We start from the raw sequence: 144,179 nt of genomic DNA on the forward strand, positions 1-144,179 counted from the left end.
AAAATGATTAGGTCGTGTAGACCAGCACTTCTCAGTATTGCAGTGGACAGTAATACCATTGCAACACTTAATTACCAACATTTACGTAAGGAAGGAGTCAAACAAAAAGGAGGCAATAGTAAAGAAATACTTACAACTATTAGTTTTTAAATGAAAAGTGTTGTAGTTGCACAACATGAGGAAATCCTTTTTTTTTTTTTCAAAAACAAAAGTTAGTTTCTCCATTGATTTAAAGTGGCTGAAAAACTGTAGGCTCAGAAATGCTGGCAGAAAATAAAAAAAAATACCTAAATGTTCTGTATTTGTGAGGAACTATTTAGTTGTTAAAAGTAATTTATTGTCTTCCTTTTAAAAGTAATGAACTATGTCCATATTTACATATTCTTTTCACTGAGAAACACAAAGGCAGCATAATTTTCTCTAGTGTGATTCCCTAGTTACTGCAAGAAGTTACAAGTGTCATCAGCACTTGATTAAATTAAAGTTTCTCCAAGTTTTGTAGCTTCATTTAAAACTATCCTACAGATTCTTTAAATGCCAACAAGTTTGCAGTTTCTTCCACAGAATATAAATTTGGCGCTGTTTCTTTCTGAAAAGTTCTTTTTCTCCTGTGCTTCCCATAAACAGTTGCAGAAAGAGTACTTTACGAATACAAAGTCATGTATACAATTAAAAAAAAACCAACCTGGAAAAAAAAGGCAATGTAACAGCCATGTCTTCGTGTCCACTGTGTGCAAAAAGTATGAGCCATAAGCAGACATTTTCATCTGTGTCAGAGGTGGCTTCTGTGGTGCTCATCAGTGTTGCTGTATAATGTCATTGGTTAGGCCACTCTTAGGGGTTTTACTGTAAAATTTCTCCTCCAACTGTTTGTGAAGGGAAAACAGTGATTAAATCAGTATCTTTCAGAGATGGAAACTCTGAGGCCATATCAAAATTAGTCTTGATGACCAATACCTGACAACTCAGATTAAACTTGCTTTCCTGAGAACCACACTGCAAAAAAATGAAGGCTTTTCTTTCCTCCTTGCTTTTATGGATAAAAGTTATAGAGAAAATATTAGTTAAAGTGTGATGTGCTGGCTATCTTGTGATTTGTTCCCAGTAACCACAGGAAAATTTTATCTGACCTTGTGGATGTGTGGGGAGGCTTGGGAAGAAACACATAATGCTTGTGCTAGAGACTGCATCCTCACAGCAGAAGGGGTAATGCAAGAAGAGTCCAGGCTCTAAGCTGCCCTGCCTAATTAATTCAGGTGGTCATTTTATGAAAAGTAACCCTTGTTTTGGAGTTAAAGGGTTCAGGTGCAGAAAAAAATTAGGGAGTGATGCAAGTTGTCATTAAATGATACAGAGGAGTTGGCAGGGAAAAAACTTTCTATTTCCTCCTTCCCACTCCCCACTTCACAGTTTGCCTCCCCCTGGTCATGCTGACACAACTAGAAGTTGGGCTGTGAAATAAACCACATCCTTGAAATTATCCAAGTAAAAATAATCCTTCAGAAGTCTACAAATGAAGCATAACTCTAGCAGAGCTTTTGGAGACCAATTTTAATGCTTATTTTATTTAAAATAAATAAGACAGAAACGATTAATTGTGTTATCAGAGAAACACTATTGTTAAGCATTATGAAGCAGTGCATCATCCTTTTATCAATTCATAGATTTTTTAATTTTTTTTTACAGCCAGAAGGGACTAAGCATTATGAAGATGATTTCAAGTTCATGGAGAACAAACAAATTGAATTTTGAGTGAAAAGTAAAAATTGACACCCTAAAGTTAAAACTAGATTGTCAGGATATCTAAAAATGCAATACTGGGTATTTTAAAAAGAGAAAGAGAGTGAGATCTAACCTTAATAACAAGGAAACATGCAAGGCCAAGTGTAAGCTTTTGAAAGATAAATTTATCCCACTTACATATTACTGCTGCTTGCTAAAGCTGTCTTTGCCTATTTAAAAAAGATTGATGAAAAAATGCTAAATAATAGAAATTGAAGCAAAGAACAAGAGAATAAGCAGATTTCCTAATAATCAATGTCTACATGGTAGGTAGGGATAACTTTTAAAACCAGTGCTCAAAGTCATGCCAAAGACAAGAGATGGTAGGTAATGGCACAGGTCCTTCAAATAATATGGCAGTGGCATTTGGATCCTAAATTATTTGTATAACCTGCACTGTATTGTAATTCTCTTACTTTCACAAAATATATGTGAAAATTATGCTGTTTATGCTAGAGCACTTAAAGAATTGTCTGTGAAAGGCAAAGTGAGCAGAAAGAAAGCATTAAAGGTGTCCTGATTGAAAGTGTAGTCTCAAAAGGGGGTTTTGGCCCTTTACCTGAATGCTGCAACTTTCTGTTTTCAGTCTGCTTAGTTTCCTGGACAAGAGAGCGCAGTTACAAAACACTTATTCAAGGAAATTTCATTTTGATTCCAGCAGCTTGGAGGCTTCAGCATAATTTTCTCATCTGCTTCTCCGTTTCACTCACTTACTTGAACAACTTTTTCTCCTCTGCTTGATTTGAAGCAACCTTTCATCAGCATCGTTCCAACCATCTTTCTTTCAGCTTCATCACTACCAGATGGCATGGTGTAGTATTAACCTGTTTACATTTTAGATTCTCTCCTCCCACACAGTAGGTAGCTGGGACTTGTTTGGCTACAAAAAAGATAGTGGTGGGAAAACATCCATTATTTTCTAGAGAAATTTTAGGAGAAGAGTGAAAAATTCTCTGTACTTTACAGAACAGAAAATAAACCCAGATTTAGTGAACCCTTCTGTATTGCATGAAATTGTATAAGCTTGAGTAAAGAAGTAACAGAGAAGGGCTTATCTACAATGCAATATAGTAATGAGATGTTTCATATGTTTCAGATTATGACAGTTCAGCCTTTTCTGGAACAGAAATATAACTTTTGAATGTTAGTGCCATTTCAAAATCATTTATTGCTGAGCTCTAATAAAATTTCTTTCTCTAGAGTGTCATTTTAGTCTTTGCATATTCATTAGGGTCTTGTTCTCAGCCATAACTTCTCAGACCTAACCTAACATGAACAAAACAATATTTAAATCAAAAAAATTTTGAACTCAGATTAGAGCACTCATATCTTCTGTAAGCTCTTTGCCTTGGTGCCAGGTAATATATTTCTCCTTCTGACATGAATACGCACATGGTTTTACTAAGCTATATGTGGTAGATACCTTTGCAGTATTTCTTTCCCACATCCATATTTATCAAAAATCTTTTCAAAATGCTAATATAATCCTAAATGTTGGGAAGAAAACATCAGTTAAGCTGAAATTTTCATTTCAGTTTACTGGTGTTTATTTCTTATAAATATTGAATTTTGCCACTTGTTATTTTTATCTAGGTTCCAGGCCTTTTGTGACCATTGTTTGGAGAAAGACAAGAGAACAGGATGAAAAGGATGTACAACACCTTTTCCCTCGTTAGTTGCATCCATGTAATTATAGCAAAGCACTGAGTGGATACCACTTTGAAATGCACCTGAAGCATTTTTTCCTTGACAGTGCACTGATAGTTTAGTAACACAGCCCCTACTGTGACTGACAGTTGGTTTTGGACTAAATCATATAAAATTGAATAGGACACAGTGACTATTGGCTAGTTCAGCCAAAGTCTATTTGGCAGAATAGATTAACCTCCACAAAGCTCTGCATTATTGTGCAGCTCCATGCGATGTTGGTGTCTGCAGTACAGGTTTACCCTTAGCTTGGCTACTAAGAGTAGCCAAAGGCAGTGCTGTAGAAAAGCAGAGAATCATTGGAAAGGCTTTCTTTAGCAGCAACAAAGATTGCATGTGTGCCAAACACATCAATATGGCAGATGACCTGACAGAATCGGTAGTTAAAACAATTTAGTCTTCTTAGGAATGTTGTTCCTGGGGAAAAAGCTCAAACCTCAGCTCACTCAAAAGAAAAATATTCTAGAGCATCATTTCTGTAGTTAACACCTTCGGATGGAAAAATGAGTAAATGAGTACTGTTGCTTCAACACTTTTATCTACTTCATTTATTATTTTCCAAGAGCCAGTTCAATGCCATCTGAATCTGTAAATTACAGAAATTAAAAGCATTTAAGTCTGTTGATGGGGGATAAAAGCAAATAGAATATTTCTATTGAAGAAGCCAAATATGAAGGTGATCTGAGAAACTGCATTAATGTGAGCTTTTGCCTGGAATCACAGATGAGTCTAGTCATTGGTCTCTAGGGAGAGATGAGAAAATGAACGGGAGAGTAAGAAGAGGTTGAATGGAATCATGGTGTAAGTTCTGCCATCTGACCTCTGCCAGCAAAGCCCAATGTTGATGGGAGCACCTGTGTGAGTTTTCCAAACCAAGTATTCACTCTTCTCAATGGTGCCAGGACTGCAGGATTAGGGCTCCCAGCTGATCTGCACAGACCCCATTGAGGGAGGAGATTGTTATATATAGGCATACTTTCCTTTAGACACCTAGACAGTTGAAATTCAAGGGAATTAATAGTAGGAGCCCAGGATTCAATTGCTTTCTTCCAAATTAGGCATCAAGTTCATGGAATAAGTTAGGGTAGCCAAGATATCAGCCAAGGTTGACAGGTATAACACAGACCCTATAGGAGAGCGGTGCCCTTCTGCTGCAGCAGCTGCAGGCCAGGCAGGTGACAGGAGGGTATCTCCTGCCTTGAAGAAACTGATCTGAGAGCCTAATTTCTCTTTGTAACCCCCAAGAAGATGTAGGCACCTGCATCAGTTAATTCAGGGTGCTGAAGTTAGACAACATGATTACAGTCCTCAGAAAGCATTTACACAGATAGATGGTCTTGTCCATTCACTCTTGGAAATACATACACATCTCTGCTCAGTGTTAAAGACCTTTCACTCCTGCCACCAAGACTAAGATGGGATTGAGTCTACTGTCATGGAATGCAGGAGTCCTTTTACCTCTGCTGACTCCTGTCCTTCTCCAGGAGGAAGCTTTATTGAAGTGAGGCAATGGCAAAGCTCTGCCTGAGGCTGAAGCCTGCAGCTTCAGGTTGCCTTAATCCAGGCTGCTGTATCTCACCTCTTCTGCCTGGCCTCTGTATGACTGTGAATTACACTTAATTTAAATTCACTCAGGGTGGAGGTAATATTTGTGCAGAGAGGTGGGGAAAATCCCACCCTTGAAAAAATGCTAGGATGGTGAAAAGGGGGCATGTTTTGTACAAGACCTTTGGCAAGTTCAAATGTTAGATTAGAATGAAGCAAAATCAGGGCTTGAAGCATGGATCTTTACCTTCCATGTGACTGTCCTAATATCCTATACATTATTGGCTTCTCCAGAGTTGCCTTAGAACACTTGTTTAATCCTGATACAAAGAGGGAAATTTCTGAATTTTTTGGCAGGATAGTAAAACCACCCAGCTACAGTCTCAAGGCATGCACCCTCTCTTCATGGGAGGTGAGCAATCACACGCCACGTTGTTCCCTCAGGTACTGGCCCAGCTCCACAGGCTGATAAAGAGGGATAATAGGTCTACAGCCCCACCTCCTTCCTTTGCCTTTTTGACATCCTGCTCCCCAAATCTGAGCGACAACAAAGGCTACCGTAGTTCTTGGGCTGCTTAGGACACCCACAAGGCAGCCTGTCAGGTCCTGCATGGATGCCAAGGCTCAGCTGGGGGCAGATCCTCCACAACACAAACAGCTTTGGAGGCTCAAAAGCACTTCCTTCCTTTTCCAGCCACTGGCAGCATCACCCTGGGTTACCTGAATTATTAGGGTCCAAAGTTTCCCGTCTACCCTGCCACTCCTCTCCTGCATCACATGTCCCCTACTGGCCAAACCTCACCTGTCTGAGGGGCAGGAAGCGGGGTGAAATTGAGCATCCACATAGAAGGCTCGCACATAAAGCGGAAAGACAGCGAGCGCTCCAGGCAGCGCTGGCAGCCGCGGCACAAACTTCCCCGCGCAGCGCTGCCAGCGCGGCTCGCTGCTGCCTGCGGCGCGCCCGCTTGCCGGGAGATGCGCCGCCCGTGCCAGGCTGCCCCCGCCCCGGCGGGACACCGCGCTCGGCCAGGCAGCCGAGCCCCCCGCTCCCTCCCTGTACACAGCCCTCAGTCCTCATGTACTGTAACTCGTCCTTTGCGTCCTTAGCACCTGTGTGTGTGCCACGCACCAAACCTGGAAGTCCCACTTTTCTGTCCGTAGAATCCTCTGTGTGATTTACAGAACGTCACTGAGCACGTTTTAAGTGCTGAAAAACATGATTTTCAGTGAATCTTTTATTAATCTACACATGCCCAATCATATCTGCAGGGGGAAAAGAAAATTCTAAAAGAGGCCCAAACAAAAATAATAGAACAATTATTACTTGAAAATTCTGATTGCCTATAAATTATAAGTCTATTCAGCTCTGTGACAATTTATGTTTTCATTTATGAAACCATTCTTGTTATTAACTTTCAATCTTGTTTACTGAGGGAAGTCGGAATACACCAAGCAGGCAAATAATTTTAAACCGTGTCTTGAAAACCTGGGGTTATGGCACATGGGACACGTTTATTACCACTGCTTTAGAGCACATGATAAGTTTAAAATGGGGCCCTATTTCAAACAGCAGGGGTTGGTTAGGACAAGGCAACTTACCATGACCGCAGTTTCTAATGTAAAAGTGTCAATGTGCTCGGTATATTCATAATGTGTTTATTCTCATTACAGTTTTCAATTTGTCAGTGTTTTACTGGCATGCAACCACAGAGCACAGACAGCTATTGCTGGTTAACCTTGTTATTGCAGACAAGTTACAAGTCCTGACAAGAGTCTGATAACTGTGCCTACTTATTTTAAGCCATGCATGAGGAAAGGGTAGGAGGTTCAAAGTAAGTTATGCTTTCCTGTGTGAGTCCCCATATGATCACTCAAAGTTACTGTAAATATAAAAGCAGAAGTGCCTGATTGCCATTTTATCATTATGACATTAGACAAGAAGGTAATCAAAAGACAGAATCAAACATGAGGCTGAAGTTACAAAAGGGTAAAACCCTGAAGCTTCAATCCTCTAAAGCAAATATATGGATTTAGTCACCTGTGCAGGTCTTTGCAGGATGGAGGACTCATTCACTTGCAGATAATCTGTCCTGGAATCTGTATACCAGAAGAAACAGTGACCAAACAGGTAAAGAGTGGAAATTACTATTTCTTATGGAAAAAATATGCTTTTCTCCTCCTCCTAGCTTTCCTCTTGAGACATTTACTGCTTATTCATCTGTCTCAGCACCTTGTTGTATCCTGATGTAGACTTTGTAAACTTGCTGGGTCAGATTAATCTTTCTTCCCATAAATTTCACAAAATCAAAGCAACTTGCAGAAAAGCCCATGATCTAGCTCTGATCTTTGACTTTGAGGCCACAAATCACTGCTGAAATATAAATATGATCTTACTAGTTGACCAAATGCTTCACAGCAGTTAAATAATAAATGTCATGGAAGAAAAAAGAAAAAAAAAAAAGTTCCTGGGTGCAATTTCACAGATCATGGTAAATCAGATAACACTCTTACAGCTTCCCAAAAAGAGACACGTAAATAAAATCTTTTTAATATTCAGAGACACTGGCCATGCGCTGTTCTGTTCTTTAAAAGTGAGGATCATGGATATGTAGCCCTACAATTAAGGATTCATTTTCTATTTAGATTTTTTCATTTAAATTAGGAAGCCACCAAGGACTGCAAGAAAAAAAAAAAAAAAGAAAGAAAGAAAGAAAAGTCATCAGTCTCTTACAAGCATCTGCCAGTGGCCATTTGCACATAACTTCTGATTGTTTTCCTGCTGAGGAGAGAAGCAGTGCTGTCCTGTGTACACCTTTGGTTTCAGCAGAACTTCCTTATCATTAAGGTCTATTAGAGTTCATTAGTGTCCCACAACATGAGCAGCAAACGTATGGGAGATAGAGCAGAGAGCCAGGATTTTGCATCTGATGCAGCTTGGAAATCCTGCTTCTGCAGTCTGGGAGCATGCTGCCTCTGGAAAGGCAGTATCTTACACATATAGCATTCTTTCAATGAAGGCCAATTATACCAGAAAATTAAAGGAAAAAAAAAAAAAAAAAAAAGCTAAACTCAGAGAGCTGTGGAGCTGCTGTAAAATTAAGAAAACCTTTTTCTCATTCATCTTTTAATGTTCCTTCAAATTAGATGGAGAGCAGAGATAGTTCCTTGCTTCATCCTCACCCTTCTCTACTCTATCATTTAACCACAGAAAAGACTGATTTATAACAACAGTAACTTCTGTACTATCAGACATCTACAAGTTTTTCAGTCTGCAATTTTACCTCGTGGATAGATACTGCAGACTTAACATGCTTCAAAAGGTTAGAACCATTTAATGAACTACTACTTATGTGACTACACTTCTGAGGACATGTAGTTCTCTCAAATGTGTTTCCAAGTGAAATAATGCTTCTGAGATTTATTATAACATATATATCTTTTTTCCTGAAAATTCAGGGCTCAACTAGTTAGAAAGCTGAGAGTGGTGTGTACAGACATCTCCTTGTTGGCTCTGGACTGGACCATTTTCAAGATAGATGGCTTTAAGTAGAATTGTGCTTAAATTATTCTTAAGTATTTAAAAACTGGTTATTTTCTTCTTTTAAATCTGTTTTGATTGAATCTTGGTTTAAAGAAAAACCAAGATTAACTAAATGCAAAACTGTCTATTTCTGCATTTGTTGTTTTGCAGTGCTATGAATATTTTGCATTAGGATACTCCAACTCAGAGTAGAAATTTCCCACATCATTTCACAAAGCTTCAAGATGAAACACCTATTCTTCTGATAGAATGTTTGTTTAGAGAAACCTCCCAAACTCCTCAGTGGCAGTTTTGCCACCTCGGTAAATATTTATAAATGACTCACAAGCCTCTGAACAAAAACTTTGGATTGGAAGCCTGACTGAAGCACTGATATTAGTACACATATTCTTATTTCACTTGCTGACCTTGTATCTGCCACTTTTATGGGAAAATCAAATGCTTTTCATTATTACATTCAATTTCTGTCTTATATTTCAAGCCACATCTAAATTCCACTCCTTGAGGTTCATGATGGCATGCTTCTTCATGAATCAAACAGTTGTCAGCACCATGGGTGTTGGGTAAAGTTAACACACCTGATAAAGCTAAACCATAAGAGACTTTTTGTTGGGTCTGTGAGAGTGAAATGGCACATTTAAGTTGATTCTGTTTATATCCAGTGCATAAAAGGAACTTATTTTTATATTCTGATATACCTTGGTATCGGGAGGTGAAACATCAAGAGTAATAAGGAATAAAGGGGGTCACAGGCATTCCACCAAAACCACCAAAACAAATACAGTTTTTTGTACATGAGATGCCATGCCAGGGTTAATCCCATTTTTAGCTCTGTGGCTGACAGTCCATAGGGACTGTGGTGTCTCCACACAGCTATGCTGCATAGGCAGCCCATGTAATTCTCATTGGGCCAGTAGATTCACGTGGCAATGCACTGTTTTGGAAAAACATCAGACTTAAATTAAGATTGTTTGTTTCGGTTGTTTTGTTGTTGTTGTTGTTTGGTTGTTTTTTTTCAATTAAGTGCCAAGGAGAACTTAAAAATGCAAGTGATTCCTGGCCACCATTTCTGTCCAGTTGTTCACAACTTTGAGAAGCCAGGCTGATTTTTCTTAGCCAGTTTCATCTCAGGAGCAAAACAGATTTCAGACTAAGGTTCTCTGAAATTAAAACGAAAACAAACAAATAAAAAGGATATAGTCTCAGTTGCACTCCTCAAACTGATTTTCTTGAGGGCCAGATAATTTCATCTACACCAGCCACAACCACCCTGATGCAACTGGAGACCCAGAGATGTCAGGCTGATCACTTTGCATGTCTCCATAAAAGAATGCTGGGGACATGAATCCCAACAGAAGTTGCAATTGGGAAATGAGTCTGCTACAGAAATGCAGGGAATGTGCTGGAAGGAAAAGGCCTTTCTTTCAGGCATGCAAAGTAAAACCACAGCAGTTATTCTCTTTCAGGTCTCTGTACTACCTGGACCTTTTAGTTGTTGGAATGATATGCTTCCTGATCTATAGCAGAACAAAACAAAACAAAACAAGCTTTAAAACAAAGAAAAGCATTTATTCATTTTTTTCCCTCAGTGTGGAAAGATGTGAAAAGGGAAACCTAACATTGAGGGAGAACAAGGCAAGGGAATTCATGGCTAAATAATTAACATTCACACTATTACAGTCACAATGGCTGATGGACTGAGGGCAGGCTGCTCATAAAAAGGTGAGGTATATAGGACATGATGGAGAAGGGTTTGTGTGGACAGTGATAAAGAGTAAGAAAGAGTTATATTTCCATTAGTGCGCAACCTGCTGACATGGTTTTAAACAGCACTACTCTTACTTAAAATGTGTTAAAATATGGTAATTAGCCTGAATTGTAGTACAGCTCATTTTTCTAGTGCTAATAATCAGGACTGCAGAAAGAAAACCTATGAAGACCATAAACTAAGTGCAAGCCAATATAAGAATACATCCATGTTTGTGGACAGACTGCCCCATTTATTGCAAAAGCATTAACTGGGACTTTTCTCATGGTGTTTGAAAGTGTAACAAGATTATCCTCAGCAATATCTCAGTTAAGAAAGTGTGCAGGAACAGGCTGATTATCAGAAACAGCACAAATATTTTATTTTTCTGCCTGAAAATAGTTGAAAGCAATAGGAACAAGTATCTGGTGCCAAAAAAATACAAATATTATCACTCCAGCATGGGATTCATGAGCCAGCTCTCAAATTTGAGTCCAAACATTACTGACAATTATTTAAAAAAAGTTCAGTAACATGTTTTTTAAAAATTCAAATGTTTCTGCAATTACTGTTTTCATCCAGATCACAAAGAAGAAGTATCAGAACGTGAAGAGAAAGGTCTGGCAGTCCTGCTGAGCAAGATGAAAACACAAGAAGAGCTAGAAAACTCACAAAAACAAACAACCCCTTCTAACAGTTATTTGGTTTTTTTTTTTTGGTGGGTCTTTTTTTTAATTTTTCCCATTTCTCCAAAGAAGAAAATAGGAGAAGTTTTTGTATATTGAGGATAATATCCTACATTATTTCTTCTCAACCCTGATTATTTATTAGAATATTATTTATTCATACTTGCCAAGTGTGTCCTCTCCAACTGACTGAAGTCAAAGGGACATTAAGGCAAATTCCCCTGCTTCACCCCATTTTCTGGGACAGCTGCAGAGAGCTGTGAGAGAGAGAGGACAAGCCAGTCCCTGGTGGTGCCTCCATCCGCTGGGTGGCTGCAAGGAAGGGTCCCAGGAGTTGCACAAACATCTCCTCACACAGGAAGCACAGAGATCCACATCCCAAATGTGCATGTTGCTGAGCCCTGCACTAGCTGGGGTGGACAGAGCAGCTTGTCACCATTGTCCGCAGAGAGGAGGGACAGAGGGAGATGCCTGAGCAGTTCCTGGGGTGAGAGCCGAGAGGAGCAGGGCTGGGGCTCTGAGGCAGACTCAGGCACAGGTGTCCACAAGCAGAGTGCCGGAGGGAGGGTCACCTCGCCAGCGTGGGTCCAGATGGCATTGCACATGGCTCTCCTCTTGCCGGAGCTGTGTCTACTGAGGCAGCACCTAAGGTCACGGCAAGCCTTGGCAGAGACCTTGCAGACCTCCCTCTCCCCCCACAGTTGCTCGGATTTGGAAGGCCAGTGGGTTTGCAAACGACAAGCTGCTCTCCCCCAAGCTGGGGAGAGCTACCTGGTGACCTTCCAGAAGACAGTGCCTACCAGACTTTGCCTGGCACGAGCCACTTGCCTGCTTCAGGGAAAATAAAGAAAAAGCAAAGCAAAACGGTGGTGGTCCTCCACCTATCCCAAAATCAGGGGCAGAGGGCCAGTTGTTCCTTACCTAGGAGACCACTGCAGCATTATTTGGCTTGTGATAGGCACCCAGAGCAGCTGAGAATATTGGATCTGGGCTCAGAGGTAGCAGCTCTCGCCAGCCAGATACTGTGCACCAGGTGTGGAGTTAACACTGGTGCTTGTCATGGTTGTTATGGTGCCTGATCTGGTTTTCATGCTCCCAACAGAACTAGCATTTTCTACTCTAGGCTGGAACATTGTGTTCTTCCTCCTTGCCTTCTCCAGCCCCGAGTGACCACATACTGCAGCGAGCGTGCATGTTGGTGAGCCCTTCACGTGGGATCAAGTGTTAGGATGGCTTTACCAAGGAAACCACAGTGACTATGGGAGTGGGGACAAGTCCAATGGCATGTGACATGTGTGTGCCCCAGGGATGACATTGAAACAGTCCAGGACACTGCAAGGGTACCTCTCTCATGAGGAAATAACCGGAGTCAGAGATGATCCTCTCTGGGTCACCAATAGTTAAAGTAACCTTGAGATTGAGACTGTAGTGACTTGGATATATAGGGTAGTCAAACTTCTGCCCAGAACCACAAACTCCCGAAGTCTTGTGCCTTATACATAGATTTTATGGACTTTTTTTACAAATTCAAAGAGTATGAAAGTATGACCTATATCTAATGAATACAACTACAACTATAGTATACATCACTCAAGCAGAAGCAAGAGTACTGTGCTGGACAGTGCTGTGCCTTTCAGTAAAGTATTAATATAATAGGAGGTGTACCAGCTTAGCTTATGAAACATTCCTCATTCTCACCCTTGAGTTTAATTTGTTGTTGAGCATTTCAGTTAAGGAGTTATGACCCAGCACCATACCATGGCTACCATATTCCAAAAGACTGAACATCACTGTTAATCACAGCTTCCCAGCAGATCCAGAGAGGGAACATCATAAAATTGTTTAGTAAACAGTGCATCTGCTTTGAATAAAGATGAAAGCCCAATTTGAAATATTTGAAAGTAATTTTTAAAGAAAAAAGAAAAGGCATGAATTATTACATATTTCTACAAAATCCTTTTCTGCTGCTATTATGGCATACCTTCCTGGGATAAATGTGTGGTTTACAGCATCTACATTACAATGTATAACTTTTAGCACTTGATGCTGTAACACATGCAGAGACACTTTCCTTTTTCTCCTCCATCTTCTTTTGGATATGATTTCTTAAGACTTGTCTACTTGGGGGAAGTTAAGCAGCATAGCAATTCCAGGATAACTACTCTGTGATAGCTCCCTGTGGACACTTCAGTGCAATAAAAAAAGAGACTTTATTTGGGAATAATTACCATGCATTGTGACTAGTGGAATAATTATTCTAAAATAAAAACCAGTCTAATTCCAAGATAAAGTATATACACCCATGCAGGAGGCTTTGTCTGTTTGCTTGAGGTTTGGGTTTTTACCACAGAATATGAATTCTGTACAAGAGTAACTAGAACACTTTCTTCTTCCCCTAGAATAGCTATGTTAGTCAATTTTTCCTTATACATAGCGTTCTTCTTGATATTGAGTTCTTCTCAAGATACTGAGTTAAATAAAACATATGTCACCTGGATTCTTCTTAGTTTGAAATGCAGTTTTTCTCAGTCCAAAATATTTGTGTTGGTAGCCAGTGACACGCTGATGTGCCTTTCCTTGACAAGGATTTTCCATTCCTTGGTAACAGGAGGATTTGTCCTCCCCAGCATATTCTTTAGATAGGAAATCTGTAACAGGAAGCCAAAGTGTTACAAATTTTATTTTGTGGGATCATGCTGGAAATTATCTTCTTTTTTGTGTATCTCTATCAAAAGAACAATTGTCTCTGGCCCAAAGAATCATATTGTGACTGGCAAACTCTTATCTAATAGTGTTTTTTCTGTTTTTTCTCCCTAAATGCAACTGGCTATTTATTTTAAGCAATTGGGTAATAGACAAAGATCTGAGAAGGCCTTGATGCTTTGCCTGTTTAGCAAAGCTGAAACAGCTCTCCACCTGGCCGAGACACTGGCCAGCCACAGGCATCTCTCCTGGTCTTGCAGCACCGATCTTTCTCCAAGTGCACTCAGGCATTTCCTACCTCCTGCATTTATGACCTCTCCTGCCTTTGTATTTTAACTGGTTCTGCTCTCAGGCTGTGGGTGGAGAGAAATGTCTAAAACCACCTGCCCATGATGATGTGTTTCCATTCAGCTTCAGGAAAAAAGGTTTATTCAGTAATTAAAAACTCTTTTTTGTCTTTGGATGTGCCTAAGCGCTTCTAGCAGAGCATAAGACATGCAAACATTCCATTCCTCATCCATCTTGCTGGCCTGCCTTTCCCTTTTAAAGCCATGTAATTCTGTAATTTTGGTGGAAGGTGATCTTCAGGGTTCTTAGTCCTTTCTAATATGGCCTTTCATTTCCCTTCTTACCCTTTAGCATTTTCGAGATCTGGCAGCAAGGGCTGTTTCAGATACAGAATGTGTTCATGGTACTAATAGTGTTTTAATACACCAGCCAGTGGAGATATTTAAAGCATCCCATCAACCATAAGGAGTTAAATTCAACTGTCTTCAATATGAATCAGCTTTATGTGCAGATGAATTGCCAGGCAAAGAGCAAACTGCAAATGTTGCTCCTGATTCTGTGTACACCAGCATTTTTGGTAATTTTTAAACATTCTATATTATCTTTTAAACAACAGATGGTGTTAATAAAATTATAAACCACACCCCATAAAATACCAAACAGGAATAGCATTTTCCACAGAAATAATACAAGGTATAATATTTCTGCATTTATGAAAAGCTGAGCCTGAAAAACATTCAGGTTGCAAAAGATAAGACCCAAAATACTCCTTTTCATTTCTTGTTAATGCAGCTTCAGCATTTTAATTAGTATCAATTACTGCGAATGGAGTTTTTGATGTGTTTTAACTTGTTCAAAAGTTTCAAAAAAGAAAGTTTTTATTTGTTTGGTATTAGTCTCACTGCAAGTTCAGATGTGCTATGTGTGAAAAAAAAAGGATCTACTTTAAGAAATGGAGTTTGCTTTTAATCACTTAAACTGAAAGAGATGGATGACATGTTTTCTGTGAGCTCTGAGTATTAAATTACTTAATAAAAGAAAAGTAAAATTTGGCAATGCTGGATAAGTAATCAGAAAATAATGAAAACACTCTTAAATAGGTGACAAGTCAAAGCTCTATCTAAAGGGCCGATTCATATTCCAGGAAATCTCACATTAACTTTGATCGAAGCAAGAGCTTTTGGTACTTCCACAGATGGAAAAAACCACAGACTAGTTAATGTAAAGATCTTTATTCTACTGACATTATTCAACAGTTTATAAACTAGATGGAAACACACTGGCTTTCTCCTTCAGACTAAACTTGTGGTCTGAATATCACTCCAGGAGATCACTGCAGTAGTTTCTCTGTTACAGTATGGATATGGAGACATATGGACAAAACAAGTGTCTTCTATACATGCAGGAGAATGCCACCAAGCCTGTCATCACTTGGGTCATTCAGCACTTCCTCTGTCTATTTTGAGACCAGCCTGCTGCCATATCACACTATGCTGAAGGGAGAATCTGTTTCTTCTCTCCTCCATCTATCTTTCTGATTTTCTCAAGGCAGTTCTCTTCCCCCCAGATGCCCAGCAGTGATGGCAGTTCAGGTACTGATCTTAAAGAAATGAAAGCGGACAGTGTGTGTTAAGAGAGCCGGGCAAAAAGTCTGTAAGTGAGGATGTGAGCGCAGCTGGACTGCAGCACAACAAAGTGTGAACCCAGTCAGACTCTGCACTTAATTATGGAAAGTAGTGATTATGCAGGATGAAAGTCTCGTCTCAGCCAACTGCTGCCAGGTCTACCTGTCTTAAGGTGTTCCAGCAAGGTGTGTGGCTGAATCCTCATAGCTCCACCCTCCTTTTGCAGTCTCCTGTGGCATGTGTGCATCTTCATTTTATAGTCTTCAGGGCTAGTCCTCTGAGTGCAGTTTGTATGAGTCAAGAGACTCACGCTGGCGTTACTGAGATCAGAATCTAGCCATTTGTATGTCTGAGCACATATTCTCCTTGAAACAAGTTTGTGGTAGTGTATTCAGGAATGTTTCGCACTCAGGTTCAGATCTGGTTCCAGCTGGAGTTCCCTTGTAATGTTCCAAATCTCATTAAGTTAATGAGAGTTTTTTTCCAGCAATTCCAACGGGATTCCCTGTTTCTGTGCCCACATCCTCAGTTCAGCCGTGCACTCGGGAAGCCAGGGTGAGTGTTGGGAACAAGAGGTCACACTCCATCCTGGCTGCTCCCCTAGCAGCAGGACACTGAGCAGGGAGGTAAAGCAGACAAGTAGCCATTCCTGCTGCCTCCCTCATGCCTTGCCTTTCCCTGCTCCCCAGATTCTTCTGTTTATTCGTATGGTCAGAGACTTAAATTTAGGAATACAGGGGTAGGACATTTGTACAAGAAGAAAAATTAAACATGAATTCTGTGGGGAGTGCACACTGACATTATGGTGATGGGCAATAGTGTGATTCCCCCCCCGCCACCTACAGGTCAAGTTCAATCATTTAACACATGCTTTTTTTCCTTTCCAACTATATTATCAAATAGGTCTGTCACACCTGGCTGCCTTGTTGACCATCCCAAAATAGACAGCAGATAGAAGAGCTTGCCCTCAGATGAACTGGGATGACTGGAAACCTTGCACAGCAGGTGACAAAGCTGACATTTTCATGGAAAGAAGACTGTAGCAATCAAGACAGTCAAACCAGTACCTTTAATGAGAACTAGATTCACCCACACAAACAAGTTGAATGGACTCAGAGATACGTATCTTCTCATATCCAAATCATATACTTCCTATTAGCACTACAATTATTATACAGACTCACTAAGAGAAGACCATCTTCCTAAATATTTATTTTGTGTTGATAGAATTGCTTACAAAACCTCTCTCTCATTCTGAGAATCCCTTACAAGACTCCCTTGTTCCCAAGTTCATTATTGCTACTTATATTATTACTGTAAATCTTTCTAATGCCTCAAATGCTTGGCTCAGAAGAACATTTTTATAATGAGGGTGGGGCAATGCAAAACTTTTCCTCTCCTAATTCATTGCTAAATTGTATTTGCAAGTTCAAATGCCAGAGTGATGAAATCACAATATTATTCATTGGATTTTGTTTGATTATTTGGTAGTGTTGTAGGGAACGTATCTATAAAACAACATGAAAAGCAAAGCAACAGAGCTGTAGGGGTTTTCCGGAATTTCTCTTCCGCACACATCAATTTTACTGGATGACTGTCCTGAAAGATTTATGCTTTGTGTTTTGAGGGCCAGGTTTTAAATGGCTTCACAGAATAAAAATATTAAAATTTAAATGCAACTTTAAAAATGTGTGTTGGACCTTTGGGCCTTCTGAAGAGGTCAAGTTCAAGACACTTATAAAAAGACCATTCCCAGAGAGACTGCATGGGAAAGCCTATTAACATTACTGCTTTCCCTTTATTTCCCTTTGATCATAAAATAAGGTTATGGGTGGCAAAAGCTGTAATGGTGGGAAGATCCCAAATAGGATAGTATGATTTAATCTACTGAATATAAAAAAACCCAAATTACCAACAACAATATGGTGGGTTACCGAGGAGGAGTATGATTACAAAATACCTTACTAAGGAGAAACAAAAACAATGACAACAATGGGGGGGAAAAAAGCCCTGTACAACTCCTCAGTAGAAGCAGGGTTTGCTTTAAAAAAAAAAAAAAAAAAAAAAGAAAAAAAAAAGAGAAACTTCCTTAATTAAGTTTTATTTTGTTCATATGACAAAAAACATAACTACAATTTAAAATGTTCCTAAATATTGACTAAAAATAAACAAGCTCTGCATCTGGCTTAGAAAATATCAAAGGAAAATTATCTGTTTAGGCTAGTGACATGGCTTGAAATCTCCATATTCCACATAGAGGATATCAAAGCCCACTTTTTCCTCCTTCTGTAGGTCTAATAGTGATTGTGAGTGATTTAGATGAAGACAGGGAGAATCTACAAGCCTACATAAGAAGTTCTGAGTTCATTTTCATCCAAGCAAACTGGCTTTGGACTGTTACATATATTTTCTATTCAAAGCTGTGGGCTTTTTCTCAATTTTACTATATGAGGTAAAATGTAGAAAATATACTCTATGAACTTTACAAATTCTTCAATTGCTGCTAAGGCCATTTTTTACTGTGTGGGTATTAAAAGGTCCCTAGTGCAAAACAGACTTAAACTCATTGATTTTAAATAGTCCCATCTAAATAAAAGCAAAATTTGGCTCTGAACACCTCTAGCAGAAAACTCTGCTACTGTCATGAATACCTTAAATGTAATCTTTTTTCTTTTAATTAACATTCTAAAGAGAAGAGGAAGTTGGAAATCCAGATAAATCTGTTATGAGTCAATTAAGAAGCTGGGATTAGCATATGCAATCAAGATGGGTGCAGCAAGATTTAATGGAAGAGTTCATGAGGAAGCAACCAGGATGTATCATTTGCATGGGCAGCCTCTTGGTTTGTGTTCTGCTCAACCTCAGTATTGTTGACTTGACTCACTGCATGAATATTTCCAAGCAGTAGCGAGCCACGATTTCATTTTCCTGCTTGCACAGATGCAACTTACCTTGACATGCAGTTTTAAAGGAGACAAACCACATGAACTATGACCAACCGTAGTTGTACTTTTCTTCTTTCTGTAGATGTTCTTTAATAAAATCTCTTCCCAATCCTCAGTTGTCTGAATGTCGTCAGTAGATACTGTAGACTGTCCTACCCTTTCCTGATCTGATAAATGATATTGAATACCTCCCTGGGACTAAAGTGGGGTTCTTCACACATAGGCCACCTGAGCAATGGAAGTCTTTAACAGGGTGTGATTGATTAGCAGACAATATAAAAGGAATTGATGAACTCACAGGAGTCACTATCAGCCAAGCATTTATATTCTAAAGACAATGTCCAATCTACAAGAGAATGCAACACTTTTTTTTTCTTTCTTTTTTTTCTTTTTTTAATTCTTATTTTTTGGTAGTAAAGCAAAAAATACATGACATTTATGGTGAAGAGCTTGAAACCTTTTTACATTTTTAGTTGATTGTTCTAGAATTTGGTCATTGTGGAGCATCTATCTGTCCATGGTTTACCTTTTCTACGAATAAACTGAAAGCATGAGTATCCTGGGACAAAAAGCAAATGTTTTCCTAGCTTCACCTTTCAAAGAAAGAAGATTTCAAGCCTTTTAAAATGTGATACTCAACAGTAATAAAAATAATTAAGTATACATGTGTGATCTCAATTGTTTTGAAGAAAGCTGTCCATAACACTGCAGAACAATACAAATTTAGCACAGCTGCTGAAAGACAGTCACTACTGAACTCATTTTCAACATATGGTGTGATTTTTGCTTAGATCTACAGATTGAGGGAGTTTGATGAAACCTGAACAATCGTTCATAAATCTCAAGCTTCGGTTACCATGGTTCACAGGAAGCCACACACCTAACACCAGTCAAGAAAACTATTTGTTTTGCAATGGCTACAACAAGATTATAGAACATGAAATAAGAAAAACTACTGAATTTCAGCAACCTGAAGCAGTGGGTTTTTTTAAAACATGCTGCAGAATGAAAGATGGCAAGGCCCTGACATTGCACTGAACACTGGCCACTACAATCATGGCAAACATAAGACTTTATTCTAGGACAGCAACTTCAAAGTATTAAAAAAACCACATCTAATAGATCTTCTTTTGTCTTACTAAATAATCATCGTCAATCTAAAAAAGAGGAAAAAAAAACCAGAGTAAGGAACCCTACTATTCAGAAATGCTCTACGTGGACTACATTTTTTGAGGGTGTAAATACATTAGAATATATCAATGTATATGAACAAATTAGGGTAAAAAGGTGTGTTCCAGAGGCTTCTGAATGTGTGCACACTATTAAAATCTGTCTGAGATCTGTTTGGCGAAAGCAACAATTATATTTGTTATTAAAGAATATGCAATTACAGACCTCTTAGCACTTCCTGCTTCCTTCAACAATGAAGACCTGTCTGCACTGCAGATTATAAAGTCCTCCACTGTTTCACTGGGTCACCAGACTAAACAGGCCAATCCACTTTCACCACAATTTATTCCATATTTTCTCTTTTGGGCCAACTTCTTTTACAATAAAAATGGGACTGTCACCATAGGAGAGTTACCCCCTGTAAAATGGCATAGAATGTTCTTTAAATTTAAACACCAAAAACTTTGGTCAAGTCTCTAGTGTATTTGATCTCATATCTATCATCTTTGAATTCTTCATCAGACATTGAAAAATATGATCTTCAGACTTCTCATGCTTCCACAAAAGTTACCACAGCCATAGAGCTGGTGCAAATGCTTTATATACTAAACTATTATTTTAGTTCACTGTATATGTCTGTCATCAGAAAAACCAGAAAGTCTACAGTTCAGATTTCTCAGGATCATAAATGGTTTGATTAAACTGCAGATGTTAATTAAAACCCAAATCTGTATCTTCATGCATAGCCAGAATAACCAGCTTGTTAGCTAGGGAAAGCCCAAGATATTTAGAATATTCCATATTGTAGGATGTAGATCACAAGTGGAAGGGTTCCAGGGCAGCTTTGTAACCTACTCTTGACATATCAAGCAGGTTTGGGGAAGGAAACACAGATGGGGCAGACTGTCTGAACTGTGCCCCTACATCCTATATGTGGCAAAAGCAGTCAGTTATGCCATGGCAGAGGAAATCCATGCAATGACTGCTGTCAAGTAGTTATCTTTTTTGGAGGAAAATATTGTCCCCTGATTTTGGAAGTTTTCAAACAGGCAAAATGAAATTATTTTTAAAGAATAAATAAGCATCTTTACATATTATTACATTTTTCCTAGAAAAGCCTAAAATTTTAGTGTGTATTTCCATTTTAATTTAGATAAATTCCATAAAAATATAATTGTAACCTTGCATCCCACAGGACTCAAAACAAATATGAGTGTCTAGCCATGTTAGCCATTAGAGCTTCTAATGGGAAACACTTACAGTGAGAATTTTCATTATAAGTAATATGCAATCCAACAGTTTCCTGTGCTGTCCTTTGTGATGCAAAATAGAAATGGACCAGAAACTGTACCAAGAGAACAGTTCCCAGCAGATACCAAGTATTGCTGTTAATAAGAAATGAACTGTTATGAATAATTAGATACTGATTTATATAGTTTATGGCCTAATCCTATAAAGGATCTTGGTGCTCCAATACTGAATTTTTTGTCCCATGGTTCCCTAACAGGTATCCCAAATCATGTTTTGAAAGCATGACTTTCCTGCAGCTACCAGGAGAGACACCTGGGCTGCCTGGAAAACAGCCAGCCCAGCGTGTCTTGACCTCAACATAAGACAACTGGAGTTAACCAGGAGAAAAATGAGGTTTGTCCTAAATCTACAGTCCTGCCTTCTTCTAAAGCCAAGGCTCTACCTGAGGGTTACCTCTAAAGACAGGGCTCTACCCAGGGCTGTCTGAGAGATGCCTCCATCCACTCAATATCTACACCCTCGTTCTTTTTATGAAAATAGGTTCCTGTGATCTTTCCTTCAAAACTTATGTTTTATTAAAACATAGCTGGAGGAGAAGCTGGCTTCCCATCTCCCTCTATATAACAACTCCGTGATTAGAGCACTAATGCAATCATGGGATTCATCTCTGCTGCCCTGAAAGGCCCCAATTTACAACTCCTCTCACCCCAGGGAGAACTCTGACCACCAGGCTGATGGTTATTTTAGAAGAGGCAGTCTCGACCCTTCTGCTGAAACAGTGCCCTTGAGCACAAACGAATTCAAGATTCCTTAGATCATAATCTTATGTTTAGGTTATTCCCAGGGCTGGGGCACACACACTGAGTTTTCTTGGGATTATTTTTGTCTTCACTATGTTAAATTGTTGTGGAATACATACAACATCCCCCTAAAAGAAAATAAAAACAAAAATAAGAGTATGAGTAAAAATAAAAATAGTCCTGGGAATAAGTCCCATTATTACCACAGTGACCCTGCTGCATTTTGTCAAGAATGCAGTCGTGTCAGGGAGTCTGGGCACACTCCATGAGTAACCAGGAGGCCAAGCTGACCAAGACACTCGGGCAGAATATTGAAGGTCTAGAGGACTTGGATTGGCATGAATGGCCACTTGGGAGTCCCAGGTGGAAAAGGAACTAACTCTAAGGCAAACCTAGTGCTTTGGGGTTTAGGCAACTTCTTAGAAGAGGCTTTGTGAATCACAGCTGTTTGTTCACATGTTAAAATTCCACCCGATTCCCACATTTCAACCCATCCAGATCCTCTTATTGACCAAAATACAAATATTGACAGAGACATCCTTGTGCTCACCAAAATATCTTTTTATTTAGGAAAAAACCAGCAGCAGTTACTGAAGATCATTAACATTGAAAGCATTGAGTGGTTACCTTCACACTATAATGCCTGTCATAGCTCATCTAACAGACTGATTATTCAAAGTCTGGTGTACCTATGGTTGAGAATCATATTGCAAGGCTTAGGGCTTGACACTAAAACTGCCTGTTTGTCCACAGAGGGAATTATGCTAAATCCCATTCTCGCTTCACAATATTCCTGAGGTGAAAATATTATTTTGCAGAAGTAAAATGTTTATTTTGACATCATGATTTATGTCTTCTGCTCTATTAGAAACTACTTCTATATTGAAACATTAATAAAAGGCCTCATTAACTAGATGCTGCAAACTCCAGACCAAAGACGTTCCTCTTAAACTTCCTTATTCTGGGCACATTCTGTTTAGGCCCTTACAAAATCTCTACATTTCTAGATACCAAGTGTACTTTTGTCTCTAAAGAGCACAGTAGTGAGGCATTTATATTATCACCTATAGCAGGAAAAGCTTTTTCACCGGACTTACCAAAAATACAAGAAAAAAAGCTAAATTTCTCCTATTTCTTCTGGGTTTGTAAACCTACTTACTAAGATCTAGTGGCACACCTTGTAACTCCTAGTTAGGTATTCAAAATTCCAACATGACTACAAGTTAAATATAATTTGTGAAATATATGCCATATTTGATAAAAAATGCATGTAGTCAGAATCATATGATGATTTAATTTGCATAGATGTAAAACCGGAATTTATTATACACAACCTATATTCATAAAACTAGACAGTCACCTGGTTTCTCTTCACTGGTTTAATCTGGCAGTCCCTCACTAGAGGCAAGAGAATTTTTAAAAGAAGCCAAGACAAACCAGACACCAAGTGGAAGGAGAAAAGACCAGACAATGTGCAGGAAAAGTGGTTCACACAAATATTAATATATCTCCTTCAATTCTGTAAAAAATTTTACTTTTAGACTGATGGAAGAAGGAGACAGCAGCCAGGCAAAACAGAAGTGAGTCTGACATCACTGATGCACCTGCAAAAAGCTGATCTGAAAAGAACTTTCTTTTCCAAAAAGCAAAGTTCTGTGAGGAAATCTACAGGATGCACTTTACTTTTTTTAGGTAATCCAAAGATCTCCTGTAACAGAGATGTGGAGCAGAAAGTCATTACCATCTTGGAGAGAGGCTGAATGGTCTGAGGTACTGTGTAACAAAATGGCCTGGAAACATTGGCCTTCACTGTAAGATTGGAGAAAACTTAAGCCAATCTGGAGACAGACAGATGACTATGTTATTATTGACATGATGCCCACTTCATTAAAAAAATTTCAGAACAGACATTCAAGTAGCAAGGTGATATAGGCATTAGGTAGAGAGAATGGTGTCTAACCAACCAAGACACTGCATAAATGCACTGAAGATACATTCAGAAAAAGACATCTATATTCCACTGAGCCACTAGCAAGATGAAACATCAGAAAAATTGTGGTACAGCTGATAATGGCCACTTGCATTTAAAATATGCACAGAAGGCTACTTCAGCATGATTGTACCTGTTGACTACCATTTTCATCTACAACAGAAAACATTTATAACTGGTTGGAACACAGTTACTCAAACTAAGTTTTAACATTTCATCAGGCTGCTGATACATCCATGTGTAGACCATGCCAGTATGCAGGATGCTTTGCTATGTTTCACAAATAATAACATATAAATAGTTTTCAAAACATAGGCTGGAGTTTTTGTATCTTAAGAAGGAAAAAGACCCAAATGTTATTTTCAGTTTCTGATGTGCTCAGCTTAAGCAAACTATGATGAAAGCAAGCAATTATAAAGAATGTTAGGTGGCATGTAGTGGTTTTCACTGATACAGCATTGTCCACACACTAAAAGCTGGAAATAAACCATACTTGATAATTATTACATATTGCTTGAGAATGACATAAGTATCTGAGCACTACTGAGAGTTCTGTTGCTCATCTGTAATTTCAGGAAGAAGATGGCTTTCTCTGTCAACCATGGGTCAACATAACTCTCAAGTAGGCACACGTTTCTGCAGCAATTCTTCTGGATAATGAACATTTCATTTAAAGCCCCAGGTAATATCAGATACAGAAAAAACCCCCACATATGTATGTATTTGGTTCCTGGATCCATGTGGATGCTTTTAACCCTACTCTACTCCTTGCTGAACTTCACTTTCCACCCCTCTGTACTCATGTCTAAACATAAAGGTATTTACATGTCTGAAAGGAACTGGAAAGCAACTGTGGTATTTCCCAGAGGATTTTAAAGCTCTTCTCACACAAAAGCAACACATCATTATGTCACAGTAGCACTTCAATAAGGGGCACCTCAGGAAGGGCCTCTGACATGGTTATGATTAGCAGATCCATCACTTTCACTATTTCACTTGTAAAAGAAAGACTGGAACAGAAATATTTTCAGTTAGTATTATCCTTCCCTGGAATCAGTTATATCTGTAGCCTTATAAAATGTGCCATCAATAAGATGGTCTTTGGACAAATGCACTTTTGTGCACTTTTGGAAGTACCTAAAACTGATGGGTCTTTGAAATCGTGTGTGTATCTGTTGTTCCTTGGCAGGTTCTAAATCCACAAATTCATGAGCGGCTTATTGTGATTCATATGCCACTTTCATTTTTGGCAGGTAATGCTAATGGTATTGGAGAATGACTATTTGAATGAGATCTGCACCCACTTCCCTCAAATCAGGACTCTAAAAATGCTCAGAAAGGAGCTGTCAGCATAAATAATAAAAAAAAAAAAAAATTAAAAAAGGATGCGAACACTTATTCTGTAGAGGGTTTCAACTTCACAATTCCAGGCATCAGGGATGAGCAGGATGCAGAGGAACTTTCTATAGTTCCTGTAGAAGGCTGAGCAATCAAACATCTGGGGAGGGGGGATTGAGGAAGAGGTAATATCTACGTGTCAGTAACAGGAAAGTTATACTGTACACATGGTTTTTAGGCATGCCATCTGTGCTCAGTCATACCATATAGCTTTGATGACATGCCACAGCTAAAGGGCAGGCAATGTATGTCTTGCTTCAGTGACATGAACAACACAACTTGGTGAAACTCACTGATTAATGATATATATCATAAATCTCAAACACAGTATATGGTTGTCCTGTATGTTTTTCAAAGTGTTTAGACACATACTAGGTATTTTAATAGTGAAAGCACTGAAGCAGCATTATGGTGAAAACGAATGCACACTAGGTAAGCAAGAGCACCTTATCTATACTAATGCTGGACTTCCCATCATATTTTGTTGGTTTATAACAATACCGTAACATTCAGCTTATATTGTTTACAGTAGCCTAATAACAAGCAATTCTATTCCCATTACTGCTCACAGTCTGATATTAAATATTTGTTTCCAAAGTAAACTGCCTGATGTAGTTGAAAAGTATTACCATACTATTTTTTTAAAGCTGAATAAACCTTATCTTTTAAAAACAAAATGTGACCCTAAAAAAAAGCGTGTGTATTTTGACTAATATACCAAGTTGATGAAAAATAAGTTTTATGTTACATTTCTATTTTAAGGAACAATTTTTCATAGTGCACTTGAGGATCTTTAAGAGGGAGCTTGGTCTAAATTCAGTTCTAGTTCTGGATCTGGTCTTAAATCCATGTGTAGCCTCAGGCAAATGTGTTAATTTTCCTGTTTCAGTTTCCCTGCCTTTAAAGTGGGGATAACATGACTAACTCAAATAGCTTAGCTGCAATTTGTAGCAATGAGTAACTTGATTATTAGATTTCTGAGACATGAAACATGATTATTATTAGGGCTTACTGACCAGCCAGAAATGTGATACAAATAAAGGAGATGGGTCTTTGACAATAGAAGGATGTAGGTTATTCAGTCAGTCAGTCAGTCAGAGTAGCTCTGCAAGGAGGCAACTCTAGGAAGTGGAGAGAATGTCCCCTTTGTACTGATTTCCCATTTATTACCCTATGGTATCAAAAGGCCATAAAAAGCGAAGTCCTCTTGGAGAAATGAATAGGTCCTAAGCACTACAACAAATCAGCTGCAGGCAAATAAATTTTTATCTGTGTAAGTAAGCTGAATGTTATTTTCTAGTGGAAATGTCAGAATTGATTAAAGACCTAGCATTTCTATTTAAAATGAGAGAGTAGGGGATGATACATTTTAAACTGAGAAAAAGTCAGAGGACTGATAACATGGAGATAAAGGGGTGAATTAATTTCTGGTGTTGTTGCAGTAATTTGGTACCAACATATTGAGTCCAAATTTGCACCACTGTACTTATTATAAATAGTAGTGCCTTTTAATAACTGTGACAAAAATACTCTCCCCACTGGCAAGGTCAGTATTATTAATTGCTATTCCTATTATTAACCTTTGGGCTTGTGTATCCTCCATGGATTAATGATTATTCAATAACTGAGCTACAAGGTTAACTTACTAATAGCAATTAATAGAAGGACATACTGCAGGCTAACTAGGAAAAGCAATGACGTATCAACTGCTTGGCCTTGGTCTTATTTCATGCAAAGGTTTACGGGAACTGTACCTGTCAGTTCCCAGAGCTGAAAGAGAAAATCTGCCTCAAAGTTGAGACAAATTGAAAAACGGAGCTTGGGCTGACATCCGGGGTCCCCTTTCTCCTCAGTCTCCTAGGGAATAAGGGACAGCCTCAGATTTCAGGGAAACCTGCGCTCATTGCCAGGGTCATTCTCCAGGAACTCCACTTCCAAATCCTACATCAGCGAAGAGGGGAAAGAAGGTCTTAAAAAAGAGGGGAAAAAAAAAAAAAAAAAAAAAAAAAAAAAAAAAAAAAAAAAAAAAAAAAAAGGAGAGAAAAGTACTTCCCCGAGGAGAAGTTTCACGAATAAAGGCAATTCCCAAACAGCGTTACGGGGGAGCACGTGGTGCCAGGTGAAGCAGCAGGCAGGAGCACCGGAGTGATGCGCGGTGGGACTCGGGCCCGCTCCCGGCCCGACGTGGCAGAGGAGTGCGGCAGGCAGAGGCCTCCGGGGGATGCTGCCCGCACCCGGGCATCCCCAGCCCGCCCAGCCCGCCCAGCCCGCCAGCGCGGCAGCGCAGCTTCTCTGCCTCAGCCCCCCAAATCGCGGGGGGCCGTGGGGCGCTGCCTGCCCGAAAGGGACTGCGCGGGGGTCCGGGAGTAGCGGCGGGGGCGGCCAGAGGGCGCGGGGACAGCTGTGGAAATAAAGCAGCGGGGGAAGGATGGAGAGCAGGGGGAAGAGGCGGGCGGGGGCGCGGTGCCGGGGAAGGCAATGCGGGGACGGTGGAGGGTTTCGGCCCGAGTTGCGGGGGGAAGGGGGCACGGCAGCATGGACACACGCACAGCAGCATCCCCCGGCACTTCCACCAAGTCAGCCCCTCCGCCCCGCGGGCCGGGAGCCGCCGGAGGGAAGGAGCCGCCGCGCACACACAGACACACAGACACGCCGCCGCTGCGCTCCAGCCGCCGCTCGGCTCTCCCCCTCCCACCGCCGCCGCGCAGGCAGGCGGCAGCGGGCGCGGAGCCGAGCGGGCGGCGCGGAGCTCCGAGTCCCCGGCCGGACCGGCCCCCAGCGGCCGCGCTGCCCCGACGGCACCGCCGCCCCCTCCCCGGGGGCAGCGCGCACTCCCCGCCCGGAGGGGCCGTGCAGGCAGCGGGCGGGGGAGCGCGGGCACACACACACACACTGTCACACACATATACACACACACGCGCAGGCACACCCGCACAGACACACGCAGGCAGAGGCAGGGCTGCCCCACGCCGGTACCTTGCTGCCCTGGTGTTTTCCGTCCGGGCTCCTCCTTGCTGAGGCAGCTCGGGAGCGGAGCCGAGCGGGCGGGTGCGTGTGCGTGTGTGTGTGTGCGTGCGTGCATGCGTGTGCCTCTGTGTGTGTGTGTGTGTGTGTGTGTGTGTGCGAGAGCGAGAGAGCGAGAGAGACTCTCCCCCCTCCCCCTCCTCCTCCTCGCTCTCCTTCCTTTAAACGCCCACTCCTGATGGGTGAAAAGACAACTTGAACTTCAGTGCAATTAACTTCGCCGGCGCCTCGGAAGCCGGAGGTGTCGCCGGCCTCGCCCGCCGCGCTCCCATGAGTGAGTCGGTCCCGCTCCTTCGGCGTCTCTCCTGGGGGACGTGGGGGACGGGGGGGGACAGAGCCGTGCCGGGGGCACCGCGGCGGCGATTTAGCGAGGCCGGCTGCTCGGGCCCGGGAGGGCGGGCGGGAGGGAGGCGCGGGGCGGGTGGCTGCGCTCGGCGCTGCCGCTGCCGGAGCCTCCCGGCCGGCACGGGCTCACTCACACCTGCCGCCGCGCCGCTGCCGGCCGCCGGCCCCGCTCCGCTCCGCTCCCTTGCCCGCTGCCGCCTCACCCGCCGCCGGCACGGGGGGAGCGGCGGGAGGTGGGGGGTGGGGGCAGAGGGAAAAAACCGCAGAAGTTTGGCAAAGTTGTTCCCCAGCCCCGCGCGCCTCCCGGCAGCGGCGGGCGCGGCGCCCCCGACGGCGCGGGGCGAAGCGGCGGGGCCGGGGGTCGCGGGAAGGGGGATGGGGGGTCGCGGGGTGGCGCTTCCGCGGGGGCTGCGCGGGCGGCCGAGCGGCGCTGGCCCAGCCGGGGGCGCGCCCGTGGCGGTGGGTGGCACGTCCCCCCCGCCCGCCCGCCCGCGGCGCGACCCGGCGCTGCCGCTGTCACGGGGAGCGGCGCCGGGAGCTCGTCCGTGCGCTCCAGCATTTTATTTTTGATTTTTACGCTCCGTCTCCGAACCCGCCAGCCGAGGTTTTGCTAAATCCTCGCCCCTTTGTCGCCGGCTCCGCCGGCTGCCGTGGGGAGCGCTCCTGACAGGCACCTGCCCGACCCGGAGTTTCCCTCTGCCAGTCTCCGGCTTTTTCTGACTGCGGGAGAAACTTCGCTACAATCTTGAGTTTTCTGAAACACTTTGCACCAGCTCCTAAGCTGAAATGAGTTTTAACTTAGGAAAGCTCTCCGCTGTTTTTAGTCCGTGCCAATGAGCGCAGCGCTTCTGCAAAAATAATTCACAAATTCAGATGCAGAGAGTCCGGGGCTTGTGATCTGGAGGTGCCCTTTCATTCCGGTCCGTGCTGCTTGGGTGGGAGTTAGCAGCGGCCCTTATTTCTACTTTATATTATTTTGGTACCGTGCATTCATATATTTGTCTGCTGTAGTCTGCTGGCAAACATTAGCATTCAAGCTTACATTTTTGACAAATGTGCAGACAGGAATAGCATGAATAGGCATCTTAAATATTAACAACCTAAGCATCTGTTGTGAAACAAATTTAATATATTTACTCTGTTTTTCTCACATTGTTAGGAAAGGTTACAATAAGTGTAAAATTTCAGCTGTAGTTAGCACAAGGAATGCTTGGATATTTCACTATCTCTTCAAGCATTTAACACAATCACCAGATAGAAATGTGTCAAATCAGGCGCACTATTCAAAAACAACTTGAAACTGTAAGCGAAGAGTGTATAGACATGAATATAGCATGTTCTCTGCAATTCCTACCTTCTAATTACTCTTCAGCACTATTTGTAGAATTTGAGAATGCTCTTTCCACTCCCGCGCTCCTATATGCTCTTTAATATGTTTATACATACACACACTCATTTTCTAATTCACTGTCTATTTGAGATTGTTATTGATATTGCTTTGCTTTTCAAGTCGAAGCAATGGTTTTGCAAGGAAATGTGAAATAACATAGAGTAGGTAAAAAATGAACAGGCAGAAAATGCAATGTGTTCACATATAAGCATGTGTCGGAACAGATAGTGAATACACATAAGAAGGCAACAGAAGAGAAATTAAAATCCTTGGCTAGTATGCTATGTATGCCCACTCTTCAATACAGCTAGTGGCAAAGAAACAACTGACTCCAAGGAATTCCTCTGTCCCTGTAATAAAACTGTTCAGAGTAGAACAAGAGCACAGAAGAGCGAAGCCGCCAAAAAGGCTGTAGAGTTATTTCAGGAATCAGTGCATTCCTTCCCTTTTTCCCACAAGTTCAAATATGTAATAAATAAGTCCTTTGTATGTAAAATAGTTTACTGGAACAAAAAGTATTTAAATGAAACGCTTTTTTGTGCACAAATTTTGAAAAACTGGCCATTTCCTTTTTATATTCTTTGTTCTTGATACTTTAAATAGCAAAGTAACTCTCGCAGTTTCCCCTCTCGTGCTATTTTAGCGACTCGTGTGAATCCTAACCTGCTGCTGTGCTCCCGAGAGAGCAGCGTGAAGCAGAGCCGATCTGTAACTCTCTGATGGGACACGGTGCTGTGGCAGTGCCAGGAGCAGGGGGAGGCTGCCCCAGCGTGCAGAGGAGCAGGGCACCTCTCTGCTTTGCAGCCTAGGCCCAGCAGGTCAGCGGATGAGCGAGCACCTGCCCTCTGTGGCTGCGCCTCCCAAGGCAGCACCAGCCCTGCCTGCAGCCCTGCCAGCATCCCACCACCACGTTCAGCCCTGCTGGGGACGTGGGCACATCCACCCCTGCACCACTGAAGCCTCTTTGGCTTCACATTAGATAGAGAGTTTGGGATAGAGAGGGGTTTACATGTGTGCAACTGCCATTTAGAAGATAATCCGCTGAGGTCTGGTGCTCTTCCTAAAAAAAAAGACCAACAAAAAACCCCACCAAATCTTTTAAATGTATCAGCTACTTGAGTTTTCAAAGTATTGTCACCTTTTTAATGTCATCTATGCTACTTGATTTTTCAAAGTATTGTCACCTTTTTAATGTCATCTATTTTTTTTTTAATCTAAGTATTGTCAGAGGAATTTGAACTAATTCCTTAGGTTTCCAGCTGTATTTGAAAAAAAAAAAAATTAAGGAGATTACTTTATTAATAAAGTAGTTTGTAATATATAGAAAAATACATTAAAGTAGATTTCTGAATTAAAACTGGAGGAAATACGACTTCTGAAATATTTTAGTCATATTTCTAGGAACTATGGTATTTTAACCTAGACTCTAGTGAAGCATTTTATTGCCTTCTTGTATATAACTGCCATTGCTCTCTCTAGATATATTTAATATATATCCAGTGAAGCCACAAACTTTCCTTCTACAACAGTTTAAACACATCTGGAACATTTTACTTTCTTATAATTTATGTTAATAGATGTAGAGTGCATATACAATCTTCTCAGACATCATTTCTTTTTCCAAAGGGGAATTTTTTTACTTCCAGTCAGGGAATATATTTATAAGAACAAAATAACTCAAAGTATAGGCAATTCTATATATCATTTTATTTTCTGTTATATTAGGTTGATTATATAAAGCTTTCATTTAGAGCGATGGGATGATGAAATTACAGAGGAGTGATTGGCTTTTGTTTTTTCAAATGGTTCAAGTTGAGGGCTGCAAAAATGAATGTTTTTGGTAAAGTTCTTTGAGTGCACAATATTTTTCATAGAATTCTGACAAATTAATTTAATAGAAAAGCCACAAGTCTCTTAGCCAGGTAAAATGGAAGTTCTGTTTTTGCCGTTATAGGCATCAGGCTTCAGTAATCTGCTCCTCTTGTGGAATGAACACTTTCTACTTAAAGCTATCATGCACCTACTGTTTATTTACGCTGCATTAAACTGACAGCACGGCAATCAGAGGAAAAAATATGACTTACTTTCCTGAAGTAAACACCAGTTTATAGGTTAGTGCCTGTATTTATATTCCTGTCGCCACTAAATAATGGCTGTCTCCATTTTAATATCTACCTGTGGTGTTACCCAGGGCAGCTGGCTCTTCCTTGTTTAAAACAAGGGGAAAAGGAAAGGAGGGGGGTGAGGAAGAGAAAAAAGTTTTGTTATCATTCCACCCTAAGAGGATCTTAATAGAAAAGTGATTCGGTATTCCATTCTGTGGCAAGCCAAAGCCAGTTTTAAAGGCATAGTATTCAGTTTTACTTGGTGTAATTGAATTGCATCTCAAACAGGGAAAACAGAATTCCTTAACAGTATTTGTCTATCCAAGACACTGAAATTGTATATTCAGGCAATGGCAGATTAAGGGCAGAAGCATTTTATTAATAACTGAAAGCACATATGTGTGTGTGATGAAAAATGTTCTGCAAATCTGTCACTATGCAATCAAGTGCATTTTTTAAACTTTAGTTGTCACAAAGTTGCTACTGATTCTAAAAAAAAAAAAAAAAAGAAAAAAGGAAAAAAAAAAGAAGTAAAACAGTTTGACGGTTAAAGAGTAACTTACAGCTCTTACTGCCTGTTATACGGAAATTTTGCAACTTTATAAAGTTAGTGTCAGAAAGCCCTGCTGATGTTACTCTTAATCTTGGAGAAATGATTCCAAGTAGCCGGCATTTGAACTGAAGATAACCGCAGTCAGAATAACCTACAGTTTGCAAAAAGCTTCTCTAAATTTTCTGCTGAAGGATTTCATTAATAACTTTCACCTGAGAGGTTAATTTCTTCCTCAGATTCTGAAAGTATTGTACTTAACACTAAATTGGCGTGTTGGTCAGTTCCCTTGGCTGTGGTATCATGAACTCTCAACAGCCCTGACCACAACTTGTAACTGTTACTTCCAAGAGGATATACTATGATGTTCCTTTCAAAAATGCGGGTGGTTTCGAACATTTGCCATCCTGTGGCATCTGATCTTACCACAGTTATCACCAACACTTCATTACATAATGGGTATCCATTCTATTGCTTTGCAAATGTCAGCTTTCTAATGATTTCTGCACAGCATTGCTCTCAGTAAGTTTAAGTCTTAATAGAGATTAATTTTAAGGAGTCTTGCCAGCACTGATCTTGTACATGTGTTCTGATCTGGTCCTTGTGCCCCTACTAGTTGTAATCTACTCTTAATCTGTTCTATCTGGTGCAGTGTACTAGGAATGGCATAGTAATAGTAGAGTGCAGTAGTAGAGTGTAGTAACATACCTCAGGCACCGTCTGAATTCTAAATATTTCCTTTTAAACTTGCTGAGCCTGACTTTGCTCCCATGCACGCTGGTGTGTCACTGCAGAGCTTAGTTTTCACTCTTCCTGTAGAGGATCGGCGTTAGGTGTTCGGATGGGCTGAGGGACACGCTAACACTTAGTATTTGTGCCAAGGTCCACCTTTTAGTATTTATTTAGAACAACAAAGCACAGCAATCTCTTTGGAGACTGATTTTCCCGTGAAACACTGTGCATTTGTGTTTGCTGGGATTGGGACTGTAAGACATGCTTTCACCAGAGTGCAGGCTAGCTGCTGTCTCTGAGCTGCTGTAAAGCATTGCTGGTGACACCTCTGCACAGCTGTGGGTTCACAGGAGTTATCTCTGGCGGTGCTTTGCTGCTGTGAGCTGCAGGTTAGAGAGGCAGAGCAGCCTGCTGGCCTGGGCTCCTGTCACCCCAGCTGCACCTGGGTGCAGAACATCAGGATGGGCCACGTCTGCCAGCTGTGTTGGCCTTACATAACTTCCAGTGACTATCTGCTCTATCTCTTTCCCGTGGCGCATTATGACATGATATGACCTGAGGAGATGAGGGAGGTGCTTTAAACCTCAAGTGCATCTCGTCTTCTCAGGATCCTGCTCTGACAGGATTTATTTGGCCAGCAGCAATCATTTGTGGGTCGTTACACTTGCTGCTCACTAGACAAAGTGGTGATGCACTCAGACCACCTATGCTTGGAGGACTGTCTCATCATCTTTTCTGGTGTCTGGACTTCTGGTTTCAGCCCTGAAAAAAAAAAGTGTAGTTTTGAGTTAATAACTGTCCATGCCATTTTTGCCATCCTTGATGCTGTAACCCTTATTTTGAAAATGCTCAGCACATAACTTCATGTGAAGGAAAAGGAAGCTGCAGCACACTATCCTTTTATAAATGCGGCCTTAATATGCTCCTGGTCAGCTATAAAATTAGTAATATAGGTGTTTCATAGAACACTAAAGGATTAAGTAATTCTTTGTATTTGTAAATCAGTCCTAGAGTGGAAAACATTTTTAGCAGAAGTGTCAAGAATTGCTGCTCTGAACTCAAACCCACATGCAAAGGTATGAGAAAGGTATTTCCTTTTCAGTAAGTGCACTTAGAATATGTGTCTGGTCATAATAGCCAGGTAATTAAAAACATTTTCAATGTAAAGGAAGAAAGTTCTAAATATCATACACACCCTATATTCCTACTTCTGTTACATTTAAATAAAAGACAGAAAAGAGAGGAAAGAGAGTGGGGGAGAGCGTGCGTGTTTGCAGGCTCTCAGAAGGACCAAAGGCAAAAAATGAAATGGAGAGGAATTCCAGACTGAGTTTTAAAATGTTTATAATCAAAGATTAAATTAATATTTTTGTGGAGAACAGTATTAGAAAGATTTTAAATCATTAGTGCTTTTCATCATAGGTGGGCTTCCTTGATAAATGTAAAAAGTCTCAAGAATAATTAAAGGCATCTTAAAACTTAAAAATGACAGTTTTAGCTTCTAAGGATTCATTGTAATGTAATAATACTGTATGCTTTTTAGTGTTACTTCTGCACTAGACATTTAATTACAGTCTTTGTGAGACATGTTATCTGTATATTAACCAGTGCATAAAAAGAATGATATTTACTTTTACATACAAGCTCTTGCTTGCCAGCTTTCTTTTTAAGATTATAGATTAAGATCTCCAATCCAGAATGTTCATGACTTCAATGAAAACAAGTTAATTTGACACAATTTTGGGGAGGAATGGAGCATTTATTGCAATAGTACTGCTTCTCTAGTCACACTTTTTGCAATAGTACTTGAACTGCTGTTTAGCAGTGGGTTTTTTTCTGTGCAAGGGCCCAAACTCAAGTTTCTTTGCTTGTTCAAAGGGTAGATTTTAGAATATCAAATGTAAAAGCATGTTTAATTTTTATCTTGAGGAGTAGGTTCTAAGCGTAGTATGGTAGGTTTTTCCCAGGCACAGTTTATTGCTGAGAGGAAATTTAGAGCTTGCTTTTGCTATGTCAGATATTGACTATTGTCTGAAACATAGACTAGATGATATAAATTTATGGGGTTTGTAGCTTGGTCCACCCATTGCTGTGGAGAAAAAGGTGCATAAAATTAGTTTTTCTTTTGATATGTTTCCAGATTCCCCTGACTGTGAAAAGTGCTTCTCGACACTGAACTTCCCACTAGGAAGTTCCTAGGTTCCGCACTGCTGTCGTTGTAGGATGGGGCACAAGGGAAACCGCATCCAGCTGTTTTAAAGCAGAGCTTTTCAGTCGATAATATGTATCATACATCTTCTTTCAGGTCTTGTTTTTTATTTCTTATCTAGCAGTCCTGTGCAGGAACGGTATGATACATGTTTTGAGCCCCTGGTTTCGGTATGCTTTGTAAGAAAATCCCACCGTGAAGTCAATCGGTCAAAATCAATCTCTGTCCCATTGACTGTATTTTATTGACTTTTTCTTTTTTCTTCACCTGACTGACTGAATACCATAATCATTTTCGCCATTACTGATGAATTTCATTATAATCTTTTCATGACAATTTTATAGCATGCTTGCATTTGAAACTTGTGATTCCACTACTTTATTTGGGCTGCGAGCCCTACAAGTAACCGACTTATGCACTGCCGCTTAAAATGACAATTAGGATACTCATAGGTGTAGTTATTGTTTTCTAAGCATTCCAGAAGAATTTTATGGATACCATGCAAGAGAATTGAACCAGTAGAATTTCTTTATGTGTTTGGCAGGATGACAGATGTGCCGTAAGAAGCATTATACTGTCTGATAAATTGCATTACCAAGCACTATTTCATATAGGTTCTGTCTCTTTAAAAATGCAGTCTCCTCTATTTGCCCTATTAATTGTTGATATGTTGCCATCCACGAGACAAAAATTAGAGCTGTAATTAAATAATCATGTGATGCTCCTTAGTGCCAGTGAGAGCAAACTCATTTTTCCAGGCCCTGATGGTCACTGATTATTGTATTACTACTGGCTTGCTTTATTTTTTTTTAATGGCTCTATATTGCTGGGTTACCTAACCACTGCCCTTCTTTTCAAAATTAAAGGAATTGAAGAACATTAAGTCACTTAATTGGCCAGTAGTCTGTGGGGATACAAAGTAGTCATACCTTCTCTGCTTTTTGGTCACTCAATTGGTTCTACTGGGAGAACTACATCAGTGGTGTGGTTGTGTGCCATTTAATTTACACTGGTGTTTTGGCTGGGATGGATGCATATAGGGAATGCCAGGAGAATTACAAAAGGAGCAGGGTATTAAAATTCAGAAATGATTAAAATTGAAATAAAAGGATGCTGCTGCTTTGCCAGTACTCTGGCAGTCATAATGACACATAGAGATTAGTTTCCACCTTCATCTTTTCCTTCTTTCTCATTTCCTCTTGTTTATTGTTGACACATTTTCCTTATGTCTCTGCTTCTCAGCGCTTTTTTTCACTGTTACATATTCCTACTTTTTCTCTTTCCTTAAGCATGGAGAAGCTTACTTAACCTTATTATAACAATAACAGAATAGGTTATTAATATTTAATATGCACATGATTAAAATTTCTCTCTTAAACATAGGTCAGCTCTATTATTAACTGACATGTTATTTTTCATTAAAAAATTTTTATTCTGCCCTTACGGTTTCTCAAACACCCTTTACTTTGGTGGTGATTTAACACATAATGTTTAGAAAACTGTGTTAGGCTAGTGAAAAAAAAGAACTTACCAGTCATGGATAATCAATTATGCATGAATTCAGATATAACAGATGGAAACTGGTGAGTTAAAGTTTCTCTTTAGCTTCGTGATTTTTTTGTTTTGTTTTTGTGACACCTGTCTCTTATGTATAGATAAACATCTAACATAGCATACTGCTTTTCATGCGTCTTTGTGTTTTTTGCGTTTTGGGTTTGGGGTTTTTTGTTTCTTTTTGGTTTTGTTGGTGTGGCATAAACTTATTTTCCCCTGTTTATAACTTACTATTTTTAATTTGTTTGTCTGTGAGCATTTCTATACTGCCTGCCTTTTCTAGGGCTGAAGTGTCCTGTGATGAAGCAAGCATTTAATCTTCTAGTAAACTACACAATGTAATTTGACCTTAAAATTGTGTCAGCACGATAGTTTAAATTATAGGAGTTCATTTTTGCCTTCAGCTGCTCATGGACTATAGTGTTATGACATTAAAGCAAGAGGGTAGACTGTGGCTGGGCATATGTATTCATATATGCATATATGCACATTCTTGTGATTGTGATACTTATATAGGCGTTCCCTCCAAAGGCATTAATTAAATTTCTTTCAATCATTTGACAATGAAGTAGATTGCTTTACTGCTTTTTATTAAAAAGTTCAGCATGGACTGAGCGCAGTAATTCTTTTGGTCATGGAAAGATTTTTACAGAACTAAATCAAGCAAAAATGACAGTAACTCCTTGTGATATGCCCACAGCAATGACCACTTGGTATTAAGAAAATGAAGATCTGAATAAGTTTTCTTTTTCTTTTTATACAAAAGTATCTAAAAGAGTTTTAAGCATGGGCTTAGATGTGAGATGCATTTCTGTGTAGTTCATTCATGACAGTGTATTGAGCGATTCTTGTCTTTAAAGGAGTCACAGGTTTGAAAAATATGTGAGTAAGTTGATATGGACATTATTTTTCTATAACAGTAATAATTTGGAGCATTTCTTCACCTGGCCCCATCCACTTTGGAAGCGGCACATTTGCAGATGTGGTGCAGTGAGGTTTTCCACCTGTATACTTATAAAGGAAAAATTAATTGAGAGAATGCACTGCATCTTTCATGAGCAGAATATTCTTAAACTTCTAATTTTACCAACATTTGTGAAGGAAAAATCTAATACAGGAAGGAATTTGTAGTGTAAATCAGAAGCAAATTTTTCCCCACAAATTTTTGTATTTAACACGGAACTAAGTTTTTGCACACCTGTTACGGCATTTCCTTCAAGTGTTTTCTGAGTATAAATTACTATCATAAATATTAACCTAGTTTTGCCCTAAAAATACTGTATTCTAGTGGGTTTCCAATTGCTGCTCTGCATCTCAGTTTGTTTCCATTGTAGCCACTTAACAGGAAATCTAGAAACATAGTTGCTTTAAGCAAATAAATACATCAAATACTTCAATGCATTTTTGTTAATTTCTCTTTTGTGTATGAATGTGCGTATGTGATTGTTTTTGGTGGTTTTGTTGGGTTTTTTTCTAAGTCAGAACAAGTATATTTAACATTTTGAAATTATTTGGTTTTGCTTTATGTTGTTTGCATTAAACTAAGCATACTCTGACACATGTATAAATGACCTTTATCTTAGTGACACTGCATATGCTAAGCCTTTTTTAGTTAGCACCTGGTAATATTAACAGGCATCTTATTCCTTAAAAGAGCTGTGAATATTAATAGCTAATTGCCCCTGAAAAGAACTGAAAAACTCATTCATTTCATCTTTGTTACTGTGGAATCATCTGAGTTTGAGATTGGAAGGAGCCCTAGAAGAAAATGCTAATTTGGCCAAAACCACCAACTTTCAATTTGTTTTACACCAAAACCACACATTTTGCATGTATTTCATGTACAGTGAATATTGACTCCTGTCAAGTTTGGCCGTAATTGGATGCAGAGTTTTACTTAAGTAAAAAGAAAAAGTGTACCAGAACATGTGCAGAGTTCTGAGTTAATAATGAAACTGGAAACAGGACATTTTCATGTGGTTTTGTGTTTCATAATGAAAGTTTGACATAGTTCAATTCATCAATCAGTTCTAACCATTTCCTTCGACTTAAAACTCTTCCATGTTTTCAGTTTGTGTCAGTAGTTTTTTATTTGTACTATCAGATCAATGACAGAGATGATTCTCCTGTTGATGAAGAATCCCCGTGTAAGAACTCACAGCGGTTTGAGCTCCACAGACATCTAAGCTGTAGATAATAATACTTGAATAATCCTCTGTAGGGCTAAATGCAACAGTTCAGGTGTTTTCTACCGTAACGCATGGCTTTTCTTGGGCTGTGTGAAATTCAACCTTGCCCAGAGTTGTTGGAGGAAATTTCTGTATTTTAAAAGCATACTAACTGGGATAGAAGCACAGTGGTTGGAAGTGAGGGAAAATGAGTCACATAATGGAACCAGTCAAAAAATTGCAAACAACATTGAAAAACACTTTGGGAGTAATTTGGTGTAACTTCCCTTTTACATACTGTTAAATTAATAGAAGTTCTGTTCAGATACATCCCTAAAATAACCACTTATCAACCGACTCTTTTAGGTAACAATTATATGCCCATCTCATGCCTAGGAGTTATCTAGTGCTGTGATGACGAGGGCTTTAACAGGAACCACTCTTTTTTCATCTCTCAGTGTCCCACATTAAGCATCTTCACATGAAAGACCTAAAAATTGTACCTCTGGGGAGAAAGCTGTGAAATTAGTGACCTGCTGAACGTACACTTATGACATGGGAAACTTGGCTGATCCTAAGATGCCAGTTTTCCTTCTTTCTTCCAGCTGCCTAATTGCATAAAATATTATTATATAAAGCTCTACTGCATTTTTTTGTTTGTTCTTTTTTGTGGAAGTAGTTGGCTGTAGTTGCCACATGGAAATTACAAGCATGACTCATCAAGGTCCTAGTCTAGTGTTAAGGTTGGAAGATAATATGGTCTTCAATATGCTTTTTTTAAAAGTTGTAGCTTTTTATTTGAAATGGTTCTGAAGTCCACAGTCATAAAACGTACTGGCTGATATTAAATAACATATAGATAGTGTTTGTGGGAATTGATGTCCTACTATAGATAGCAAAAGGTGAACTCAGTTTGTCCACATAGCAGGCAATAGACTGTGCAACTACAGAGTAAGATTTATGTGATTAACCATTAATATTGATTGCTGTGATCTTTTATGGAAAGTGGGCAACTCTCTATTACAATTTTAAGCAGCTAAGATTTCTTGTGGCAACCAGGGGTGAAAGACTCACTATTCTCATTAGTGCTCTTGTTCACCCTCCCCTATGTCAGGCCAAGCAGATTTGTTGGATTTTACTCCATAATTTTCTTCCAGCATTTTGCCTCTCCATGACTCACCAAGGGGTGAACTGAAATAACTGTAGGGGCCACATCTGCAGAAGTATGTATTTCCTTCAGTTGCACAAGCATCTTAGTCAAAATAGACATACAGCTATGAAATGACTTACACAAAATGGTGCAGTAGTTTGACTAAAAGCAACTTGTTTTATCCAAAATCACATTTTGCATATTCTTACTCAACTCCATTTTAAAAAAAGATTCCGTGATTGAAGTACATTGCAGATAATATTTGCAGGAGTAAACGAGCCTCGTCACAGAGGCAATCAATAGGGAAATGTCTGTTTGTATATGATTTTACATATCTGCAAGCTAGCTGAGACATCCAGCTAAAAAATGCTGCACCATGGGACACTGTGTAGATATCTGATACTTCCCAGGGGCCTTGGGGTCTGTAAACTAATGAATGCACTACATGTAGCCATATATGTAGGTTTTTCACCTCTAACGAATATGGTAAGGATAATTTACTTCACTTAATATCCAATTAAGTGCAGTTCAATACAGCTGACTATCGTAAGTTAAATATTCATTTTACGTAACTGTTTCAGGACATGGTGTGTGAGAGAACACAAACGAGCAGAAATTGCTCATGCAAAATGTGAGAGGGGACGACAGCTTGTGTGCGATGCCTTTCAGTGCTATGAATTTCATTTCATAGCACTTTTGCTTTTTGACAGGCATCCTATCCAGGCTGGGGCAGGTTGCAGTCAAAAAAATCTAGGTTGGTATGTAACTTTTGAGTTCAGCGTGGGGGATGTCGCAGAATGCTGTGATTCACATTGGTGTACATTGGATTCTTGGGTCGTATGTAAATTGCGATTGCCGCAGTCAGGTTGGTTGAAGCATTTGAGCGGTGTCAGAAAACTACTGTTGTTCAGGGCAAAGCAAAGGGGAAATTAGTCTGAGGAGGCTGAAAAACAACTTCAGTCCGAGGTGTAAAACTCGTAGTGCCATGGGTCTGCGTTGTCACAACAGCGGTGATGTGCTGAGGTTTTACAGGCAGACGTGGGAAAGGACTGTGGGGTGCATCCTTCCCCTACACCCACACTTCTGTGTAACCCACATGGCAAGGAGGCACAAGCCCTCGGGGCGTCACCCACCTTCCAGCCACGGATGTTTGCCTTCAGAAAGGCACAGAGTGGTACTGCCACTGCCTTGCTGTCCAGCAGTTACCACTACCCATAGATGTGCACCCATCAAACCTCGCAGTGGGAGAAATGCGTTCAAATCCCCACTGAAGAGAACTGCCCAGCAGTCCCACGGCTGCTGCACAGCTCTGCATCATCTCCAGCATGGGATGGTGCTTATGGGCTGCCCAAAGGGCTGCAGCATTGTCAGAAGTACATGTGTGTAAAAGCCAATCAGCCTGATCTCCCCAAAGAAATCTGATAAAAGAGAATGCACAGCCATGCTGGTTTTGCTCTGTTGCCAGGTCATTTCTGTTTGCATTGCACAAGAGCCAAGCCTCAAGATTTGGGCCCATATTTCCTAATTTATTTTGAACAAGAAAATATTGGAATAGAGACCTTAGGAGGCACTGAGGCAGCATGCCACACTAGAGAATTTGTTTTGCTTTGCTGCTACTGAGACTGCTGCTCGAGAGTTAATTCACCATGGGGTTGAAAATACACAGCCCAACTTTTTAAATATTTGTCTTATTTCAACATAAGATAGAGCAAAATGCATTTATATATAATAAAAACAGTGCAACAACTTTATTAAGGATTAATAACCTTTATTAAGCATATATTTGCCTGCTGTATGTTGACTAGAAGCTATGAAAAATGTGATGTTACTATTGCTGCATGTGTAAATGATTGCCTGCATATGTATCCATGACAATATCTATTCATCTTCTGTTCTTTATATATATGTTTTTATTATAAATATCTTTATTCTAGCTGAACATTTTAATATCAAAGTTGACACAGTGAAGTGCAAATTGGAATAGGTCAAATGAAAATCAGATATCTGTATCTTGAATTATTTCCAAGTAGTTTGGTATTGATAAGAGATATCTGATTGTTGTCTATCTGTCAAGACGCAGCAGCCTTCAGTAATTCGTGCTTTCTAGTCAAAGCAAGGGTTTCACGCTCAGCTTTCCAAGTCTGTAGTAAATACTTTACCAGGCATAAGTGGTGTATGGGAATTAGATTAATCCATGTGGTGGGGAGTTTATAAGGTTTAGTGCATATATGCAATTTCAAGAAGAGAGTTCTTTTCCATAATCATTTATCTGAAGCATAGGAAGCATATGCATGATTATATAATTAACAGAATATTTGTTTGTCAGTGTTTGGTTAGTGTGCGTAATAATATCATTATTAGGCCTTCTGTGCTCCTGTATTATCAGATTGTTATCTCCCTGCTCCTTTAATTCACCATCTCTGCTTTTTAGATTAATCACTTTGTTTTAATCCAAACATTTTGTTGCTTTGTTTTTTGGTTTTTGTTTTTTTTACCATGAACAGAATGATTTGTGAACACCAAAGCAAAAGTTATTTTAGAAGATTTTAATCTTTTGGTGTTACTTGTTTTTGTTATTGTCATATCTAGTAATCATTTTTATAAGGTGGTATTTTAGTCTCAAATCTTGTTCCAGATCATATTTGCTCTATTCTAATCAGCTCTGCATCTCTTAAATTATCTTCAATGTCCTTTACCTCCATCATGCTGCAGGCAGCATACTGCCAGCTGAAATTCTCATGTCCTTCATGATTTTCTTCTTTAGTGGCCAGTTTTGCTTACTGCTGAAGTTTACCTTATCAGGCTTTTCTGAAAGTGTTGAAAAAATAAGACATTGATATTTTCCATTGTGCCCACAAAGTTTGAATTCAACTAGTTAACACAGTTTTCCTCCAAGTATTCAAATGTATTGGGAAATATATATATTTATATACACATATATAATTTTTTAAGAGGGACTGATTGATACTGTATCTTGTTGAAAAAGGATTGGTTTCTAAACAAACAACCCGCTAGACAGTTACCCCTTGATCATCTATAATGGAAGATATCATCTACATTTTCCCTTGTTTTTCTTTGTGAAACATGTTTCTTTGGTTTTGGGGTTTTGGTTTTTATTTTTCCTTTTCAGCAGTCTCAGTAATGATCTTAGTAAACCTTTTCAAGATACACAACATAGGTACAACTTTTCATGTTTCATACATATGCCACCTCCACTTGCTCTGCTTTGAATAATAGTATTATGTAACAGTGTATTCATTTTCCAGCCTTGCATTTCTTTGCTTCTGAGATTATAATCTATTTTATGCACTGCAGAATATGATAAATATTTCATGCATTTCACCCTATTACCATTTTCTTTTTCCTGCATGTCCTTTATACTGTTTGTGCTTATTTTAGTAAACATCAATGTGATTCTTTACCTTGTCTTGATGTATTCCTCTTATTTCATAATAAGTAATATCTGCATAGTGCAAAATTCTCTCTTTATAGATTTAATGATTTGCCCTTTCTGTTTTCAGAGGCCATACTATTTTGTGTATTACAGGACTGGTATTAGCCTTCTCACTCACCTACTTTTGCTGCTCATGTTTGTATTGTTTTTGTTGTTGTTTTGTCGGTTGTTTTAAAGTTACTGCCCTAGACATTTTGGTTATATACCTGTCTGTGCAGTAATTCACGTTTTCTTTGGTCGATGATGCAACTTTCCCTTTAGACGTAGTCTATTCCAACACTACGCATTTTATCAATAAAGAAGTTTAATTTTTCTCTTATCTCGCAGCTTGTACAAACTTGTTGCTTTCAAGTTTGGCTAGTTGGGTTACTTTCTTCCAAGTGCATGACGGGAAAAAGCCATGTCTGTCTCGCAGTTACTTATTTTGTCAATACTTTACCACCTTTTAGCTTTCACCTTTCAGGGGTCGCTTTCGGTCCCGCGCCGCGGACTCGACGCAGGGGCAGTTTTGTGGCGGGGGGATGTGGCACGCCGCCGTCCCGAGCCCGGAGCGATGTCTCGGTGTGCTGCAGCTTGCTCTGCCTGGTCGCGGCGCCCACCGGAGCCCCCGGAGCCGCGGTGCACGGTGCCCTCCGCGGAACGGGGCGGCTTTCACTCAGCCTTTCAGAACCGCGGCCGCTGCTTTTCTTTCGCCCCCGTCGGCACCGACGGCAAGGGGAGGGAGGGAAGGAGAAACTTCTTTTCCCCACGTGGGCCGCTGGCTCCCCGGGGCGGCCCCCGCGGCGCGGCCCCACCTGCGGGGCCGGGGCGGCCGCCGTGCACCTGCCCGCCGCGGCCCGCGCAGGCTCCGCGCCGAGGGGCGGGGGCTGCGCCAGCGCGGCGCGCCCGCCAGCGCCGGCAGGATATTGTTCAGCCTTCACCCCCGCCCCTCTTCCTCCTCCCGCTGCCGCTGCCGGTGCTGCCGTGCCCCCGTGCCCGTGCCCCCCGGCTCGCCCCCTCCGCCGCAGGCCCCATCTGCCGGGGGGGCGCGGCGCGGAGCGGGCATTGTGCGCGGCGCAGGCAGGGCCGCCTCACCCGCACCCAGCGAGCTGCAAATTCGTGCGCGCCCGGAAGCCGCACGCCCTCTTCCCCCGGCCCCCCCGCTCACCTACCGCCGCCGGCGGCCGCCCCCCCGGCCCGGCCCGGCCCGGCCCAGCGCGGCCCGGCCCGGCGCCCCCTCCCCGCTCCTCGCTGCGGTCCCCCGCTGCCACCGCTCTCCTGCCGACCCCCCTCCCCCTTGCCCGGCCTCCCCTCCCCCACGCCTCTCTCCTTCACCACCACCTCCGCCTCCTCATCCTCCTCCTCCTCTGCCACTTTCTCTCTCTCTCCCAGGACGCGTCGGATGATCCGGGGCCGCTGGGGAAGGGCTCCGGGCAGCAGCAGGGAGGCTGCGTCCTCCTCCCGTCTCTGGCTGTGGGAAAAAAAAAAAAAAAAAAAAAAAAAAAAAAAAAAAAAAAAAAAAAGCCGGTGGCCTCGGTGTTATTTTGTATTAAAATGAGGAGGAGGAAGAAGAAGCAGCGGCAGCAGCGGCAGCGAGCGGTAGCGGAGAGGAGGAGAGGAGGCTGTGAGCTGGGGACGGCGGCGGCAGCAGCAGGAGGAGGAGGAGTAGTGATGAGTCAACTAATAATTTAATGGGGACAGAAACAGAGAGGGAGAGAGAGAGGAGGGGGGGGGAGCAGAGCAGAGCGAGGCAGCTCCGTCCGGGGACACACACACACACATACACACACACATATCCATGTAACATCCAGCAACAACCACCAAACCGGCCTAAATAACAACCATACCCAGCCAGCCAGGGGAAACGAGAATTAAAAAAAAAAAGAAAAAAAAGAGACAAAATACAAAGCCTACCATTATTATTCTTTTTCAATTGTTACTGGGTGGTTTGTTTTTTTTTTTTTGCTGGCTTGGTTTTTGTTGTTGTTGGCTTTTTGCAACCTTTGTGTTTTATATTTTTTACCCCTTCTTGCGAGTAACTCTTCTCGGAGTTCCCAGATTTTTTTTTTTTTCTTTTCAGAAGCAGAACCAGTTTTTTGTTGTTGGTTTTCTTTTTTTCCTTTTTTTTTTCTTTTTTTTTTCCTGATAGGATCGGGTTTTTTAAAAATTATAATTTTTCCCGGTGTTGGTCTCGGAGGGAGTGAAACCTCGTCACTTTTTTGTAGTGGTGGTGGTGTGCCTTGTTGTGTGTTTCCTTCCTCCCCTCTGTTCTTTTTCTCTCTCCCCTCCTCTCTCGCTCCCTCTCTCCCCCCGTCACTCGCACAACAGCCCCCGGTAAATGAGAGGAGACAGGTCCTCTCTGCCTTTTTTTTTTTCTCTTTTTTTTTTTTTCTTCTTTCCCTCCCCGGACCGCAAAGGCGAGATTAAAAGTGGCATTTTAGTGCCTTTTCCTGCAATTTTCTCTCCACTTTTTTTTTTTTTTTTTTTTTATCTCCAGTAGCGATCTCTGGGGCTGAGGTTTCCGCAGAAAGTTTGGGGGCTGTTACGGTGTATATTTTTGCGGAGGGGGAGGGGAGCGGGCTCCTTCTGTGTGTGCTGCTCCTCTGGGTGCCTATTGGAGAATAATAGTGTAAGTGACAACCTAGAAGTAGACTTTCTGCTCTTCACACTGGATAGAAAAGCTGCTTTTTTTTTTTTTTTGCTTTGCTTTTTTTTTTTTTTTTTTTCAAATAACCCCTTTTCTCACTTGATCCTTTATGCATTTGTTTTATTTTTGAAAGGATAGCTAGACTTAAATCACCCTCCACCTTAATTTAAACCTGCTGCTTATTTTTAAATTATTATTATTATTAATTCCTCGTTTCGAGCGTTACACTTGTCTGATCAATTTGATCTGCAGCTCTGTCTTCCGTTGCTAAACCTCGAAAACTGGCTCTCTCAAAAGATATTTAATCTCTATTTTTTTGTCCATTGCCATTTTTGCTCATGGCTACTCTGTTTCTCGCTATCTGTTTTTGCCCCTCCCCGCCTAGAGGAAAATAGCAACAAGAAAAAAAAAAGAAAAAAAATAAGAGAATATTAGGGGAAGTAGTCCTCAGGTCTGCTGCCCCCCCCCCTCCCGCCCCCCGTCAGAAAGGGGGGGACCTAAAAACATCAGTCTTGAACTTCTTCCTCTTCAAGAGCTCGGGCTGCAAAGGAAACCTCCTTTGTTTTTGTTATTTATATGCTGTCAAGTTTTGAAGTGGTGAGTTTCGGGTCGGTTTTGCTAATTTCACTCAGAAAACTGCAGTGTTTCTGTTTCTAGATAAGTACTTTGCTTCTTTGTCTCTTTAAAAGGTCACAGGGAAAGCTTGGCCTGGATTGTGAGAGCCATATGGAACGGATAAGTGCGGAGCCTCTCTCAAATGTGATTATGGGTTTTTATGGGGGAGGGAGGGAAGAGGAGGGGAAAGGCATGGGGAGGGGGCTGATTCAGGAGGAGAGAAAGAAATAATATAATACCGGCAGCGTTACATCGCGACAAAAGGAGATACGGCACCGGCTCTCATTCAGAAATTGCGCGGTGTGCCTGTACGTGTACGCTGGCTCCGGGAAACTGTGCCTTGAAATCGTGCTCTTCTCTCACTGATCTGTGATGAAAACTTGTAGTTGTGAAAGATGCCTAAATGCGAAACCCGGGGAAACTCTTGGCCTGGAACCGGCGGAGATGATAGGTCTTTCCTGCCACCCTCTCCCTGGGCAGGCCGTGCTGGTTGTTGCTCATCACTATTCCAAACTGAGGTTTCAGTGAACTTTAGCCTTGGGCATGGAGTTTAAATGAGTAAATTAGGTGTTTTATGTGCATGTAATTTTGCTTTGTAACATAAAGCTTTTTACAAGATGACTAAGCGGTGAAAGGATGCCGATGGGTGGGTATTCTCAGGCCAAGCGAAAATGACCCATTTGGTGTTTTGGTTGCAGTCAGTGTATTAACTAAGTGCCGATCTATCACTTTTATTCACTGTACATGATGTAGTGCGATTCTGACTCATGATGACTAGATACTTTTTGTAGCAAAGAGCCTTCGTGCCTTAGAGTACTTCCGAAGTTGCCAAAAGTGATGAGAAATTTCTTGTTCGAAGCTTTTGTGTGTGTTTTCTTTTACTCTTCCCCCCCCACACCCCCCTTTTTTTTCTTTTTATTTTTTGGTTAATCCTCTTTTTCTTGAGATAGACCAGTCCCAGAATAGCAGCCCTATGGTATATTAGCATTGCTAGAAACATCGGAAGATGTTAACAGTTCCAGTCTGTAATTCTTTGCTTAGGTTACATTTAGTACAGTTTAAAAAATTATTTTTGAAAAGTGGCTAAAATAGGCATGTTTACTGCTAATGAGACGCATGACCTAAAACAGATGTGATAAAGATGAATGGTGAATCTTAGCCTGTCACCTAATAGCATAGCGAAAAAATAACGATTGTCTGAACTTCATCTATTTGGTTGCATTCTTGAGGTTGCTTGTAAAGGTTCGAATTAATACATTGCCTCTGTCTTCACCGTATCGGGAAAAACAGTGTGATGTTCAAACTAGAAAAGAAATATTCTACAAAATTATCATTGGCATGTATACTAGTGACATAGAAGTGTATATGTATAAAGATTCCAAGATATTTAGGCTCTAATAACTTCACTATGAAGTGTGCAGAAAATATATTGAATTACTAGACAACTGAAAGAAAGTAGCAATTATCCGATTCACACCAGTCTTTCTAAATATGACTTCCCCAGTATTAGTATTTATATTTCTAATGTAAATACTAGTTCAAAGATTAATGTGTGTTGACCTGTCCTTAGTGCTTATATTATTTTTGTATATATATGACATAATTGTGTGTTTAGTTATACCCTTCCCTGTCAGGGAAGGATAGGTAAAATACCTAACAATCACAAGAGTATTGATTAGGGAAATCATAACCAGAAAGATGCCTTTGCTCTCAGCAAGATTTTTTAATATAATTGGCAAAACAATTTCTGATGAGTGGCAAAAGTCCTTAGAACACTCTCTGTTATGTTGTAGGCTTGAGAGATTTTTAGTGATTTAACTGCAATTGTTATTCATGGACAGAAGTTTCAAAAGTTTATAAAAAGGGGAGTACAAGCATGCTTATATATGTACCTTTTTTTAATTTGCTGTTGAAATTCTGGTTTTTTGGTTTCAAATAGGTGTGTCAGCTTCACCCAGGTTTTGGGGTTTTTATACTTAAGGGCATAAAAATTACTGTAGAAATTGTGGAGGATTTTTCCCCAGCTTTATGTTTGGTGAGAAACTATTCAGTAATTTATTTTAATTGAATAAACTACTCTGTTTAACACTTGAAGCTTAATGTTGAAATATTAATATCTTAATATCTGAAAAATTATATATTTTGAACCTTGCAAAAGTTGATAAACTCTGTATAATATTGGTTAGGAAACGCCACTGCTTTCTGAAGTTTAAATGTCAAATTCTTTTCTAACTTCTATTTGTAAAGGGGAGAGGAATTGTAAAGGGACAATAGTCTACATCTCTAATAAATCTGTTGCTCCTTCAACTAAAGTTTTAACAATCTCTCTATTGTTGTTCCATTTTATACTCAAATAGATCAAGAAATTTTTCATTAGAATCTTTTTCTGTCTCTGTCCACAATTAAAACATCCGCGATTAATAACAAACCTTTCTGTGAGATTTGTGACAATAGCTATCTTGGAGCACACACCTTGACAATCATCATCACTTATATGAGTTTTAGACACTCTCGGTTTTAGTAGAATATCTCCAAGGATTTTTTTATTTTAAAATTTTTTTAAGAGGTACTCTGGTTGGCTTTTAAGAAAACCATTCCACTAGATTATGATACAATCTATCTGTAAACTGGGGTATGTGGTAATTTTTGAAGAATAAGTTTGTGTCTTTTAAAAAAAGCATTTCTTTCTAGTTAAAATAGTTATCTATTCTTCTTTATGAGCTTATGATACATATATATCTGTCTCTGTACATGTGCAGGCTGTGTACGTATACATATGCGCACACGTGTACAACATATATATATTTTTTTTTTTAATCATGGCAGGTGATCTTTAGAGGCGGGACTGAGTATGGATCATTTGAACGAGGCAACTCAGGGGAAAGAACATTCAGAAATGTCTAACAATGTAAGCGATCCGAAGGGTCCACCAGCCAAAATTGCGCGCTTGGAACAGAATGGGAGCCCATTAGGAAGAGGAAGACTTGGAAGTACAGGAACTAAAATGCAAGGAGTGCCTTTAAAACACTCTGGACACCTGATGAAAACTAATATTAGAAAAGGTAACACTTTTGATAATTCTGCATTGGAGAAATATGATTTATAATTTTTTGGGGGGAAGCATACTTTTGCAGACTCTACTTCATTTATATTTCAGGATTAAAATCTCCATTCTAAAATACTATATATTCCCAATTCTGATATAAATCACATTTGGGAAATGTAAGGTTCATTCTTGGGTGGAGCATCTTGCTTTTCAGGGTGGAGTCTGATTTTTGTTAAGGTAAAGGCTAGCTGCTCTGATTAAAGCAAATTCTTACATTGAAATGTAAGTAATTTGGTGCATTAATTCTTTGAGCGCTGGGCGAAGAAATGCAAAAATATGTAAGAGTAAATACTGAACCCCCAAAACCAATTCTCGCCTTTCCTCCTAATGATGGTCCTAAGATTGGAAGCGCAGCAGAATTTCCATAGCAGTTGCAAGTTGGTTTAAAGGAGAGAGTGTAAATCTTTAGGTATCACATTGGAAAAGTCATTTATGATGTCAATCTTCGCAGTTTATTTTCTTAAGTACAATTCATTATTGAACAATGAACAACTTGGGTGTCATATTTTTCAGTGGCTGGTTTGCTGTAATTAGACATTTACACAAGGAAAAGGCACATTTAGAATCACTGATGTTTGTATATGGATGGCTTTTGTTTGGATTGAAAATATTTTTAATGGACAATAATGTACAAATTTTACTTATCAAAATTTGTAAGTCTTTTTGACCGTGTCCTGTAGGCTTGCTAATTTAAATTAAAGTATGCTGCATGTAATTTGGCATATATCTTGAAATAGCCTCTACTTTTCCTAGTATAATCAGTTATGTTCATAATCCAGATTTTTCTTGTATTTGCTAAGCAAAGTGCAAAATGCAACCAAGACTATTAAACGCACAAAGTTAGAAGGCAGAGGAATTTCATTGTTTCTGATGCATAACATTTATCGTACAATCATTTATTTTTTCCTCGGTTTGGCGAAAACAAAGAATATATTGATCCTGAAATGAACAGACACAGCAGTCCGTATTGTTAGATCTTTATCTATTAAAAATGGAAAAACAGCACTTCAGCAAATTCTTTGGCCTCTGCTCATGATTACCCTATTTATTGATTGTTTGCCAAGAATGTATGCATCTTAAGAAAGCCAGGGTAAGAGCATTAAAAATATAATTTATTACGGCTTTTCAAGCAGAGTGCATTAACATTGTACAGTGAAGCAGTGGGGCTGTATAAAAAGGACTTTCTGACGCCTGCAAACATATAAGTTCCATAAATTCTTAAATAGGAGATTTCAGCTGTCTCTGGTATTATGTGATATTTGCACAGCAAACTTTAATGCCAGGACAGTTTTAGACAAGGATTCTACAGACTTCACTGCTCCTTATGGCAGACGTGCTGTTTACACAGACTCGTAAACCTTCAGCAAAAGCTCTAACACTGCCTTCAGGTTTAAATCATGCTGTATTTTTAGCAGAGAGCACTGACCAATGCTCTCCCCTTTAATACTAGAAGGTTATGAAGTTGCTGCACTTGGAGGTCTTGCCAAGTACTAGCAGGAGTGATCAGCCAGCTGAGATTGTGCTCTCCTGTATAACATTTTTCACATTAACAGAAGGACACTAGTGACAGTTTGCTAAAAGATTTAGTGGCTTGATTTGTAGTCAGATGATACCTGTGTCACACTACTGGGATCCACCTCTGTTAATCTGTGCTGTGCCTCAAAATTTGGCCAGGAGGCTCTCCTGTGTTGTTTAAAGTACCACATTTCCCAAAATGCTGCAACTGAGGAAAACCATGTACCTGGCAAAAAGGGTGCTGGTAAGCAGCAAAGTACCTGTGTATTGTGTGTGATCACAGCTTAATTTGTAGGAGCTGATAAGGGGAAAAACAAATATGTTTTAGCTGATTTTGGATATATATGCACTGTTTGTTAGAATGAAGCTTTGCTTGCACTTTATCTTCAAGAATTACTGGTGAAATTACTTAAGAATTTTGAGCCCTTACTCTGAGTCAGATGGTAGTAGGTGAAACATCAATTGCGAGAGCCTGGAAGGGAGTAAAAACCCAAAAAACGAACCACCACCTTTTTGCAGATGAGTCGTGTGTGTCCACAGCTTATTTAAAAACAGTGAAGTAAACACTGCTTTGCATGTACTGCTTTTGCTTTGGTCTTCCTCTCCCTCCTGGCCAGTCTCACTCAGATTAAAAAAAAAAAAAAAGAAAAAGAAAAAGAAAAAAAAAGCTAGGGAAAAAAAAAACTCCTTCCTGCACTACATAAATATTGGCAAGCTTTTGCTCTTGTCTTTCAGTCTTTCATGCTGAGCCTATTGGGCAAACTGGAGTGAGTTTTTGAGCTTTTCCTTGCAAGCCTGAAGGGGTTTGTTTGCCAGAGATTGGCTCTCTGGTGAACAGATGTAGTTTCAATATACGTGCTTAAGAGGTATCTTTTTTATCATGATTTCTTACTATACATTAGAGCACAAATCAGCAGATGTGGTCTTACTCTATTGTCAAGAGTAAAGTTTCCTTTCAGACTAGAGCATGTCTGGTGCACCTTAGTAGGTTAGGAGGTTTCCTTAAGTCTAGAGGGCAGTGGTTATAGAGGCATTAACATTGTAGGACTAATTGGAGTTCCTGGGTGCCCTGTTAAAATAACCCTTGTCATCATTTATGCTAAAGATGATACCCCTCTGGCAGGCTGCCATAAGACAGTTCTGTACATCTCCTTTTAACCCTTCTGCTTTCTGTCATTAAGAGATCCTAACCTGTGCTGCTGGAGGCAGCGGAACAGGATTGGAGCTTAAAACCACAGGGTCAGTGTGTCATGCATGTCCATCTGGGAGGCTGGGAGGGATTTTCCTGAAGTCCAGGAATCTGACTGCTGGGAGAGACTTTGTCCCTAAAACATCTTGGGTCGTTTGTTACGTCTCTTTCTGTCATCAAAAGGGAAGAAAAAAATAAAATAAAAGAATTTTTAAAATTTTTTTTATTAAAAAAAAAAAAAAAGACGGAAGGAAAGCAAAAAGATTATTTGCTTAATATTCTCTGTGTATGGAAGGGTTTGCCATACGATGCTACAAAACTGGAAATTAGTAATTAACTTTCAGGCATGCCAAAATAGCGTTGTGGGATGTAAAGTGCAGGAGAGAACAACAACAAGAACAACAAAAATAAGCCTGAACTGCAGGTACACTTCTTAAAGCAGCATTGAAATCATGATTTGTTCCTTAAAGATGCGAGTGAAAGTAGTGCTCAAGTGCACTCAGTGAATGAAGCACGAATTAGTGTTAACTTTTGCCTTGTTTCCTTGTGTACTCTTTCAGAGTGAATATATAACACACAAGGTGATTTGTTGTTGATGTTGAAAGCAATTAAGTATTTTTGGCAGGACTAAGAAAGTTTTAATGTTAACAAACAGAATTATGTGGCTGGTACTAAAATGGCTTACAGTGAAGACATCTGCAGTATGTATTTAGGTTCTCATGCTGCCTGCTACTCACAACAAATCAGGCAGGACAGAGAGAATCAACTTCTCTTCAGTCAACCCTTTTATTTCTATAGAAGGTAATTCTTTAAATCTGTGTCTGATCAAGAGAGAAAAATTTGCATTTCTGCCTTTCAGGGAGATGTATGTTTTGCAGAACTTTCTCTATTTTGGGGAGGGTGAGGGGAAAGGACTCGGGGAATATGTTGATCAAATATTTGTGATGATTCTTGATGCCTCCTCTGCCTGTTCGTACAGGTTTTATTTACATAACTCTGTATAGACCCACCTACTCTACTATAACTCAAGTTTAATATGTTAAATTTAATTTTTTTAATAGGAAGTATGCTTCCAGTTTTCTGTGTAGTGGAACATTATGAAAATGCCATTGAGTACGATTCTAAGGAGGAGCATGCAGAATTTGTGTTGGTGAGGAAGGATATGCTTTTCAACCAGCTGATTGAAATGGCATTGCTATCTCTTGGATATTCTCACAGCTCTGCTGCCCAAGCAAAAGGTAAATAAGATTATGAATTTGTACAATGAATTGTGTTTGTTTGTGGGGTCTTGGGGGAAGGGCAGGATTTCTTTCAGGAATGCAATGCAGGTTTTTCTTCTTAAACTTCTTGCAGATTCACTGTCTGTATTTTTTTTTCCTTGGTGTGTTTTTATTTAGTTAGTGCACATTTTGTTCATGGGGAATGTGGAGGTAAATTCCTCTTTTTTTTTTCTTTTTTTTTTTTTTTAAGAAGAAAAAAGACTTCAACTGAATCATTAGTATGCTTATTGACCTTAATAATCTGCTCCACTGAGGATCCACAAGGAAGTGTAAAGCATATTTGAGCAGATGGACTGTTGAGAGTCAACTTGCATTTATGACTGAATATCCAGCTCTGTTTCTTTTATTTTGTTCCTGATGGCTTTATAGACTGCAAAGCAATTTTTTTTTCTGCTCAATTCTTGCATTGCAAAATCCTTTCTAATTTATTAAGAGGAATGCTAACTATTATATCATGTCCTATTGAATTCATGGGAACTTAAGAAAATATACTTCTATACATATTAAAAAAATCTCTACTTCATTGCATTTGTATACTTTCATAAGATAGATAAGGCCTATCCTTGGTGGTGTGTGGGTGGGGGTTTTTGGAGGGGATAGGGATGTTCTTTTGTTTTGCCAGATTTAAGAGGTTACAAACAAAGGTGGTGATCTTGTTAAAATCAGATATTTCTTTTGCCCCTAGGAATTAGGTGAATCACTTTCTTTCAATTTTTCCTGCCCTTCTTGCCCACTCCCCCTCCCCTCTGAAAATTACAATCTTGCAGGGCTTATCCAGGTTGGGAAGTGGAATCCAGTTCCACTCTCCTATGTGACAGATGCCCCTGATGCTACAGTAGCAGACATGCTGCAAGACGTGTATCATGTGGTCACACTGAAAATCCAGTTACACAGGTAAGTCATGTACCAGTTCTAGGACATGAACTGTTACTTGTCTGCTCTTAACTGTTCATATTGCTTGTATTTAATTCCCTGTGCTTTGTGCTCAAAGTACAAAGGCTTGCCTAAATTCCTTTTTAGTTACTCTAATTCTTTTTTACCTTACAGTATACTATTGCAGAAAACTTTTATAGCTCTGATACATAGATTTTCTTTGGATATCTCATTAAAACTATATTGCATTTTAGTCAATTAAATGATGCATTACAAGAAGGCATTTTACATAAAGTTTACTTAAGAGAAAAATATTTTTGCATATCATGAACAGTACCATCTGTGTGCATTTTGTAAAAGAATGACTTGCTCACACTTATTGTTGCTGTCTAGCTTCTTAAATTTCACGGCAACAAAAAAGAAAAAACGGTTAATATATTAATGCTTTTCATGATCAGTCGTGAGAAAGCATTACACCTTAAATTGTTTTACCAAGCGCATCAGAGCAGGAAGGTAGAAGTAACATGAAAAAATAGTCGCCACATGCAGCTGATGTATAATTCATGCATCAATACAGCAGATGTGTTGTATAAAGTAATTAACTAATCGGAACAATCAGGAGACCGAGAGCAATCTCCAGATGCATCTGCTTGATGCGCAAAATGAAATCTGTCTGTCTTAAAGGAATGTTCTGCAGCAGGATGCAATCTTGTAATAATCCCTTTTCTAATCTGTGTTTCAAATAGTTGCCCTAAACTAGAAGACTTGCCTCCTGAACAATGGTCTCACACAACAGTAAGAAATGCTCTGAAGGACTTACTGAAGGATATGAACCAGAGTTCATTGGCCAAGGAATGTCCCCTTTCGCAGGTACTTAGCATAACATGTAATAAATAATAAAGCACTGTAGGCAACGCTGATGTGAGATTTGAGATTTCTACAGACTGTAGCAAGTAGTACCCGCGGAGTGGATCTGCCAAAAATGCAAATGCATTTGACCACTTCATGATCTTTATAAATATGCCTGATTCATTTTGAACATAGTCTTACAACATTTCCCATGGGGAGTCGTGAAAGGTTGTTTACACCACACTAAAATCATCTCACAGCAAACTGGATTTTAACTGGTTTTTGTCTGCAGTCTTTGAACTGCTTTGATGCAACTACTTTTTTCAAGCACATGTGTTCAAGATGTTAAAAGGCTCTTTACTTACTGCTGTCAAAAGTACTATTGAATCTGAATGCTTGTTAGATAACCTACAGTAGTTTTAAATGCTAATTCGTAAACTGAGACAGTCTTTGGCATGCTCTATGAGAAGGGAATAAAGAATAAAGCTCTTTGGGTGATATGTTGTTGTTGCAAAGAACCAAAGGAAAATCAGTCATTTATTAGTTCTAATCAAAATATACCTAAGCAAAAATGAAACCTCAATTTATGCATTGCTAAATATTGAATCGATGTGTTCCTCAAGCCTTAGTTGTATTGTTCTATTTTTGCCATTCTTTTTGTTCTTCTCTTGTCAAATTACTGCAAAGGCACGACTCATTTTTCCATGCTTTATGATGTCCAATGATGCTGTGGTGGGAACATGGTATTTTTTTTAACCTTTTAAATTTTAAAATGTATTTCATTGTGGCGCAGTGGAGACAAATTCAGTATACAAATAAATGTTGCTAGTTGTGGCAGGGAGGGAAAAAGAGAAATTAAGGAAGTGAAGGTATTTTTATGGGGATTTTATTTCTCTTGCTTAGAATACTGGAGTCTTTGTCTCTGAAAGACTTCAGTTAATCTACAGGAGACTACTCTGTTCCTCTGTCTAATTTTAGTGAAGAGATTAGCAGACTTGTTTCCCATCACTTTTTTTCCCCTACGCTTAGATTGTTTTCAGTGATGTGGCTCCAATATAGGAAGTTTTGAAGTGGAAATAATCAAAATTATCTTCACTGGTTGCAAACCATTCCAGTAATATGTCTACAAAGTTATCTTGTATGTACCTACTGTAAAAGCATGTACAGCACTGCTGGCTTATGGAGGCTGCAGATAACTTGGGATTTTTCTCCATTTTAATCTAATAGAGCTACTTTTTACTTGATACTGATAGAAAGCAAATAATTTCTATTGAGATGGAATATCTCATTTCTATTTGGACATTGTGTTTCACAGAGGAGTTTCTGTATATGTGTATATGTAAAGCAGAAAAAAGCTTTTAAAAGGAATGCTTTACTATAGAAGGTATCATGGTACTGGAGACAATTCAATAATTACATTCTTCTAAAAAATTCTTTTGAACTATACTGAATTTTTATGTAATAACTTTAATGGACAAGAAACTATCTTGCTTAATAGCAGCTCTTTAAGTTAATGCTTGAGATGACTAAAACTCCACACTACAGAACTCAGATTTGGGACTGTTTGTTTACTGGTTTGTATTTCTTTATTTTTAAAAGAATTTTCTGAAAGCTTCTTTCTGTTGTTAAGAGTGTGCTTATTACTTTTGCCATCTCTTTTCTTCACCAGTGCTGCCATAGTTGAGTTTCAAAAATTTAAATAGCTTCTGCTTTTCTTTTTTCTTTAAAAACCAAATCATATTAAGCTTAAAGTACATTTATTTATTCTTAACGTTTGGAAAAACAAGCTTTTACAGTAGTTGATCAAGAGCCCATCAGTCAGTCTAAGTCTTCCTGTTTCCCTCTGGGAGCTTGAGGGAAGATGAGTTGATCTGACAGTGTCCTCTTCACATGAGTAAATTGATCTGAATACTTCCTGTATTTGCCTTACCTCTAACTCCTTGTATATCATTCCTATGGAAAGGGCACTGATTTAAGAGTGTCAGTGTTTCATTAAAGGCATTTAAGTTTTTGAATTGCCCTACTGTGGCACGCTCCTGCATCAGAGGTGAGAAGTAAGAGCAAGGCAGAGGTCAGGAGATGGCGTTTCCTTAGGGGATCCATCAAAGTGCCATCATAGGAGATTCTTCTGAGAGCAGAGAAGGGCTCTCTCCTGTTATGTTCTTCCACGGGTGTAGGTAATGCCATATGAAGTGCTTCATCATAAATGCAAACTAATGCGGTGACACCGTACCATAACTTATTAACACTGTTATGGATATAATTTATTAACCACAGAAAAATGACTCAAAGTGGAAACGAGAGTAGTTATCGTTTTCTGTCACTGCCATTAGCAATACTCTGTTTTGTGTAGGTATGGAAGGACTTGTTTTAAAGTAATTAAGCCGCTGTGCTCAATGCATGGCATCTCTGAAGCCCCATTTTCGCTTAAAGTTTACTGTATTTTCTGAAGCAATCTTGCATTTTGAATATTAAAAAATTTCTCATATTTGTTAAAAATATTGGCATTCTATGTACTGAAAAATACCTAAAAATAAACAAGCCAACTATTTTATAGTGCAGATATACTTAATAACTTGAAAATATGCGAACAAAACTTTGAGAACCAGTCTGTTTCAATTATTGAGTCTTGAAAACTTAACAGCATTATTTGCTAGAATGTTGTTTTGGTTTGTTTTTTTTTAAATATTTTTATCAATTTAATTTCTTGTCCAACTAAAACCTTGAGGTGTAAAGGTACGAATTCTTCACACCTTTCTTGATAAAATGCCACTGTGGCTCTTGGTCTCATTAGGTGAGTTGAATACATGGTCCCTTTTGAAGCTGCTGTAATTCTCACTCTGTGATGATGTGGCCACCCCTGAAGGTCAGTTTTATTGCTCAGTATATGAGCCCACATCATGGAGAATCCCTGGCAACATGACTTGGAGCGCTTAGGACGGAGCAAAGCAAATGCACGCCTCTGAATTGCTGTGCAATTGCAAACAGCCATTCAGACATTTAGCCTCAAATTTTTGGTATCAAGCAGTCAAGGTAAAAGGGCACTTCAAATTTTGCATGGAAGACCGAAGCCTGTTCTGAATTATGCACTAAAGTGCATATTTTCATGCTTTACATCGGGTTTGCAGGTTTTATTGCTAGAGACTGGCAGCATGTGCGGAAGCCGACTGAAAGACTTTTTGCGTTTGATACGCACAGCTTGCTTCATTTCTCTTTCCTCTCCAGACCTCCTTTGGTGGGGAAGGTAACTTGGAATTTAATCTAGGGCTCAATTTTGGGCCGTCTTGTGCATTCCATTAAATTGGTCTATCTCACGAGTGGCCTAGATCTCATTTCCCTCCTGTTTTGGTTCTTCAGTCTCCAAAGGGTTGTAAAGAAATTGTTCTACCATCAATTCTTATTTCCAAACCCTTGCACAGAAGCTCTACTCTACTTTAGTCTTCTGGGAGCTGCTCTAAAGTGATCAGGCAGGCAGGCAGCTCTGTTGCATTTACTTATTTAATGTTAGTCCTTCAATGTCTCGCCTTAGTCTTAGCATTTTCATGCTTCGCTTTCACAGTTTTGCTCTGTTTTGATTTTTATTGCAGAAGTTTCTTCTTACTTTCACAGTTAATAACTGAAATACTACACTCTGTATTTATTCTGATATTAATAAGGGGTTTTTTCCCCTCTTTTGCTGCTATTGAATTACTGCATCTTTCTCTTTTTCTCTATGTATTTTATATTATATATATATGTATATATGTATTATATATATATATATATATAGATCAATCAACTTTTATGAGGAAGAGGAGAGCAACATGGGGTCTAAGAAAAGGACAGGAAATCCTTTTGATAATTCTGGAACAAGTTTACCATGTGCTTTTGAACATTTAGATGTATCCCTTATCTTGAATTCCTGTAACCTTTTCCATGAAAAGACGATAACAAGTCACCTATCAAATGAAGAGATTGTAGAGAATAATTAGTATCTGGGTACTGCTTTAAAAATATGGAAGTGGTCAAATGACATTGACTTTTCTACTGGTATTATCTTGCCTGATTTTTTTCTACAAAAAAATACTCTAAATGATTGTTGTTAGTATTCACGAACAGGCACTGTCAAAGCAGTGCAAAAGCACTTCTGAAGCAAGGTATTCTTTTTCTTATCCCATAGTATCCTGAAATGTGAAGGTATTTGGTTGGGGATTTTTTTTCCTCCCTTTTGCTCATCCTTTGAGACTATTTGTATCTAGTCTGACTCTCAGGACAACCACAAGTCAGTTTATTATAGATGAGAAGTTCTAGGCCTGTTATATAATAGAATCTCAAATCTCAATGTCTTTTTGTTCAATATTTTGCAGGGGACATGTAGTACTTAAATATATATATATATCCAGAGGCTGCAATACTTGGGGACATAGTAATTTACAGATTATTTTAAAATTTTTGGATGATATTTGTGTGTTCCCCCCTTCCCCCGCCTATAATATTATTTACATAATTTTGCTCTTGGTAATGAGGGAATAGTGTTATTTCAGTCAGAGGGATATATGCTTGCATTCCATGAAACCTATGCATACACACTACAAGTGCTGGTACGATACCCATGTCTGCATAGTTTTGCACTTGTGACAAATATAATTATCCTGACTGCATTTTTAACAAGCTTTCATGCTGTAGTGAATGGTTCTCTTCATCTGACATGGGCACGGTATAGATCATATACTTTCCTTTCTGTTCAGATACCCTGCCCTGAATTTGCATGCTGTTTTGTTCAGGCTTTATATGATCTGTTGGAGACAACAGACTGAAAGCTTTCTTGGTACATCAGTGTTTCTCAGTTCACCTGATGGGAAGGCACTTGGCCTTCACAGCAAATAGGCAGCTCAACAGAAATCCTCTTGCATTTCCACTCTGCTATGCTGATCCACCCTTCCAAAATCCTAACCAAAATAGTTGTGTTTGTTAAAATTAAAATTTCTGTACCTATAGATAATCAAGGAATGAGCTATTAAGAGTTGCCAAAATACATACTTTTTATGAGCAGTTTTTGATTCATGCTTTACTAAACCAAAAGGTGTTTTTACCCCCTCCCCTTCCAATTTTACCTGCCTAGACCTGAGATCAAGTCCTTGGATTTCTTTGTTGCTTGTAAGTCTCTTCTGTCTTCCTTCCCTCCCCCAATAATTAATAACCTGAGTAAGGAATGCAGCTCTTTTTTCTGCTTTAGAAGTTACTGTACTTTAGATTTTAAAGATGTCATTAATTATTTCGGGAAAGTAAATCCTTGAGGGCCTGGGCTCAGCTTTTGGCAGGCACGGCTTTTCAACCCACCCCCCAGTTGCTCAAGAGCATTCACTGTGATGTCTCTTCAAGCTGACATGGTATCTGGATTTTTAAAACATCTGCAATTAACTATTAAAGTTAGAATTTGGGCCCATAATTTTTACTTATCCTGACAGAATGAGCAGTGCATAGCCTATTGCTGATAGGATGAGCAAGATGTATGTAATAAGTGTTTGGATAGAGCTGTGTGAGGACATTCACAGGGTAACCTTTCAATCAATTGATCGTTTGATCATTGATTTATGTTCTTTAGATGCACCTAAACACTCTCAGTGTTAAAGCTATGCCAGTCTATCTGCAACTGTTTTATCTGCATAGCACCATCTTAAAGGTGAAAGTTTATAGCCTTTTATTTTTTCCAGCCTCTTCATTAGAATTAAGTATAACAAGGATGTAAAGTTACTTTCCAAAACAGGTATGAGGCCCAAAATTATTGTGGGAGAAGGGGGAGAACATGCTTTATTCTTCACATAAATGCAGTATCTGACCTCAGGGGTGTCTGTAAGGTGTCAGTGTGCCCCTTGGTGTCTCTGCTTTAATGAGGTTTTCTGTTTTTGCTTCTGAAAAGTGGAGGAGTTCAAGAGAGAAATGGTGCTAGTGTTGAGGGGGTTTTGGTTGTTGCTCTTGTTGTTGTTTTATTTTTTATTTTGTTTTTACACTCCTAAAGTCAGGAGTTTTAACACCTGTCCTCCACCAGGGTCTCTTGTGAAAAGTACAAAATTAAAGCATTTTTGGGGCTGTGCATCCCACTTTGAGTACTAATAATTTTTGATTGTATCTTGGCAATTTTGAGAACTGTCATGTGAATGATTATCTGCATCATATAGACTTCAAGTTTTAGGGAAGTTATAGAATGAAAAAGGAACACAGCATGTTTTCTTCTGATACGTTTTCCTCCTAAAGCGTACGTGTGTTGTAGAACTGAGCTCTACTTTACTTCTGTTTTCACTTAGTGTTCCTGAGAATGGTATATAAAACAACTTGCATTTAAAATATTTGTAGTGATGTTCTTTATTTTTTTTTTTGTAGATATATATATATATACACATTTAACCACACTTTTCTTCTTTCTTCTGGGTACACTTAGTGGGTTAAGAGGCAGTCAAGTAATGTACTTCTACAGAATTTTGAATTCATTTGCACTCGTTCATGTTTCTTGCCTACCTTTTAACACAGTCATGGCCAAGTGCGCACCATATTTTTCCATAACTTTATTAGAGAGTTAACTAACCACTTCTCCAGTGTTCTTTAAAGTAAGATTGCAAATAAATCTTTTCTTTTTTTTTTTTTTTTTCTTTTTTTTTTTTTTATCCTTATTGGCAAATTTTTGGCTGTGAAATACTGCAAAAGTATAAACAACATGAGAGATCCTTTAACATAACATGAGAGAGCCTTTAGTCGCTTTGCTCCCTAGCTTTGGAGCTCATTGCCAATTGAAGTAAGGAAAGCTTGGCTGTTGGGACTTTTAAATCTAGACTTAAAAGTTATTTGTTCTGTTTAGCATTTTTAAAACGATTCTATTAGGAGTTGTATGTGCTTCAGTTTTAATTTTAACTCATAATGATTGTAAAGCACCCTGGGATGCTTGCATGAAGGGCGCTACAGAAACCCAAGATTGTATTGTACTGTGTTGTAATGTATTGTATTATTACATGGTACTGGAGTTGGACCACGGACAATTCATATAGAAAGCATTTGAATACTTAGCTAAAGATAAGGAGTGTGTGTGGGGGGGTACTGTCTTTTCTTGCTTCTTTTCCCCCTTTTCTGTCAGTTATTTTATTAAACTAAATTAACATGGCAGTTATTCCCTAAGAAATGCCAGCATAATTTACTGCTGCAAAGGGCTCAAAATGTAAACCAGATGATAAACTAAAAATAAAAAAGTCCACATTAAGATTTAATTGCACTTCCCTTTCTATATTATGTTCTTATGTAAAATACATTACAAAACAGTACATTCTTTATCACTTCCTTCACTTTTAACTGAATTTCATTAACAATAAAGAAATATATTGTCTCTATTTTCAGTAATGTCACTTGACAGTTAATCCCTTAACTTGATGTACATGTCTTTAAGATTTTTTTTTTTTTTTTTTTTTTTTTTTTAATAAAGAACACGATAGCACTGACTGGAGCCAAGTATTGCACAATCATGTGATTTGCAACTTTCCCAGCTCGCAGCTTTGCCAGTGCAGGTCAATTCACACCTGCCACACTTATGCCATTCTGGTCCTCATGTTGCTTTTCTTCAGTGATTGTCAGAGGTAGAGAGAGTTGTGCATGCGGCTCTTTCCTTCCCCCCTCCCTCCCCACTCCAAATGTGTGGTAAACCTTGTGCATTGGAAGTGTCTCCTCAGGAATTAAATGGAGTTTAATTTCTGTCCATTAGAAAGCTGCTATCCACATCGCCAATTAAGCCTTCTATTTAAAGGGCGAGGAGATATGTATGTCTGCATCTTAATCACTGCTGTGACTGGTTTGCAGAGACCTTCTCTGACTGGTTCAGTTATTACTAGCAGTGGTGGGAGGCACAGGGATCAGCGTGGTTATAAAACCTACCCAAAAGCTGAGCAAATTCTGTAGGTGCTGCAGCGTCACTGTCAGCAGATTTGAAGCTGAGGTGCATCTGTGTTAGGGGATGCAGGGGTGTAGGCATAAAGATGCACCAGGGGAAAATCACTTGCATTGGTAATAATTTTTACCTGGCAGGAGCAGAAGCAAACAGGACCCACTTGTTGAGAGGCAATGTTCAGAGACATGCAACTCTCACCTTGTCAGACTGGACTCAATCCTTCACTATAATCATAACTTAGAAGAAAAGAGAGGAGTTTCTCAGACTGAGCAAAACTCTGAAGGATTGCTCCCCCACCATCATCACTTTTTTCTTTTTTAATTACTGATTAAGTTCTTCCTTTTTATATCCAAGAACCGTGGTAGGAGAACCCTAAGGCGAGGGTGAGCTTTGTCTGTCTTTCCTTGGACACTTCCTTAAGAGCAGCACAAATGATATCAGATTCCTCTGGTGCCTTGCAGCAGTGATCAGAGGACTGGTTTTTCAGGACAGTGGCAACCTCAGCTGTGCCTCACTTGAAGCCATGGAATAAACTGCTTAAAAGGGAAAAGTTCTGTTCCCCAGAGGTGGGAAAGGATGGCACGTTTTCCTCATATACACCTGTCTCATTTATTTTTATTTTGTGTTTTAAGTACTAAGATTTCCTACACTTAGAACTGCAGTTCTTCTATAAGCTTGCACTAGAAGAGGGGAAAGTGTGCTTGGCTGTGCCTCTGTTCCAAGGGATTTGATAATTTACAGTAAACTGTCAAGGAGAAGGATGGATTTTGTGATGATGAAAAACTGAGACATATGCAGAGGACATTGGTATCAATGGCCTTTCTGGAGCCAGAGAGAAGATTTAGCTCCATAAGTTTACCTAGGGTGTTTGTATTTGAATCAGTATATTGGGACTTTCTTAGAATTTTAAGAGTTGTGTTTGTATTTATATATTTACATATATATCACAGTAAAATTCCACCAAGATATATGTGCCAGCTCACATATCTCCAAGTTCCTAAAGGTGTCTTCCTTACTCTGCACTTCTTGTAAGAAGGATCTTTGTGTGCAAAGTCTAATTCAGCTAATTTTTTTGGTTTTTTTTAATTTATATATTTTAATGCAATGAGTACTCAAGAAAAATTTAGTAAATAGAACTATAAAGGGTACATACATATTCCTCATGGAAAGCTAGCTGGAACATTTCTCTTTTGAGATACCTTCATTAAATCTTGGATCTTTTTATGAGTTCTTCAGAGCATTTGTACTTTTCACAAACTCTTGTTAGTGAAAGATAGCAGCTAAGAGGCAAAACTTGTACCTTGGCTAACACAGCTACTTACAATGTCACCTTTACGATCTTACCTAGCAAAAGTTAAGAACCCATAGTGAATTACATACTATAAATTACTTTTCTCCTGGCAAATTTTTGTGTTTTTCTCGGTACAGAAAGAAGTGTGCTCATGTGCTTTTAGTAGCACATCCCTCATAGAATTTAGGTCTATATGATTAAGAATAATCAGATGTATATGTGGTTCATAAAGAGGCATGTGACCTGAAACAGTAAATCTGAGACTTAACCATTTAAACAAAGGATAGATAAGGGATGTAACATTTGGCACTAGAGGGGTGTTTAAGGAAGCAATCAGAGGCATGAAAAATGCACTCACTAGGAGCAGAAATCAATGAAGTTCAAAAAGCTAGTCATAAATTAAAAAAAAAAAGAAAAAAATATACATAAAAGGTACATTTAGAGGTTACAGAAAGATTACAATGATTGTGGTGAAAGACGTAGCACAAGAAGTCTTTAGATAAATACTTGATGATTTCTCTAACTCAGCCACTGGTAACTTGGCTGAACGCGTAAATTGCTAGATGAAGTTCTAGGGTCTCATTTTATGTAGATTCCAAAATGGATGCTCAAAATGGCCTCTTGACTTTAAAAATCTGCAGAAACTTATGTAGAAAATGGAAGAGAGATCAAAGGAAAGGCTTATCCTTAACACCAAAAGAAATTCAGCAAGACAACTGTTAGTGCTACTGAGTCTGATGACTTCTTGTCTGGACATTGTGCCTTAGGGCTCAGCTTCATGCCAGACATCTGATGCTTTGCTTAGCAGAACAGTGGAATCCGAGAAGAGACTTGCTGAAAATCGTGTTCTATTTCCCAGCAAGGAAATATTCCTTAACGTGGTGGGTACCATTAAGCAAAAACTGAAATTAAAACAAACATTGTGGCTGGGTGAAGGAAGAGCAATTATCAACATCTCTATCAGGAGAAATGTATATACTGGATTTTTGTTGAAAATTTTAGCATACAGAAAGCTGAATTTAATGCATTAATAGGTCTAAAATGTCTTGTATCACACAAAGCATTTGCATTAGGTTAGTATTTGAAAGCACTTTCATTAGGACAAGTGTCCCAGAGAGGAAACAAGGCAGAAGCACTCTGACCTGGCTGGAACAGAGTGAGTGGGAAGAAAAGCAATCCACCAGAGAGGAATGCTGAAAGTGTCTCATATTTTCACCAAACCAGTCTGAGATCTCCAAGACCCCACCTACCTCTCTATTTCCATACAAGAAATGCTGGTTTGTATGTTGGATTATTTGGATTGTCCTCTTGGTTTCTAGTTTCCCCTAGTCCCATTCATTGCATCCCAAGAAGAGGTGACTGCAGGTGCACAGGCTTTATGTCGTGAATATCCTAGTGTAGGAACAGCAGCCTTCTGGAGAGAGGCTGAGGCTGTCACGGCATGGAGCTGGTAAGGAGGCATAGATCTTGCCCTGGAGTAGTTTAATTCTGATTCTGTGGACTTAAAGTCCAGCCCATGTTGGAGCATGGCTTCTGGGTTTGTCTTCATCCAGCAGAAATTCTGCCCGTACAGCCCAAGATGGTGTTGTGGTAGGCACCAGTGGGGAGAGCTCCTGAAAACATGCATCCCCAGCTCAAGCTGAAGGAGAAGTTTAAAGCAATCTATTAATTTCATAACAGCTCTTTCAAATGGATTCCTGGCTGAAACGGATAGCACATTTCTTACCCATGGAACTCTCAAATTTCAGAGCTCTGCTGGCAAAGGCACTTGCATAATCAAAATCTTAGGGTGTAATAACTCACCTCTCAATTTCATTTTTATTCTGTGAAGTAAACCAAGAATTAACTTATTAAATTCTGGTTATTTTACATTCTATATTTTATCCAAGTTGTTTTTAGGAAGGGTTTAGCCAGGACTTTTACTACTAAGTATCTGCCATTTACAAATCATATGCAGTAAAATCAGGATTCTTAAAAAGATTTGTGTTGGACATCTGACAATAAAGACGAAAATGCGTTAGGTCTCCTTATCTTTTATAGGTTGGGGTTGTGACTTCATTTTCTTCCTTTCTTTCCTTTTTTTTAAGTCTAAGGCACTGTGCCATGAAGCTTGTAACGCAGTTATGAAGTTCTTCAAATCTGAATTAACATTTCCCACCTACCTATCTTTCTCTCTTTTAAGCTTTTAACCTTTGTAGATATAAGAGTAGTATCTTGGGAAGCAGCTTTTATTTGAGCTTTATTTATATCTATCAGTGGGAGATGCTCGGAAAACATTGGGAGAATGCTGCTCTGTCATGCAGCAACTGGGAATTTACATTACAGAATGGTAAAAATAGTGCAAGGATCAGTTCCTTCAGATGCTGAATCCTCATTTCTGATTTTTGAAATCTTCCCGTGTGTGGGTATATTTCTATCCATATATAAATATATGTGTATGTATGTATATATAATTTGGGCTCTTTGAGTTTTACATCTTCCCTCATTATACCAATGTAGCTCTATGTTTACATTAATACATACATTTATAATATTTAAAGACAACATAAGAAAGAAAAGGAGGAGGAGATAATTTCAGTTTTTCAAGGATAGGAGAAAAGATGAAAGGTATAGTAATGTATTGGAAGAAAGGCCTGTGCCATCACTGTAAATCTGCCTTTTACTCAGTTTTAACTTATATGACCAGCATTTGCCATGCAGATCCTTATTCTCCTGACCCTGGCAACAGTATGGAGGTCAGATAGCCATCCAAGTGCAATGCCAAAGGCACAAACAAAAGTTTTTTTCTTTTCTGCCCATCTGTGGATTTTTCTGTAATCCTACATGTTTATAGGGCATATGACAACGAATTCCAGTGCATTATTTGCTATAGTCCAAGCTAATGGACCAAGGAATTTAGCATAATTCTTCATACACAGTTAAACTGTTTGTGTCAGGATTTCTTGCCCAAAAAACAGCTAGTGGCTGGATATATTTGGTCTGCTTTTATTCAGAATGGCAGATGATATTTCTCTGCCATGCCAGAACACTAGGAACGACATTTTGCCCTGGTTGGGTTTTTTGCAGTACGTGGGCTGGCGAAGGCTCAGGCAGGCTAAAATCTTTTGATTTGGGGATAATCTTGTGTTATCTGGTTGGGGCTTGAATGTTCCATTCTCATTTGAAAAATGTTAACGTGGAGCCTCCTGAGAAATAAGCACTCGTAAGAGTTCGACTTCTGTTAGAACTGATCCTTGCTATTTCCACACAAACAAAAGCCACTGATAGTGCCTAGAATAGGGGAAACAAAGTTCCTCTGTCCTTTCTGAAAAGATCCCCCCCCGCATCTGCCCCCAAATCTTTAAGTTCTGTTTCTTCAACTTTATCACTATTCAAACTAGGTCTAGGGACAAAGGCTCATAGCTTTTCTCTTTTATTTTTTTTTTATAAAGCCATGTTAAGTTTGCAGCATTGGAACATGCTTCCCTGCTGGTGTCTAGGGATGTAAAGCAGAGGATTTATGGGAGACAAAATAGAATAAAGCCTTAAAAGTTCGGCTTTAAAAAATGGAGCCAGTGGTTTGACAGATTGTTCAGTAAATGTTCATTTTATTGAGAATTATAAAAAAGGTGCTTAACGCCTCTGTACCATTAATATAATACATTAAAAGAGTACTGTCAAGATTAGTGTTTCAGCTCTGAAAATTGACTGTAGGGTTTATGGGCAGCACTGTTCATACTCTGCCTGTATGATGAGGTATCTTCTACTTATCACTTCACAAAACCATTATGTTGTTACAAGGCTTTATACTGAAAACCTTGATAAATAGTAAAACGTAAATAAAATCTCATTTGAAAAGTGAGAGGATAGTTGCTGCCTGTCTTATAGCCAGATTTAGCAGATGCGGGTTTGAATGTAAAACAGTTGTGGAAATAGCCAGTGTCAAACTAGTGCAAAATTAAACTTGTGGGGTGTTCTGTTTTCAGTGTCTGTCATTGTTGAAGTACTCCATTTCAAAAGCATGCATTCCTTTCTACAGAAAAAAAAATCCGATTCCTTAGTTGAAATTAATTAGCATTCAGAAACCAGATAGCATGTTTTTGGGTATTCATGAGATCTCTGTTTGAAAAAATGTTTTTAACTTGTAGAAATGTGTTGCAACACACAGATGGGAAGAAAAAGAAAAAAAATCTCTTTAGCAAGCACTGTGTGTAAAAGGAATATTACATTTTGCACGCTCCTGATTACCCTGTGTAAACAGTTTTTGACATCTGTCTTTATAGTTTTCGAGGAGAGGAAGACTTTGTTAAAAGAACCATTTTTATACAGCAGTCACCATTTCAGTCTTGCTTTACCTGTATTATGAAAGCAGATGGTCTGCATGTCTTTTGAATATTTATAACTATCAAAAACAATCTCTTGCTATTCACCCTTAGGCTTATGAGATGTCAGGACTGTTCTGGTTGAAAAAAAATCGTCTTGGGTGTTTACAGAAAGGGGATTACATTAAGCTGAAATGACTATACATTTTCCAGTTTAATATTTGTCCATCAGCTGTTTAATCGTATTTAGATAATTGTGTAAATAAGTTGTTGCAGCCCTTGCCCCTTTCATGGAGCAGGCTTGAAGCTTTAAACACCAATGAATGAGTTGCAAAAAAGCTCAGATTTTTTTTTTCCTAGTTAAACAACCTGGAAGGCCTAAATAAGTTTTGGTTACAGTGCTTCTTTTGAGAAAAATGTTTAATTTGCAAAGGAATCCCTGATATCTAATTCAGCCGAGTTGTTCTAGCAAGCTGCTGTGTCTGTTGCTCTCTGCTAAGTCTGTTAGCATGTATTTGCTCTGTGTAAATACTGCTGCCCAAGTACCCCTTCATGAGGCATGAAAACAACCTTATTCCGCCCATATAAAAATAATTTTAAGGTTATTTAGGGGAAGTTTTGGGACTGTGGGGGTTAAAAGCTTTTTTGACTGGAAGCTGAGCAATCACTGATAACAGATTTTGCTGTGGTTGGTTGATTTGGCAGAAAAGCATGAACAGTTTTGGTTTAGATGATTGAATTAACCTGATTAACATTGTTTTTGTTGTTTTGCAAAAAGGACAACAGTATACTTTTAGCGATGATCGAGCAACACTTCACCTGGTTGAAGAGCAGTGTTAGAGGCAATGACTCAGAAATGCCTCCCTTGAAGCACCTGCAGCGGTGGCTGCAGCAACGAGCCGGCATGAAAGGCTCGGGTCCTTCCCGTATCTTGCAGGATGCACCTTGCGTTAGATTCTGGCACAAAACAAAAGGTGTCTGATGCTACCATTTTATTGGGTTTTGTTTGATGGGCATATGAAACGATTCCTGCTTGAGATCTATGATATTTCCCCAGGGAGTTCCCCAACTTCTTTGAGAAAAAGATGGTGTCTGGTATTTAATCTCTGGTATTTAATCTTCCAGAGAAAATGGGATTTGGTTCAATCTACGCTGGGTGAACCTCAGCTGAACCTCAGAACAAATTCTACCCCTACCTTCACACAGTTGTTGGATGCCTAATTATAATTAACTTATTTGGCTAAAAAAAGAGCACTTGGGCTGCAGCAGATGGTATCATTCCAGAATAGTGGGATTTCTGTGAAGGTGGCACCATTTCAGATGAGATCTCCCGATTCTCAGAACATGACTGCAAGTGATGTGGTTGGGGGGAGGGAAATGTGGGACAGGGGAAAGAGGGAAATTTGAGATCTTGAAGGCTCACAACTTACTTTCATGGATAAACTACAGGCAGATAAGATTGCATATCTGTGGCCAGTTTTTGCATTCTCTCAATTTTCTTTGCAACATGTGAAAAAGAAATCTGATTATGAGTGATGCATGTGATGCATTTGAATATTTGTATGATATATTTATATTCATCCTTGTGAGTGGTAGGCATCTGCCTCTGTGCCTCACAGATAAGGAGGATATGTGCAGTAGTACCAGGATATGATGTGCTTCAAATACAATAATTTTGATTATTGGTATTTCAAGATGTGGGGAACTCCTCAAGTGTAATGTCCCAGGTAGTATGAAAAGCTTCAATATGCCTTCAGTTTAGATAGTGAATCTCTGAAGACCACTGACTCATGGGGTTAATATTAAGTTTTAGGCCATAAGCATACCAGACATTTATATTCATAGATTGGCATTAAAATGTACAGGAATTCTGTAGCAATAGGAAATTTCTATAGCCAAGTTCATCTCTCGGCGCTGATGTGACTGCACGTTTGATGATAATAAATAACACATAGAAACAATGAAATTCAGTGTTGTCAAGATATTTTCTGAGTTAACAAGGTAATAATATTTTATCTGGCTTGTAAAATTTTGCCTTCAGTGAATTAGTAAATAAATCATTGATTCCTCCTGATGAGGATTCTTAGCGTAGGTAATATCACTTGAATGTTTGCATGAAGTGTTCTCAAAGAAAATGCAGGATAATTTTCATTTTTAAATGTGTTTATAATGTCTGTCTTTTTTTTTTTTTTTTTTAATCTACTTTGAAGAGCAGGAGTAACATTGCAGTGTTAGCCATCAAAGCTTGAAATTCACATTGTGTCAGAGAAGCTAAAATTCCCAGCAGTGTTTCTTAAACAGACCAGTCCCCTATTTGGTTGTAAAGTAACTTCATTAAATTTATTCCTGAAGAAGCAGGGGATGTGTTGCAAACTGCTATGTCATTTGTGTATTGTTTTTGCAAAATGACATGGAAGGGAGCACTAGGAAATCTTAGACAAACATGCTCAATAATAGGTAATTTACTAAAATTAATATGCATGTTTTCATACTTTAAGTTAGTTGGGCAGGAGAACATATCTGAAATGGGTAAAGGAAGAGAAAGCCACCTTGAAGTCTAAATGACATTGGCAAAATACACATGAGCTGGGGATGATGGCCTCTGACAGGTGCAGTTCCCCATTTTGCGCATACAGATCTGCAGTTTCTACAAGTAGTCTGTGCAATCATATAATTTGTCAGTTCAGATCCACAGGACTTTTAAAATCACGCCTTATGTACCATGTGCCCATGTTTAAGATGGTTTCATCTATAAAAGGACTCAAAAGATAATTTTGTAAATTTTAGACATTAAGTATACTGCTGTTATACTGGAAGTTGAAATTGGGTTTAGCTGAGCTTGGTTCTGGACATTCAAGCTAGACTTGTGGTAGTCTGTAAAATTTCACTTTCCTTTTATACCACTGAGAAAAGGCTTCTAGCTAGTTTCAGAAATAGCAAGAATTTTGGTGATTTGGAGAAACATTAAAATACCTGCCTGGTGAGTAGGGGATATCCACATTTGGCATAAATAATGCTGCCTCACTCTAGCAGTTCTGAGCATCCACAAACAGCTTGCTACTGAGTAATACCTTAGAAAATGGTTATAATGAACTTCACTAAGATCAATAATGAAGGTAGGTTTAGTCAGAAACTGAACTAGGCTTTTAAAAGAAGACTTAGAGTAGCATTTATTGTATTTTTACTCCAGAATCTTCCTTCCAGTGGCTATTGTAGTTGGTGTAACAAAGGGTTGATGCTCTAAATGATTCTTAAGACAGCACAAATATATCTAAATGTTACATGCTGAATACTGAAGAAATGTAATAATCAAGGCTTTGTCTTCTTAACTGTCATTGCTATTTTGATACACTGGACAATTCTTGTAGTTAAGCCAAAAGTAACTACTTTCCACATAGAAATTTAAAGGGTGGCAAAGTTCAGTCTGTTGAAATTATATTTGCTAATTTTGTTGTTTATACATTATACGCTGAGTATAATTTTCAAATTGGAGCATTATCTCATTTTGCAAGGCTTAGTTTTAATTGATTTGTAAAAGAATGTACTGGAACTGAAAGTTTTATGCATTGTAAATTCCACTATTTTAAAACTGGTCATAACTGAGCAGAAGGTAAATTTCTCACTGTAGCTATCTGATATCTCGAGAACCTTTGAGAAAAAAATCATCTCGATTTTCCTTTGGTCTATTTTACAGCTAATATTCAGTTACAGAATTAGACATGACAATAAGCTTTTCATAAGCCTGTTTTTGCAAATCACTTAAAATACCCTGTTTAGGAAAAACAAGGCTGGGTTCATTTTGGGTTATTAGATGCATATTTTATTCTACTATAAACCCCATATTTTATCCTGTTCAAAGGTCATTCAGATAAAGTTTTATCCTATCACTTTCGGGGTCTGCTCTGTGATAAGAGGCACAGAGGAACTGGATGTGGGTAACATGGGTCACTGCTTGCATTTGTAAAGGCAGTGTAGGAATTGTATGCCTGTCTGGGTATGTGAAGGGTCAATGAAATTTAAAAGCAGAAATAGGATGAACAAAATTCACTTTCAAGATTAGCATCTTCTGTCCAGAGCCCATCCCATTGCATGATGTTTCCTGGTCGATAACTTTGTTCTTCCCTTAGTATATCTGCTATATTTGCTCCCATTTACAATATACCTTGATTTGTTTTCATGCCCAATTAATGAGTTTTTTAAAAGGCTTTGGATGATAAGATTTAAAATGCAATATGGTTCTCAAACTTTAAAAACATAATGGTTCAACAATTGAAATAATTTGTGCTTTGACTTGTACTGCTCTGTATTACAGATTTTTTTTTTCTTCTCCCCTTTTCACACAGAGTATGATTTCTTCCATTGTGAACAGCACTTACTATGCAAATGTCTCAGCAGCAAAATGTCAGGAATTTGGAAGGTGGTATAAACATTTCAAGAAGGCAAAAGATATGATGGGTAAGCAAAAAAAAAAAATTGCCTTGATGGTGGTTACATACCATTATGTGTCACATTGAGGTCTGTCACAGTCATATAAGAAGCCAGTTCCCTTCATGATAAGTTTAGGATGCTTTTGATGAGTAGATGTAGAAAGTACATATATAGTGAAAGAATTCATTTAAATAAATATTTGCTATTGAAACAGCCAAGCTGACTTGGGTTGCCAGAGATGTAAAGCTGTCATTCTGTAAATCTAGAGATCTTCTACCACCCAGAATAATTGTTTAGAAAACCTGTTCCTGGAACTGTGACGAACTGATTTTTTAATGTATGTATTTTTTTCTTGCTCTGGCTAATGTATATTTAAAGAAACAGGCTTTTACAGCTATCACTACCTTCCAGCAAGAATGTTGTAAATTTTTATAAATTCATATCTTTCTCTAACCTTGAGACCCTAATTTCAATTGATTTTAACAAATAGTTGTTGTGACAATTGTTTACTTCTTGTAGTAAGCACAAGTAAATTACTGGAGGAAAAAATCTATAAATTCTGTGATACCTTTTATCTTTTTTAAATCTGTTCACATAATTTTGAAGACTTTATGTCAGAAAATTTCTACGTAGATTTCAACAGAATGAAGAAATAGGACCTCAGTTTGGATTGAATTTTGAGCTTGACTTAGCTTTCAGTATTTGAAGCAAAATCATTCATCTACCAAAACGGGTTCCTTGCCTTTTATAGCTTAAGGCTGTAATGAAGACAATGCATCACTTTTGTGATAATTGCTTGAATTACTGTTCCGAGTGAATGGCCCACTTGGGTTGATCTCTACTTTCCCTGAGTGAAAAAAGGCAGCTTCTTTCCTTAATCTACTTTGTACCTTCTGTGCAGCACAGAACCCTTCTTCTGAGACCACCAAATTTAGTGGGAAGACTTCACTTGGTTCCAGGTGGTGCATGTGTTAGGCAGCAGAGTGGCCATATGGGGAGAGTGACCTTTCCACAGTAGCCTCCCCCATGTCCTGCATGGGGCAACCCATGCAAAATTTTACTTATAGGGTCTGCTGAGACACATTCATCTGCCATTGACTTGGAGTCAGTGAAGTCAGCAAATAAAAAATGTGTGTTTATGTATTCTTGCTTGAAGAAGAGGCAGCATTGCCCCTAAAGCCACCTGTATGAGGAGTAGCAGGGCCTCTGCTTGGGTATTGATCCAGGCTATGGACACCAGAACTCTCTGAAGAGCAACTGGCTTGTTTTTTATTTATGAAATTTCTGCCTGTGATAAGACAGGAGAGAAAGATGGGGATGCAGGTGGGAAGCCAAGTGCTGATTTCTTCATCCAGCTTCAATCCTTATGGAGGAAAGGATGGCCTTGCACTGATGACTGTTAGTGAAGATCATAATTTCTGTGACAACCTCAGACACTGCCTTAAAAAAAAAAAAGTAAAACCTTAATAGTAAAAGAAAAAAATTTGCTGTTCTTTTGTGAAAATACTGGACTTTAGGTTTTTAAATAAATCTTATTTTCTTAAGGCTATTTCCAGATCAGAGCTGCTAAAGCTTTATAATAAAAAAAGTTACAAACGCTGATAAAAAGGAGACTCCTTTATATCAACCTAAAATTATTTTATATTGTTTAATCATGCACAAGAGGGGAACTGGAAGAACTCTTGTAGTTTAAAAAACTGTGCTGTTATTTAAAAAGGAGGGTGTGTCAAAGACAGATGAGTTAATATAAGAAAAAAATTCAACCATGTTGCAAGTCACTGAAAAAAACCATGCATACATGGTTGCAAGATAAAGCAGCCCATCTGTGTAATTTACATAAATTATACTAGTTCCTAGCAGTCCCATACAATTGATAGAGCATCTAGAAATTAGCAGAGCATGGGGAGGTCCGCACCTCACCCTGCTTGTTACAGATTTCCAGTGGCTGGGAACTGCAGATGTCATGGCAGGGACCTCATGGGAGGAGCAAAACTCGTCACCAGGGCTTTTCTCTCCCTGGCTGGGACATGTTTTCCCACAACAGCCCTCCCTACCCTTTGCACAGATGCACTTGCTGTTTCACCTGCGTCATCTGCAGCACAGAGTGGGTTTTTGTCTCTTGTCTTTGCCCCATCTCTAGTAGGTGACTAGATGGTTTTGTCTGAAGTCCCCTGTGTCTGTCACTGGGGGTTGCAGCAAGCCGCTCACGGTTGGGTTGCATTGCACCATTTTACATTTGTTTATTTTTATTAGCATTATTAGCATGTCTTGTGAGGACAGTCAAGTTTGTGATTTTCGGTCTGATGTTGGCCTTTTCAATGTTTCTTTTCTGCTGTAGTTGAGATGGATAGCCTTTCTGAACTATCCCAGCAAGGTGCCAACCATGTCAACTTCGGTCAGCAGCCAGTCCCAGGGAACACAGCCGAACAGCCTCCATCTCCTGTTCAGCTTTCTCATGGTAGTCAACCATCAGTTCGGACCCCACTTCCAAACCTGCACCCTGGACTTGTATCTACTCCCATTAGCCCTCAGCTGGTAAATCAGCAGCTGGTAATGGCCCAGTTGCTGAACCAGCAGTATGCAGTGAACAGACTTCTAGCCCAGCAGTCCTTAAACCAACAGTACTTGAACCACCCTCCTCCTGTCAGTAGATCCATGAACAAGCCGTTGGAGCAGCAGGTCTCAACGAACACAGAGGTGTCTTCCGAAATCTACCAGTGGGTCCGTGATGAATTGAAACGAGCAGGAATCTCACAGGCAGTATTTGCACGTGTGGCTTTTAACCGAACTCAGGTCAGTTCTCTTTTTTCTTATTTTTTTTCAAAGTCTAAGAGTCCCTTCTTTCTCTCACTAATTAGTAATTAACATCTTCTGTCTTCTCATTTCTGCCCCGTCACTTAGCTCCTCTGAAGGAACCATGCTTCCTTGCAGGATCACTGTCCATGTTGATACATTACTGATGGAAATATCTGCTGTTCTTGCAGGAAGCATGGTTCCTCTCCAGTTATGATGGCTTATGAATAGCTGAATTTCCCAATAAAGGAAATGAACAGCTCTATGCAGAGCCATTCACAAAGTCACCCAACAGCTTGCCTTTTGTGTTGTAGAGTTGTACCTGCTCCGACCACCTGCACACACTAAACAACCTGTCTTCTTTCACAGGTGTTCTGGAGATGGTCTTTCATCTCTACTTGCATTTATTTTATTATTTTCCAGTGAAAGTCCTTTTCAGGCTTCTGAAAAGATTAAAAATTAAAAGCCTTATCTCTAGATCATCTAGTCTCTTCCTGTATTTTTGTAGTTTGTTGCAAAAACAGTAGTTGTTGAGCTTGCCGGTGTCCACGTCAGAACATATACTTCAGCTCTTCAATGCAGAAAAAGCCAGCCCTAGCAAAGCTGATAAGTAACACTAAAATGTGTTATTTTTTACACCTGTTTTAGAAGCTAACCCTGTTATAATTTATTCTGCTCTATGAATTTAACTTAATGCCATGTTGCATGGAATTTAATCAAGCAGAAATTATGGAAGAAATGTCAGTATATTGGATGCAAATAAAAAGATCTCAAAATTTTAGAAGTATGTTATAACACAAAATAAGATATTTTTAATAGGACTTTCTAAAATGAGAAATATTTTAAAAAGACATAGGTAAATTTGCTTTGGGTTCCACATTTTTAAATGAAAACACATACTTGGGGAACAATTTGCCCATTGTAGATTATAGTATAACAAAAAAGATCATAATTTGAGCTTCTCTTAAAACATTTTTGTTAGAGAATAAAAATTTCTGTTCCAAATGCTCTGGTAGCAGGTTTGAACCAGCATGTCATTTATAATTGTTCTGAATTACTATTGCCTTACAATATTTTACATCCTCCTTTAGCTAAAAGAAAGTAGAGTCATTGTGTGAATTCTCTGTAGGGCTCTGTGTGTGAGTGTGTCTTTCCTCTTTACAGCCAAGGAGTTTTTCAAGATCTGGGCCTTTCATACCAAATTTCATGGGTTACATGAACTCATGCAGGGATTATTATTTACATTAAGTTAGGTCCAGGCAGTGTCAGTTGTTATATTTACAAATAAGTGAGTCTTGTTTAATCCAGTGTTTAAAAATTTAATTATTAATACTCTAAAGTATTAAAGCAATAGTAGTAGCTTCATGTTACAGTGGTTTGCAGCTGCCATCTTACCTGGACAAAAAGCCAAGCAAGTAATTCAGAAAATAAAGTTTATTTTATATTTACTTCTTTTTCAGGTTTACCTGAAAGCACATTGTTTTATCTAAACTTTCCCCACTCTGAAGTGGTCAGTTTTTGGCAGCTAGTTTTGCATACAGCTTTTGGCTTGTCCTTTGTGCATAAGCAGTATTTGTTAGCTGAAATACAAGGATGATTGGTTCTGACTGGACACTGAATTTATATGACAGAATAGGAAAAAATGCTTTTTTGATGTGATGAATGCAACTGTAGAACAAGATTTCTAGTGCAAATACTCATTCTTTAATATTAGTATTATTACACTAAATATATATTAAAATATGTATTGCTATGTATTTTTCTTACTACAAATGTTATTAAATATCTGTTTAAAGTTCAATTCTCTCCCAGACTTTGTGGTTAAATGTGTTGAGAGTGACCCAGAACTGGGAGGAAACTCCAAAATGAACACTGAAAACTATTCCCCTAAAGAGATATTAAATACTCATATATATTCTTGCAATTTTCAACCAAATCTATTTGAAAGAACACAGAGTAGTATCCCTACATTCTACAAACTATTTTTGCTAATCAAGTCAGTATTTGCAGTTAGCAAGGTTAGATTTTGCAGTATTTGTTATGTTTTGTGGCAAACATAAGGAGCTAAAAGGAAAAATACTAGGAGCCTAGAGACTGTCAGTCTCAGTTTTACCAAGAGATATCTCAGCATACTTTTCATATGAAGCAAAGCCCCATTGAAATACAGAGGAGTTTTTCGAGGGTTCATTTCACCTTTGCAAACCTGGAAATTGTTAATTTTACCCACAGTGACAGCAAATATCCAAAGGTAAACACAGGTACAGCAATTCTTGCATGAAGAACTTTTAAAATTTGTTCTGCTTGCTGTATTGCTTAATTCTTCACAACTTATTCAAGGATACATCACATTGAGCTAAAATTAGGATAGTGCTTTAATAACTGATGCTGCTGAGGAGTTATTTTCTAATAGTGATGTAATATCCTAAGTTGTTTTTCTGGTTTTGGTTGGGATTTTTTTGGCTAGAAAAGTGAAAATGCTTGTTTAAATTCATGTTCTGCTTTCTGAGATAGAAAGCTAACTCAGGCTTACCACTGACATTTTTGAAACTGTCATAAGCATATTTGAGCCGTCTCCAGGGACCATATCGTGCCATCAGTTTCTAAAGGCAAAAGAACTCACTGAAATCAGTTAGGAGTTCTGTGCAAGAAAACCCTGGTGTCAAGATACAGTTTCAGATGAGGGGAGAGATTTGCTTTCAGTGTAGAAGTTAAGGAAGGAAGCAATCTATAAATTAAGAGTGATTTAGCTTAATGTTTAGGCAATAAAATGGATTTTGAAATTTGCTGAAGATGCTTTTGTTTTTCAGACTTATGCTCCACAATATCAATACAGAATTTAGTGGTGATTTTCGGGTGGGAAGTTTCTACCAATGTAGTGTGGTAATTCAACACTTGATCCTAATTTTCAAGATCTTTTAATTTAACTGCGAAAATGTCAACTGGAGATATTTCTATCTTTCCACAATCCAAGGTTTTGCAAAAATACTTCTGAAAATTAGAGTGTCTTTTTTCACTAATTATCTATAAAGCAGAAAAAAAAAACAAACCCTTAGCTATACCTTAGAAGTGTGTCCTTGAGAAAAAATGTGACTTTGATGTGTTCCTGAATAATTTCCCCCCTACTCTTAAGTTCCAAATGGTAATTTCAAAACTGAATTCTCGGGAAGGTGCCTTGTAAACTTTAATCAAAGTCCAGATACCTATAACTTGAATGAAGCTTCACATCTATACAGGCACAATAGGACAACTGTTTCAGGGAGCAGAAGCAGTTTTGGTAGGAGGAATTTCTCTATGGTCTTTCTAGGAAATCTTCAGAGTACAGTGGGATCTGAAGTTTTGCTTGTCCTTCAGCAGTTGTGATTCCAGCTCACTGGATGCAAAGGAACAGGTTGAATCCTGTTAGCACCTCCTTTCAGTGCACTGTGGAAAACTTTGTTGAGTTAGTACTTGTGCTGGCAGATCTGAATTTCACCTCAAGCAAGTTGTCCAAAGGTGACTACCAGTCTGCCAGGATAATTTTGGTAAATTGAGACGCTTATGTTTCAGATGCCAGTTCATCAAATTAATAAACATAATATTTTGTTTTTGCTGATGTCAGTTCATTGTGCAGATACCTCTACTGTGTTGAAAGAGCAAGTGTAGTATTTTCTTGTGCTTTGCAGGCCAGAAAATGTTATTTGTGATCAGTTTGCTACCCTGGGTAGCCCCAAACAGCCATGGAGTGACAGTGATGATGCACTGGGGTAAACCCCAAAGTGTTTGCCCACCACCACCCATCAGCAGAGACTCTGCCTGCTGTTTCAAATGTTAAGTTAAACTGGGAGTTCCTCTACTCTGTTTTGTTCTTAGAGCTGAAATGCAGCATCAACATTTATTGGGCTAAACTGCCCTCAGAGCCCTAAACAAATAAATAAACTCCTCTCCCATTTCTGTTGTGTGTTTTTAAATGTTAGCATGAGTCAGGAAGTGAAAGGCTTGGGTTCCCACAGGCAGCCTGACGTTTGACTCGAAGGTGTAGCTTAGCCTGGTGCATGGTGAGGTGATGAGCAGGGAATTGTGTTAGTCATGGTTGTGGTTGGAACTGGAACTGGAGGCTGCCTGCCTCTCTTTGTGAACACTGTCAGCTGTAAGGTTTCTGCAGGAGCTCAGGTGCTCTTATAGTGGCCTCATGGCTCTGTCTTGAAAGGAAGGAGGAGTGGTTTTGCTCCTTTTCCATGTATGAATTTTGATACTTTTCTTTTTCCCACAAGTGACAACATTTGATCTAAAGGTTTTTTAATATTTCTCAGTGTTTCTCACTTTTCTCTCTCCCTCACTTCTACTTGAGCCCCATGCTTGTTTAAAATATTAGCTGTCAGGACGTACTTCCTTTTGTTCATGTATAATACCTTTTCTCATATGTGAAAACTTCTGTGTATTTAGGACTGTGCTCATGCTAATTCTGGGCAATTGCTATTTCGAAGGAGAATGCTTGGATGCACTAAACGGCTCTGTGTAATTGTAAAACAAAATCTTAGTTTACACAAACCACCTTCTCAGGCACTACTTTTATTTTTTCCTTCCACTTTGTCTTTGGCACACTTTATTTTCCAGTAAAATGAAAAATGAAGATGGATTATTCAAAATTGATAACAGTAATGGACCATCATGTAATGTTTTATTGAATTTGAGTTCTGTAAATTATGTGGTAGAGAGAAATTTGCCTGCTTAAGTATAACAGAAATTGCCACTGTATTCATATAATTCTTCATAGTGTAATTTAAGAAAAAGTACACTATCCATATCACTATTGAATAAAAGGTAAAAAGGTGCTATTACACTATCATGACAGCTCTCCTCTTGCTACCAAACGACATAGATAAATGTGTCTGCTTATAACTTACTTGGCTAGGCTCCAGGCTTGGGGGTGGAGTTTGGGAATAATCTTCCACCTGGACATGGGATAGGAGCACCCTGCAACCAGGAGGGATAGAGTTCAGGGATGTTCTGCATGTTTTGGGAAGATTTGGGCAAATTGCATGTTTCTTCTGGAAGCTTTGAAGTTCTATCACACTGATAAAAATCTATTTGAATCAGTGATTACATTCAAGGAGGAGACAAACTGGGGGCCAGACAGGCAGTGTTTTTGTTCATATTGGCAGACACTTTAATTTATCTCCATTTTTAAAGAATTTGTAATGAGCTTTTGAAAGCCTTGATAGTATTTATTGAACATTTTTCTGCCATTAGTAATGAATTATACTTGTGATGACATGTAAACCTTTTTTTTTTTTTACCAACGGAACTTGGGAATATTTAAAAAAAAATACATTTCTAGTGCAAAAAGAATACAAAGGAGGAACCATGAGGAGGGCTCATGCCTAACAGTGTTGATAATATCTTTGCAAAACAAGCTTAGTTTTTATGCAACTTCAGATACAATATCAGGAGATCACACCAAGACTAGTATCCTGGAAAACCAGTTATAGCCTGGTAAAGTGAACAGTTAATCTGTGCACATCAGCACAGGCCAGAGTGCAAGAGCTGATATTTTCTTTCTAGGATTTTTCACATTGCACATCCTGTCTAACAACTTTTAGCTGGAGTTTTGTGCTGAAAATTTGAAGGAGTAGCAATGAAGTAGTATGTCAAGCAGGCAAGCTGTGTTCTAAGACAGCCTGCACCTGGTACTACATCTTCATTTTCATGGTTTAGAGCCTAGAAGCAAACTCCTCCTTGCCTTCTCCATGCTCTGTCATCTCCCCTCCTCTCTCTGCATCGCTGTCCTCTGCTCTGCTCTGCTCCCAGCTCAAAGAGTCATGACAGTGGTTGGGGAAGAGAGGAGAATGAATACTTAGTGGCATTTCTAAGCATCAAGAGGTGTCCCACAGCAGTGGAAATGCAGGCAAAAGTTTAAAAAAACCCAAAAAACAGCAGCATTTGCTTTATTTGCTTATTTCACTGAAGAGGGAAAAGTTATACAAGAAAAATAGTCTTTTCTACCTTTTTTAGCTGCCCACTCTGTGGCTAAGGCTTATACAAGCAAATATTTTTTATTATGGGCTAAAGTATTTTTTAAGGACATTTCCTGTGGCTGACAGTGGGGCTGTTTGCAAGGAGTCTTCTCTCCTGACAATGGCCAGTCCACTTGAGTTTAGTTTTTCTTGCTTGTTTTTTCTTGGAGAGGTGTCTCCATCACAGAAACAGTCAGAAATCACTCATGTTTAAAACATCTATAAGGAGATGAACAATGTGGGCTTTGGTCTCTTCTGCCAAGTAACAAGCAACAGGGTAAGAGAGAATGTTCTCAGGTTATGTCAGGGGATGTTTAGATTGGATATTAGGAAAAAATTCTTCTTCAAAAATGTTGTCCAGCACTGGAACAGGCAGACAGGGAAGTGATTGAATCACCATCCCTAGAGGTATTTAAAAGACATATAAATGTGGCACTTGGGGACATGGTTTAGTGGTGGGCTTGGCAGTGCATGGTTAATGGATGGATGCAATGATCTTAAAGGTCCCTTCCAACCTAAATCTTTCTCTTCTGTTCTCTACATCCTGTGCTCTGCAGACAGCTTTGCCTTGTCTCCAGTAGAACAAAATCATTTTGTACCTCCTCTTGAGGTGGATTGTGTAACCCTACCACTAACAAACATTGGTAACTATGGGTTTAAATACTTAAAAGTAGAAAAAAATTATAGACACAAATTTATTTTCCATGTTTGCTAATAAGTAAATTTATTATTAGACTAACCATTAAGAAAAAATTTAAAACATCACCTAAATGCCACTTTTGTCAGTAACTCGTTTATTTACCTTCTGAGTAATTTCTGCCCGGATACCAGAAAACAGGAGGGATCAAGAAAAGTGGTAAGAAAGTATCCCCCAAGATTATTTTTTTAATTCTCCTCCTCTGAAATATTTTTCATGCTTAATGCTGGAAAGATTGTTTGGCTTTTTCCATCCCATTTCCCTGTTATGCATGCAGGCACAGACAGGAGCACACTGGCTAAGGTGTAGTGCCTGGTGCCTCTGTCTTCATTGCCCAACAGGGAAGTGCAGAGCTCGCACCCACACTGGTGGGTGGACCCTGGTCCTGTCTAAGCACAGCTGCTTGTGAACAGTGGCTTTTCAGCAGCACCTCCCTGAGGATCTTTTTCCTGGTAGGTTAAGACCTTTGAGAGTGATGACAACTTCCACAGGTGCTGTGAGCATCAGACTTCCCAAAAAGATTCCCTTGGCCATATCATTCTCTTGTACCCCCTTAGGAATAGATATGTTCAGTATTACCTATCTTGGTTTTGGCTTTTTTATTGTCTGCTTCTCTCTCTCTATCTGCCCCTCCATTATCCTGAATAACTTAGAACAGTTCTATAGGAGAAGAAACATTGAGTTATGTTATTTCCTGAAATTCACGTGCGTGTTCCCTTGTTACACTATAAGTATGAGCCTCCCATGCCAGTCCTCTCTCTTACCCAGCATGGCAACAGAATTTATTCTAAGTAGTAGTTCACATCTGCTTTTCCAAGTTACTCTACTTATCACCATCTTGTTACTCCAAGACAGTAGAGCATTTTGAATGCCTGACATATTTAAAAGGAGAATCTGGCGTGGAGAAGAGATGTCAAGAACCTGTTGACATTAAATATAAATATCCCAGGAATTGGACTGTTGAGGATTAGGGTTGTCCTGATGACAAGAGAGGAAGGTGCCAGAGGGAGGAACATGAGGGCATCCAACGAGTTTCCTCACTTGTTGTTAAACTCCAGTATGCAACTCTGAGAAAGAAATATTGATGTATAAAAAGTATGGCCCTGAGTCAGTGAAGCAGTACTTTAGGAAAGTTGCAAGTTTATAGTCTCAGATTAGTTGTGAAATATCACTTCCTTTCAAAGATCTATTTAAGTTGTTAGAAATGTGGAAAGCCTTTTTTTAAGGTTGGGTATGCATTTTGCCTTTGAAGCCTGAGAAGCCCCCAGTGTATCTCACCTATCCTTAACAACTCATGATTGTCTGTGGACTGTGAAAGATATCTTGGCAACTTAAGCTAGTAAAAGGGGGAAGACATATTAGGAAGATTCAGTTTATGTTGTATTTAAAACAGATGCTTTATAAAATTAAGGGTACAATTGGGGCTCTCTTCTCTGCTACCTAATATGCCATTAATATAATCCTATGTGGAGTGAATAGTGCATTTGCTGTTCTCATTCCCAGCCCAGTGGGAAGAAGAATGAGGACTGATGAGCAGTGGCTTTTCAGAGCACAGTTTTACAGACCCTCACCTAGTCTAACTCTCGAGCCTATTTTTTTTTCTTCCTTCCCTACAGGGCTTGCTCTCAGAAATCCTCCGAAAAGAAGAGGATCCCAAGACTGCCTCTCAGTCCTTGCTGGTAAACCTTCGGGCTATGCAGAACTTCTTGCAGCTGCCAGAAGCAGAACGAGATCGAATTTACCAGGACGAAAGGGAAAGGAGCTTGAACGCCGCCTCTGCCATGGGCCCGGCGCCTCTCATAAGCACACCGCCCAGCCGGCCTCCACAAGTAAACCGCTCTCTCTGCCTTTGGGGTTGGCTTGCTGGGTTCTCTCACTGTCCCTCTGGGTGAGACCTTGCTGAAAAAGAAGAAACTTTGTGCAGTTGCACTTTTTAGACACTCGTAGAATCATTACTTGCGGTGCATATCGCAAATTAAGTTTAAGAAATATAATGGATGATAGTAGCAGTTTATTACTACCTATTTTCTAATTTTAAGATAAATTCTAGCCATTATGGTTCCTACCAAATTTTTTGCTCACTTTATTGAGGTACAAGCTTTACTGGGCATGGAAGATGATGGCTTTTAGCTGTCATATTTTCTTACAATTCTTAGGTTCTTAATGTTATAGCTTCAGATAAGGATTTTGTGGGATTTGAACCATTAAACTGAGAGGGAATGAAAGCAGAAGTGTGAGTACCTTGTAGTGCCTTAAAAATTATTCTTCCAGGCAAACAGGTAAAACTAAAGTGATAGGGGAAGGAAGATCCCATCCTAAAATGCTGGGCATGCTTTCACCAGCTTGAGCTACTGAAAACTGCATAACACAACAGGCTTGCTATCCATCACTCTGAATGATTTGGTATGTTCCTTAAAGCTTCATGTAGTATTTGTTAAAATGCAACTCCTATTGATTTCTCTAAAATTTATTCAATTCAAAAATTGCAAAGTTTGGTAGATTGGGATTGAGAGATTCAACAGTGCAGTCCTTGTGTCAATCAAGGAAACTCTGATGCTTGTTTTAAGGTACATGAGAAATGCATTTGAGCCATAGGAATGCACAGGATTTCCATAAAGAAACATGGTTCACTCCAAAACCTGTATATTTTCAGAAATGCTCTGCATTGCTGTGGCTCAAGGTTGTACCTATGCAAAAAAAAAAACCAAACTGATCTGCAGATATGTGGGAATCATGCTGCACACACAGTCCAGTTTTGCTAAACAAAGCAAGGTTTTGGGATTGTGGGAATTTTGTGACGGGTGAGTTTTTGACAAAAACAGCAGGTTTTTGTTAACCAGTCATAGGCTTGTGACTGTGACTATGTTCTATACCCGTTCAGAATGCTATAAATTCCTCTAGAGGTTATTTTTCTAATTTTCCTTCAGCTAATGGATACTAAGGACCACACTGAAGTAACAAATAACAAAATTGTAGGAGGGAAGAGAGAAGATCGCCTTGACCTGCTACAGTACTTTGCACAAGAGAAAGAATTTTTAGCAGAAAAAGCAGACTGTATTATCATTAACTGAGTTTAGTCTGTAAAATACACTATAGATATTTTTCAAGATAAAGGACAAGAATCTATTTACATAGTAATGCTTTAGTGGGAAATAGTTAAATAGAGATAACTGTGTTTAAAATAACATTTGAGTTTGTTTCAATATCTGTACCTGCTCCCACAGCCCAGGTAATTCAGAGCCAAGGCTAACCCTCCTTCTTAACTTATCTCTTTCTGCCAAGGTAATGTCTCATTCTGTCTCAAGTGGTCTTGGGCAATTTCACAGCTAAAGAACAGAGTTAATTACAGGACCTTCCTGAAGGATGTCAAGTCAGAGGTAGTCCTTGTACTGGTTTTAATTCACACTTTAAACTGTATAAATCCCTTGCAGCCAGAAAGAAAGTGAGACTTTGGGGTTTTCTAAACTGACAAAACATACTGTAAGTCCAAATTCAGTGGAAAAGGGGGGGCTGAATCTATCTGTCTCTACTGTGCTCTTGTTCATAATTACATTTCATTTTTTTAGTGTGAGTCAGGAGTATAGTTAACCTAAATGCGATAGTTCAAAGTGGAAACAGCATACGTTTGTTTTAATCCTTTTCAAAAGCAAAGCAAGTTTACAAGGAATGCTTATAGACTAGTACTTGAGATCTAGAGAACAAAGCACTTATTTTTCCAGTTGTTGTGCTGTTCTCTGTCATTCAGCAAAACACACACATTTTCCCTAGTGAATAGATTGAGAATGTAGAAACCTCTGAGTTGTGATTCTTTGTGACCTTACATGTTTCCAGAATGCCCACTATAAACATCTGAAGCACTTTTCACCTGCTGCTAAGTGTTCAGAGTCCTAAGTTTGAAAATTGAAATATCTGTGTTGGTAAGATAACTACAGTAGTTGATGCTTGAAATAATAGTGAAATTGTCCTAGTTGTAACACTGGCAAGTATGACTTTACAAATCACAGCAGAAATAAATTACAGTCAGGATACTGCAAATTTTTTAATGCAAACTGCTACTATGATACCGCCCCCAAAATGTCCACAGTTTATTGAATATTTGATACTAAGGAAATAAAACTACAATCGTGCTTACTACTAAATTTATTATAAGCAATTATTTAAAGATTATTTTGCAGGAATACAGAATAATATTTTTCCAGCTTGGCTATGAGCTTTTTGGATAACCATTGAAAGAGAAAACCGGCCGTTTATCCTGACAACAGAATTTACGCAAGAGCCAACATATTTAATATTAAATCTTTAGACCAGTGTAACATTTGAAACAATTAAACTATGAAACCATAAAAAATGGGAGCTAATATGCCACACATGAAGGTTTATTTTGCAATTGCAAGTTATCAGTTTCGGAAGGATGTGAAAATAAACATCCTGAAAAGGATCTATTTTGCATTTTTGTGTTGCCAACTGGTGGCCAGACAGTAGAGCAGACTTAACCATTTAGCAGCTGAGCTTGTTCTGTGTAAATTTTGCATTCTGTTGTATGCAAAAACAGAAAGTGTGACCTTGGAGGTCTGATTGGATAGTAGAAACTCACCAAGCATAAACCTTCGTGCCTGAGTTAGAAGGAACAGTGTTGAATTTATCTCATTTTTACAGCATTCTTAGTAGTTGCTACTTGAGCTAATGTATCTGGATTGTTTCCAATTCTTTTTTGAAATCCTTTAAGAAGTTCTTTGTCCCCCTTACTTCTCCCTTTCTCTCTGACTTAAACAAAATGCAAAATCTTACTCTTTTTTTTTTTAATTGAAACCATTAGTCTCTAATGCATGAGCTTTTTGGGATGTGTGTATAGCCCTCTAAGCTGGTCAAGTTGTAAAGGTCTGCTACTATCTTCCACACTGGTGGGCTGAGCACAAGGAGACGGCGTACACAAGGATTTTTCCCTTGGACATTGTTCAAGTTGCCGCCCCTGGGGCAGAGATCTGCCTGTCAGGCTATTTCCTGGGGCACTGGAGTTTATAAGTGTTAGCATCTCCATCAGGTAGGTACTGCATGGAGACGTCGTTTAACCTCTGCAGTTTAGAAGGAAGGGAAAAGGTCCTCTCATGTTCTATTTCTTGTAATAATTTCTCCCCCACTCTCCAACACCTTAGCCTTGCAGATCACCCCACAGAGGCTCTGAGGTATTCCTAGATCAAGTTGAAGGAATGAGTCTATTGCATGCTATGTGGAAATGAGAGAATCTGGGGATACTTTAGAGGATGCTGAGGTACTAGGGATGGCCTTTATGTCTCATCAGGGCACTTTGGGAAGTGGGGGGAAGATGACTCCCCTCTCCTGTATAATTTGTGGGAGACGATGGAGGCAGGTGGCCAAGTTACAGATTTTCTTTTCCAAAATATTCTGCTTAAAGGTTTTTAGCCATCCTGAAGTTATAAACACTTCATTCTCAGGACAAGTAGTCTCCATTTCAGCAGAGGCATGGAAGAAATCTTTCTTACCACCCATATTCCCCAAAGAAAATTTGTGTTAACCTGTGAGGCCCATCATGATCCTGTTTAAAAGTAGAGGATGTGTAATATCAAGAGCAGAATATTATTTTAACAAGGCAACGTTTTAAGAAGTAGCCACAAATCTTGCATGAGTCATGGTTCTAGGTATTCATTGACCAAAACTTTCATCTCATAAATACAATCCTGGCCTCCCTCTGAGCGCAAATAAATTACAGTTCCTTCATGTTAAAGCAATAGTGCATGGAGTCTCAGAGATAGGATGTTACTCTTGAAAGACTGGTGTCTAGGGAAGCACTTCTTTGATGGTGTTTGAGGACCAGTGAATCTCCATTGCAGGAAGCTCTGGATAACACCAGCTTGCATGAACCTTTATGGTGGAGTTGTAGTCCCATATACATGTGCCATGTATCACCACCAGCAAAACTTTTAAGTTGGCAAAAATTGAGATTTAGGTTGATAATCTTTGTTGCCAAGTTGCATTTTAACAAAAGTAAAATGAACAAAATAATAAATGCAATCCTCTCCTCCCACCCCCGCAAAAACCACCATGGAGGAGAGTTAATGGAAACCCTGACACTTAACTATAACTGCACTTGCAGGCGCCACTGTAATAATGGAGTAGTAAACCTTGTCCTGATAAAAGCTGTTCTGAAAGCAACAACATTTATTGTACCTCCTCTGCTATTTGCAGAGCAGAACTGAAAAGTAGTTTGTTTTGCCTGGAATGAACTACTTTATGAATTTTAATGTACAGTGTAATATTAAAAGCTAAACCAGGATTAAAGAAGATTTTTGTTCCCAAGCTAAAACAGTACTTATGAGAATGTGTTATATAAATTTTTTTTGTTTCAGTTTCGATGGGAAGGAGTGAGCTTCCATGTTTGTGAAAACCTCTTCATACTGGTTATTCCTTCTACGACAACTTACCCTTTTTTTAGGAAAATTGAATTAATCCAGAACTTCTTGCTGCTGTAATCAGTCTCATTTGATGAGAAGATATATCTGGGTAGGCCAGGAGGAGATGGATGTGTTATTTTTTTTTCAAGTATTCTTAGAAGACTAGATTGATTGGTGATAGAAAGATGGCCAAATGAATTCCTGATTCTTAGTGTGTTACATTTGTAAAATAATGCTTCCCTCTTCAGTTAGTATTTGCAAAATTTGGTTACTGTCAAAAAAAAAAAAAAAAAAAAAAAAGCTGATCTATAGTTTCTTTCCTAAACAGAAAATGTGGCTGTAGCTGTGGGTGGGGTGGGAGGTTGTGCTTAAGTGTGGATGAGATGAGAGATTATGTTTTGTTTTGTTTTTCTCTCCCAAGTGAATACTTTTTCCACCTCCTCACCCAAGTCCTGAAGTTGCACCGTTGAGAGCTTTTTTGTTTTCTGTTGGGTTTTTTTGAGGAGGAGGGTGTTTTTTCAACCCAGCTTCAAACAGCCTCTGTCTTGAACTCAATTCTAAATTCAACACGACAGCCTAGATGCTTGCTTATGTATAAATTATGAAACAGTTTTATGTATGGATATTCTCCAAGAGGTTAATTGGCATGGAATTCATCAGACAGAGCAGACCAATAGTCCATCTAGACCAACCAGAGTCTATACCTGATCTTTGAAGAGAAACTATTAAGAGACAGGAGAAGAATTTTTATATTTGGCCAATGAAGTGAATTGGAGATGGAGAGGGTATGACTGCAAACCACAACCCCTGGTAATCCCCAAACCCATCATTTTATAACTTTAAGACTTTATTCCCCAGAAGATCTTTGGGCTAATACTGCTTTTTGATGCAGATATTAGTGTTTTCTGAATTCAATTAGTGTTCCCTAATTAAATATCAACAGAAGGCAATAGGAATTTGTTTGTTTGTTTTACCTTTGGTGACATATTAGATGCTGTTGAATTTATTGAACCTGTGTAAAGATAGATGTGCTTTGCAAACTAGAATGAGGATTTTCATTAATTCCCTTGGGTTAAATGCATATCCTTATTAAATTGGACATTGAAAATTGTGGACTGAGTAGCATAGTTTAAATTATGTCTACAGCATGGTGTGTAATGGTTTTTGATGATCTGGGTGTTCACAGCTCTGTTAAGTGATCTATGAAGTACTGCTACAGCATGAAGCTGTCTTTTGAAGCTCAGTAGCAATCAAAAAGGCAGTGTGCTTACAGAAGAGACATTTTGATAAAGATCACAAGAGCAAAGTATTTCCTTCCCAAAAGACTTGTGTATGCTAGCTGAATACCTTCATCTTCTCATCTTCCCCTTGGGTCCTTTAAAGATTAGTTACAAGTTAAAATTATTTTTTGGGGGAAGGATTGAAATTTATTTCTCAAAATTTAAACCCAAGATTCAAGAAGGCATGTTGACAGAGCCATTACTTTTTCATTCTCTAATTTAGCTGATTTTTACCTGCGCATAGATAAGTCTGTCTTCAGTTGTATGTTTACACCAGTTGTCAGTTATCTTCTTGTTTAAAAGTTAGGACATTACCATTGATTTTGTTTTTTAAATTATTTCATTGTATGATGTTCAGGAAATGTATCTGCTCTTGCAGCCCTGCACTCATTTGTCTGGTGTGAGGCATAGCTTTTCCTGCTCTGCAGTGGGAAGGAGAGAGTTTCATGGTGCTGCTCCTCATTGCCTGCTGCCAGGTGTCTCAAATGTTTCTGAGCAGCCTTTGGTCCAGCTTGGCCATCCTCTGCTGCAATGTCACTGGTAAAATGTCGCACTGCAAAAAAGGGCATAGCTGCAAAGTACTAATTGTTTTCAGATGGAAAAAATCACATGATAACTGTATGCCACATTCTGGGATTTTTCTTCATTTCTGTTTTTATTTAGGACCCTTGTTTTCAGACACCAGAAAGTGCTAATGCCTGCAGAATGGGGGCAAGGGGAAGTGCTTGTGGACACCTTGCTCTTGCTAGAATTTTGCCCCTTGTAGTTAATGAGTGTTTGTTAGCACAGTTCCTGAAAAGCCTGATGGACAAATGAGGCTTAGCAAAAGTGGCATGTACTCCCAGTTTCTGGGCTAGATTATCTTATAATAAAAGCACAATGGATGATAGCTAACATAAACTGAGCATGGCATTTCTAGGAAAAAATGGGCTGCTGATTTACCTAAGTACATCTCTCATCCAAAGCCTTCGACTCCCATGTCGTGAGACCTGTGACATATGAAAACTCATAGAGAGTGAGATTAGAAGATGAATTATCATGTTATCATGATTTCCTTTTGAACCTCAAGGGACTTCAGAGCACAGGAAGACGCTGACTTGGACTGGATCAAACTGATAGTGAAAGTGTGGGTTTAGACACGTACTTAAGAGTAGGCTGAATCACCTTCTGGAAGTGCCAGGCTTTGTGCTTCAGGTGTAGTGTTAGGCTGAATGACTGTCTTAAACTAGATGTGTAACTTCAAAATAATTAAATTAATTCGGCTCTCAATAACCTCAGTATGAATCAGTAGGTTTGAATTGAAATCTTAAGGTTTGATTTTTCTTGTACCATCACCTTGTGGGTTCTTGGCAGAAATCCAGTTTTCCTTTCCTCAGATCCACTTTAGGATTAGTGGCCCATTAGGTCCACTAATCTTGAGCAAGCCTTGCAAGAGTAACTGCTAAAGACAGACATTGTCCTTAACTACTGAGAATATTGTAGGATAAGCTGAGTACCTGCTGATTTTTTGTACCTCTCAACTGATATTGCAGAAACTGCAGTCTAACCTTGGTGGGATGATGCTTGGTGTTGAAACATCACTTCCATCATTTCCAGAGGATGAAGGAAAGGATAGTCTCCTGCACATCATGTCGCTACTGATGTATTTTTTGTTGTTTTCCTTAATGCTGCAGATGCAGCATAAAGGTGGTACTGTAATCATTCTGTCTTGTTTACATGTTTGGTGTTTATTTAATCTGGACTGCAAGAAGAATAAATATTTGATGTATGTAAGTGAAATACAACTAGAATCAGTAGCTTTCAGAAAGTCCTATCTTGGTTTCATGAAGGAGTGGTTAAAGTTTGCATTATTATGAACTGTCTCTTAAAAACAGCTTAAGAACTAAACTGATAATTTTTTTAAAAATTCTATCTAAAGCCACAACTTTTCAACATTATCATGCATTTGAGTGTACTGAGCCTAAGACATGAATCAAGATATATCTGTCAGATTTATGGTTTATTAGAGATTCTTTTATGTTGCAGTTACAATTTTTATTTCATTTGTGTGGGGCAAAGAAATCATGTAAGGATTCACAAGTCTCTACAAGACTGTTTGACAGGTTTCCACCTAATTTCTGACATTGAAATTCGCAGTGGTATGTTAATGGTAACTCATATTTCAGATGCATTCAATGTTACAATGCATTGAATTTTCCTGTTTCCCAATCACTTGCACCATAGATAACTTAGAATGTTTATTCTGCAAAATGCTGAAAGAATATCGGAGAAAGATTGGATAAAAGGAATTAAATGCAAAAGGGAGCTGCTTAGGGAGGGAAAGAGAGGAAAATAACTTTTTTCATAATGAAAAATGTCTCATATTTTCTAGGTCAAAACTGCTACTATTGCTACAGAGAGGAATGGAAAACCAGAAAACAATTCCATGAACATTAATGCTTCCATTTATGATGAGATTCAGCAGGAAATGAAGAGAGCTAAGGTGTCCCAAGCACTGTTTGCGAAGGTTGCGGCAACCAAAAGCCAGGTAAAGCTCCCAGGGCTCAAAGAGCTCCATGTCCTGTGCAGTTATTCTCCCACATCAGTTTCTATGTGCATTAAGATGAGGAGTTGTGTCAGTGTATCAGCCCAATACAACAACTCAGAGCTCCTTGCTGAGTCTGGAGGTAACCTCTGGTTGCCCTGGACCAGGCAGGGTACTCACTCCCTTTTCCCCACCAGCCAGACACCTCCCCTGTGTGCCCATGGGTCTTGGCATGGCTCAGAAGGGCTCAGGTTCATCAGTTCTTAGCTGGACGTGGCAAAAGCTGTGGTCAAGGTCTGGGTATTGCTGCCAAATTCATTTTGAGGCTTTGGTGTTTTGCAATTATATGTGCTGGAATGAGGAACGCTGGAGTGCTGGTTTTTTGCATAAAAATATTTATCAGACCCACTGGTGAGACTGCATGAGTGGTGGATTGTCAAAAAAGCCCCAAAAAAAGGACAAAAAAAAAAAAAAAAGAAAGAAAATACCCCAAAAAATTGCGCTTCTTTAAGCTGAGAAAAAAACAAAAACTTTTGTGGAACACAATATCTGCTTGGTTGCCTGCTTGTGTGCATACATATATGTTGCATGTTCAGTTTTAAGGCTTTGTTTTGTGGTTTCCTATTCTGTTTTCTTTAACTGAAGATTTTCTGTCAAGTTTAGTGGCAAGAGGGAAATCAGCAGGCACTTGTTGGGTGTGATTATCATAAATGATCTGAGAAAGACCACTGGAGTATGCGAAAGCATTGATTTAAGTGAGTATGTACTCAAGAAGAAAAGGAAAAACATATAGAAAAATGGGAAAAGCTATGGTTCAAATGCTTGAAAGAAATCCAAAGACACCAATGGTTGCAACGTTGAATTTTCTTATTAGATTGAGTGTTAAATCCACTTAATCACTACTTCTTAGCTTTTCTAAAATTACTTCAAAGAAAAATTCAGCATCTTTCAAGGAAAGCTAGTGAAGTTCAGTTAGACCAATATTTCTTGGGCCGTCAGCATTTTGGTGCTGATTTTCTTTTTAACAAGGCTTTAACTTTTGACTTCTGTGCTGTTCACATTTTGGAGTTCACTTCATTGTACAGAAAGGATGTTGTCTCTTAAGTTATATGGTGTAAGGAGTACTTAAAGGGATATTTTGGAAATGTTGTATCAAAATGATTAAACTCAAGCTGTGGACTGTAAAAATTATAGCTTTATAGGCCACATGCCTGCCTACCCTTCAATCACTGTCAAAGTGATAATTTCAACAATAATATGTTTCTTTTATTGTGGGATTCTAAACACCAAGTGCTGTTTAAACATTAAACTGAATTGTTTATGTTAGTGCTGTACTCAGTGTGTCATACATCAGGCCACTATAATCTCCCATGGAATGTAAAAATTCTGTCATGAATCATGGCTTGTATATCGGAAATTACTGTAATTTTGATTGGAAATTACAGAGCTCTTGAAATGTTTCTAATTATGATAGAATGTTACAACAGCTCCCAACCTGTGTGCTCCTCAGATGTCTTTATTTACATGTCAAAACTTGAGGTTAGAGAATTGTCCGTTTTCTGCACCTTCTCCTTTCCACTGCAGTCTTCTGTAAAGCTAAGGTATGAAGCCAGTCTATCAGCCCACATAATTTTGTTCTGATCTGATTTGTGTGATAGTATATTTATTTAATTGCAAAGCCTTAAAATTTCTAGGTGGGTCAGTTCTTCCAGTCCTGACTTTCAAAGGGACAGGTAATCAAAATGAAGCCTGAAAGCTTCATCTAGAGGATGCCGTGCAGGTTTATTTGAGCATTTGTATAAAATTTAGATTCTTGTACAAACTTTGCTACTAAGTACAGAAAACAACACCAAACACATAGTTCTCTTCCATTTTACTCTGGTGATCAGACCTGTGTTCTCAGGGGTTATTTTTCTCCCCAGTTTCAGCGATGCAATGTTAATTTGTGTGTCTAGCAAGCTTTCAGGTCTGTAGTTAGATAAAATGTCATTTGTACTCAAAAGCTGCTTTGCAGAAGTAACCTTCTAGGTAAAGTAGGATGTGTTGGGTCTTCTCAAACTAGCTGACTGCTAGTAACCCAATTAGTAACCCCACTGCTACATATATTAAAGATTATAATGGTGATTATAATGATATAAAGATTATATATTTACAGTCTTTTACAAGTATTGCAAAAGATTCTTCATTTAAGCTCTTCAGTGGTTCAAGTAAATATTTATTGGGGAAAAAAAGTCTCCCTTGCACAAAAAAGAGGCTTGTTCAAACGTATTCTCTAAGAGAGCCTCTCTTGAGAGAGATGGCTTACTAATATTTTCTTAATTTGGAGACATTGGTTCCATACTCAGAACTGGAAATCCTGAGATAATCCAAGTTATAGTGAAAAGTCTGAAGGACACATATTAGAAAATGATGTGTTGATTAACAGTTTTGTTTTAGAAATTGTTAAAATTGAACATTGCTGGGTTTATCTTATTTTGGATATAAAAACTGGATTAATTTCTGAGTGCAGTCTGGAGTTGTGGTGTAAAATCATATGTGACCTAAATCAGCTCTGCGAGGGTCCAAAGTTAGCTGTTTGCAGGAAGGTCTTGCCATTTTTTTTTTCCCTTAATAAACTGATTTGGGGCAACATTAGATTGGATGTCTAAGCAGCCAGCATCTGCAAGGTGGCTGGGCTTGCCTGAGCCAGGAGACTGCAGATAATGTTCTGCTGAGAAGAGCACTTTATACAGAATTGCTATTAAATGATGCGCTACAGGAGTTTCTATTTGGGTAGCGCCAAGGTAAAAAACGAGCATCTTCCCTTGCGCTGTGTTGATGCCTTTGGCAAGAGTGGAACTGGAAATCCTGGGATAATCACTTCATTGCAGTGAAAAGTCGGGAGGAAACATTAGAAAATAATGTGTTGATTAACAGTTTTATTTTTAAATCCTCCTGAGTGGTGGAGGACCAACCGCGTGTGGACCTGATGCTCAGCAAAGAAGCTGGATGCTGGGGCCTGGTGTGGCAGAGGTCATGGGATCAGGCAGAGATTTCAGGGCTGTTAGAGGCATCATGTGCTGATTTGTCTGCTTGAAGTTTCACTGTGGACTTTTCTGGCAGCTTGTTGGCTTTCCCAAAGGAAAGGTCCTGTCTGGTACATGGGTTTGAGTGGTTTGGGGACATTCCTTCAAGTGCTGAATTCTTTTCCTATACAGAAATGCATACATTCTGTATACTTTTTAAGTTTCTGTGTTTTTAAGAATTGATACACTATCTACAGAATAAATTAAAAATCTGTTAAATTCAAAGCATATACTTTAAAAGTTAATATGATTATACGAGGAGCTAAGGAAAATATTATAATTCAAATTCCTGCAATATGCAATACATCATATCTTTGAGGAGTTTTAGAACTTCGATTGGCAAAGCACATAGTGTCTCTGTTTAAAATCTTGTGGGTTTGTTGTAGATTGTCTGTCCTGCAGGGGTTTTTTGTTAGATTATGTTGCAAAGAAAGAATGCACACAAAAGGAAGACAGAAGGTTTACGAAGTGTTTTGTCTCTTCTCGCAGGTTGTTGGTTCTTAATGGTACAGTGGCAATGCCAACAGTATTATTTGCTAAAATTTAATCAGCACACCTGAATAACTCTAAATTAAAAGAATTCACACATAAAATTGTGTGGCATACATTACTTTTACAATTTTGTCATATTGGGTTTTTATTAAATTTATAACCTGAAAGTCTGATTTGAGCAATTATGAAAGCACATTCTTAATTTTGTTATTAAAAAAAAAAAAAGAAAAAAAAGTTGATTTGTGTAATGATCATTAAGGTATCATGGTTCAGTAACTGTGCAGTGGTTACAATCTTCTCATGTGGGAGCCAGGGATGAGTTTTTCTTGATGGTGACAGATGCTGAAATCTAATTTTATTCCATAAAAACAGATAAACAAGCAAACAAAACCCCCAGACCTAAGAGCCCTGAGAGATAAGGCAGGTAGAGACTTGTAGTGTTTCTGTATGTTTTTTATGTATTGAGAAGTTACATTTATGTTATGGCTTATAATGAAAAGATGTGGCTTGCACATGCTAGTATGAAGCAGGGAAAAAAGCAATACTTCACTGAAAATCAGGTTCAGCCGAAGCTTTCTTAAATTGAGGAAATCACAGTTTGCAAAAACTGAGGTAATATCAGTGTCTGTACCTCTGAGAGTCCCATGCATTACAGTTTAAGGCTGCTAGCCTGCATTATTTACCTAAAGAAGTTTAATTTGTAGTAAAATAAACAGGTGAAATCAATACTCTTCTGCAGTTCAATCCTGTCGATAGCTTTTTATGGCCCCATAGGTGCCAAATGCCCTCCCTTCTCACCCAATGAAAATGCCTGTATGAGGAAGGTGAGACACCTGGTTCTTGCAGAATCATGCTTTGATTTTAATATAGGTCTAATGGAGTGCTACTCATACCTGCAGAAACCTCATCTAATGGCGTAGAGTTCTGACCTGTTACTTCTGAGCTGTTGTGCTGTGTTGCTCAGTTTCCTGTTCCATCCCTGTCTCTTGCTTTGGTTAGCAATAGCTTCATGTACAAAGTGTGGAGGTAAAATCATGGGTTTCAGACCGTGCTAGAGGCTCCATCCTGAGCTATCAGGCAAGTATTTTATGCAGTGCTATAGAAGCATTTGATTTTTGCCTTTGTAAGCATCCGGAGTGTTCTCCTCCAGGAGGGTGCATGAGGAGATCTGATGGGTAGGCACTATGCAGAGCATCTAGCACTCATGAGTAGATGGGAAAGAGTTAAATGGGAAGGGAATGCTAAACATTGGCACTAAAAATGCTTCTGGCATGCAAATACCATGCTTTTCCTGACATAAATATTTTCAGAATAGGCCATTAGAGTTCAGGTATATAAAACCCTGCTTTTACTGGAAATTTTAATGTTGTAGTAAACCTAGAGATTTATAGTTAAAAACTGATGTCTGTTATCTCACTTTTATCTTTTTAACCAGCAGTTTTATAAATGCTATATCTTTGATCTGGCTTTTTCCATCTAGAGACTAAGCTATATACTCTAATAGGAAAGTCATTTTTAAACAGCTTCCCACACTGAACAAGCACGGTATTGTGGATCTGGCACAGAGATGTAACATGCCATTACCGCAGATATAGAACAATCTATTCAACTATTTTCCAGCTGGAGGAAAAGAAACCTTTTTATCACCAAAAGTAACCCTCTGGTAACAATGTGGCTGTAGGAGGGGATCTTGGAATTTATTTCCAAAGCTATTTCCTCAGGGCACTGCACCTCAGGCTGCCCAGAGGGGTGCAACCTGCAGGGCAGGAGGGGGCTCGGTCCTTTGCCCATCACCCCGCTCTCCATCAAGTTCTCTCCTGCCTTTGTCTCCCTCAGAGCAGCTGAGTCACTTCCTGGGTTTAAATCTTGGCTTAAAAACCTTCTTCTCCCCCACCCCCCCTCCCCGAACCTCAGTGTACAATGGGTTCTCTGTGGAGCAGGGAGGGATGCTGCACAGGGAGACGCGAGGTGGAAGCACAATGTGCTCTGAGAACTGCTGCTTCACAAGTGCACCTGGAAATAAAGCCCTCACCCTCGTGCAGAGGTAGTAGTTAGAAAACATTAGCTGCAAAACACAAAACAGCATCTATTTTTATTATTTTTTAGTGTTATTTTCCTCCCCCCTCATTGCCTGGGGGTGATTGCTCTGGCAGTTGAAGAGGTGCCATGAGCAGCAGGAGTCGGGGTGGGATCGGGTGTCAGCAGGGATGCAAGAGGAAGAGTGTGAACTGAGAAAGCAAGATGGGCTTTTGCATGCGATCGAGAACTGCCCCATAAAGCTGCATGTCATTCAGTGAAACTGTGAAACTTGGCAGATAGAGCTGATTTGTTTCTTTCACAAAATACCGAGTTACAGAGTCATAGTGTGTTCTGTCTTGCCCAGGTCGGAGGAAAAAGGTTTTCAGGTTTCTGGTGGGGGAAAAACTTAATGCTCCATGTCCTTCTTCTGCCTTGTGTCCTAGTCTCTTTTACAACATCTCCTCTCAGAAATAAAAGTTAAAAGCTCAGGAAATTTCATTTTTTGAAAAATATACTTCTCAGAAAGAAGGCAGAAAAATTGAGTTTAGTTGACTCTCTTATCTTTTCATCATGATAGACCTAAGAAAGGGCTGGCATTGATCCTGACTATATCCCACATTATTGGTATTGCTTTGGTGGAGCGGCTCGACTCCAGTGAGCCTTGGGTTCCTGCTATTAAAGAATAGACAACAGCTTCATGAATCAACAAACATGCACTGAAAAGAATTCACCTTAAAATCTTCAAGGTGGTTCACGTCAGCATGCAATTGCCCACATAAATCTACAAAGAAGAGAGAGAAAAAGGTGTTAAAACCTGAAATAGGAAAACAGAAATAAGAAAAAAGGAACAGGTACAGAATGAAAAATACTTAATTGGTAAAAGGATTGTATTGACCTCTTCAAACAGCTCCTTGGAGCCAGGTAGCCCTTTCAACACATAAGGCAGAAGCTAGATTTGTTGACACACTGATGAGAAAGTGTGCTTCCTGAGCATGCTTTACACCTGGGGGTCAAATCAGCTGAGGCTGGAGGTTCCCAGCCGGGCAGGTGGCAGCAGGAGCTGTTCAAATGCTGCCGTTTGAAGGGCTGGTGGCAGCTTCAGGAGACAGAGTGTATTTGAGCCCTGAGGAGAGCCTCCCTGGAGGGATACAGTGCACACCTGCCCTGCTCTGGTTGGGAGAGTTAATGCTTAACGCTCCCACGGCCGCAGCCTGTGGCGCATCCCTGGGAGGCGCTGGGACCGCTGAGTGCCTGGCAGGATGCGGCCCGCAGGTGTCCAGAAACAGCAGAGGGGGGGTTCTGGTTGGATGGTTTTTGTCTGGTGGAAAGAGCATAAATGAGTGAGAGAAGCTAGGAGAAGTACAAGTTTAAGTCATTAAATGTACAAATGAAAAAATAGAGCCAAGAAGAGAAAGCTCTTTACAAAATATAAAATTATGTTAAAGCAGCAAGACGGCACAACATAAGGAATGTTTGGTACATGTTATTGAAACTGAAAAATCAGAGTATGGAATGAATTATAATTTAGCATAATCCATAATTTTACAGTTTTCATTTTGAATTATTTATCTTATATGATTTGATTAAAGATAAAACTGGCTGACAAGATCTCTAACATCTCTGCATGTCTTAATGTCAAATGAAAAAACTCCATATTATAACTTCATCCTTTTAAATTTTTTATTTGTATTGTTTCTATATACCTCCCTTTTATTTTTAAAGCATATTTCAGCTACACATTGTGTACATGCAATTCCATAACCCATCAGGCTTCAGTGTTGCCTCAGTACCTCTGATTCAGTAAATCAGATCATAGGCAGCATGCTGTCATATAATAAGGTGTCTGATCCTTATTACCAGTTTGTTGATGCACAGACTCCTTCAAATTGACCATTGCAACACATGGTTTCCCCTGAAACTAGCTGTGATAATTAGCGTGGCTCTAATGAGACAGAATGTCACTGATCTTGTGCTGAACTGTCGAGTATCGACGCTACGGATGGGAACTGTCAAAGCTTGCCATCTGTGACAGAGCTTGGCATATTCCATTTGCAAGGTAGAGCATGCTCAATAGACTGTTTTTAAACAAATGGTCCATTTCTTGATTAGGGCTCTGTGTTCTGTTACTGTGGAAGACTTTATATCATAGTTAAACTTTTTGCTTTTTTCCCCCCCCCTTTTTCTTCTGCTAGGGTAAGCTCCTTAGGAAATGAAAATATTACTGATTCTCAAACCAGTCCTTCAGTCCTCTGTTAGACTTTTGGGGAGAGGTGGGGAGGAGCTGATCATGTATTTATTCTTCTTCCTTCCCCCAGTAATCTTAATGTATTTCTTCTAGGGCTTGCACTCCCACAAGCCTTTTATCTGATTTTTTTAAGCATCAAGGGGCAGGGATGGCATAGTTTTGAAGTATAGAGGAACAAAAATTAAAAAGTCTCAGGTGGCTCCTCAGTGCAGCAGGGGCATGTGCACCTGGGATGAAAGATTGAGCTGGTCAGGAGAGTCAGGCACCCAGGCTCCCGGGACTGGCCCTGCAAAATGCCATGCAAAAAGTCCAGCGCTGCTTATCATTCCAAAATATGCTTTGTTGCTTTTTATTTCCTCCTTCTCTGGCAGACCACACAGGGCTTGTTCTGAAGAACATTTTCACTAATCTGATCAGGCAGCCAAATACGCCGGGAAAACTGCTTTAATGATCCCACTAATTACCTCAAGTCAATATGAACTGTATTATTAGACTGAGGGAAAATATTCCATTAGGTCTCCCCCTTGGGAGTTTCTCCGCTTTGTGATGTCACCGAAGCCTTCGCCCTCTCGCTTGTAATTAATTTTATTTACACACGCAGGCACGCACAAGGTCACACCTGCACAACCGGAGCTGGCCAGGGAGCTAGTGGCACTCAGGCTTAATCAGATCTGTCATAATTACCATTCTGCATGTTTCTGACACACGCTGTGAAATATTTCAATTTAACTGCCGCTACCAGCACAACCAGATGTAGTGTGAGTGTGGCTGCATTGGAAATATTATTCCTCAGGATAAACTCTCTCCTCCTCCTTTTTCCTCCCACCCCCTCTCCCTTTTACAGCTAATGTGGCACAGAAGCTGATGTATCCTGTAAATCTTGAATGCAGTGCTAGATTGATAACAGCAGATTAGACAGTTTAACCACAAACAGCTTGTTCATTTTTCACAAATGAAAACCACATGTGGTGTAACTAAAATTTCAGGCTTTTTTTTTTTTTTCCCCTCCTCTTTGGTTGTTGTTTCCTTTTGTGTGTGCGTGTGTATGTTAAGGTCTGCCTTTAGCTGTAAAGGGGTGAAATAACAGAGTAAACATACAGGGGGGAGAGACACTTCTGTCTTTGGAGATTATTTCTCCCTGACCTTTATTAAAAATCTTCCCTGTTTTGGCAAAGAAATCAAATACCGCACAGGGGTTTCACTCATTCTGAGACTTTCTAATCTTTGGGGTTTGTGCCCATTTATTAAAGAAGTCATCCTACTGTGCTGGTTTTCAAAATAACATGCCAGCAAACACCTCGCTTTAAGAAGAGCTTCTAACCAAAAAACATAGTCTTCACTGCTACATAAATTTAGCAGAAATAAAATTTTCTGCCAAAATTTTTCACCATGGATTTTGTATTCTTGCTAACCCTTCCCTGTACCTCTTCCTTTGGGGAAAAGATTCTTTTTAAAAAAGAACCCTCAAAGTGTTTAGAAATTTTGGCAAATGGAAAATTAAAATATTTATTATTAAAATACTCCCCCTTTTTTTTAAAAAACAGATCATGAAAAATTAAATATTTTCTTATGAAAACACTTTTTAAATTGTTTTGCTTTTTTTTTCCATAAATCTATTTTTTCAGGTAGATTGTTCAGCTTTCCCTAATTAAACAGCCATCAGTAAGGTGTTTTTTTAAAATCATCTACTCTTTAGTAGATCACAGTTGGCTAGTTTTCCTACAGAGAGAGAAAAAAATTATGCTATTTTGATAGAAAGTTTTAATTATAAGACTCTAAAACAATTTTTGCAGCAAGGAAAAAAATGTAAGTGTGCAGAATGGAACTGAGCAGATTCTCCGAAAGCTGTTCCAGGTATTGTCAGGTGGGAGAAGTGGTGCAGTGCACTGGATAGAAATTCATCAAATCTAATCTGTAATAAGGCTTCCAGGGGAGGTTTGAAAAAAAAAAAAAAAAAAAAAGTAGCTTTAGTAAGAGGTTGTTGTATCATTGGTAGTGATTTGTGATGCAGTGGCAATATTGAAAGTGCAAGAGTCAGAGTGCTAAGGCAGTGTTCAAAGTCAGTCTCATGACGGGGTACAGGGCAGGTTTTGAAAGCCACTGAAGGTACAGTTGGTGGCAGGAAATTTGGCTATGTAGATGGCCCCCCAGGCTGCTGCAGACAAGGTTAAAGACCCATGCTCATACCAGTTGGCCAGCAGCTACAGACTGCATTACTGACTGCATTATTTGTTCCTCAGAGCTGAGCTGGTTGGTGCAGGTGTGCCATCAATGTCCCTCGCTGCATGGCAGTGCCATCTCTGTTACGGACTCCCCTAGGATCTGTGCAGGCCCTGAAAAAAGTGAAAATCATATTCTGGAGGTGCAGCCAAAGCCCTGGGAATGCTATGGCTGCAGATATCACAAAAATAATTCTGAAGTAAGATGAAAAGGAGGACAGGAAGGGCTCATATTGGACGAGGCAATGCTGAAATGAACTGTCAAGATTCTTGCAAAGATCTGGAAATACAGCACTCATTTCTCCAGAAAGCTATTCAAAAAATGTCATGCAGTTGGAAAGCACTGGATTGCCAAAAGAAGAAAGTATGGCACCCTCTCCCACCTCCACTGAGTCTTTTATTTTTAGTTTTTTTCTCTTAGGTAAAGGTGTTCTGGTTCCTACACTCCAGATGTGTGAATCAGCTCTTCCCCAGGCAGCACCTGCTGTCTGCCTGACAAGAGGTGCTGTTTCTGGCAGGATGGATTTTCTTAATCTCTCTTCCTATTTTCTATACCCTCACCTTCTGTTTTGTTTTTATCTCACCACCTTCTCTTATTCCTCTCAGTATGGCTCATCTCTTAGTTTTCCTTGGACTTTTCCCACCCCTTCCTGTCCCTTAAACACCCTTACCACCCACTCTTGCTCCATCTGCCTCTTTATCCTGTGCTACCCCTGTTCCCTGCCTGCTGGAATCCCACCCCAGGCACATCCCCATACTCACCACAATTTTGTACATGTATTCCTTTTTGTGTGGGGCACAGTGTGGGCACTCCATGCCCTTGGCCTTTGCTGGACTGGTCACCAGCACTGCTGGCTTTGAGGGTGAAGCATCATTCCTTTCTCTGCATGGTGACAGATTTAGCCAGGAAAAGAGCCATACTCTTGATTTCTCAGGTTGGCTTGTGCCTTCTGTGAGCAGATCACTGATTCAAGAGACTTTTGAAGATTGAATATATCAGTGTTTTAACTATTAATAAAAATGGGAAAAGTTTGAGTGAGCTCTATGAGTGTTAACTAGGGGCATGAAAGAAAACAAAGCTGTGGTGACAGAGGCGAGGAGGAGGCTGAGGAGTTAGCAAGCAGCCTGTGGTTCCTGGCTGTGGGGGAAGCAGGGTACCAAGTAAACAGCACAGAAAACAAAAGCGAGCTCAACCCGTAACTAAACAGGAAATGACAGGGTAGAATTCCTGCTGAAAACCGAGAGCTGCTAAATATGTAACTGCAAAGAATAAAGGCATCTTGTGCAAACACAAATATACAGTAAGAGTCTGAGGAGCAATTTGTTAAAGGAGTGACCAATTACAGATCAGGTGAAGGGCTGCTGGGCAAAGGCAAGAGTGAGAAATAACAGATGTGCATTTTTTCCCTTAATGTTAAACTGTATAATTCAAAACACATTACACCTCAAGGAATGTTGCAGGATTTCTAGGTGCAAGGTGAGAAACAATATTTTGTTCCAGATAAATTTTTATTTTGCTGTTCCTAATTTTCATTTCATCTTTTTTTTTTATTTATTTTCTTCAAATTTAACCTCTAACTTTAACTTCAGATTTTTCAGGCATTAGCCCGAACTGTTGGCATCTATTGAATAGACTAGAGCAGGCATGCAGCAAGCTAAGTGGGGAAAATTCCAATTTGCAAATATTTATCTAATTTCAAATCTGCCAGATTCTATCTGAAAGCACATTGTTATTCGGGGGACATCTCATTTTTATTCCTGTGCAGTGTTATGTTCCCTTACTTCAGCATGGAATTTTAGAAGCTTATAAATGTAGTTTTCAGAATCTTTGTAAAGCAAAGATGTTTGGACTGAGAAGTCCTTAGCAGAGCTGCCTGAAGTTTTGGACCCCAAGTTAGCAAGATTTGCACACATATTAGATAACGTCTGTGGGTTTACTCAGGTGACTGGTTATTTTGCTGAGCCTGGTGCTTAGCATCTTTAGTACTTATAGCATGTGCAGGAGAAAGCTCTACTGACACAGGAACTTTCCACTCTTTATGTAAGACCACTTATTTAAAAAAAAAAGCTGTGAAGGGTTTAAATTAGTTTGGTTTTTTCTTGCTTTAAGGGAGCCAGTTTGCTTCACCTCCAATAAATCATTTGCTACTCCTATTTTTTATAAGGACAGAGTGTAAAAGGATTGAGCTTTTTCACTGAGGAACAGGACAGGAGGGATTGGGGCAGGAACAAGCGTGCTGCCCCATGCAGTCCCTGATTTAAGAGCAGAAGGTACTGCTGAAACTGCTGTCTGGAAATACAGCTGGGACTGGGACTCAGCTGGGCTGACACTCTGCTTGGCCAGTGAGGAAAACTGTAACACTGAGAGCTGCTCTCTCTAGGAACTTCTCCCTTGTGGCTGTTCTTGACCTCATCCTGATGGCAAACTACCTGGAAGCACTCTTGTGTTGGTTCCCACCCAGGAGAGAGAAACCTGATCTCTCCAGCTTCCCTTTTGATCCAGCTTTCCTATTGTTTTAAGTTTCTGCCGCAAGCGATTGTGCTCCAAGTAAGGGTATTTTAGCTTTCTGAGGATTTCACTGCCTTTCTTTTTCCATGGGTGAAATACAAGCTTCTGGCTGCTCCCTTCTCATTTGCTGGGAGGCATTGAACTCTCACAGGTGTGGGTTTTAAAGATTTTTTTTTTTCTAACTGCTTTGAGATAATGAATGTTATTAATTTTCTGACTGTTTCTGTGGTTAACAAAATCTGGAGGAAAGTCAGAGGAAAGTTTCCTTAAGACTCCCCTCACCCTTGGCTTTATCAGGGCATTAAGTGTTCTTCACTGTGAAACTGAGAGCCACAGAATCCAGCTTAACTGCAAGAGACATTTTCTCAGAATATTTAAATGTTTAATTCAAATGTATATGAAAGATTTTAGTTAGGCTGTGAAAATCCGAAGGGATGTCTGAGAATGGATTTGAGTTGTCTATGTTTTGGAATGATGTCACTTGTTGGAATATCTTGTCAGCTGAACTGCATTTACAATGAAGTCCAAATATCTGTGAGCCTGTGATTCCTCAATGTGAGGTAGATCTTCCCCTGATCCAAAATGAATTCTGGAAAGAAAAAAACATGTGAAAAGAATCCATGAAATTAAATTGCTCCATCTGGGAAATTATAATATTTTTTAAAAAATATATAACAACATGATGGGTAAACATATAAGTAATTATAAAAGTGACACTTTGGCCCAATGGCTCTTTTACTGAAAGTCTTTCCCCCCAAAGCAAATGTTAAATCTCTTTAAGCAATGTAATAGTAAACATTTGCTGTTCACTGTAAATTGATAGTAGTAAAAAAGATTTTTTAAATTGCCAGGCTCTTTCTATTAAAGATTCTTCTCTATCTAAACTACAGATATATCTGCCATACAAAATTGATTGCATGTTTAAGAATAAATAAATGTGGGCTGTTAAGGGTCGTGGTTGAATTTGGGATTGTATTTACTTTTAAGGGACACATTGATATTGCAGTGAAATCAGTATTTCTTTCAGCTTAAATAAAAGATAAAGGGCTGTATATTATCAGTCACCCTCTGTGAAACCCACTGACCCATTTTATATGACTGCACTATAAAAAGTAATGTACCAGACTAAGACTGGCTTATTTAATAAATGGTAGGTGGTTTTTCTTTCTTTTTAGTTTTTTATTATTATTATTGTTTAGTTCATTTTTGTCAGATGTTCTCTCACACTTACAATGCCAATTGAATCAAGTGTGTGTGTGAAAGAGGAAGTATCTGGAGGAGAGGCAGGCAGAGTAAAGCTTCACCCATTATTTTTTGCCTCTATTACTTTTTTCTCTTTTTGGATGTAAATGTAGTTGCATTTTATATAACATTTTCAAAGGTGTATACATTGTGGTTTTGATAAGGGCTTGTGCCTGTCTATCATTGCTAGGTAATTGAAGGCAAAAAAGATACCTTTGAACAGGGGAAAGAAAAGGTGAAGGAAGCTGGGAGCAGAGAAACCAAGCTTGGGAGAAGCCCTTCATTTAGATTATTGAATTTTCTCTGTACTCCACTAAAATGTAATGATACTTATATTTTCACTCAGGTTTAGAGTTACAGGTTAGGTCTTTTCTGTCCATGAGCTGGTGGTGTGTGCAGTGCTCATACACAGGGGACACACAGAACAGTTTTGATACAGCCTCAGACCTCAGTCTAGCTGGCTTTTTGCAAGCACTGGCTTTTGGCCACTCACCATGGCTCCATGTAGAAACAGGTGTGGTGCAACAGACAAGGCTGTGGGAGCAGCACAGCAGCTCTCCACATCCTTTTGCTTCTGTACTGGTTGGATGCTTGTCATTGAATTTTAGAGGTTACTTTAGCAAGTTTTTCTTTCCTATTTATTTGTTTGGATGTGTACAAGAATAGAAATATGTATGTAATTTTGAAATGCTGCACCCAGGGAGAGGAAAAGGCAGAGGGATGAAGAGACATTAGGAATCATTTTCCCCTAAAATATCACTGAAAATTTGTATACCATTGCTAAGTATTTGGTCATTTGTTTTTCACCACACAGACAAAAGGTGGAGGTACCATGCAGACAGATGGTGTAGCTGAATAATAGTTTGGACAAGAAAGTTAAGGAATGGCATAATCTGTCTCAGTGTTCTTCAGAGGAAGGTTTTTCTGACAGTAAAGTTTACCTTTCTCCTGAAAAGCTGTGTGAGGTTGTTGGGTTTTCAGTTTCAAATCTCATCTATGATGATGGTGGATACAGATTTACTTAAAATCCACATCTGGCTTCCCTTTTCAACGTTCTAGTAATGAAAGCCAGCAAAACAGATGAACCAGAAATATCTGGAGATAAAGGACAGATTCAGGTATCAAACTTTCTCAGTGCCCAAATGCAAAGCCTGAAAGTTAAGGCTGATTAGCATAAATAAAATACTAATGCAACCATTGTTCTGGGGACATTTATTATAACTTTAGGCCACATATCAAGAAGATCATTCATATTCTGGTATCTCTACTCATCTTCTGGAACCAGCTAAAAATGTGCTTTTGCTTCCTAAGTTCAAGATGCACAGTTTTCTTAGAAAAATAGGGAAATCCAAAAGTATTGAATATTCACTGCAGTTTTTAAGATTAATCAAAACTATATTGAAGGAATATAGAAGGAAGGAATACTGAAGGAAGTCAGTGCTTAAAATTTCCTGAAAGAATAAGCTAAAATGAACTCTAAGCAATGTTTTGATCAATATAAAAAATTACTAAGTCTGATAGATTATTAGTTTTCCCAGATTTTTATAAAAATACCAGTAGCCTTTCTTTTCATAGACTTCAGTTCTTCTGTGAAGCACTTAGATCTATTCAGCTTTGCATAGAAGCTAGCCAGGACACTTTATGTATTTTAGGAAAGATAAACCTGCAGTCAGAACAAATTTTCCTGCAGCAGGAAATTCCAGAATAACATCTAAGGGTAAAAAAGGACTGCTCCTGTCATCTAGGCTTGCTCCCACGTCTGAAGCCACAGGTATTTTACACAGAAAGAAGACTTAAGGGATCTTAGCATGAAAATGAATTTTGAATTAAATGCTCTTTTCTTACCCTGCAGCGGGTGTTCCCTGTTTTCACTGTTCTGTTTTTTCAGATAATGTAAATGTAACACAAATAACATTTGCCAGAGAAATTAAAGCAGTGTCCATTGTTACTTATTGGTCATATTTGTTTGTGCTGAAGTGACATTTGCTTATTTTTGTTTCTCAATGCCATATGCATGAGGTTACTGATTCAGAACTCCCTGAATTTTTGATCTTGTTGAACACTGTGAGAAATCTCAGTTGAAGGGTTTAATGCATTTTCCAATCAATGTGTAGGGGAAATTTGGCCTTATCAATTTAAATGCTGGAGATCCTTTCATTGCATTATGGAAGAATCTTCTCTAAGCAGAGATTATTCTTAAGAACTTCATAACATTTAAAGGTTAATATGTTAGGTAAAGAACAATATCTTAAGACAAACATTTTTATTACAGGACATGAAGGGATAGTTCTGATTAAATTACACGATTATTTGAATGGGAAAGAAGACAAAGTGCATCATTTCTTGCCCTCAACTTTAATGCCTTTAATCAAATAATGACCTTCTGGAAATAGTTAATTTTAAGCATTTGGAAAGATCAATACCACTTTGCCACCAAAAAATGGCCCAGATGATGAAATTTGATGTATTTAAAGTACCATTTCACCCTTTTAACCTAGTAAATAATTTAAAATGCTTTCAGTACTCCTTTGCTACCATTATGTATCTCGCTCAAAGTATTATGACTTTTCCAAAAGCAACCTTTCTGTGCAATGTGCAGCTTACAAGTTTAATACTAAAGACTAATACTGTATGCATATATGGTATTGGTTGTGTTGGCCCTTTTTCTTCCCTTGTATATGTGGAATCTGTTGTGTAAAGAAATAGAAGTATCTAAGATGAGTGCAGCCGTTTGGAACAATAATGAGATTGTAAAGCAAATTGGATAGCTTTTGAAGGGGAAAAAGTCAATATTTAAAGTTTAGTCCATGAGTTCTTTTCCTTTGTTTTGTCTATAAGCTTTCCTGTTAAAGGTGAAGGATTTGGATTGCTCAGACAATTAAGAGCCCATTTTACCAAGTGTAATTTCATATCTGCGTTCTATAAACTGGAGTGCCTTCAGCATTGTAAATAAAAAAAAATTGCCCTCTATTAGCATGTTTGTGGGCAGATTAAAAACAGTCTTCATTAGCATAAGTAACACTTACAGATTCTTTTAAAAGTAGAAAATTATTTGTTGAATGATAAATTGCTAGCTTTCTAGTTAGTTGCTGAAAATGTGCTCATTCAAAATGCCTGCTTTAGTTTAGTCTACAATACTCAATTTTTTTTCGTTAGAAGTACTATTTAATGGATTATGTACTTAGTCTTTGTTCACGGTAGATGCTGAAATGCAATTCACACTTTCTGCTAAAATGTTTGTATCAAATACCTCCCCATTTAGATTGATTTCTTTTTAACACCATATATTTTTATTATACTATGTGCCCCAGAGAATGATACAAAATAATCTTAAATATACTATAACCACAAAAAACCTGAGCGTGTCTTAGCATTGATAAAATGTTTTCCCTTCTTAGATTTAAGCTGTAGCCTTTCTAAAAAATGCTGAATACATTGTTATTCTGTAAGAAATATTCATCTTTTAGCAAATTATTATCACTGTAACAAATTGACCAAGCAAGTTCAATTGCTTCACCTTGTAGCCTTCCCTTCTCAGACTAGATGTGTTTGTTGCTGATTTGGAAAGCTTTGGCCAGAGAACATTTTTCATGATTGTAATCTTATCCTCTTTGATGTAATTAGGGTAGCTATTTACACCTTAGGTGTAAATTTTTTTTCCTGTCTATAATAAAGAATGGAAGATATTTTATTCGAAACTCTATGTGAAAGAGCAGAAAAATTTATTTAAGCAGAGGTCTAACTGAAAAGAATAGAGTTTGGATGTATAGATAAAAAGCATAGATGCTTTCTTTAAAATAAGCATGCTCATGGGTATTGCAGAGCCTAAGTTTTGGCAGTTATCCTCTTTGCGCTTTTCCTGCAATAGTTTGGCAGTTCAGCTTTCACAGGTTTTTTTTCCTCTAATGTCTTGTGTTTCTTTACTAAATCCCTATCAGAAAACCAGACAGAAGACTCTTATTTATTTTAAATATCTTAGGTTTAGCATCTTTTTTTTTTCACCATTTTCTTGCTTACTGTAGCAAGACCTTTGCAGATGGTACTTGGTTACTTGAAAGTGCATAACAGTATTTTCTTTGTAGCAGATGGATTTAAGACTTTTAGTTCCCAATAAATGTAGGTTTACAATACATAACTTTACAGGATTTGTGTTGTATATAACAGGTTTGAACATATTATCTCAGAATTCATCTGCATGGCATTTTCAGCTTATCCAGGGCCCATGCCAGTATTTTAAGTAATAGGGAGAGCACAGTGATTGATAGCAGCTAAAGGCGTGATTTTGAATAGAAACAAAGGTTTTAGAACAGAAGGTGTCAAATTAAACTTTGTCAGTTTGAAAAGTAGTAACATCCTGAAAGTTCTCCAAACATATTTACATGTGGCTAATGTTTATATTTTGCTTTGTACTCTCTTTATATTCAGTGTAATGTTGCCTGGCAAATTTACTCTGTTTTAAAATCAAGGTTGTTCCCAATGTCATTGCAGAGTTTTTGGGGGGTTTGCCTTTCTGCCTAAATGTATAAACTTCATTATTTTAATGCTGTTTTCTTAACAATGTACTGTATATGCTGTATAAAATGGTCATGATCTAATCTGATTTATAAATATTTCCTTATTATTTCGTGGTCATTTCCACTTCCTCTAAAACTATAAAGACAAGAAAAAAAGGAAACTAGGCAGAAATTGCTCTAGACTTAAAAAAGCATGGAAGGAGAAAAAACAGCCCTGTTACATTCACTTGTGAATTCAACTGCATTATCTGCAGCACCTCATACATTTTTAGATCAAATGGAAACAAAACTTATAAATTTTACAGAACTTAACCATTAGAAAAGTCCAGATGATTACTTTTCCTAAATTTTGCAAAAACATTTCATACTTTCTCATGTATGTGACTTTTATGAATGAGCTTTATTTTCATGTACAGAATTCTGAACCAGAAACTAAATTAAATACTTCTATTTTTATTTATCTTGAACCAAAAGAAAGCATATTGGTATAAAGTTCTTACTCTCTTAGCAAAGTAAGCCCCTACAGTCTCTTTTGCTGTCCATCCACTGTCTCTTCTGAGAACACTGGTGAGATCAACTTTCATAAATATGTACAGAAATAAACCGTGAAGACCAAAAAATTGTTTCTATCCTTGTAATTGTAAAATAATTCATTTGTTTGTTTCCATGTTTTCCACCAAATGCTTCATCAGAGTGTGTCTACTTCTTTAAAAATGTGCCAGGTGGAATAGAGACATTTTGGTAGAACAGTAATCTTTTCTGTGTACCTTGTCAGAAGTATCTGTCTTCATTATCTCAAAATCCCTGAAAGGCTAGCAGAGACATGTTTCAGGTTACAATTCATCAAATAATTTTAGATAAGGAATTAGAAGTATTATTTCAGTGCAACAATTGAGAAAAAAATATTGGAAATACAATGTTAGCTATCAGTAGTTAATAAAAATAAGGTCTGACCTTATTTTAATACAAAAACAGAAAAGACAGTAAGGGCAGAAGGTATTTCTTAGTTAACAAAAACTGTTGTGAAATACGTTTAATCAACAGAAAATGTTATTGCCTAGGAATTATTTTTTCTACTGAATATTTTTTAATTATAAAGGGTTTCTACTGCTTTTTTAAGAAAAAAACAAACCCTGTGATTCCCGTGGTCAGCAGACAAAACATGTGCAGCTTCTAAATGCATGGTGCAACTTCTTTCCCAGCCTGTGTGTATGCCTTGGAGAGGTGTAATGGGTGGACACAAGTTGTCTTGTCTTTTTTTTTTCCTTCAACCAAACTGTCATGATAGACAGCTCTGCTCTTTGTTTCACCACCTTCAGAAAGAGAGCCAGCAGTTTCAGTATGAAGCAGTGCAAATTCCAGACAACCAAAGGACAATTTTTACGCTTTCATATGGGATGGTTTGTGGCTTTGGGGTTCTTTAATTAAGAATTTTGTTACTGCTTTTCAGTTAAAATATCTAGATTGGTTTCTCTTCATCACCTTCTCTCCTCTGTTCCCAACAAGCTTTCTGAGTGCACCACTCTTAACTCAGTGCAATAAACAAACGCTGCTGTTGAGTGTAACCCAGCACTCAGTATCCCCGTGGGTGCAAGGTGAGCAGAGCACTACGAGCAACATGTTGTTTTTGTTAGGGGCAGGGAGAGCTCGCCCTGCTAATACATTCCAGTGAGATTCCAGAGACCCTTGCTACTGTTTTGAAAACATGCCATACAATTCCAGCCTGGACAGGCTGAGTGTTGTGTGCTCTGCGTGAAGGCATTTGGCCACATTTCCAAGTCACCTTGCTAAACCTTGGGGCAATATCCAGCATCCCCACATAGTGCATGGTCAAGCTCAAGCAATAGGGTGTGCTCCATCCCTGGGGTATAGAAGAACTCTTCTGCTGCCCCTGCTGTCCCCTGTCTCCACTCCCTCCCTAGCACACCTCACGAGCACCTGGCAGATTTTGGCCCCATTTAAATTTTTGCTTTTTCAGCTCTGCTACCTCCATCTCTGTAACATTTGTCATTTTGATAGGTTCTTGGGGGCATTTTCTTCTGTGTCATTTGTTCAGTTTTTCACTTATATCCAAGCAAATATACTTCAAATTTTAATACACACCTCACTAAATATTTTCATATACAATATGAATGCATTAACATTATTTGTTTACTTTTACTCTTCCTGTTGTGGCAATATTTTTACACTGCATTCATTAACTATTAGCTATGAGTATCTTCAAAAAAAATACATGTCTTTATCATATCTATGTGTCTATTGTATCTGTTAGTAAACCAGTCTGGATAAATCATTAATCCACTACTACCGGTACATATAAAAAGGATCTAAAAGCTTCTGTACATTTACATTATTTGTTGATTCAATAAAATGTCACATTATCTTTCCTACAGCATTAAGAAATAAAACTGCATGGACCTATTTTTGAAAACAGATCCTTGAAGCTAAAATAAAAGGAAATATGAATGTTTTATACATGTAATATTTTGTTCCTAAATTTTAATATATTAGAAAATTTCTGCTGATGCACACTGTCCTAGCTAGAGGGTTTGCATTCCTCTTTTAGAACTACCAGTGCACAGTTAAGAAAAAATCCTCAATTAGATTTTAAGAAGATGTAAGGAAACATTAAATTTTTGTGATGAACTCATATGTCTCTTTCGGAAGCAAATTAGCAACTGCTTCAATTCTTGCAGAGGATTCTGTCGCCGGCTTCATATTATGTATCCCAAAGACTCTTAGGCACCTTGCTGTCCTTGATGTGGAAATGTATAAAGGGTGTATCAGAAGCTAGAACACATCTTCCTTCCCCTCAACCCCTAATAATCCTGTATGTAAAAACTGAGAGACTGTTTTTTTTCTGAGTCTATAAGGACAATCTGGAAACAGTTATGTATCATTTGAAATAAGTTCACCTGCAGAGAAACCTCTTCTTGTAGCAGAAATTAAGAAGTTATCTCTTGAGTGCATCTAGTCATAGGATTCCTGTATTTTGAAAGGATATTAGGGCATTCCTCTACTGCTGTGATTTACATTAGGCAGCCCTACAGCCAAGCAAACAAACAGCAGTGCTGTGGTGTGAGACCAAGGGGAAGGTGCTTTCCAAAACACCTGTGGTTGGTAAGGTCTGTGGAATGGCTGGGCAGCCTCTCAGTGTATTGGTGTTTGCTTTAAGCCTAGTCTGCGCAGTGAAAACCCTTTCGATCAGGTGAGAGCATGAGAGAAAGTAAAGTATATACTCTAAAGTATAAATTTCCCTCCTTTTGCCCCTTGAAGTATGTCCAAAAACCCCTAATGTTTTGCTGGTTTTATCTTCAAGGGGTGGCTCTGTGAGCTGTTACGTTGGAAAGAAGATCCATCACCAGAGAACAGGACCCTCTGGGAGAATCTCTCCATGATCCGAAGGTTCCTCAGTCTTCCTCAGCCTGAACGCGATGCCATTTATGAACAAGAAAGCAATGCAGTTCATCACCATGGTGACAGGCCTTCCCACATTATCCATGTGCCAGCAGAACAGATTCAGGTTAGTTTACCTTGGCCAATCCTGCAGAGCGCTAAGTAAATAAAGCTTTAAACGGAGCAAAGGAAATTAGTGTTTCTTCCCTCCCGGCCAGGCTAAACGCAGGTCTCCCGGTGCAAGACAAGAGCGGTTCAGAGGAGCCCGCGCGGCCACCCGCAGCTCTGGTCGCGGCTCAGCTCTTTGGGGCAGCTGTGTGCGGGGCAGGGGAGCCTGTGCTGCCTGTGCCTGGCTGGACACGCACCAGCACCAGCAGCAGGGCCGTGGCACCGGTGTCAAAGGTCTGCCCAACAGAGCGCGAGGACCTTGTGCTGCTGCTGTTCGGAAACTAAGCAAGAACCCTCAGCAGTGGTGGCTCGTCCTGGGCAGGAGTGAAGGGAAGGGGATTCCTCATCCCATTTCAACCCCAGCTGAGACTGGGGCGAGTCAATATTTGTTTGTTTTTCCTTCAGAGCCCCTCTCCCACCACCCTTGGGAAAGGAGAGCATAGAGGCGCTTTCCTACCAGGCCTGCTGACCGCTGGACCTTGGCTGGGTGCTGCTCCTCAGGTGAGCTGGCACAAGGGCACCACGTCAGGGAGAGACAGGAGGGACAAAAGACCCACGCCATGAGGCTTGGAAAAGCTGCCCTCTGTTCAGGGCAGCCCCAGCAGGGCCTCCTCCAGGAGCTGCAGACACCCTTTTGGCTGGCACGGGCGCTGCCAGCCGGGAGCAGATCTGGCTGTTGTGCTAAGCTGTGCAGCCCAGGTTGTCAGTGGGGACTGATGTCTCTCTGAGCTGGTGACTCTTTAATTGCTTCTCACAAAAGGCCTGAGGTCAGCCTTGTAACTGCTCCTTCTTAAAGGGCAGATATTACCCCATGCTTTCCCAACCTCAGCTGAGACCCTGTGTATCACTTGTATTACCTATATAGAAAAACATTTACAAAGCTAGGAAGGATAGAGTTATCTCGCAGCCAGAAACAACACGAGTGTATATTAAAGATAAAGCAAACTGAATAAGACAATCCCTTAGGATATCAAGTACTAAAATAATTGTGAAAGCCTGGAAACTTGCTGTTTGATTTAGCAAAAAGAGAGAGAAAGATCTATATTAAGTAATAAAACAGCACTTGTTTGAAAATGTACATTGTTTTTAATAAAATCGCTTCTTAAGGGGATGAAAGGAGAAGCTTATGCACAGTATAAACATTCAACCACTATGCCACTTACTTAGATTTTCTTGCCTTGTTGATAAAAGTTGTGTGTTTGATCTCATAAATATTATTCACATAAGCAGTTGCATTGTAATCTCTTAATAGGACTTGTATGAGTAAGGATTGGGAGATTGGGCCTGAGTTTTGTCTCCACTCTTCTACATGGTAATTGTTGTAGATGCATAAATATGTGGCTCAGACACAAGTTTTCAAACTGTATATACAAAGCCTCCAGTCTTGTAAGAATTTAATGTGCTGGGAGTAGTCTTGAATCTCTTCAGGACTGGAGCCTTGAATGGGACTGCTCACAGACCATAAAACATGAAAAGACCTGAATAGGGATGAGGAGAGAGCCCTAATTCCAGGGCATTTGTGTCATATCTTAAAATATGAAGATCACTTAAAGCCGTGGCTTCTAAACTGGTTATGGAGGTCTGTGCAAAGTCTCCACAACCACAGGAGTCCCTATGAAGTGGACAGAATTATAATCCCTCCAGTATTTATACCATTTGTACAGCATTTTGTGCTTCTTAGGGTCTCAAACAACTGCTACTAGAACCCTGGAAACCACTACCAAAACATAGTAAATTGTTGAAGGGAGACTCTCAAAGGGAAATAAAATGCAGTGATAGCAACTGCTTGTTTTGCTGTGGTTGTTTTTTAATAATAACTGGTGGTTTGTACCATATGACAAGAAATTTGCTGATCCAAAATATCTTACTAACCAGTGCTTCCTGTGCTATGCAGCAAAAGAATTGTAAACACAAACAGTAGCTGATAAATTTACTTTTGATTTTAAACATGATCTTATAGTGTACTGTACTCTGGTGGTAGATGAGAAAAACATTTCTGTCCTTAGGGCTCAGTGCCTCACCTTTTAAGAATGTTTCTGAATCTATGCTTGCAAAACTTCATTTTAAGCTCTTGTTAATTATTTACATCATGATTTGCTTTATCTTATTCTTCTGATGTGCATATTGGCTCATTTTTATTGCCTGAGTTTTTGGAATGCAGCATGTTCCCTTCTAATAATAATAGTGCAACTTATTTAGAGCTTTGCATCTTAGTGGTTTATAAATATTAACTAAACAATCCCCAGCACAAACACAGAGGCAGGTAAATAGGTCTGTAGCTGTTTATTTGTTGGGATATGGGCACTGCAGGCCTGCTCAGAGACCACAGGCAGGAGAGGTCAGATCCAGAAGGGGAAATACAGATTTCTTCCCTCCAGATCCCTTTGTCCTTGCCGAGGCTGGGTTTGACAGCGTCACGTTAGGCGCTTCCAGCCAGCACATTCTGTCGTAATGTTCGCAAGTTCGACGAGACTTCAGTGCATGCTGAGGTCAGATCAGCAGTGAGATATTTCTGTACCTAAAGAGCTAAAATGCTCTCCTTCCCCCTGACTCCCCAGTCCCTTCATCTAGCTATTGCTAGAGATTTGCAGCCCTTGTTTTTGGGCAGCAGCTGCTGTTGCTGGCAGAGCTCCGGCATGTTTGCCCTCATCTGGCACTTTTCTCACTTTGTCCTTGCTACAGTTCTGGCTAAGCTGGTCAAGTTAATCCTATACTATGTCACCTCCTTAGCATTCTGTCTTGTCTGCACTTGACTCATGAAACATGTTCATTAAAATTTGTCAGCTAAACCGTACCGATGCTGTATCATCGGTGCTTTTGGTCCAGCAAACCTATGGTGTTCTTTTTGTTCCTTCTTTTTTTCCCTTCCTTTTTGTTCTTTAAATTTACTAGGCCTTTATTTGTAGCTCTGCAATTTCTTCACCCCTGCTCCCTCCCCAGGATTTTCTCACTAACAAAATATGAGCAAGAATACATGTACAAAAAAACGCTGTTCTTTGTCTTGCAGCAGCAGCAGCAGCAACAGCAACAACAGCAGCAGCAACAGCAACAACAGCCAGGTCCCAGACTACCCCCAAGGCAACCAACAGTAGCATCACCAGCTGAATCTGAGGATGAAAATCGTCAGAAACCCCGACCACGAACAAAGATTTCTGTTGAGGCCCTAGGGATCCTACAGAGTTTCATACAAGATGTAGGCCTGTATCCAGATGAAGAAGCAATCCAGACTCTCTCCGCTCAGCTTGACCTGCCCAAGTACACCATTATCAAGTTCTTTCAGAACCAGCGATATTATCTCAAGCACCATGGGAAGCTGAAGGACAATTCTGGTTTGGAGGTGGATGTTGCAGAATACAAGGAAGAAGAGCTGCTCAAGGATTTAGAAGACAGCATCCAAGACAAAAATGCAAACACGCTTTTTTCAGTTAAACTAGAAGAAGAGTTATCAGTAGAAGGGAACACAGAGATTAATGCTGAATTGAAAGACTGATCTAAAAGTATTATTTTCTTTCAACAGTGCCGCTGGTATTTACTAATGAAATGAAAATTCCATCTTGCGTTGTGTCAAAAACCCTTATTATTCATTGTTTGGCCAATGAATCTTCCAAAACTTGCACAAAAGTTGAAAAAAAGGATAATGCAGACTGCACTAGATGTTTTACTCTGTTTTACAAACTGCTTCGCAGCAACAGATGAAGCGTTGAGGATTGTTTGATATTAATTTGTGTTCACTGGATACACTGTGAGTGTACCCAATAAGCATGATACCAGTGATTTTGATTCTGGAGCCTTCAGACAAGCATTACAACTTTTGTGATTTACTGTTTTTTCGTTTCTGTTTTGTTCTTGTTTTTTAATTATTACTGTAGCACTCCACACTTGATCTTTGAAAAATCACATTTATTTAAAAAAATAAAATAAAAAGAGTTTGTTACTCTTGTTCTATTGTATGTTACAAAAGAACTATAGACTGTGGAATGCAGTTTAAAGATAACATATGCCAACAAATGCCTTGTATTATATGGCACTGCCGTAATTCAGATTTGTTTTCTTTTGGAAATAAAGGTCACTGTATTTTTTTTTCCATTCTCATTGTTACATGGTTTTAGAGAAAATGAAAAAGAAAATGTGAAACACAATTTAGTCCTCATTATTTATTTGTAGATCCTGCAGCATCATGTTGTAATTAATTTTTTTGGAAGTTTCCGTTAAATGTAATATTGCTTCTCTTGTTACCATACTGATTTTTTTTTTTCTATTTATAAATGTATTTTGATGGGCAGTAAAACAAAGTGTCTTAAAAGTTTTAAATAGAGAAAATGTGCTTTACACAGTTGCCTATAAAAAGTGCTCTATGTTATCCAAGCAATTCATACTATAAGCTTCACTCTTATTGTTGTATGCAATTTTTACTATCATGCAAATAAGCTTAGGTAAATAAAACTAATAGATCACCTTAGAAACTTATGCAATTAATGTGAAAATAATTGATGTTTGCAATGTGTCTTCCTTTGGTTTACAATCAATTTTAAAGCTACAGCTGTATAAATTTTCTGTATAAAGGTGTATTTCTTTTTTATGAGTTTATTGCTATGAAAACACCAGTTATTTTGTTACAGCTGGCTGTTTTTATAAGTGTATCACAATTTTCTTTATGCAGAAATGTTCTGACTAGGAGTGGTTATTGACTGTAACTACACAATTAAAATTGTTTGTATGGTATGATATGGCAGGGTTTGTCTGCGTATGTGTATATCTGGGAGGAATAACTTGTTCTTAGTGCACATCATACCTTCTTGCCACCACTTTGTTCTCCTTTAAAATCACAGGCAGATTTTTTTAATGACCTTCTTACAATTTGAATTTAGATAACATACTTCAAAAAGAAACACAGTTTGGTTATGAAAATCATAACCTGTCTTTTCTTGGTTTAAAAACTTGCCTGCCCAACAGAGATAGCAGGATATTATTGAGTCAGAAGGCTATCAGGCATAAACATATTTACAGTTCCTGGCAGTAATGCACTTATAATGGATACAGTTGGTTTTATTTTACACTAGAATTATGCTAACACTGTTCCTTGCACTAATGTATAAACATTAAAAAAAGCATTAATAGTCATAAAATAAATAGGAAAGATGGGCTTTGCCCATAGCAGTCTCCTTCTAAGCAAGATTATTTTTAATGATCACTAATAAGGTTCTTGATAAAGCCATAACAATTGGTGACCTCTGAATTTATGCAAGGCTCATGTCTAGGGTAAAGAGCAATCTGCAGCTAAAAGTTATGGAGTACACACTGTTGTTCTCCTAGGAGAGAAAAAACTCACACAGTGACTTGGGATGGGCATTCATCATTCAGCTCTTCCCGAAATGACTAAAAGTTTGCAAAACTCAACATGAATTTCAAAGGCACAAATGACTCTTAGCAAATGCCTTGGTTTAGTTCCATGTAGTTCATAAGGAAATTTAAGGCTGCTGCAGGTTGTCCTTTGTCTCAATATCCTTGTGGGTCCATTGAGCAGCTCTCAGCTGCAGTACCTCTTGGTTCTTCCAAGACTATGTTGGGGCTGCACTATGGTTTGGGCTTGGGACCCAGTCCAGTTTGAAGAAAAGCCTTAGTACCACTCTGGGAGGGAAATAAGCCTTAGGAGGGACACATATTTGTAATTTGGCTTTGCATTCCAATAAAAAGGCAGTAAAACCATGCTCTCACTTAAGGGACTTGTAGTAGCTATAAAACTATTGATAGCCCAAAGCTATGCTGGTCACTAAAAGGCAAAATTAAGCCTAGTCTAGGGAAGTCACAGTCATCATGATTGGATTTCTTATCTTATTTCAAATGGCATTGCTGCTTTGTGCAGCCATGCAGACGGAGCTGGGGCTGACCCCTGTACCCTGCTGAGGGGCAGGGTATGGAGCCCAGGCAGTGCAAACTGTTTTGGTGGGCAGGACAGTACTGCTGGCACCTTGGGTACACTCTGTAACAATGTGTGCACACACAAAGCAGAAGGGGGAGTGAAGGAAAGACTTTCCTGGAATATACCTCTATCCACACTAAACACTAGTACACACAGCACTCCAAATACCAGAAAGAGGGCAACCCTAGAACAGCATAAGAAGCAAAGTTTATAAAGTAGTCTTTGCTATTTTGCAAGCAATTTCCTTTTCTTTTATCATTTTAAGTTTTATGGGTGCTGAAGTAGAGGCCATGTGTGCTTGCAGATGGTTATTATAGCTGTTTCTTTTCCATTATCTTCATTGTTCTTTCTCTTACTGTAGCTGAGGTTATCTTCCAAATAGTTCAGCCTCTGTGGTCGCACATTACCTGCACGGGAGTTGGAATCATTGCCCTTTTGTATCCCAGTGGGTGGGCTGCAAGTACAGTCTTTTAACTTGGCCTATGTGACCAAAAGCATTTTTGTTAAATCTTTGGCAGTGTTTTCAAATGTGAAATGGGTATAAAGGACTCCAGCTTTCTGTGAATGCAAGAGATTTATACTGTTAGGAGTTCATCTACAAAAAGCAAATGCCACCTTGACTCATGGACCAGGTAGACTACCTAGAAAATTACCTTATGTCCTTTTCTGTTCCTCAAGTTCCTTTTCCACACCATCTGGTGAAAACCTACCAAAAAACCCCCCAAAAAATACAAACAAACAAACACACCTTTCCACTTCAGCAAAGATGAAGAAATCAGACTGGAATTCTGTAATGAAGCACAAAAATTGAGACATAAAAACACTATTAGTTGGGAAGTTGTTAGTAAAACTCACTGAGTAGGACTTCTCTGAGTGTATGAAATGAGTATTTCATATATACTTAGGGAAGAATGGGGAAAGAGTATTACTAGGAAGAGAATTTAAGCTGCAAAGAAATCCAAATGCCTAAAAAAAGAGTGAAATGGGTGCTGGGAAGGGATGGCAGCACTTAGGTTTTACTATAAAACTTAGGTATTTACCATGTTTTATGGTGTTTACAATAAAAAGTGGAGTATTTTTACTCCCTGATGATTTTGATTATTCTATATTTAACTGACAAGATTTATGTATATATGCTAGAATCCCCACTGTGTGTTTTTCCACTCTGAAAGAAACCCAAATAGGCCCCAGATTCCAAGAGGTCTGTGGCCTGGGGACAGTCTTAAGCCCTAGTCACATCAGATACCCTACCCTACGATGCAGGGGTTTAGATCTGTGTTTTGTAGAACTACTTAAATTGGTAGGATGACCCATCAAAACCTGTCCATGCATAAAAGTAAATTATTACATTTTTTAAGCTGGGAAGGTGCAGCAAATGGAGAAAGGATAGAGTTTCTCCAAACCAGTGATTTGGTTGCAATGATTTACAAAGTCAGTGCTTTGATTGTGTGCTGGGAAAGCACCAAATATACTGAGTTCATTTGCCAAAGCAAATGCTCCATATGTTAAGAGCAGTATAAATTAGATATTATAGAGGCTCTACTAGAACATCAAGTATTACCAATTCTGCTTATTGAACTTGTGCTTTGAAGTCAGGTACATTGCAGAGACCAAAGGTATTTTGATTTTTACATAATGATTTATATTGTGCTTTGAATAACAGTCCCATAGCAAAGCAGGGATATAAATATACTCCCAGGCCTTTTTTTGCACACAGAGGTAATTTAGGTTGGTCTCCTCACAGTGCCTTGCGTCCACACACTCTTTTACTACAACAAATGAGCTAATAATTCAAACTGCAATAAGTGATCCTCCTTGGAGCAGGAGTGGTGCTACTTGGCAGTGAGTTTGTTTGCTTTCAGGTTCATTCGGGAGCCTTCCCGCCCGCTCTGCTGCTGGCAGCCCTCCCACTATCTCACACTGTATTGTTCCATTTTGGCCTGACCCAGGCACTCTTCCTGCTCCAGGTCATCTTGGCCAAATGTCATCTCTGCTGGTTATAGGCCATTACTCAGGTGTGTGTGCCACGGTTTAATACGAGGCAGCAAGGGCTGTGTGTGTCTGATGTCACCAGCCCTTTGTCATCGCCATTCATGCTGAGAGCCCTTGCAGAGCTGCTTGAATAAGCCACTTGCATTGGAGAGAGTGGCACCTGGAGCAAACCCACAGGAGACAGGCTTCTGAACTGATGGAGTAGAGGGTGCAAGGGGACATGCATTCCAGAGGGGAGAAAGAAGGAAGGTGCCAGAAAAAGATGAAAGAATCAGAAAGGTCACAATAGCTTGCCCTTGCATGGGGATCGAGCTTTATGCAAGGTGTGCTGTGGCAATATTCAAAATACTACAGAGTACTGCCAAGATTTCATGGAAAATGCACAATTGTCTCCAATTGTGGGATTTGCCCTGTCAGGCAATATCTAATTTAACACAAAAACCTCCTCAGCCATCCATGGCTGAAGAGGTCCCCTATCACTTTGTCCTCTGGTATAGTCCCTGTGCATAAGATATGGAGGATTTTTTTGCAAGGTCCTGACATGTTACCATGGCTGAATGCAGCTGGTACTCTTTTCTAGGCTACTTGCTTACCCATACAATGTGCTAAAGTAGTATCCATGCTGTAAGCCCTCTCATTGTCTTCCAGGATCACATCCAAACACAAGCAGTGTGCTTGCAGCCTCAATCCTACTTTTTTGGAGCTGTCTCCTTCTTCTTGGACCAGATGTGCCACAGCAAATATATTGTGTAGCTCAGATGTTTATCACAGTGTGAGAAAACAGAAAAAATATTACTTTTGTGGGTGCAGAGACGTATAAAGCACACACAGTTGAGAAGTTTTGGAGCAAGTAAACTGCCCCAAGAGGGTTCAGAGAGAGATTTCATACTTCTGTAGTCATCTCAAAATCAATTGCAATGATTGGGAATTCATGGGGCCAGAAAATTTCATGTACAGTCCTACAAATTTGCAGAGGACCTTATGCCAGAACATAAGGGGACTCTGTTTAGTTATTTTATTTTTTAATTATTTTTTTAACATTACAAAATAAACAATCTTTGCAGTACAGAGACCTTGATGCTCTTCCACATCTACACTCAGTCAGGATCCTGTCCTGGTAACAAGCAGCACTGCCTCAGCTCTTTGTCCCTATGTGTGCCCCATCTCCAGGGGCTCCCCTGAATGTGGCATGCCCCAAAACAGTTTCACTCTTCTTCACTCTCCCATCATCAACCATGGCCTTTCATCTGCAGTCAGCATTTTCACCTGGGGAAAGCAATTTAGAAAACAACTACCTCAGAGCAAACCAGGGCAGGGAAAGGTAAACTAGGCTGCCTTTTCACAAGGGAAGGAAAAGGGATTTTTTATCATTAACAGCATGGCAGCTTGCACTGTGAAATAAGTAGAGGTGTTGTTGTTGGCTTGCCTTAGTCAGAAAAATACTATATCCTCAACCTAATAAGGATTTAATAGCAGCTGGAAGAAGAGTAAAGACAGAAAAGGAGGAAAAGAGAGTGAGAAGAAATATCTAATAAAACCTTGTTGGGGGAAGTCATGCCTAGAGATGGCTGGAGAACTACAAGACTAGTTTAAATTAAAGGAAATCTAAGTCAGCCACAATGAAAAACTAAGTGAGGACCACTTTGTGGTTCACATACTGGATGTCCTGTGAAGATGGGGAAAGAGTGAACACAGTAACAGAGTTGTTTTAGAGGAAAGATTAAGTAGAAAAGGCTTGTAAAAAGGCAGCTCAGCTTGCTGCACAACCATGAATGATGTATGTAAGGTGAATACAGAAAAAAATTTCAAAACTTCTTGTAACACAACCAGAGGCAATGTTTGAAATTATCAACTAGCAGGATTAAAAATCAGTAAAAGGGAGCATTTATCTGCACATCCAACTGCTGAGCTCACTGCTATACACGCCCCTTCATAACAAAAAGCACAAATGGCTTTTTAAAAGTGCAAAGAAATTGTGAAAACAAGGAGTTGATCTTCTCTTGAAGAGGCCAAGGACTGTTTTCCACTCTTGTACTGGACAACTGGCAACCCAGTGATGGCATCCATATGGACAGTGCCCAGCATCCAGCCAATTGCTTTCAGTCCCCCACAGTCACAAGTGTGACACATTTGAGTGGGCTGAACTTTGCTTGGTCAGGTATGCTAAATGCAGTTTATGCACTTTATTCACTCCATTCTTCATAACCAGATTTTTTAAAAACTGATTTGAATAATTTCATTGAGGAGTAGGTCACCTCATATTTACAAAACATTCCCTCCCACGCATGCCAGCATGAAAATTTATACCCAAATAATTTTGGTCATTGCCATGGTGCCACTACAGTTGCTGTTCACAGCTGTGCTCCAACTGCAGCAAGGGTAAAGTAGGGCTCCTTTGACCCCATTTGCCTACAAAACTGGGCCATTTTTTATCACTTGTTACCACCATTCTTTCAGCCTCCTCTCTGCACACCCCACTTCCATTCAGGTTTAGCTGACCTGTTCCTTTCTCTTCTTCAAAAGCCCCTAGGAAAGGTTCACACAAGGTAAAAAAAAAAAAAAAAAAAAAAAAGAAAGAAAAAGAAAAGTGTATATGTCTAAATCATCACCTCATAAGCCATGTCTCCCAAGCTTTTTAAGGATGGCCAGGAGAAGAATCACAGGAATGCACTGGTTTGAGTCCAGGTCTCCTCCAGCTCTCACTGGGTTTCCTGGAGCACACTCTGGGTGATGGGATGGTCAGTGCTGGGGGTACCTCCCTGGGCAGCACACAGCCCATGAGCCTGACACTGCCTGCAAACACTGTTGGACCAAGCGAGCGCCGTGGGAAGGCAGATCAGAGCAATGTGATTGCATTTCAAGTCTGATGCAGCTCATTCCCGAAGCCAGAGTGAATTGCCTAATCCAATGTATCATTTCTGTGCAGGCAGACCCTTGGGCTGGCACCGTGTCCCATGGAGCACTGCTCCAGTGTGCAGCATCTGCCACCATCTGCCCTAGGGCTTGGCTTCAGATTGCCCTCCTCCTTTCCACCTCCTTTTGGGAGATGCTTTCCACAAACTTTGAAGGCAAAAACTCAGGCTGTTTCAGGCCCTTCAGGGCATTTATTACCCTCCCACTTCCTCCATTACTTGATCTTTGATCCACACTCCTGACCTTTAAAGATTCAAAGGGGCATATTTCCAGTGATTTAGCTTCAGTTCCACTCTCTATTATTTTTGGAAATAATAGTCTATCTGCTTACCCGTTGTCTCTCCTCTTTAATCAATATGTCAGCTGTTGATCACAACCTCTGCCAGCCAGCCAGTAGATGGGACAATTATTCTCACAAGGACTTTCAAGTCCAGACTTTTAACCCACAGGGTCTAACACAGAGCAGCTGCAAGAGCTCTGAGTAGCAGCTGCCCCTTTTCTACTGCAGCTGCTGAGCTGCTCTCCTGATGGTCTCTGGCTACTTTGCTAGGGCAAGGGGAAAACTACTTTGCTTTCTAGGCATCACAGTATAACGTAGTACAGTGCTGCTGGAATAAATGAGGTGAAATGCCATGGTCAGCTCCCACCCAGCATGGTCATGATGCAGGTTAGGGTAGCTGGGGCAGCTCTTTCTACCTTGTACCCAGCCAGAAAATGAGTGAGAGGCATGAGACACAACAGGAAAGCTTTTCCTGGCCTTATAGTCACACAGCACTGAGACTGGGGATAAAAATATTTAATTTAAGGCTATGTTACCCCACACCTCCTTGGTTTTGCTGTAAGCATTGGTCATCGGTATCAAACCATCTGTACTGCTAGAGCTGAGGGATATAAAGCTATGGCTGCAAAGTGTTACTGCTGATAGTAAGAAATTATGTGCCACATGCAACTCAAGCAGCTATGGCTGCAGTTTTCTGCCTGGACATGTGGTCTTTTATCCACTCCTTCAACACTGGTGTCTGGCAGGGTAGCCAGGAGGGCATTCCTGACTTCGAGGAAATTCCCTCCTTCTGCTGATTTCTCCTTCCTGGGTTCTTCCAGAGCCTGGTTCATGTGATTCATTAAGGGAAAGCAAGACACAAATTGAATTCGTATCCACTTGCCCAGTCCTTTCACAATACCTCAAAGTGAGTTACAGGGCTGGCTGTAGCATCAGGAAATTGTTTCAGAGGATTTGTGCTGACTTTTTTCAAGTGTTCTATCCAGCTGTGTAATCAGCTGTTACATCAAGGCACCTTGATGCCCCACAGAGGCAGGCAGATGAGAGGGTCCTTCAGCACAGAGCCATGACATAGCTGGGTCTGTGTGTGTCAATGGCCCAGCACTGAAACAGCACAGGGGAGAAAACATGTCAATGGGAAGGATTTCCATGATACTGAAAAAGTGGAAGAAACAATAGAAAGAGGAGGGGGAAACAAGCAATAAAAGACAGGCAACAGAAATACACACTAGTATCAGTAAAGGGTCTTACCCCTCATCTTCAGTAAAGTTATTCCAGTATTTCCTCTCATGAGGAAATTTCCTCCTTTCACAGACTTGCCAGTTTTACACTCAGACAGAGAAAAAGAAACAAATAGAAGCTATATCTTCCCCAGTGAAGGGAGTGTTTTTAACTTTGATGGACTTGGATTCTTCTTTTTTATTATTATTCTTTCTTTTGGGTCCACACACATGATGTTTATCTCATCCACGTATGGGAAGAGGGGGAGGAATGGGTAGGCTTGACTTGTGCTAACTGTTGACAACAGTTGTTTAATTTTTTGCAACATGCACCCAAGTATCATGAGACTGAGTAAAATATAAATAAATATGGTCTTTGGAAACCCCATACATCTTTATGGCCTACAATACCTTCAAATCATGGGAAAACACATGTTTATTTGTTTGTTTGTTTTGAAAAAATATTTTGGTGGCAATGCTACCTCCCATCGCTGTAAACAAGGTCAGGAGGCCAAAATTAGTCTGTCCTGTTTTGCACAAAATAGTCAACAACTTAAGATGTTTTTGCAATAATCAGAAAATTATTGACCGGTGTCAACACCCCCTTTCTGATAAACTGTTGAAATGTTAATATTCTTGGCAAAATTGTTTTTGCTCTAATTACTGTATCCATCTGCTCTATAAGATTGATTATACTGTGAGAATGTTTGTTCTCTTGTCTCCTGCAATGATGGGCCTCTCCTTGGCTCAGAAATAGTCCTGCCTCATCCTTACACAGAGACAAACATGCAGCAGAAATCAGAATAGAATTTATTCAAGTCCTAGGGAGTTGAATAAAAATTCCTCAAAGGAATACAGTAGGCATCAACTGCCTGTTGGATGGACCAACCCTTGGGAAACTATTGCCCTGCCCCAGATGAAAATACTGTGTTTCACCCAGCATGGATATCAGTGACCAGGAAGGCCACCAAAAACCTGGGAGCCCACAAATGCTGGCACTTCTGCAGCCTTAGTGATTCAGCTGAGGAGAAGTTTGGCTGCTTGGCAGTGCCAGGCCCCCTCTGCAGCAGCTCCTTGGCAATTGGCAGCTGAGCTGTCTGAGGAGCAAAGCTTTTCCTGTCTGATCTTCCATCAGCACCTGCAAAGGCTAATGCTACCTGGATTGGATGGGCTATTTCTGGAGCCAGTGTGTAATATATGTGCTCACTGTGGCACGTGCCAATAAAGACCCAGTAAAAGTAAAGTCAAGTATTAATCATTATTAAATCTGATTAAAACAAAACAAATCACAACAAAACCCCCATATGTTTTCTTTTGGAAAGAAAAAAAACAAACAAATACAAAGCCAGTGGAAAAATGAATGCTTTATTAGAAAAATCTGGTTTCTTACGGCAGGAATGGGAGAAATTAAAAATTGCACTTGATTTTGTACTACTATTTCAAAATACATGCACAAAAAATGTTGTACTAACTCAAAAAGTTTATTTTCTTTGAGCATTCTTGCACAGCACCTGAATATTTTCATTGGAAGATGATGCTTTTCTTATGCACACAAAATAAAATTCAACAAATACATTTATTTTAGAAATAAAATTTGAATTTAAAAAAATATTAAAAGCGTCTATTATTTTCCAGATAGTGAACTGTGTAGTCATGTCTTGAGCGTTCAAAGCCACTGATATTCAGGCTGAGATTTTTTTCCTAGGTTTTTCACTTTAAAATAGATTTAGGGTCTTTGTAAAAATATTCCAAGTTCTTGACTCCACAGGGTGTACTCAATGCATATGATTATCCTTGCAGAAAGAAGCTTAAGGTCTAGAAACTTCCCAAAGGAAGGAGGACATTCTAGATATTGGAGGGATGGCTTTCCCACAGTTTTAAATTCATATGTATGAGTACATGTAACTTTTCTGGAACTGGAACTTCAACACAGCCTAAAGAGCATCTGCATTCATTTGCACCTTTGTGTTAACCCTTCATTTGTGCCAGCAGAGAGTATTAAGCTGTACTCAACTAATCCAGGCTGCTTCCAGTGTCCCAGCTACTGTACTGTGCAAGAATACTTTCAGAAGGGTTTAAGGGAGAAGGAGGAGAAAACTAACAGAAGAATTGCTATTAGATTTATTGGAGATAGTGTGGCAGAATGAGGTTTTTAATTGAAATTCCTCCTCAGAAGAAGATGTTGTATGTCCACTTCCTTATTGTTATACTTAATATATGTTATACTTCCTTAGCTGTTATACTGCTTAGCAATTATTTTTTTTACACCTGAGAAATACTTCAGTGGGAAGAGGGTGGCTGTAGTCCAGCCTTTACAGAACATCTCTCCTGTCTTCTTCTGTGCTTACCTTCTCTTCCTGTTTCTCACAGCAGTTTCCAGCCTTAAGAGCCAGCACAATGTCTTATCATTCCTTCCATTGCTTTAGCAGGAGAAATGCAGGAAGATATCCTGTAGGAGAAATGTAGTAGAAGTTTCTGAAGACTTCTTGCTTCAAATAGGGTCTCTCAGGCTTGACATCAAGCACCCAAGACCTTTACTCTGCCATTACTCCGTCATGTATTTGTGTCTGGTGACCACCATTCGAGGGACTTCCCACCTGGAAAAAACAGGTTTCTCCTATTGCAAAAGCCAGGGAGTAAGAAGATGCTTTTCAAAATTAGCAAAGTTTCAGTTAGGTACCTGGCAGATATAAGTCTGGGGTAGCTGACACTGAAATCAGAAGGGATTTCTAATCAAAATTTGAGATGATAGCTATTTTAAAATTACTAAAAAAAAATTTTTCAAGGTGTATGATTCTAGCAAACACCATGGCAAAAATATCCCAGAACGTTTTGGCACTAAAATCTCTAAATCTCAGAAAGGAGAAGGATTGAAACTTACAATCCTTACCTAGAACAAATACAAATAACTCATAAAAGGACACCAGCAACAGTGAAGACCTCACATTTCATGAGGAGCAACTGGGAAATCCAGAAATTCATAGATAAACGTGGGATTCTCTAAACATTACCCACTATGGTTACTCTTTGTGATGGGACCTGAGCACTTTCTCATCGTTCCCTGCACAAAATACAATGGAGAATTGCAGTGGCTGAATTAAGCTTGATAATTTCCTGTCTGCCTGCAGACTCAGGCTGACATCCTGACGCTGTCCTACACTGGAGAACTATTTTAAAAGCTGACTTTACAGGCATGCTGCATGTAATGCACTCTTATTTTTAAATGAAATCTTTGATTATGGAGAGCAAACCCATGGCTAGGGAAGCAGGCTACAGAACCACAGTCTGTGGGGGACCATGCTTATCACAGCAAAATCGCCTTCTCAGTGTTCAGCATTGCTGCCGTGTCATGTTTCTGTAATAACTGCAGATGAAGAGCTTTTAATTCATTGATAAAAGCAGAAGGCTGGAGTAGCTGGCTAGCTGTAATGAAGCTTATTATTCTGCAGCTAATTTGCTGATTATGTTAGAGTTTTATTTCTGAGCACTTGTACCAGAAGACAGCATTATCAACATAATATCTAAGCACACAAAGTCCTGGGAAGAATGTTAATGAGCTGTCACCTATCTCAGCAAAGGTCCCCATTATTAATAGTGGGAATCCTAAGTATAGATCAGAAACCCTCCCTGAAGAGTGTGCAACCTGTGTGAAATATGATTGCTCATTTGGAACATAACCAGAAAGTAATGGCAAAGTCATGTCTCCTTTAAAAGATTGTGGTTTCTTTAGTGATGGTAAGTGGATAAGGGCTCAGATGAAGCACCCTGGTGTAGCAGCAGGATTCCCACACATCCCAGCAGCCCCAGCTGAAGACTTAACCTGGGAAAAAAAGCTGTTTATAAAGGAGAACTCTGCTGTTCCCTATTTCTACTTTCTTTAACACTTCTTTTTCCTTTTTCTCACTCTCTGGGGGCCAGGAGCCTTTGAAGACTATTGAAATACAGGAACTCATCCTTTCTCTTACTTTTACCACTGAGATCCTCCAAAAGCGTGAAAGAGGATAACAACACACCTATTTTTGAGTCAGGGAATAAAAGCAGTGTCATGATAGATACACAAGTAAAGAACATAGCATCTGGGGACCCACCCATCACCAAGATCCAAGCAGACCTTTAGTCAATCACATAAAATTATGGCATCTTCCCAGGAATTCTGAGACAAGTTTTTGTTATCCTAAAACTCCTTCAAAATCTCACTGGGAAAAGGAATTCTTTCATAACCTCTTGCTTTGCTATGGCTGGTCTCCCACCATTCCCAGACACACAAGTTCAGCTCCTTCTGTGTGTTTAGCAGAACATATCATCATATTAAAACAGCATTGCCTTGGACCATCCCCTTTCAGGGAAAAACATCACCACTGATCTTCCTTGTGCCTTAGGAGTGAGGAAGAGCAAGAAGTGCTTTAGTTATTTGAAAATTTTGTAAATATATCTACTTGTTGTAAGCTGATGAGAAAGTCATATATTGAGTTAGACTTTGGCAGGTTAAGGCTAGACTGAAGCACAGCAGATATTGCTGTAGGATATACTTTGGGTCTGTATGTAACAACACTGTAGTTCAGAGAGGTTATTTATCCTAATCCACAGAAGCCCATAATTGCTTTGCAAGCTCACTGCCTGTTCAAGGGAATTACAGGCCTGAGAGTTTCTTGCCTGTATTGTGTCCTGCCAGAAAAATCGATCTTCTACCTCTAAGGGGAAAAAAAAGTACAAAACAGAAAATGCAAAATATCTCTCATTTTCATTAAAACACAATACTCAGCAGCAGGTAAAATCTCTTTTCTATTCATTTAAATATCACTGTCAAAAAAACTTGCTGTCATTTCCTAGTGGCAGTGTGCTCTGGTTGTTAAAATCATCTTAAAATTGTACTTCATGACTGATTTGTAAAAGCATCAATTGCTGGAAATATTAACAGCAAACTGATACAGCTGACATCAGATAATCATTGTCTGTCCCCACAGAAGGAGCTGTGGCAGGCCAAGGGTGTGTGGTTGATCCCATGGCTATCCCAGAGGAGCTGTGTGCAGGGGTGACATGGCCATGGGGGCTGGATGACAGAGGCACCCACACCTGATCTTGCCCTTCCTTTTGGGCAGCTGGCCTCTGCCATGCTAGGGGCCACCTGGAGCCAGGAGGAAGACTAAAGAGAGCTACCTCATTCGTGAGATTTGAGTAAATCTGACCCTTGTTTTTTTCTAGAAAGGGACATTTGGGGGTCAATTCCACTCTAAACTGTGCTGCCTGTGCTCCAGCACATGCTGATTAGCCATGAAACACCAGGCTGCCAAGAAGAGCAAGCACACTGCATGCCAAGCAGCTTTCCAGGGCAGTTCCTGAGCTGCATGACCCCAATGTCATGCCCAAGTGCAAAGCTCCTGCATCCCAGAGCAGGACAGTGTCCACACACCCACAGAGGGTGCTGGGGGTCTGATGCATGGGATCCACAGCCTTTGCAGAAGGGAAAGAAATGCTTTGCAAAACAGCTGAGGAGATGGACAGTGATGGCAAATTCCCCTTCCTGAGCATATGTCAATGAACCAGCATGACCTCCTGTGCCTATAAGAAATTTTGTCTATTAGAGACCAATCCACGTAGCTACAGCAATCTAGACTCCTTAGGGAAACAGAAGGTTGCCTACTTAGACTTATTAGGATGGGAAATGGCTGAGCAGCTGGATGAGCAGGCAAAAATAAACTACCTGATATTCTTCCAAGTGCTGTACAGACACCATCCCCATTTCTCTTCAGTCCTCTTGGCTTTGCAAAACCAAAGGGATTCAGATGCTTAACATTCAGGACTTAGAAACCCAAATCATCAAAACGCAAACAGAGGGCTTTGAAAATCTGCTTTAGGAAACAGTACCACTGATTTTCCATTAGACTTCCATGGGTGTGGCAAGGGCAAGTGGAATTGGCAAGAGATTTTGAAGATGTTTACATTCACAATGCTTTGGCATGGGGACAGCAATGAAGAATACACGACTCACCTCAAAAACCTGATAAGATCCAGGTAGATCACAAAACCCTTCCTAATAAGATCTAATTCAGGAAGGAGAAGACCTCTACTGCTTACACCACAGCAATCTAGATAGAACACCAGACATCAAACTGCAGCTGACAGAAGAGTCATCATTATACCATGTGCCATTCAACCATGACAAAATTTTAAGGAATTATAGAACCAGCTCACATTACTGTGTAGTTAATTTTTATGTGTTTTTTTTTTCTTTATCAAAACATTTTTTCAACAAACCTCTCTTTGATATTCATGGCTTTGTGTAAAGCTTTATGTCTAGAATAGTTACAAATGTTTTGTAACAAATGAGTATGTATGAATAGTTCAAACAGTCCATTCTTGTAACTGTGCATTACCTTGAACTCTTTTCCCACAAACTCAGTGCAATCAGTGTATTTCTTTTCAATCTTTTCAATGATTCCTTTTTTTTTTTTCTTGAAAGAAAGAAATACACTGTAGCTTACTATGCATCTTTATATTGGTGGGAGGCTGAGAAAAGCTCTATTTAATTCCTATTCTGTCTCTAAAGTCTCTTATCCTGTGTTCCTTGAACATGGAGACCAACATTTTCCAACAGACTGTGCAATGTTAGGCATTTGAATCCATATCTATACACGTAAATAAAGTTAGGCCTGCTTTTCAGAGGACTCTCAGATCCCATCAGTGGGAGTTTTTATGGACAGAAGACTGAATAAGCATTGCAGGATTTAATTAGTACTATTACCCAAAGGAGTGCTTTAAAGATGGCTATATCACAGGACGCTGATACAGTTCAGCACATAACTGTTCTTTTTTTTCCCTGTGTATCAGCTTTCAGTGATGTTTAAGAGAGGAGAATATTGTTCCTTAAAAATTAAGTTCAGCTATGTACTGCTTGCAGTAGTATTTTTTCTATTAACTTGTTAAAGTCAGAAAAAGGGGAGCATAGAAAACTAGAGTCAGAGTAAGAAAACTGTCTCTTCAGAGATATGCTTTACTGCTGACTTAGTAGAAGAACAATCAAGGACAGTTAAAAACACCTTTAGGAGTAGCACATAACATAAACCCACACAGCTTGTGAAAAGGAGTAGCACTCATCACACATATCCTTGAAAAAGGAGGAAGTCCGAAGTCAAAAACCACCATAAAATTTACGACCATCTTCAGCTGGTGCCTCAGGTGGTGTAAATCAGTGCAGCTCTGCTTGTTTGGAGGGAATGACACTGATTTACACTGGCTGTATTGGACTGCTGTGCAAATGTGCTTCTTACATACCTAAAGATAGAAAAAAAAAATGAAATATAAGGAGGGGGGAAGGTTTTTAAACCTACAGTAGAAAACGAGCCAGGAAATCTGTACCTATGTTTGCTATATGAACACAGGTATTTTACTGATTAACAGCCTCATAATAAAAGTAAAGTTTCAATTTAGAAGATATCATACAATGACAATTTTAAAAGTGTGTGTAACAGAATTAAATTGTATGCATCTATATTGCTGTGATGGTTTGGCATATCTGTCTTTACAGAACCAGTGAGTTTAGTTGGACCTTATGAACTCAGCTTACACTCTTGGTTTTGCTACATTCTCAGTTTTTACTGTATTATATATTTACTTGTAGTGAGGCTATGAAGCCTGAGCCTGGATGTCTGTATATGAATAGGTCAGGTATAATATTGCTCATAAACTGAATAAAATAAATATACTGAACAGATCAGCCGTAACAAATACTAGGATGACTTCACCCCAGCTTTATCCAGAATAATATTGCTGCAGTGGGTTTTCTTGTTCTCAGGAAAAAAAAAAAGACAAAAATAAGACGTGAAGAATAGGCATTTTTAAAGAATTTGTGTAAGGGTAAGGAACAAAAAAGGAATGACTATGTGTAATTTTATGCTCAAGAAAAGAAAGCTGAGCTTAAAAAATTACAAAGATGTTACAAAAAGAAATCTTCTAGTGTCCCAAAAGGACATCACTCAAAATCCAAAGGCCTGTCAGGAGAAATGCAAGAAGAACAGCTGAATTAATTTTGCAGTGAATTCAGTCATTTTTGTCCTGACCATAATAAAGAGAGCTATACTTGGGAAACATTCTGCAAAGTGTACAACTTACTTGTTTAGAGAAGAATTTTTTCATGAAAGGCTACTGGGGAAAAAAAAGGTGCAGCAAAAGCCCTTGGAGAGGGCACCTGAGTTCTTTGTGGTGATTCCATTGGATGGGCTCCTGCAGGGGCAGAGGCAGAGCAGGGCAATGAGCCTCTCTGCTGGGGGGAGGCAGGGACAGAGGGTGGGGAAGGTAGGGCTGCCCACAGAGCAGCTGCTTGTCCTACAGCCCAGGGCATCTGTCCAGCACCAAGATCTCTGCAGTGACCTTCAAAGACCAGGTATGGTCTGAGGACCCCCAGAGCTGCTTCTCCATGAGAGAGAGGGCTTGAGCTGGTCTAAAAGCAGTCCTTCTCTACTTCTGCTAGATCTTACACCATGCAGATAGCTGAGCCAGTGGGATAATTTCTCAGTTCCTACAGATTTAGTCATTTAGTCGTATTCATTTCACCCACCTCTCACATTACAGCCCTGCTTTTCAACAGATCTGAATTTGTCTGGATGTACAAGCCCCTCCCTCTGAACTGAGTTCATAATAGAAAAGTAAAGCAAGAAAAATAGCCAACAGAAGAATACACAGAGGTTTATGCTGAAAATCTCAATCAGTTCTACTTACATTTTCAACTTTTTTAAGGTTTGGACTAGGCTGAAGTGCCTCCCGTGTGATAAAGTATGGTGGGCAAGGAGAGCCTGGTTGAGGTAAAAATTTTGAGTAGAAAGTGGTTGAATGGGAGCTAAGATGAAAAAGATCTTCCTGACTCTGGCATAAACACACCATTGGCATGGTGGGGAAAACTGCAAAAGTGGGTAAATGTTGCAGCCATAAGCAGCGACATAAGCACCCACTGCAGTGGGTGTTCACATGTGTTAGAGACAGATGAATGATTTAGTAGATAAATGGCAAAACAGGTGACATGACTTCTGATTCTGACTTATGGAAATTGATACCTCTGCTGAAGTACAACCTGTTCTCCAAATCCTGACATTAAGACGAATAGCAGCCAAAAGGCAACCCCAGCATTTGATATTTGCAGGAGCTCAAATATTGATTGCACTACTTATTAATGAGTTTCATTCATAATAAATACATGGTATGTTTGCACAGAGGAGGTGTTTTCTAGGGGAGGCATTACATGCTGTATTAAACAATGAATAATTTCTTAATCTTAAATGTGAGTAAACAGCAGGATAGTCAGTGTCATGGTTATAGGCAATTTCAGAAAGGTGCAAGTGTAGAAAGTGCTCCAGCACACCTGATGAGCCATCCCTCACTCCAAATGAAGATTTCTTTGATATCAATCACTATGTGAGGTGCTATGTGCTAGAAACCACTGTCCTAAGTTATAACAGATAAAGGGTTGCCTTTTAAGGTACTTAACTCCATGTTGTTTCACTTCTGTGTTTATTATGGCAATTTTCTGTGTTGACATTTTAGAGCTTCTCCTACCTTAATTAAAACTACTTCTACAATATCTGATCTTGGCCAAACCCCCATTTTTTCATTCTCCATGTAGATCTATTTCAAAGAAAGTGTTTCCTTTATAGGCCAAATGACACATTTGAAATCCAGAGAAAATAATGTATCAGAAAACCTACACAGAATGGACTTTTTAGAAATGGATGCTCAACACTGCATTTCATAATGCTGTACTCCCCAAGTTGCTGGTCAAGTTGCCATTTACTGTAATGAAACAGAAGATGAGGTCTTGTATTTAGGAACTCCAGAAACTCCAGAGCTCTCATCATTCACTGCTCTTTTTCCACTACATATTTTTCACTACAGTTCCTAGGTGTTACATTTCTGTGATCAGCTTTTGATATGAGGCAAAATAGGTGAGTATGGATAAGTAGAACATCCAACCAACAGTAAAAATGATCACTGTTTTATACTAAATTTGCAGCTTTTCTTGCAGAAATATTCTCCCAGAATACAGATCATTACAACTGGGCTGCATGAAAAATTTAATGTAAAACTACTGTGGAATGTTTTCTTTCCTTCACAGCTAATACTCACAAGTCTCTGTTTGCACAGGTCTCCAGGAGTTCATTCCAAGACTCCCTGAAGGAAAAGAAAACTCAGTAAACATGGACATACCTACACTGTCCTGCCAGCTCAGTGCTCCAGCTCAGACTCTCCACCAGCCCAGCCTGCTTAAATCCATGGCTGAGACAATCCACCCTTGTACCAGGGAAACCCCAGCCCTGCAGAGAATAGAATATTGGCTTTAGCTGCCACATGAGCCATGGTCATGCAGTGGGACAGGGACAGATATTTTAGACCACACAGAGAAGCAACTCCTGCCTGCAGACAGGCACAGCTGAGTACAGAGCTCAGCAGAGCTGATCCACTCCTGCTGAGGGAGGAAGACATATATAAACATTTGTGTTGAAGGGAAAAAAGAGATAAAACTCTTCCAAGGTTTGATGTGATTCACAGTGCAAATAGCAGATTGGTAAACTCTTTGCAGAATTCCTGTAATAAAGTTTCAGCATTTTGCCATCACTGTAGGCCACCAAATTTCCCATCTAATGCTAGCAAGAATAAGATTGTTCTCAAGAGGAACAGACAGCAACTCTCACACTTGTGCCTGGAGCTCTGTCTAGGTCCCAGAGACACAAGCATTGGACCCCATCTGCAAAGTGGCATCTTAAAAGTTTCATCATTGGCTCCAATGCAGCTCCACTGAGACCCCAAACTCTTATTAGCTTCTTGAAAGTGGTGGCAGTCTCTTGGATAGGAGAAGCATCACTTATTTTTGAGAAACAACATATGGTACTTAGAATCCAGTGGTTGCCAGCTTGTGATGTAATTAGCCATGATCTCTGAACATCTGCACTCATCAGTTAGCCTTTAAGTTGGTGATCTATTGTTGTACATTGGAATTGAGATTACTCTTTCTTTGGGCATGCTTCTTTCAAGAATGCTTAATATCTTCAGTTAAAGTTCTTAGCTTCAAAACCCTGTGAGTACTCTGTAGGCAGAAATCCTATTACAGATTATCACCTCGTCACACTTGAAAAGTTCTCCCGAGACTAGGAAAAGGGGACTGCTTAAAAGGCACTGTAGGACACTGAAGGACCACAATACATGATGGTATTGTCAAAACAGAAATGCCCTCCTCAGAATAACAATGTTTACTAAATCATATTTGTAGCCCGATACTGTCAGACTTACTGTCATGCATATGCATGAGGCAAGTCCAGTGGATTTGTAATTGGAAAACTGGAGTTTAAAGATACTAGTCAGAAGAGCCAAGAAGATGAAAATATTTCAAAATTTTGCTAGAGCTTGTCATTAGAATTAGAATTTTCGCCAGAATTTTTGAAGTCAAAGATGAGCAAGGAAGAACCATTTATGCAATGTTTGTTTTTTCATTTTTGAATAGCAAAAGCAAATTAACCTAGTATTTGTGACCAGTTATAACCTTGGATTACCAGATGGATTGAAAGAGACAGTAAGGCAAGAGAGAGAAACTATTAGTTAAACAAGTAATCTCATTGAAGCCATATGGGCTGTTTAGGCAATTAGGATTACTCATAGAAAAAGGGACTTAAGGAGTCTTTCAGAAAGTCCATTATCTTTGATAGCAAGGTTACACTGGGCAATGTGAACTATCTGGAAGAGAAATGATGATAGAAGAAAAGTGAAAAGAAAGAAAAAAAGTTGAAAAGAAGAGTGAAACCCTGGGAATAACAATTATATCTAAAATAGCAAAATCAAACAATAAATGAATTGATACATAGTTTTCCTAGATGTCTACAAAATACTGTTAATTAGACTTGTGGCAGCAGAAGGAGACAGGAAACAGTTACTGTCATGAATACTGGGCATTCAGCAATAAATCACTCCTTTTTTCTGGCTCTGTATTAGTACTACTCATGTACATAACTGTAGGACTTCTAACACAGGTCAAGGGCAATGTTAATATTTGAGTTGTCAAGCTTAGTGCAAATAATAGTCCAGCTTCTCAGTAAATAGAAGAAGGCTATCATGCCTATATTGAATTTTCTTAATGCAGGTTGAGGAGTTTCTGTCACGCTACATTCCCTGACAGAGTTTCTCTGCAGCTCCTGCAAGGTAACTAACACACACTGAATTTTGTCCTGAAGCTTTATTCCCAGGCTAGGCACACCACTTAAGTGTTCCACAGAAGTTATGCACTGGAGAATGTACCTGGAAGATGAACAGATACATTCAAAAGAGCCCAGACACAGACTGAGCTGGCTGAACTTTCAGCACAGTCAATCCTCTTGGTTTGCCCAACAGTCATTAAGTCTTTCTAGGGAATTCCAAGCAAGATTATCTTCCATCACCACATTACACCACCCCTAACAGGTTTAAAGTCTCATCCTGATTCACAGTGGAAGCTCATTATGAAGCATGAATCCTGCATGCTGTCTAGTATCAAGATTAAATCCTTCCATATGTGAGGGATGAAAAATTCTTCCTTTTTGAGAAGTTTTTCCTGGAGTAAGCAAGTTCCTTCAGGTGAAGAAATAGTTGAGCCATGTAATGAGGCCCTGCAAAGTATCATTCAGCTGAAATCAGGTTAAGATAACCTCAAATGACAAGCAAGAAGAGAATGTTTGTTTTCCCTGATTTGCAGTGGCTTTGCTATACTTGGCTGTGACACAAAGAATTGAGCTCTGATGAGCATTGCAAGAAGAGAAGATGATTGTTTTACCAGCTTGAAGGAGGAGGGAATCTGGGGAACTCATTCTTATTTATATTATTGCAAATATCTTTTGTTTTTTGGCCTGAGGGGGGAAAAAAAAAAAAAAAAAAAAAAAGCCAAAGGACATTTAAAGCCTGGACTTTTTTCTGCAGCATTTTCATTGGCTGACACAAAGCTGGCCAATTTATTGCTCTGACTGACAGCAGCTGATCAAGTGTTCCCACAGCCACTATCACAGTGTGAAACATTGGGTTCAAAATGGTGATGGGTTCATTTGCTGTAATTCTAAATGGGACAGAGCCCAAAACCAGGATCCCAGCTCCCTTGAACTCGAGCTGTTCAAAATTCAGATCCATATCAAAATCTTACTGCTCAGCCCCATCACTACTTAATTTACCAAGGCTGTTTCTGGCACAGCACTTCATTCTGGCTGTCTCCACTATCCCTCACGTGGCAGCCACAGTAAATTATGCAGCTGGGAATGCAATAGCATGCAAAGCAATTGACCTGTGCAAGGATAGTGATGTCTCTCACGTGGCTTTGCTGCAGCCCCAAGCTGGGCAGAGCAGCACTGCCCTCTGCCAAGGGGACCAGGGGTGGGTCCCCTACTCTCCTGCATATGAGTAAATCTGGCCAATTCAGACCATGCTGCCTCCTTCCTATTAGGTAGCAGCAGCACTGGATAACATTAATCAGAAAAGATTTCCCTTAAGCAGGACTGCTTCCCTCTTTTTTCAGAACCCCATTAGTGAGCAATGCTATAACCCATAGGAGAACTTCTCAGGTAGGGACTTAGGTGCCTTTACTGAAGCCTTCACTTTAGTCTGCTTGTATACTTGCTGGAGACTGAATGCAGATTCAATAGGTGATGGGATCAGTATTCCTACCTCTGAAGCCAGCACTGTGGTGAAATGTGGTGAAATGAACCTAAAGCCCAGAGGACGGCTCATTTGGCTGAGACTCAGGACATGCATGGCAAATACAGCAAAAGTAGGTCAGAAATGGGAGCCAAAGGAGCACCTCATGGCTCTTAGTAGGGAGTGTGCAGCAGTAAAGGCCTGTCCCCAAGTGCTGAGCAGCCCCAAACTGTTTCTTTATCCTGGCTTTTATGAGAGAGGACCCTGCTGCAATGACCCAGATGCCACTCTGCTCCATGCACTGCACTCTAAGGTCTTCAGGAGATGAAGCCAGTGCAAGATCTCTCTACCCTGGAGCTAACCTGGTTTTTCTTCCAAGGGTGGCACTGCACAACTTCAGCAACAGCAATCACACACAGCTCCTGGTAGTGTTTCCAGCTGACAAAGCCCTCTGTGGATGGGGACTGCTCTTTCCTCCTCACCACAGCCCTGCAATTAAGTGCTCTCAAGCCACTGTTCCTACATCCTCAAGCACAAAAAGCCTCCCAAAGGAGCAGAGAGGGACAAGATACAAGTCCCTGGCTTAGCTCCAGAGCCTACTAGAGCTGCTGGCTTACAGATCACAGAATGACCTTCCCTCTGCAAAGGGACAACAGGGGCAGCTGTGTTCCCTATGAGACTGGGAGCTTTCCCTTCTGCAGAAAAAGGGAATTCACAGCCTGCCCTTTGGTCCATGCAGAGATTCCCTAGGGACAGACACTGAGTAGCATGGCCTATGGTAATGCTCATAGCTAGTTTACACCTTGCTTACTGTCTGAAGCATCAAGTATTCACCACAAGTGCTGAGCTACATATGGTGCAAGGTATACATTATTCCACTGGCAGCAGTTATATGACACTGTAAGTAAAATAAAGTAACAGGTAGATATATTTTTCTTGTTAATCACAAACCTAATTTTCTATTAAAATGTATGAGATGACAAAATCTCAACAAACTCTTTAAAGCTATTACTAGAGGATAAAGTATTCCACCAAAGTATTAATATTAACATCATTAAAAGAGTTTTATCAAGTGTGCCTTTATCTCCAGATTGCAAACAATAGCAGCCTGAAGGAGAGATATGCCCTTGAGTATTGTGGTATGAAAACCAACAGCAGTTTTAGAGCTACATAAAGTCTTCTTGTGGCTTCAAAATTAGGAGAAAAAATTCTTGGAGCCACAATTATAAGAAGTAATAGGGTAAATGAATTTATTTTTCATCACCTTGGGCTCTGAAAAGAAAACATTTGAGAATTATATTGATAAGAGAAAGAGCTGAGATATTCAAATGCATTTAATGTTGTTTTAATTGATTAAACTAGATCAGGAGCATTTGAAAATGCATAAAGGAGCTGTTTCTGCATAAATATTCAAAATATATCTGGTTCAGAAGACAGGTGATGCTTTGTACATGCAAGTGATACAAGATGTCTATCTTCCATAAATCCAATAATGTCTTAGAGTCCAGAAGATTAAGAGTCTTACATTTTCAGGGTGCATTTTCCCCCCAGTCATTTGTTCGTATCACAGAACTCTTTCTCCCTCCTTATGGAGAGGGAGTTCCAGAACTTTAGAAAAGGGATTTTAGAGAAAGGAAGACAAGAAAAGGTTTTGGTTCTACTGTGACAACCCATGCTAGGTTTGTCCAGGAGTCTGGTGGTGTCAGTGAGTTACAGATCAAAGCCTGTGAAAGCCTGGACAAACCCCCCAGTTGCTATTTGGAAAACTACATCTACTTCCTAGCATCTGATTTCCATTTCACCTCTGAGGAAAAGGGCTCAGTTTTTGAAGGCACTAAACCATCGACCCATGGATATCAAGAGCACCCCATTTGGTATCCCCAGCTCTCAGATCACACAAGTTTAGTAGAGCCTGCAATGTCCACTGCACCTGCCCAGGTCCTGTGCTAGCAGCCCAGAAGCAATTCTTCTTCCTTTTGCTAAGATCAGGGATTCTTATAAATCCCAACATTGAATTACTTCCACAGATTTACCAAATGGTCTTGTGGACATGAAGGGATGGTCTAGGAGAGAGGACAGAGGTAACCAAAAGCCAGTCCACTGGAGGGTCTGTACCAATATCAAAACTCCCAATCTTGACAAGGTCCCTTTAAAATGTTTCTTTGTTTCATGATCATAAACTCAAAATAGTCCCCTTTGCCACATCACTATAACACTGCTCTGAGATGAGAAAAACAGAAGAATATTGTACTGTAGATGTCTGTCTCCCAGCTGCATTGAGTGATGAGGCTCTCTCTTCCCTGTATGTTCATAAGAGGTAATTTCTTCTAGAGTCTCTCCATAAAAAACTCCTTACAGGGAGCCCACCATTAATCTTGAGCACAGTAAGTATTAGCCAACATGGTAAAAAGAACATTAAAAAAAAAATCTTGTCCCTAAGCTGTGGAAGCCTAAATAATGACAGTAATAGCATAATCTCACTCTCACACACAAAGTTGTTAACTAACAAAAATAGAGTTCATGCAAAGCAGAGTACACAAGCAGAGCAGAAAAGCACAACTTTTTTTTTACTAATTCCCAAATAAATAATACCAAATATATTGCCTTTAAGTGCTTCATTTATTTTAAAGAAATACTTCTAAAAGAAGTGTTCCAATGACAGATCATGAAGAGCACTTTATAAAAGATTAATTATATCCTGAAAGTTACAAGTGTCACAGAGTAAGAGGACTGCTGTATAAAACACCAATATACCATCCTACTCAGCCACCCATTTGAACTAGGCCTGATCCTGAATTTCCAGCTGAGAACTGGAATT

General features: G+C 39.3%; 1 protein-coding gene across 5 annotated transcripts; it reads left to right on the forward strand.

Moving 5' to 3' along the window:
- Positions 1 to 28,001: 28,001 nt before the first annotated feature.
- Positions 28,002 to 120,129, forward strand: SATB1 (SATB homeobox 1). 5 transcript variants are annotated; one of them, XM_056484445.1, is made up of 13 exons: positions 45,038 to 47,082; positions 47,175 to 47,244; positions 49,927 to 50,162; positions 53,972 to 54,148; positions 54,958 to 55,084; positions 55,810 to 55,933; positions 73,754 to 73,865; positions 76,177 to 76,631; positions 84,938 to 85,150; positions 93,383 to 93,538; positions 115,160 to 115,363; positions 115,810 to 115,905; positions 118,412 to 120,129. In XM_056484445.1, the coding sequence occupies exons 3-13, from the start codon at positions 49,952 to 49,954 to the stop codon at positions 118,892 to 118,894; spliced, it is 2,358 nt and encodes a 785-aa protein (XP_056340420.1). In that variant the 5' UTR covers positions 45,038 to 47,082; positions 47,175 to 47,244; positions 49,927 to 49,951; the 3' UTR covers positions 118,895 to 120,129. The 5 variants fall into 5 exon arrangements, with proteins under 5 accessions (XP_056340422.1, XP_056340418.1, XP_056340420.1 ...); XM_056484443.1 differs by lacking the exons at positions 45,038 to 47,082; positions 47,175 to 47,244 and adding an exon at positions 28,010 to 28,476; XM_056484448.1 differs by lacking the exon at positions 115,810 to 115,905.
- The last annotated feature ends 24,050 nt before the right edge of the window (positions 120,130 to 144,179 follow it).

Source organism: Oenanthe melanoleuca, chromosome 2 (assembly GCF_029582105.1).
Source record: "Oenanthe melanoleuca isolate GR-GAL-2019-014 chromosome 2, OMel1.0, whole genome shotgun sequence".
NCBI classification, from domain to species: domain Eukaryota; kingdom Metazoa; phylum Chordata; class Aves; order Passeriformes; family Muscicapidae; genus Oenanthe; species Oenanthe melanoleuca.

Bases quoted from the DNA above. Each gene is read 5' to 3' on its own strand.
- SATB1 (XM_056484443.1), top strand. From the start codon at position 49,952: ATGGATCATTTGAACGAGGCAACTCAGGGGAAAGAACATTCAGAAATG. The intron at 55,934-73,753 runs GTACTTAGCATA...CTTTTCACACAG, and splicing joins AGGAATGTCCCCTTTCGCAG to AGTATGATTTCTTCCATTGT. The intron at 85,151-93,382 runs GTAAACCGCTCT...CATATTTTCTAG, and splicing joins CGCCCAGCCGGCCTCCACAA to GTCAAAACTGCTACTATTGC.